The sequence below is a fragment of the Eublepharis macularius genome, chromosome 19 (assembly GCF_028583425.1).
Source record: "Eublepharis macularius isolate TG4126 chromosome 19, MPM_Emac_v1.0, whole genome shotgun sequence".
NCBI classification, from domain to species: Eukaryota; Metazoa; Chordata; class Lepidosauria; order Squamata; family Eublepharidae; genus Eublepharis; species Eublepharis macularius.
In genome coordinates, this window is record NC_072808.1 from 19,807,034 (window position 1) to 19,924,305 (window position 117,272).

At 47.6% G+C, this 117,272-nt stretch overlaps 4 protein-coding genes across 6 annotated transcripts; 3 read left to right on the forward strand and 1 right to left on the reverse strand.

Annotated features, from left to right (window-relative positions):
* Positions 1–1,297: 1,297 nt before the first annotated feature.
* LOC129346099 (calcium-binding mitochondrial carrier protein SCaMC-3-like) lies at positions 1,298–40,540 on the forward strand. The gene is made up of 10 exons (XM_055003376.1): positions 1,298–1,632; positions 13,767–13,893; positions 23,213–23,300; positions 24,793–24,904; positions 29,819–29,977; positions 30,377–30,529; positions 32,976–33,083; positions 36,983–37,150; positions 37,446–37,596; positions 39,489–40,540. The coding sequence occupies exons 1-10, from the start codon at positions 1,468–1,470 to the stop codon at positions 39,671–39,673; spliced, it is 1,416 nt and encodes a 471-aa protein (XP_054859351.1). The 5' UTR covers positions 1,298–1,467; the 3' UTR covers positions 39,674–40,540.
* A 12,543-nt stretch (positions 40,541–53,083) lies between these two features.
* Positions 53,084–83,523, forward strand: KHSRP (KH-type splicing regulatory protein). 2 transcript variants are annotated; one of them, XM_055003339.1, is made up of 20 exons: positions 53,084–53,399; positions 64,988–65,084; positions 65,665–65,703; positions 65,949–65,994; positions 66,566–66,615; positions 67,766–67,837; positions 68,324–68,381; positions 69,525–69,696; positions 69,959–70,057; positions 74,461–74,559; positions 74,773–74,875; positions 75,278–75,378; positions 76,635–76,776; positions 76,865–77,025; positions 77,131–77,246; positions 78,414–78,502; positions 78,595–78,789; positions 80,097–80,174; positions 80,302–80,465; positions 82,789–83,523. In XM_055003339.1, exons 1-20 carry the CDS (start codon positions 53,196–53,198, stop codon positions 82,795–82,797), a joined length of 2,094 nt encoding a protein of 697 aa, XP_054859314.1. In that variant the 5' UTR covers positions 53,084–53,195; the 3' UTR covers positions 82,798–83,523. The 2 variants fall into 2 exon arrangements, with proteins under 2 accessions (XP_054859314.1, XP_054859315.1); XM_055003340.1 differs by having other exon boundaries at positions 80,305–80,465.
* Positions 83,524–86,921: 3,398 nt separating this feature from the next.
* Positions 86,922–98,479, reverse strand: LOC129346572 (adenylate kinase isoenzyme 1-like). Its single transcript, XM_055003912.1, has 5 exons — positions 98,289–98,479; positions 95,642–95,841; positions 93,644–93,757; positions 91,308–91,502; positions 86,922–87,011 (listed from the first exon to the last, which is right to left on the reverse strand). The coding sequence occupies exons 1-5, from the start codon at positions 98,347–98,349 to the stop codon at positions 86,922–86,924; spliced, it is 660 nt and encodes a 219-aa protein (XP_054859887.1). The 5' UTR covers positions 98,350–98,479.
* A 2,055-nt stretch (positions 98,480–100,534) lies between these two features.
* On the forward strand, positions 100,535–115,934 carry GTF2F1 (general transcription factor IIF subunit 1). Of its 2 annotated transcripts, none has more exons than XM_055003765.1 (14): positions 100,535–100,642; positions 101,849–101,908; positions 102,135–102,181; positions 103,125–103,197; positions 105,337–105,530; positions 106,840–107,010; positions 107,350–107,531; positions 107,878–108,022; positions 109,103–109,164; positions 110,756–110,875; positions 111,016–111,089; positions 113,555–113,693; positions 114,286–114,418; positions 115,423–115,934. In XM_055003765.1, the coding sequence occupies exons 2-14, from the start codon at positions 101,897–101,899 to the stop codon at positions 115,625–115,627; spliced, it is 1,557 nt and encodes a 518-aa protein (XP_054859740.1). In that variant the 5' UTR covers positions 100,535–100,642; positions 101,849–101,896; the 3' UTR covers positions 115,628–115,934. The 2 variants fall into 2 exon arrangements, with proteins under 2 accessions (XP_054859740.1, XP_054859739.1); XM_055003764.1 differs by lacking the exon at positions 100,535–100,642 and adding an exon at positions 101,666–101,728.
* The last annotated feature ends 1,338 nt before the right edge of the window (positions 115,935–117,272 follow it).

A 117,272-nucleotide genomic window follows, 5' to 3' on the forward strand; every position in this document is an offset into this window, starting at 1 on the left:
AGAATTAACCAAGCTAGCTGGCAAAATGCCCACCAGTGGTGGAGAGGAATGGGTGGGCACCGGGAGCCGGGAGGAACTCTGCCAGATGGCAGCAGGGTACCACCCTCCCCCAATCTTAAAGCAGACGTTAATTTCTTTTGTCTATAAAAGAGCAAAGTCCAGTAGCACCTATAAGACTAAAATTAATTGTGGTGGGGTATGAGCTTTCAAGAGCCACAGCTCACTTCTTCAGATACCAGCATGTATCCAAAGAAGCGAGCTGTGGTTTACAAAAGCTCCTACCCTACCACCAATTTTGTCCATCTTATAGGTGCTCCTGAGCTCGACTCTTGCTCTTTTCTACTGCTACAGTCTGATTAACATGGCTACCCATCTTGACCTATGCTCTTTTTTAAGAATGTTGTCTTGGATTCTCGGGGGGGGGGGGGGCGGCAATAAAAAACCTTCGGGCTGGCCCTGGATGTAGGGGTGTGGGAGTCTGCCCCTTCCAGGCTCTGCTTTCCCTAAACCTAACTTTTAGTTAGGCACCAAAGCAGATTTGGGAAAACATGGGGAAACCCGGAAGGGAGGCGAGTGTGCCATGAAATGCCAAGCAGCCTCCTCCCCAACCTCCTGCGATTTGGAGGGGAGAACCGGGAGCCAGAGTTCAGTGTGGAAGTCCTTCTACCAAGAGGCAGTGCTAGTGTCTTTCCAAAACACCCAGTTCAAAGGGAGGGCTCCGAGGTCGGGTTGCCAACCTCCAAGTGGGGGCTGGAGTTCTCCTAGGATCACGACGGATCTGCAGACCTCCGAGATCAATTCCCCGGGAGGAAAGAGCGGCTTTGGAGGGTGGGCTCTACGGCATCACCTCTCCACTGAGTTTCTCCCCTTCTCAAATCTGCCTTCCCCAGGCATCTAAATCTCCAAGCTAGAGTTGGCAACCGGAGCGGCAGGGCAGGGCGACACGGGGGAGGGCTCAACTACCACGGGCCGCTTGGTGGGGCCCAGGAGCCCCAGCCGGAGGGGAAGCGTCCCGTGGCTGATCTCCTCCTTGGTGCGCCGCGGCGCCGCAGTCCTGGCGGCCCTGCGTCTTCTGGAGCGCTTTGGCGGCGCTTCTGCTCCGGCCAGGCCAGTCTGAAGCCGCCTGGCGAGGCGCTCCGCCTGGGCCTCCTCGCCTCGCCCCTCCGCAGGGCCCGGCCTCTTCCGCGGGCAGCGCTGCGCAAGGAGGCGGCGGCGATTGTGGCGTGGGAGGCGCCGCCGAGCAGCGCGTCGCTCAAGAGGCCGAGCGGGCTGGGCTGGGCTGAGCTGCGGGCGGCGCTGCGTGTGCACAGCCCCGCGGGCGAGCGAGCGATGGAGCCGGGGCCGGGCTGCGCGGAGCGCAGAGGTGGCAGCGGCACCAGAACCAGAACCCGCAGCCCGGCGGGCGCCACCCCCTGGGCGCCACCGCCCTCCGCTGGGGTCTAGCAGCGGGCAGCAGCAGCCGGTGCCATGCGGGGCTCCCGGGCGTCCCCCGCCCCGGACCCCGGGCGCCGCCAGCGCTGGGCCGCCCTCTTCGAGCAGCTGGACACCAACAAGGACGGCCGGGTGGACATCAACGAGCTCCGCGAGGGTTTGGCCCGCCTGGGCATGAACGCCGCCTCCGACGCCGAGCAGGTGAGCCACTAGGGTTGCCACCTCCGGCTGGAGCCAGGGGATCTCCCGGAGTTCCCACCGATCTCCAAGCCGCAGAAATCAGTTCCCCGAGAGGAAATGGCAGCTATGGAGGGGAGACTCCAGGGCATTATATCCCGCTGAGGTCCCTGCTTCATCCACAAATCTTATGGAATTTCCCAACCCGGAGTTGGCAACTCTGTCTAGGATTGCCAACGTCCAGGTGGTGGCTGGGGATCTCCCGGAATTCCAACCAATCTCCAGGCCGGAGTGATCAGTTCCCTGGAATGGCTGCTATTGATCATATAAAATTTAGCTTAAACTTTGCAGTGATCCTCATGATTGTATAAAACTGTGATGTATATTAGAGTTTTTACTGTTACTGTGATTATTATAGTTTCGATGGTGTTGGTGTCAAAGCTGTAAGCGATTGCAATAAAGCTTATGATAGAACGGGCCCGCTGAGGTTCCTGAACTCGCAGCCTGAAGTTGGCCTGCAAACCCTTTGTGGTCTCTCCCTCCCGTGGACATCAGGCACCAAGGGGAAGGCCGTGCTTCCAGAGGAAGGTCTCAGAAGGGCTGTTCTGGCCCCTCTCCCTTCCATGCCAGCATGCGAGCATCATGCACAGCGCATTACGGGGAACAGAATCCACCCCCCACCCCAGCCCAGCCACCCAGTACAGGCATTCAGAATTTGTGCATTAGAGAAAAGCCGGACTTGTGAGCCACCCTTGGGTTAGCTTCTGCTCTCTTACTAGAAAAATCTGGGCGGCAAATGCAGTCAGAAAGGTGTTAGCCTAATGGGGGTGGGGTGGGGTGGGGGTTAAAACTACAGTGGAGGCAGGCAGGAAGCAATAGGAGCGTTGGCCAAGGATGCGTGTGCCATGGGTGGAATTTCGGCAAGTGTCACCACTGATCCTTGTTTGACAAGCGGCATATACCAAATCTCCCCTCCCGCTCCCTGTCTAACATTAAAGGCACATGGGCTTTGCCTCACTTGGCAAATGTGCTCAGGGGGGAAACTACCTTGATGTGGATGTCTGAGCAGGCAGGCAGAATTTAACTGGATCCCTGGAATCAATTTTGTATGCCGGGGTCAGTCTCAGGAGTACATGCTTAGAAACATGTGCTGAACGCATGCACAGGGGAGCCACGATGAGCCTTGGACTTGTGGGGGTTAGAAGCTCTCCTTCCATGACTTCTGGGTTTAAAACACTGGGGAATGGGTTGACTAGCAGACAAAGATGATGCAACCCCTGAATAAGTTGCCAGAATCCTCCACAGTATGATCTATTGCCTCTTGGCGACATCAAACCATAAGCAAGGCCATGATGTTCCAGAAGCATTGATAACAATTCTCCTGCAGCTTTCTACTTCCCCCTCCTGCACGGTAAAATGTTCTCGATCTAAGCCCAGTTTTGACTTCCGTTGTCTTCCCTGTGTGGCTGTCATACCGCACCACCTCTCCGTTCTGGAGCATTTAAGCATCTAGTCTCATAGCTTTATTTGAATAGTGTTAGAACTGCACTAAGTCGATTGTGTGGTTATATCTTAAGTGTTTCACAGGTGATGGTATTTAGATTTGTTGTAAGGGATGCAGGAAAAATAAAGAAATAGTGGCAGACAATACATTAAGGTTCATTATGTAGGGAAGAGGAACTGGAGCCATTCTGTGGGGGAGGGTGGGAATTAGAGGTGGTCTCAGTCAATATCTTCATTTATGGCCAAAGGAGCCCGTCACAAGTCCACCTGCATCCTGTGTTCTTTCTTCATGCAGCTTTTCCTCTGCAGAACAGCTTCTGTGGCGAGAAATTTGTTTTTGAGTTTATTATTATGTGATTTTGGAGACTGATCGCTAATGGCTTGTTCACACATGGAACTAATGGCTTGATGTGGCCTTTGATGAGTTATGGATTCATCCGAGCAACCTCTAAGATGAAGGTGTGACCCGTCTCTTTTGCAGGGCATCTCATGGAAAAGTGGAACAGAGGCGCTGAAATATGCTTGTCAAAACCACAGATGATACAAAGCTGGGAGCAATCGCAAATGCACTCACAGAGAGGTGGGGGAAATTGGCTTTGGGGCGGATAACAGTGCAATTATATTCCACAATGCCTGAGCTGCAGTTCACGTTTGTTGTTTGAAATACTAAATTTAAAACCAGCTGAAATTGGTTGCCAAGGAAACTCCTGGGCCCAGCCAAAAAAAGAAATTCAAGACTCATTCAACCCCCTTTTTTCAGTTGATCTGACTGGCCTCCGTGTCTTAGGGGATTCTGCGGTAAAGGACTCAATTTGCAACATGTTGAGGTCGCAGCTCAAGGTTACAGTCCAAACTTGGACAAGTTTCCAAACATTTCCTTCAGCTCTAGAATGGGCAGCTAAAAGGCATCAGTAACAACAAGGGAAGAGACTGCCAGAGGCAGTTTAAGGCAGTTTCCAGTTTTCTTTACTTCTGTTTTCCTAGCTTAAATAAATAGGACAGAAAAAAATTATTAAAACTTTGTCTCTCGCCTTGGCAAAACAAGAACAAAATACTTGTAATACCTTTTATTAGGACCAGCCAAATTGACACAAGACGTCGTACTAGCTTTTGAGCTTACCAGGACTGGATCAAGCTGAATGATATAAAACTTTTAAAAAACAGACAGAAGGGAAGGAGGTAGACTTTTTTTTCACACCATGATGTTAAGACATGATCTTGCCCGCATCCTCTGTGGGATACCAGCAGGCATTGCTGGCAAGGTGTCTTGTTACAGCACAGTTTCTGGGAAGCTGTGTTCATCTAGCTGTTACTAACAAATAATCCATTTCTCTAATGGTGCCATGAGGGGGCTTTGAGCTGTTAGAAAGGTGGTGGAATATTTTATGTGCAGCTTCATTGCATAACCCTAGGTTTATATCCCAAGATCCTTCCCAGTGTGGCAAAGGATGTTGAGAGCTAGTGCCCGCTCCCTTGCTGCTTCAAGGGTTTCCCATAACGCATTGTTCTCCGTAACACATTGTTGCAACCGCTTCTGGGTTCCTGCTTCTGCAGTGAAGCTATTGAATTCTGCAAACCAGATTAATTCCTTAATTAGCAGATCTGCTTCATACCATTTCCAGCACCTGTTTTTACCTTTGCTGCCTCCGGGACATGGCAAAAAATAAAGGAAAACTTGGTGGCCGAGCGTTCCTGTCTGGTGCATTCCCCATTGCTGGCAAAGGGGGGGCTGTGCCTTCTGCTCTCTCTAAAGGCACAGGAATGCATGCCTAGGCCAGGCATGTTCATGTATATGTTAGCGTTTGCTATATTCAAGGCTGATCTATGCTACGACTTACAGGTCTCTCCTACAGCGTCTGGCAATATGTGGCATCTCAAAAATGGCTACTGTTACTGAGGTTAGGTTTGCTGGGCTTGTAGTTTTCCTTTTTACTACGTAACTCAGTGTGTGAACTGTAGCATGCGCTAACTCCCTGGCCATGGAATTATGCAGAAAAGCTTTCTGTAGGAATGTTGATCAAGAAAAATGTCCTTTTTGGCAAGAAAAATGAAAGGTAAGCAGTTGTCTCTAAGCTGCTGTGTTGACCGCCCCCCACTGTTATTTTAAAGTGCTTTCTGAATTCCAAAGCACTATCTGCATAATTGAACGGTGCCTTTTTTATCCCATGTCTGTGATGTGCTTGCCTTAACGTCTGAATCGGGAAGGCTTCCTGAATGAGGGTGAATATGAGTGGAGGCTTGCCAGAACTATGGCAGATGTGATCGTTTCACATCATCACATGTACAGTCTTAATGCACTCATACCTGGAAGCAAGCCTGACTCCTGAGTAAGTGTGCATAGGGTTGTGCTATATGTCTCTTTCCTTGGCAAATGAAGAACCCTTACTAGGCTGGTGAGAAGGGTTTCCCAAGGCAGAGAGCTTGACTTGGAGGCAGGCAAGCCTCGGAGCTCCACTTGGGTTGCTCTTCTGTTGTCTTATGCATGTGCAAAACCCTTCCCCCTCCCTCCTTCTCTCTCCCTCTCAAACACATACAGACACACCCACACAAAGATGGATGGACACACACACACACACACACACACACACACGAGAAAGCTTTGTGCCTCTGTTAGTGGAGGTTGGTTGTGCAAGGCATCCTTTCCCTTGTCCGTGTGTGCCATCAAGTCACAGCCAACATGGCAGTCCCAGCAAGGGGCTTTCAAGGCGAGGGATAAGCAGAGGTGGTTTGCTATTGGTCCCCCTCTGCCGAGCAACTCCATTCTTCCTTGGTGGTCTCCTATCCAAGTACTGACTGCTTAGCTTCCGAGATCCAACAAGATTGGGTTATACCGCGCCATCTTCCCACGCCTTCCCCTTGTGCCTGCTGGAAATTCACCCCACCAAGCTGGGGGGGGAGGCAGGGACAGACTCCTCTTCCATAACTAAACAGGCAGCTGAAAATGCCTGAGGCAGTCTGAGGAAGCTGATGTTCTCAGGGCATGACGTGCCCAAATAAAGCACAAGGAATTATAAATAGAGGGCTTGTTTGTGGCTCCTGCAGATATTTTTAACCTGCCCTCAGTGGATTCCTTGCTCTGTCTGGGGTCCCAGTCCCAGCTGACAGAAGCGGAAGTGACCTCTCTGAGCGTCTGGACAGCAGCTCCTTCCAAAGGGAGAGGGCTTGCCATGGAGTGCCTGGTGCCCTTTAATCTTGCATGCACACTCTGTCATCCATAGGGATGCCATTTCTTTCCCTCTTGTGTGCAAAAAGGAACGGACTTGACTTGACCAATCACTACTGCACATGGTCGCCTGGCGCTTAAATGCCCCTAGTTATACATGAAGGCAGGCTGAATGGCGCATGGTGGAGAGTCAGCCCCTGGTATGTTCTGTGGAATAGCACTGTACGTCTGTTCGTTGCTCCCTGTAGGTTGTCGTGTAGAGACTGGGGTGCATTGCCTCCGCTTGTCCTCTGGAAATGACCTTGGTGACATGTTTGATCAGTGGCCCTGAAAGGTGCCACCGTGTAGTTGTGTAGGGGTGCTGCCACCCCATCCAAATAACTTGCCGGAAACTCTTCCTGCCGTTTTAACACACCACACTTGCCGGTTCCCTTGTAGCCGAAAGGGCATTCTCAGCCATGGGTGCATATGAATGACAAATACCTTGGGATCTTTTTATTCTGCAGGACCAGGGCTTTTTTTCAGCTGGAACCCGGTGGAACGGAGTTCAGGCACCTCTTGAAAATGGTCACATGGCCAGTGGTGGCGCAGAGGGCAATCTAAACTCCCCTCTGTCTGGAGATCAGGGGGCGGGGCCACCAGCCATGTGACCATTTTCACTGAGGGCGATTTAAACTTTAAAAAACTCCCCCCTTGTTCCAGCTGACCCAAAGTGATGTCATTGTGCGGTCCTGGGAGTGTGCACGCACTTTGCACGTGCGCATGTGGTACCGGGGCACCACCTCCTGCCAGAAGTTGCCCCCTGTGCTGGCAACCCACTGTTCCACCACCTCTTTCCCCAGAAAAAAAGGCCCTGTGTAGGACCTAGGTAATTCATGGCAAATTCATCACAAAAACAGTACAATCGACACTTGGAAATCAAGTTACATTCCTGGGCTCTGTTCAACAGCAATGAGTGGGGCAAGAATGAATGAAGCAATGTTGGTTACAAAGGAATTACGGGTGCTGACTTCCTCTTCCTGACTGCAAAGTGCAACATTATGCTGAGCCACGGCGCACTTGCTGTGATATTCCCCCTTTCCTGCCTCGCCAAACAGGTTGATACAACGACATCACAACATCTGTCAGGGGCTAGCTGACAATCACAATTTCATGGGATTCTCTGCTAATGTTTAACACCTGCCCCCCAGCTATGTCTTGGCCGCCTCCTCTCCATGCATTGAACCCAGGACTTGGCACAAGAAGGCAGACTGAGTCTCTCCTCCTCCTCTCTGAGGTTGGCTTCCTTCCAGCGTGCCGTTTCTGCACAACCTCAGCACTGTGGCATGCAATGATTTCACCTGCACTTTGCTAACTGTATAGCAGGGGGTTCTGTTCAGCTTACAGGTATCACAGCTGCTGTGCTGGAGGCAGGTCTTGGCTCCAGTATAAGGGAACTTAGGACACTGTTATTTCAGTGTTGGCCTTATGCTGAATGCTACCTATTTGGTCCAGTAGACCTGGAGAGGGCATCTGTAGCTGCTGCTCACCTTCATTTTTATCCTGTCTCTCCCGCAAGGTATGCATACTCCTTCATTCCTATTCTTGGTGAGAGATTAGGCTGCGAGGGAGCAGCTGTCCCAAGATGCTTCATGGCACAGTGGGGACTCGAACTCAGGGCTCCCGAGTCATGATCCAGCCACAACACCACACTGCTTCTTGACCCGTTCAGCAGGCTTGGATGCACAAGGAGTTCTCTCATTCACAGCGGGTATTGCAGAGAAGACAGCGTGTCCCCAGGCTGAGCTGGAGCGAGGGTTGCCACTTGCAAATTCTTCCGTCTGGTGTTTCTCGGAGATCGTTCAAACCAAGGCGCGCAGGTCTATTTTCATCCTTCTGTGTTTACATTCCTCAGGCCAGTCTGTCTCCCATTCTTGCCGTTGCTGATCACGAGAGCTCTGGGCATGCTACGAGGGTGGAAAGAGCTGGGGTGTTGTAGAGACGACGAGTCTTTCCCCTGCCTGCCCGGGACGCTTGGCCCTTGCTGTCACCTGTGTACACCATGGCACCCTTTCACTACCTCTCTGCTGGACCTGCTTTGTGAAAGCTGTTGATGTTTAAAGACTTCCCTTATCACAGTTTGTATAGGTTACTAAAATTAATTAAAACAATACAGTATGCCAAACTATCCCAGGAGTCACGAAACAGCCTCATTCAGTACCACCGTAGATCTTATCTTTTTGGCTGTGAGTGCAAACTGAGAGACTCTATAGGTCACATGATTATCAGTGTCAGATAACAAAAACACAATCTTCTCAATTTCAGAGTATGTGTTTGTCACTGATAGGATTCTAGCCAAAAATTTGGCTCTGGGTACACTATATAATGGACAATAAAGAAGGTAGTGGGAAAGGTTCTCCACTGTAGGTAATCCACAAATGCAGGTGCGATGTTCCATAGGGGTGTGAGAATAACACCCTGCCAAAAGAGCTGTGTGCATCATCTGGAAGCGCAGAGCAGTGAAAGATGCTCTGAGGTTATAATGAGAAATACTGGCTAGGCAGGGAGATCTTGAATGGTCAGATTTGATTCGTTTATACCAAGGAGCTACCTTAGATTTTGATATTGATAGCTGATCCATCACTGCATCTGACTTGTAGATCCACACCTTAAGCAGGAGGTTGTTGGCTGAGACCCCTAACAGGTCATCCGGGATGGTATACCTTTGGCAAATGGTGGATAGAAAGCCAGGGCATGTGGGGTCTTTGGATAGTAAGTAATTTACTGATTGGCAACTTAAGGAGTCAGAACTGGAAAATTTGATCCTTTTCCAGTATTTTAAAACTGCAAGGTGTACTGGCTTTTGACAAGTCTCTCTCTCAGCTGCTGACATTTACAGCCCTGTTCTTACATTTACAGTGCAATCCTAAAAAGAGTTACTCCATTCTAAGCTGACTGAAATCAATGGGCTTAGATTAGAGTGACTCTTTTTAGAATTGCACTGTTAGTTTGTGAACTGGAGGGTGGAGAGGCATGTTGGTGGGGACTGGAAAAGCTGGAGGTAGCAGAGAAGAATAGCATGTCTGAGCATCTGCCCTGTTCTCACTGGTGGGAGCGCATTTGCAACATTCCCTGTTTCCTTTGCTCTGAAGGAGGGCTAAACTGCATGAAATTTCCTCCAGGTTTTGGACCCAAACTGACTCACACAGTACTGGCCCTTTTAGTGTGTTGCTACAGACTCTGCTTTCGGTTTCTCTTTCTTCAGAGACGATCTTTTAAAAGTTTCCTGTTCTGGGAGGCTACCCAGGGGCAGCAAAGGGAGAGAGTGATCCTGCTGATATGGGCACACATTTTTTGTTGCTTGGCGTTCTCCCAACTGGTGTTCTGTGCACAATGTCCCTCTCTCCTTTCACATTGCTGGCTGACCTGCTTCTACTTAGAGCCAAGCTATAAGTGACGAATGACACAGGTTGGACACTTGTCAGCTTCCCTCACGTTTTGATGGGAAATGTAGGCATCCTGGTCTTGCAGCTTGGCTCTCCAACTGCTGTCCAATGGACTTTTCAACTGTCACTTGTCCAACATTCCACCAAGCTGCCTACATTTCCCATCAGAACTTGAGGGAAACTGACTAGTGACCAACCTGTGTCATTCATCACTTAGTCAAGGCATCCCTTGCCCAATCTCTTTCAGCAACTGCCTATGAGCCTGGTGATAGGAGTGGCCACTGCCTTCCACGCTGTCAGGCTATGGATGACAGGATACAGCAGACAGATCCCTGGACCATTGCAGCAAGACGCAGGTTCTTGTTTAAATGGTTTTTATTCAGAAATCAGATCATTTCCATATATAGGTCCATAGAACTACTCAGAAGCAAGGTAGGCATCTAAGCAGCAAGAGTAAAAGTTGACAGGAATGACATCATGTGAGAAGTCTGCTCCTTTCCCCCCTCCCAATCATAAACAAGATTTTGGCGCTCTTCTTGTGTGAGAACGTTCCACATATTTGTAATGTCAAGTTGAGTCACTAGAAAAAAAGACATAGCAAAGCCTGGGAGTGAGTAGCATACAAGGTCAGAAACACTGGAAGCTGCTGCAGTTCGTTAGATAAACACCTGTGAAAGCCTGTGAAAGAAATAGTTATGGCATTGGTAAAATGACATCGAGTTACAGCAGAATACATTGGTTTAGAACAAAAGAATCATTAAAATTGGCATGGATGGGGCTCAGACATGACACACGCCCTAGTTGTTGCCTGATTTGCCCCCAAAGAAGCCTGCCACCTGACAATGAAACGAGCAAAAACTTGGCGTGGTTCTCTTGAAGGTGGGGAGAGGGCTGCCTTGCTTCTGGAAGGGGTGGGGCGTCCAAAGAGCCAACAGCCAACTCTGCTCCATTCTGACTCTTCACTTTGCAGACAGAGGAGAGAACACACATGGCAGGTTGAGCCCGTGGGGTTGCCAGACTCCAAGTGGAAAGAAGCAATAAGCCGTGGAAAGCGAACTATAAATACATTTCGTGTCCCAAATTATAAAACAGTTTTTATAGCAAAATTCTATCAAAATTCATTAATAAAAGGGCATAATGAACAGTTTTAAAAGTGCTCCATTGTCTAAAGAGCAAAATATTGGTCTCCAAAACATGAATAATCTGCGGTGAATTGTAGTAGAAAAAAACAGTGAATAATCCAGTGAATGCTTTCCAAGACTCAAGCCATGCACTTCTTGCACCTTGAGGAATCGGCCAGACTTAGTCATAGTAGTTTGCAAGTCCTGCACCTCCGGCGGAACACCTGAGACTCCCTCTTCTCAGCCCTGCCCCATGCGCTCAGATGTACTCGTCAGTTCCCACTTCCATAAAGTATGCATCTTTGCCAAGGGCTTCCCAGCCCTGAGAAGCATTCACCTCTGAGCATTGCAGCACACGACAAAGGGTATGAGCAGCAGGAGTGAGCATGAGACATCTTACTGCCCCAGCACCTCCACCTGTCCCAAGTGTGCCCAGAATCACTTGAGTGGCATGTGGCTTCTCCGGTGCGCATAAAGACTTGGCCACTCCAGCAAAGCCGCTTGGCCAGTGAGGTTGTGCCTGGCTGGAAGCATCCTAAGAAAAGACAAGTTTCCTCCGGCTGCGTGGGACACGTGGCCCTTGTGGTCATCTGTGTTTACTGTGGCACCCTTTTGCTACCCTCTCTTGTACCTGCTTTCTGAAAGCTGTTGTTGTGTAAAGACTTAAAGGGCTGAGGCCCCCAGTTTGAGTCTTGCCTCTGATAGGAAATTCTCCAGATGGCTTTAGGTAAGCTTGTCTCTCAGTCCATGGTCAGCAATACGGGACTGTTAAATCTAACCTACCGGCAGGGATGTTGTAAGGATTTCAGCAAAATAATATACACTGTAATGTGCTCTATAAATGTATGTGTGTTATACGGTGCTTTTTTCTGGGGGGATGCAGGGGGATGCATACCCCTAAACATTTTGTGAATCTAATGGGAGAAAGTAAAAATTTTAAAATGTTGGAATTCCTGCTAAACCAACTCCAAACGTATTATAGATATTTATGAGATTTGTTAAGTTTTATGTAGCGCATGTTGGCAACAAAGATGTTTAGTTATATTTAAACTCACTAGGAGCGCTGTTCGTCTTACAAAAAATGGAACGTCTTTGAGCATCGAACACGCCACCGAGATCGCTGGCATAATCGGTGATCGTTAGGGTGCAGACAAACACAAACAAGTCTCCCCTAAGCCACTTGGAGCTCTGGGAGTTGGAATCTAGCACGGTGATTGGTCAGTCTTGTCGCTACCCCTGATGGCTGCGACCAATTTGTGTATTTTTGTACGTTTTGCGCGAAGAGTGCAAAGATGGTTGTCGTGGATTTTCCGGGCTGTATTGCCGTGGTCTTGGCATTGTAGTTCCTGACGTTTCGCCAGCAGCTGTAACTGGCATCTTCAGAGGTGTAGTACCAAAAGACAGAGATCTCTCAGTGTCACTGTGTGGAGATGATGTTGGCAGGTCATTTGTATCTACTCAGGAGGGGTGGGGTTGAGCTGAGTCATCCTGTAAGAGTTTCCCAGGGTGTGGAATGCTAATGGCGGGAGGCTTCACTGTATCCTGAGGAGGTTCTTTTGCATATGGATTGGTGCTTGATGTGCTCTTTACATCTTTTCCACACTGTGACACTGAGAGATCTCTGTCTTTTGGTGCTACACCTCTGAAGATGCCAGCCACAGCTGCTGGCGAAACGTCAGGAACTACAATGCCAAGACCACGGCTATACAGCCTGGAAAATCCACAACAACCATTGTTCTCCAGCCTTGAAAGCCTTCGACAATATATAGAGTGCAAAGAGTTTGTCTATACCGAAACTCTTTGGTTGTACGCAAGTGTCACTATAGAGGGGCTAGGTTGGCATATTGATACCCATAATTCTCATCACCAACAGTCTTCTGATGTCATTTCCTTTCACGGTGTTTCCTGAGTCTCAGATGGAAGCGAGAGTTTAGTCTGTGAAGTAGTGTGGTGTTTAACTGATGAAAGTTATTGTCAGCTGTGTAATATGAGGTAATGCATGTTCTTGGTAATTTTGTCCATTGACTGCATTTATTTTTTCCGATTTGAACTATAAAATGGTGATTTTCTTGAGTCAAACTGAGAGTACCCCTAAACATTTTTTTAGAAAAGAAGCACTGGTGTTATGTGCCATCAAGTCGCCTCCAACCTATGGCGACCCTATGAATGAAAGACCTCCAAAATATCCTATCATTAACAGATGTGCTCAGATCCTGCAAACTGGAGGATGAGGCTTCTTTGATTGAGTCCAGCCATCTCGTTTTAGGTCTTCCTCTTTTCCTGCTGCCTTCCACTTTTCCTAGCATTATTGACTTTTCCAGAGAATCTTGTCTTCTCATGATGTGACCAAAGTATGATAGCCTCAGTTTTGTCATTTCAGCTTCTAGGGAGCATTTGATCTAGAAGCTTGATTTGATCTAGAAGCCACTTATTTGTCTTTTTGGCTGTCCATGGTATCCGCAAAACTCTCCTCCAGCACCACATTTCAAATGAATCAATTTTCTTCTTGTCAGCTTTCTCCACAGTTTTGTAAATATTATAATATTAATTTATTAATATTAACATTATTAATATTAATATTAATAAATTTAATAAATACTTAATATTGTCACTATCATTTTCAAGCCCAATAACATAGAATCATATTCATTTGCAAATTGGTGCGGGCACACTTTCCTTCAGGTTCTTGGACAGAGTCCTATGATGAACCACACATCCATCCCCGAACCACACATCCGAACCACATCCCCGAACCACACATCCATCCTTTCTGGTTCCTTTTGTGTCAGGGATCCTCAGTGCTGCAAGAGAGGTGGATTTTTGAGGGCCCCATTAAAGAGCAGCCCCCCCCCCCGAGATCTACCTTCCTTCTGCAACATCTGCGCCCCTTGCCATGTTTGGGAGCTTCACTGTTCCTCTGAAACCACTTTTGCTTCCTGCCCACAGGACATCCTTCGCGAGGGCGACACAGACAAGGATGGAGAGCTGAACTTTGAGGAGTTTGCCAGCTACCTCCAAGAGCGCGAACGGAAACTGCTGCTGATGTTTCACAGCCTGGACCGGAACCAAGATGGTATGAGATCTTCCCTCTGACCTTATCAGAGCCTGGGATGGCCCCAGAATTCCTTCTTTAGGTGCCTCTGAACTGCGCTGGCTCCGAACACTGGTTTCCTGGAAAACCAGTTGGTCCCAAATGATGCTCAAGCAAAGGGTTACCTTTTCCAAGCCTTTGATCTCCTCCACGTAGACCTCTAACCTGCCCGCGGTGTGCCTTGACGATTCCTGTTCCAGCTACCCGTGTGCTAGGGTTGCCAGCTCTGGGTTGGGAAATTCCTGGAGATTTGGGGGGTGAAACCTGGAGAGGGCAGGGTTTGGGAGAGGAGGGTCTTCAGTGGGGTATGATGCCATAGAATCCACTCTCCAAAGCAGCATTTTATCCAGGGAAACTGATCTCTGTCACCTGAAGATCTGTTCTAATTCCGGGAGATCTCCAGCCACCACCTGGAGACTGGCAACCCTGTCCCCCACCAGTCCTTGGCCAGGTGGACCTGAAAATCCACTTCTTCCTTCCTGGCCCATGCTGTAGTCACCTGCACTGTAGCCCAGTTGCACACCCTCATGCCCTGGGATGCACCCCTCTTCTTAGCAGGGAGGGAGCTACGGAGGGATGCAGCTCAGTTACAGCCAGAAGCTGCCCCCCCTTCCTGATATAACTGCAGCTTGCTGCTTGCCCGGGAAGGGGGAAGCCCAGGAGAGAGGAGCGTGGGAGTGCTTTTCTTCTGTTGGCCTCAAGGGAGCCAGGAAGTGCCTGTTCTGTTCTGCTGTTTCCTGAAATCAGGGCCATCTAGTTAAAGCCCAGGCAGCTCCAGGCACAGCTCGCCTCCCCGCTTGGCAGCCTCTGTCCCAGGGAGTGGGTGGCCTCGCCTCCTGCTGTCATACTCCCCAAGGGCTCTTTCCAACTCGTAACTGATGGCTGCAGGCCCTTTCCACCTGGCTGCCTTCCCGGGAAGCTTGGCTCTGCCTTTTGTGGAGAGGTTTCAGACTAACTTGGGTTGCAAAGTCTTACTTCTTGACCTGCTGTTCTTTTTGATAGTCCTGATATCTAAGCACTGAGATAAAGAGAGAGGGAAAGCACAGGTGGATGGGCACAGATACTATGGCTTTATTGTGGCTGACAGCTGCTGTAACAGAGTGGTTCAGTAGCTGGGCTGCAAATCAGCACTCTGCTGGTTCAACTCTCACTCCTGCCATGAGCTCTGCAGGTGGCCTTGAGTCGGCCACTCCTCTCAGCCCCAGCTCCCCAGCTGGACTGTGGGGATCACAATAACTCTGACTTTGTTCGCCATTCTGATCTCCCGTGCAAGTTTGTTGATGGATAGAATCATAGAATCACAGGGTTGGAAGGGATCTCTAGGGTCATCTAGTCCAACCCCCTGCACAATACAGGAAATTCACAGTTATCTTCCCCCCCCCACACACACACACACACACAGCCAGTGACCCTTACTGCATGCCCAGAAGATGGCAAAACATCATCAGGATTCCTAGACAAACTGGCCTGGGGAAAATTGCTACCTGACCCCAAGGTTGCGATCGGCCTTTCCCTGGGCATGTAAGAAGAGGCCACGAGAACTAGGCAGTGATGTAGCCCTTCCTGCCCTCCCCGTCATGATCCGCCTAGGGTCACAGAATTGGCACTGCTGTCAGGTGGCCCTCTAGCCTCTGCTTGAAAACCTCCAAAGAAGGGAGAGCCCACCACCTCCCGAGGAAGCCTGTTGTACATAACTGCTTTCTTTCTTTTATGCACACTACTCACGCCTTTTTGTCCCATCTGTTTTTTCTGTTGTTGAGTGTGGACTTCTAATAAACATTTTAAAACTCTGCCTAGAAGTCAAATGTAGGTCAGACTCACTCACTAATCCAAGCAAGGGTCCTCCTGCGATGAGGGAAATGCTGCCAGGGGAATTGGGGGGGGGAGTTTAAAAGGGCACCAGGCTCCTCTCAGGCACCGACAAGTTTCTCAATCCTTCTCTTGGATCCAGTTGCTGGGGTCCATTGCCCCCCCCACACACACACACACATTGAGAGCCAGTTTGGTGTAGTGGTTAAGAAGAGCAGCAGGACTCTAATCTGGAGAACCAGGTTTGATTCCCCACTCCTCCACTTGAAGACAGCAGGGTGACTTTGGGTCAGTCACAGCTCTTTCAGAGCTCTCTCAACCCCACCCACACCACAGGGTGATTGTCATGAGGACAATAACAACACTCTTTGTAAACTGCTCTGAGTATGGCATTAAGTTAACCTGAAGGGCAGTATAGAAATTGAATGTTGTTGTTGAGGCACAAATTCATACAGCCTTCTGCTGTTGGTCGAGCCCAGGAAATGTACACCTAAAGTCCATGGATGGAATGCTTTATAAATCTGTTAAGGAAGATCCTTCCATGAAGAAAAGGGCACAGAAGGTCAAGACAATCGTAATGAATCCATAGCATTTAAAAACTCAGCAGTTTAGCTCTAGAGAGTTCAGGTGGGGAGGGGAGGAGAAAGTCTTTGGGAACAACCAGAAAGTTCAGTTGGTGCCAGCTGCAGAGCTGGTACAGGCTAAAGAGTCCTGCAAGCTTGGGATGAACTCCAGCTGCTACTGCCGTGCCTCTTTTGCCAGCTTCTTATACAGTCAGTTCAAAAGTATTCAGTTCCCTCCTGCCAGGGCAAGGCCTGCCCTCTTGTCTTATGTACAATATTTCTACACATTCCATTGAACTTGTTAACTAAAATAGGCTTGGAGCCCTTTCACCAGCAGCCCAGTTAATTGACTTGTTTCCTCTGAAAGTAGAATTGCTTGGAGAAGGCCATAGAAGGGCATTTCCGTTGATTTACTGCTGCCCTCCAGTCTCTTTTTCTTTTAATTCATTAGCGGCGTGGATAAGTGGCTGAGAGCCAGTCAATAGAAATTAGATCCTAACAAATTGGAGGTGATGCTGTTCGGAAAGGTATCTGCTTTTGAGGGGAGTTGTGTTTCCTCACATTATATGGGGTCCAACTTTCTGAGACTGACAATGTTAAGAACTTAGCCAGTGTGTTAAGAAAAAGATAGAGCATGGTGTAACAGTTAGAGTGACAGACTAGAATCTGGGAGAGCCAGGTTCGAATACCCACGCTGCCATGGAAGCATACTGGGTGACCTTGGGCCAGTCACACATTCTCAGCTTAACCTACCTCATGGAGGCAAGAATAATGTAAGAATAATGTAAGTTCCTATTAGAGGGAAAGATGGGGTGAAAATGAAGTAAATCAATAAAACAGGGGTTCTTTAAGACAGGCAATTATGGCTCTCAGGACAGGATCTCTACAGAGACAAACAGAACAGCAATGAAAAGAACAGCGGTTCCTTAACCTTCGCTCCACTGGAGGGAGATCAAGATGGGTGGCCATGTTCGTCTGTCTGAAGCAGTAGAAAGGAGCAAGAGTCCACTTCTGAAGAAATGAGCTGTGACTCATGAAGGCTCATGCCCTACCACAAACTTTGTTAGTCTTATAGGTGCTACAGGACTCTTGCTCTTCACTCTCTCACTCTCAAAGCGCACAACATTATCATTGAATGTTTCCAAGCCAGCAGTTAAAACTTACGACACGAAACCAGCATGCTGTACAAGGCAACTTTATACATACAGGGCTGACCCACAAGAACGTGCGCATGTGTGTGTGTACCTTTACCTGCTCCCCCCAGCCTTCAGTGCTCCTTCCCTCTTTGCTTCCCTCCCGCTTTCCCAGCTCCCTTTCCCTGTGCTTTCCCTTCAGTTCCAGCTCCCTCTCTCCTCTTTCCCAGCTACTTCCATTCCCTCCCATCTTTTACACTTTTCAGTCTTCCTCCCTCCCCATCTACTTTTGATTGAAGAATGGAATAATAATGTTGACTGGCGAGATCTCAATGGGCATTTATTTCTTAAAGCTTCTGTTATTGGGGGAGAGGGCAGGGAAGCCACTGTTTTCTTAAGATTTCCAATTTTTCGGCAAGCCTAGAACTTCTCTCCAAGTTTGGCGGAGAGGGGGGCGGGGCGGGGCGGGGTGGGAGGACCCATGTCTGTTCCTGACTGTTTCATGGGGATTTTTTGATCTTGGACCCAGTTCAAATTGAAATACAGTGATATAATAATATACAATACAATACAAAGTAATGTATGCATATGCTACACAGATCTCAGGCATACATTCCATAAGACTCTTGTGGTCAATAGCCATCAGTCAACCCCTTCATATTCAGCTAGAGTCCTACTTGCTATGAGCTGCTTTTTGAAGGTTCTGAAGGAGACATTGAGGATCTTGCATTCTATCTGCAGTGACTCGTGAGCAGTGTGAAAGAGCGCTCCTTGGCTTACTGTCATGAGCCATTGCAAGTGGGGAGAAGGGACTTGGGAAAATCCTAAAGTTCTCCCCAAAGTTCTGAATCCCCCCCCCCATTGTAGATTGCCCCCTTGGGAGTAGATTGGTGGAACTGGTCACCGTCTGAATGCCAAATGTGAGAGGGCCTTTGCTCTAATTGGAACTTTGGGGGGCAGATCTGGTGAAGGGAGCTTTAACTCTCTAGCGTATACTCTGGAAATCTTGTTGATCTTTATGGTGCTGCTGAACGTGAATTTTGCTCTTTTTTGGCAGGCTGATCTTAACAGAGGTCAGGAAATAATGTAATCAAGCAACACACTTTTTCAGCGGCTTAACAATTCTCAATTTTAACTTGAGTGTTGAAGGAATCCTTCCCTAAACAAATTCTGGTTGGTACATCCTGTTGTGCTTGCTTTGGATAGCATCCACCTGTACTTAGCAAATAAGGTGCTTTCCACCCACTCCTAAGCAAGCTGTTTTAGTAGCTTCAGGAAATCTCATGCTTTTAATAGAAGTGCTGTGAATATGTGAGACTGTGTTAGGAAGCCGCTTTCCAGCTCCACGAGAGAGACGTCGTTTCTGAAGCAAGGACACGCTTTCCTTTGTTGTAGTGGGTTTTGCAGGTTTTCAGAACTATGCGGAGTCCTGTTTGCTGGGGTGGATCCATATTTATACAGCATGAGCCATTCAGACACGGAAGGGGGGTTCTGCTCTAGTTCTTTCCTCGGTTGCACAGCATGTGTAGTCTCAGAGTTTGAATCACGTGCCACACCTTTCCATTCTCTTCCTTGGCTCCGTGGTCATTTTTGTTGCTAGGAGGAAGGAGCAGAGATGGGCAGACTTTCCCATGCAGTTCTGGCTTTGCCATTTTGCAGAGCTTAAGTGGGTCCCTCTGGAATGGGATATATTCTGCATCTCTAAATTTTCTTAAACAACATTAAGAGGTTGGGAATAGGCCGTCAGATTGCATGCTTCTTTCCCGTTTCCTGTATAAATTCTCCTCACCCCTCCCCTGTCAGGCTTGTGAGGGTCTCTCTGCACATTGTGTTTTATCCATGTGTGCATGATCAGATATGTGCTTGGAGCAGGGTTGCCAACTTCCAGGTGAGGCCTGGAGTTCTCCCAGAATTTCACGTGATCCACAGACTACAGAGATCAGTTCCCCTGGAGGAAATGGCAGCTTTCGAGGGCAGACTGTATGACATCACATCCCACGAACAACAACAACAACAAGACTTTTAGCTTCCACAAAAATTTTAGCTAAATTATAAATATATTTTATTTCAGGACAGGGCATTTTTTCTGGAAAAAGAGGTGGTGGAACTCAGTGGGTTGCCCTCGGAGAAAATGGTCACATGGCTGGTGGCCCCGCCCCCTGATCTCCAGACAGAGGTGAGTTTTGATTGCCCTCCGCGCTGCTCAGCGGCACGGAGGGCAATCTCAACTCCCCTCTGTCTGGAGATCAGGGGGCGGGGCCACCAGCCATGTGACTATTTTCAAGAGGTTCCGGAACTCCGTTCCACCGCGTTCCTGCTGGAAAAAAGCCCTGTTCCAGGGTACTGTACCATTTATTTGTACAGATATTTTGAATTTTATTAACTTGTATTTTGTTATGATGGACTGTCTAACTTGTACTGAAATGAACTGTGCTATGGGGTTAGGATGTTATGGCCCACGGCTACAACAGTAAATATTTTGCACTTGCAATAATAACAACAGCAACAACCATACGCTTATATACCGCTCTTCTGGACAAATTAGTGCCACACTCAAAGCGGTTAACAAAATCAGTGTATTATTATCCCCACAATCCAGTTTGGGAGCTGAGGCTGAGAGGAGCGACTTACCCAAGGTCACCTGCAGAGTTCATGGCAGGAGTGGGAGTTGAGCCAGCAGAGTGCTGGCTCAGAGCCCAGCCAATCAACCACTATGCTACAGCAGCTCTCTGTCTGAACCCTGCCCCCTGGCTCCACCCCCCAATCTCCCAGAATTCCCCAATCTGGAGTTGGCAACCCTAGCCTGGAGCTCCATGCCAGAAACTCCCCTTAAGGGAGGGGCCATGGCTCAGTGACAGAGCCGCTGCTCGGCATGCAAGAGGTCCCAGGTTCAATCCCCGGCATCTCCAGTTAAATGAATATGGTAGTAGGCAATAGGAAAGGTCCTGAAAGAGCCACTGCTTGTCTGATTAGGCAAAACTGACCCTGGTGACCAAAGGTTGAATTCAGTGTAAGTCAGCATGGTTTTGTTCCTAACAGATCTTGCCAGACCAACCTTCTTTGATCAAGTGACCAGCTTACTGGATCGGGGGAACTCTGTTGACATGATTTATCTGGATTTCAGTAAAGCTTTTCAGAAGGTCCCCCATGACATTCTGATGGGCAAACTGGAAGACTGTGGAGTAGACTATAGGACAGTTCGGTGGATAGGGAACTGGTTAGAGGACCGCACCCAAAGAGTGGTGGTCAATGGCATTTCATCAGATTGGAGGGAGGTGTCCAGTGGGGTGCCACAGGGCTCAGTTTTGGGGCCGTTACTTTTCAATATTTTTATCAATGATCTGGATGAAGGAGTGGAAGGGCTGCTCATTAAATTTGCTGATGATACCAAATTGGGAGGAGTAGCAAACACCCAAGAAGATAGAATTAAAATTCAACAAGACCTGAATACTCTGGAGAAGTGGGCAGCTGTGAATAGGATGCAATTCAACAAAGACAAGTGCACAGTATTCCATCTGGGCTGCAAGAATGGGAAGCACAAATACTGGATGGGGGATACACTTCTGGGCAGTAGTATATGTGATAGAGATCTTGGGGTAAGAGTGGACTGTAAACTAAATATGAGCAGTCAGTGTGATGCGGTGGCAAAAAAGGCAAACTCAGCCTTGGGTTGTATCAAAGGGGCCATAGCGTCAAAATCGCAGGAGGTCATAGCCCCTCTCTATACTGCCTTGGTCAGGCCACACCTGGAGTATTGTGTGCAGTTCTGGAGGCCACACTTCAAAAAGGATGTGGACAAAATCGAGAGGGTGCAGAGGAGAGTGACGAGGATGATCAGGGGTCTGGAGACTGAGCCCTACGAGGAAAGGCTGAGGGCCTTGGGAATGTTTAGTTTGGAGAAGAGGAGATTGAGGTGGGAAATGATTGCTCTCTTTAAATATTTGAAAGGCTGTCACTTGGAGGAGGGCAAGGAGCTGTTCCAGTTGGCAGCAGAGGGTAGGACCCGAAACAATGGGCTTAAATTACATGCACAAAGGTACTGGCTGGATATTAGGAAGAACTTTTTCATGGTCAGAGTAGTTCAAAAGTGGAATCAGCTGCCTAGGGAGGTGATGAGCTCCCCCTCACTGGCAGTTTTCAAGAATAGGCTGGATGAATCTTTGTCAGAGATGCTTTAGGCTGATCCTGCACTGGGCAGGGGGTTGGACTAGATGGTCTGTATGGCCCCTTCCAACTCTATGATTCTGTGTGTTCAAGCTCAATTCCCAGGTTTGCACAACCCAATTTGGATTGGGACCTTGGTGTGCAAGGAGAATGGGCTTCTGCTTTCCTGACCTGAAATGGTAGAATCATAGAATCACAGGGTTGGAAGGGATCTCCAGGGTCATCTAGTCCAACCCCTTATACAATGCAGGAAATTCACAACTACACATAGTGACCCCTGCTCCATGCCCAGAAGATGGCAAAGCACCATCAGGATCCCTAGCCGAACCGGCCTGGGGAAAATTGCTTCCTGACCCCAAAGTGGCGATCGGCCTTACCCTGGGAATGTAAGAAGGGCCAAAAGAACTAAGCATTGATAACCCTTCCTGCCCTCCTTCTCATGATCTACCTAGGTTCACAGAATGGCATTGGTTGGGGAGGGGTGTTTCCCTCTTGTGGATACCTAGGGGTGTGCCCTGTTTGTACACACGCAGCTCCCAGCTGAGCAAATAGTGACAGGACCTCTGCTTGGGCTGTTTCAAGGTAGGAAAACAGCATTGGGGGCGCGTCACCCGTGTAGTCCCAATCTGAACCAGGCAGGTACCTGAGAATTGAGTTTCCAGCATGAACTGGCTACATGCTTCTGCTCTCAAGGACCAGGGGGTAGAATGGCACTTTCAAATCATCCACCGCCAGGTCCTTTTTATTGGAGATGCCGGGAACCGAACCTTTGACCTTCTGCATGCCAAGCAGATGCAGTACCACTGAGTCACAGCCCTCCCACTAAGGGAAAGGGATTGACTTTCTATCATTTTATGTATTATTGCCTTTCTATTTTTCACTTCTTCCCAAAGGTCAGGGTTCTCCCCCACCACACACACACAAACAAACACACATTCAATGTATTGTCGAAGGCTTTCACGGCCGGAGAACGATGGTTGTTGTGGGTTTTCCGGGCTGTATTGCTCTCAGACACTGAGAGATCTCTGTCTTTTGGTGCTACACCTCTGAAGATGCCAGCCACAGCTGCTGGCGAAACGTCAGGAACTACAATGCCAAGACCACGGCAATACAGCCCGGAAAACCCACAACAACCAAACACACATTCAGTTTTATTCTCAAAACAACTCTACTGTTGGCTGAAAGAGTGATTACCTAACGTAATGCCAGCTGGGTGACCTTGTGTCAGTCAGAGCTCTCTCAGAGCTCTCTCAGCCCCACCCAGCTCGCAGGGGGATTGTCATGAGGTTAATAATAACGCACTTTGTAAATCGAATGTTGTTATTATTATGTTATATGATGTCAGCCAAGAACTTGCATGGAAGAGTGTGGATTTGAACCTGGGCCTCCTGAGACAAGGCAAAAACTACAGCTACCACTGCATAGCAGGGATGCTGAGAAGACCGATATCAATGAGCACAGCCAGGGAGAAGGATGAGAACCAAACCATAAGATGGAAGCCAGCTCCGCTCCCCTCTTTAGGAGGCCCCCCAAAACCTTTTTTGCTCCTCGACTTCTCCGAGTCTATCAGTATCCTGGACCTGCACCTCATTCCCTGGACTGATTCTCTTTGTCTGCGTATTTATGTTGCAGGCCAGATTGATGTTTCCGAGATCCAGCAAACCTTCCACAGCCTGGGCGTTTACATCTCCCTGCAGCAAGCGGAGAAGATCCTGCACAGGTGAGACCAGAACTATTTTGCACCACCTCTCTCCCCAGTCTGTGTGGTCCGTCAGTTGCTTAGAGTGGGGTGGCAGACAGTCACCTTGCACGGCCATGGTGATCTTAGTGAGGTCTCGAGCAGGGGCAACAGGTCCTCAGACTAGCGGCCTAGTGGTTCGTAGGGTTCCCAGGTGCCTGCCAGGGACAGGCAAACTCCTGGGGATTTGCCCCCTTGTCTGCAGATCGCCCAGCAATCGGTGGGAGGGGGCAGGCTCCCGGAGGTTGCCGGCCAGCAGCAGGCAGCTCAAGAACGTGCGCCATGTGCGCGCTCCCAACAGCCATGGTGACGTCACTTCCAGAAGTGACATCATTGTGCCGGGCCCGGGGCGCGCACACAAACAAGGACCTCATGACCAGCACAAGGTAAATGCCAGGGACTCTACCCTCCCAGTGGGAGGGTAAAGGGACCCGGCAACCTAGTGGTTCAGCATGGGAGGTAACATTCCAGTTAGGGTTCCCATCCTCCAGGTGCAACCTGGAGATCTCCCAGAATTACAACTGATCTCCAGAGTAGAGAATAAGGCTGCCAACGCCCAGCTGGGGGTGAGCGATGCCTGCCCCCAGCCCCTACCCCCTGCCTCCACTTACCTGGCTGGTGGGGGCAGGGTTGCCAGGTCCGCTTACCCTCCCAGCAGGAGGGGGGACTTGGCACTCACCTTTTGTGATGTCTTTTATGATGTCTTCCAGGAAGTGATGTCATCGTGCAGGGCCCGGAACCACTCCCGTGCTTCGCAGCAGGCCAGTTTGTGCCCCAAATGAGCCCAATTTGGCCCATTTGGGACCCAAATAGGCCCTCTGCAAAATGCAGGAGCACTCCTGGGGCAGCATGACAACATCATTCCCAGAAGTGATGTCATCACACCACCCTGGGAGCACACCTGGGAGTCCTGTTCCCCTACCTTTCTCCCCCACCAGCCAGGTGAGTAGTAGCAGGGGGCAGAGGGTGGGGGCAGGGGATCCCCTGCCCCCACTGGGGGACATGAGATCCTTAGGCGGGGGTGGGATACTAATTTTGGGAGTGTTTTTTAGTGAATTGTTCCCCCCCCCCCATGGTACAACCCGTAGCTTCCATGCCTTCTGGTAAATGATGTCATTTTCTGGTGCAATAGGAGGGCATGGACGGTAAGTCCCTGCTCCCCCCCCCGCCCCCATTTGGCCCCCAGGGGACCCAGCAGCCCTAGTCGAGAGATCATTTCCCTCTGGAGGAAATGGCAGAGGATGGACTGTATGGCATTATAACTTGCTGAGGTCCCTCCACCCCTCAGATTACACCCCCAAATCTCCAGTTATTTCCCAACCATTGTTGTCCCACTCAGGCCATCCCACACTGTTTTATCCGTGCAACAATACCTCTGTCTTTGGGGGGGGGGCAGTGTGATGTGTCATACCTAGGGGATCCCCACTTATACTTACACATACAACTCACCCCACTGTGCTTGTGTACTTTGCAGCATAGACAAAGACGGCACCATGACCATTGACTGGCATGAATGGCGGGATCATTTCATCCTCAACCCCTTGGAGAACATGGAGGAGATTGTACACTACTGGAAACATTCAACGGTGAGCCAGAAACCTAATCTTGGCTGGACCTGGGGTTGCTTCCTGTTCCCTCCCCATCCCCACCCCCGATGCCCAAGATAGCAAGAATGGAGCCCTGTGGTTGTATCTCCTTGCAATGACCCGTGGGTCTGGCAATATCAATATTCACGTTTTTGACCCAGAGTATGGTTGGAGGGTATGTGATGCAGCAACCTGGCTGAAAGCTGTGGGGTCTGGTCAGTGCCTGGAAGACCTCCTGGAACATTTTGCCTTGAGCTTTATAACGGAAAAAAGACAGAATAGAAAAGTCATCAATAAATAAAAGCGTACGGCCACAATGACTCAGTAGACAAGATCTGTGTGTGTGTGTGTGTGTGTGTGTGTGTGTGTGTCTATGCATATGCTATACAGTTTTTACTAATGCTGCTGCTTACAAATGGATTTTCAAAGCTGGCAAGACCATCAGTGGAAGAGTTCTTTTGATCCCAGTTTTTTAAAAAGCTTGAATGGAGTCGTATCAGCCAGTGGGACTTGCCATCTTTGCTTATTCATACCTGGATATCTTTCAGGTCAACAGAGAAGTGGGTTATTAGGAAGGCCAGATTTCAGGGTTCTCTAGGGAGGAAGAAAATAAGGGGGCTGGAATCAAGAGACAGAAACACCAATTGCAGGGTAGATGTGAACTGGTGTTCTGCCTAAGAAATAGAACAGAAGCCATTTTTATTGTAGTTGGTAAAGGCGATGGAAGGATGGCGGCTTTTGCATTTGGTTAGGAGAGTCCCAAGAGGAGTACTGACGCTTCTGTTGTGCTCAGAGCCACCTTCAATTTGGAGACCGTTCAACAGGCGAATGTCTCGAAGACATCTCTGGTACGCCCTTGGCACACGGACATTGGCCTTGTACAAGGCTTCCCCCAGAATTCCTGTCATCCATCTTGGTTTAATGGTGATGCTCGTTGTTTGGAGAAGTGAGGGATGTGAGTCACGCCCCTTCCTTTTGCAAGCCAGGCAGCTCCAGAAAGCCCTTTTTGGTCTGCTGAATGGAATCCGTGAAATGCCCTGCCCCTACCTCCCCCCAACTTTGCAGAGACCAGAAAAGCTTCTGATCTTGGAACTGGGTGCCAGCCAAGGCCCTCTTTCTTCACCGTCCCATTCCAGCCTTGCTAATCGCATCAGCAGATCAGAACAGGGTAGATTAAAGTGTATATTTAAACACACACACCAGTAATGGACAGGGGCAAGGTAGAGGCTTGTGGCTGGAAGGCTTCCACAGCAAGCCACATGGAAACAAATCAGAAGTGATCCCATCTCCCATTCGTTTCAGTGAGTCTTGTGCAGGAGAACCTCCTAAGAATTCTTCCCTTTGGAATGTGGCCCGGCCGCCTCCTGGAGTCTCTCGGGCTGTCTCTGACTTGTGCTTGACATGGGGCAGCTCCTTTCCTTGGCCCGTATCTTTAATCTGCAGGTGCTTACAGGATTGGCCGCTCCACCCAAGTCCACCTCCCATTTAGCCCTTCAATCCCGTTAGAAGATTCCAAAGGAGAGGGTTCGTTGAGCACCTTCCTTGCCTTCCTGTGCACACGCATCATGGAAGAGCTCTCTCCTGTCGGGAAGAGCCCCAACGACTGCAGCCCCTTGGGGATCCAGGGAGATGCACACCTTCTGGCTCTGGCTGAACTGTGGGAAGCTGACTACAAGTGCCTCAAAGGCAGGGAGTCTGTCCTGGGGGAGCATGGCATGGTAGGGCCAATCTCAGCTGTGCCTGGAGCTTGCTTGCTTGCTTGCTTGCTTCCTTCCTTGCTTCCCATCAGCTGCTTCAAAATTCAAGGCACACCAGATTTCCTGGGTCCAGGATTCTATTTTAGCACCTTCTCCACTAGCCTCCTTAAGCCCTGCCTCCATGCTGTAGTTTATCACTGAACCTTGCATGCTCTTACTTACCCTTCCTGCCCATACAGGCAGGCAGGGACTATGGATGCAGGTTGGGTTTTTTTGTTTTGTTTGCGCAATCGGAGTTTGAGTGTAGAGCAGGAGTTGGTGTTGCATTGTGGAATGGGGCTGGACCAGCCAAGTTTTCCAAGGTGCTGGAAAAGAAGTGCATGGAAGTGGGGCTGTCAGCTCCTCTGCTTCTGTGTCTGAGGGCTTTTGCTCTTGGGGCTCTTGCAGTGAAACCTTGCTGCAGTTAATTTGGATAGATCTGTTCTCGAGTCCTTCACCCCACCCCCTCACCTTCCTCCTCTTTATTCATAATAGAGTCTTTTCCCCTTAAAAGGAAAAAGGTAATTTTTGCCATTCCCCACTGAGGATCCTTCTGCTTTGGGTAAAGACTAGCAATGTCATCCTAAGAACAGTTTCCCGGGAGTAAGCCTCACTGAATAGACTTGAGTAAAATTCAGGGTAGACATACTTAGGATTGTTCTCAACAGAGTTCTTTCTGGATTTGCTGCCCCGCCTCAAGATTCCCCTCTTTTCCCCTGCTCTCTTACTGGAGCAAGTAATAGTTAGAATTCATCAATCTTTTTTTTTAATTAAAAGTTGGAAGCCCCAATCTAGAGAGGAGGGAGAAAGCAGGCCGTGGGAGCACCCAGAGACCATTACCAGGGCACCCTGACATAGGGTTGCCAACTCCAGGTTGGATTCTTGAATATTTGGGGGTAGAGCCTGGAGAGGGGGGGGGTTGTAAGTGAAGGGGTCTCAGCAGAGAGGTAATGCAATGCAGTCCACCTGCCAAGGCAGCTATTTTCTTCAAGGGAAGTGATTTCCGAAGTCCAGAGATCAGCTGTGATTCCGGGAGATCTTCAGATACCACCAGGAGGTTGGCAACCATTCCTTGACAAGAAATGGCGCCTGACCTGGGACTCGCCAGAGTGTAGGACAGGTGTGAGTTTGTGGGCCCACCCTTCCCATTCTAGACAGGAATGAGTATTTCCTAGGGTTTCCAATCCACCATTGGGGGCGGGGAATCCCCCACCTCCACCCCCCGCCCCCACTTACCTGGCCAGCAGGGGGAAAATGCAGGGGAACATGCCTCGCAGGGCGCCCTTCCAGGTGGCGCAGCATATTCCCGCATGTCTCAGCAGCCCAATTCAACCCGAATCAGACTGCTATGGAGCTCAGCAGTGCTCCCTGTGCTACAGTGGCCTGATTCAGCCCGGATCAGGCCACTGCAGAGCGCAGGAGCACTCCAAGACCCCCATGCTGCCCAGGCAGTGCTCTTGTGCTCCTCAGCAGCCTGATTTGGACCGAATTGGGTCCAATTCGGCTCCCTGTGGAGCACAGGAGTGCTCCCAGGGGCAGCCTGCGGCCTGCGCGATGATGTCACTTCCCGGAAGCTCTCAAGGTAAGTGCCCGGCCTCCCTCCTCCCTCCTGGGCAACCCTAGTATTTACCACAGCAAGGGGAGGCAAAGACATTGTTACCCAGGCTGCCCTAACACTGATGTCTATCTGAAGAAGTGGCTGTGGCTCACAAAAGCTCACATTGAAATAAATTTTGGTAGTCTTTACCTCTGTTTTATTTGGCTATGACGTACTTTGCAATGCACTTTCCTGACAGCTGTGAGCGTACAATAAAATGACCTTCCGGTGTCTGATAATCTTCCTTCTCCTGTTAAGACAGAAGAGTCCTTGAGGGCAGAAATATCTGCTGTATTAAACAACCACTGCCCTTGGCAGGACATTGGATGGTGCAGGGAAGCCTTTGGGGAAGGGGCTGTGCAGCAGGGACCTCCTGAAAATATCGCCGCAGCAGAGAACGAGGGAGCGTTGACAGCCAGCCCCAGAGACTAAAAGCCTGAATGTAAGAAGTCAGAGATAGGAGATGGGTCTTTTCTGTGCATGTGAAGGCTAGCAAATCAGTCTTGCCCACACCTCACCTCTAGTGGCCTTGCCTCTTTCTTGTGCCTCCCTTGCAGCAATTTTGAACTTTAGAGGTGTTAAAGTTCTTCCCACTATTCAAGAACTGCACGGCCAGTGTTGATAGACAAGAAGTTTTCCTCCATGATAATTTCGCTCATCAGAACAGACTCCCCTGTAGGTGACACCCTGCACATAGGCGAAATCAACATCAGCCCGTACACGGGCTTTCTCTGTGGTGGCCCCTAGCCTGCGGAACAGCTTGCCTGAGCAGGTCAGGAGAGCCCCCACTCTCCTAGCTTTCCGCAAACGATGAAAAAACAAATTATTCAAAAAGGCTTTTGTATTGTAAGGAGGGGCTCTCAGGTGCTTCGCTAATGAGTTAAGGACCATAGGCTTCACCTCTATGTTGCCCTGTGTACTACCTGTTGTCTTAAATATGTGCTCCTATGAGCTACTTGTGCTTCATGTGGTCTAATGTCAGCCCTAGAATTGCTTATGTTCTGCTTCAGCATTTCTTCAATCTGTATTGGATTCTTACTAAAGCTATGTCTTTGTAGACTTGTTTACCCTATGGCCTTGTTGATGGAAATATCCTTGAAATTGACTGATATCACACTGTGTAATCCACCTTGAGATTCAGTGAGAAAGGCGGACTATAAATAAATAAACAAATAAATAAACAAATAAATAAGTTTGAGGTGATTTGTTGGGGGGATTTTTTAACTTATTTCTTTTCCTCATATTAGAGAGCTAGCATACCTGCTGTAGGCCATGTGTGTAGTTGTGTCAGTTCAGACACCTGTATTCCCAAACAACCTCCTCTCCAGACCCCTGAAATGGCTGCCTTGTCTTCAGGGCACAAATTCCCAGTAGTTGACAGTTCACATTGTGCGTAACTTCATATTTGATACCAAAATAAACCAACAGATTCCAAGCCGTCTGAAATAAGCACTTAAGTGTAGCTTGCACCCGCATGGATTCACCAGGCCTTTTCAGTCAGGGTTTCAGAAAGGTGGGGGTTGTTTAGCGAGTGGCGCACTTGTTCTTTGGAGTTGATGTTCTGATTGGGTCCTTTGGCAGGTGCTGGACATTGGAGAGTGCTTCACCGTCCCAGATGAATTTTCTGAGAAGGAGAAGAAGACGGGGATGTGGTGGAAGCAGCTCATCGCTGGAGCAGTGGCTGGGGCTGTATCCAGGACAGGGACCGCCCCGCTGGACCGGCTGAAAGTGTTCATGCAGGCAAAGAGAGGGGCTGGGGTGCTTGCAGTCTGTATATTGAACAGCAAGAACTTTTTAATTCTATTTCTGCCTTTTTCTGGTCAAACAGCTTTAAGACCTAGATGGGATAAGTACATTCTCTGATGGCACCTGGAAAGGTGGCCCACAATCACATTTGTTACGAATGATTTGCTCAGCCCCCATCAATTGCCAGTGGGGCAGTGGGGGGGGGGAGGGGGTAGAGGCCAGTGTTTGAGCTTAGTTCACTCCTGGAAAGATCGGGCTGCCTCACAGCAGAGACACAGAAAAGTTGGCCGTTTCCAGCTTCAGAAAGTATTTTATAGTCCGGATGATTCTGGGTGTGTTTGGAACGTTGACTACACTGCTCCCTCTTGATTCTGCGGCTTCTCCGCTCTGTAGGTTCATGCTTCCAAGAACAACAACATGAATGTGTTGGGGGGGCTGCGGGGGATGATACGTGAGGGGGGCATCCGCTCCTTGTGGCGAGGCAACGGCATCAATGTGTTGAAGATTGCCCCAGAGTCTGCAATCAAGTTCATGGCTTATGAACAGGTAGGGCCTGGGGATGCATGCCGACGGCATCACCAAACAGCGCTGCAATACTGGACTGAACAATGACCTCGTCCAGCACAGCATTTCCCACGCACAAGTACTAAGGACTTGTTTGTATGAATGCATGTGCTGTCGAGTCACAACCAACTTATAGTGACTCCAGCAAGGGGCTGTTATGGCAAGTGAGAAGCAGAGGGGGGCTGCCATTGCCTTCCTCTGCAGAGTCTTCCTTGGTGGTTGCCCATCCAAGTACTGACCCTGCTTAGCTTCCAGGATCTTACATGATTGGGCTATTCCATGCCGCCTTCCCACTTGGCATGTCTTTATTACACACACTTTCTTTAGGAATGCTTTGAATTCTAATTCTGGAAGCTAATAACTATTTATTATGGCCAGGGCTGGCCAAGGCTATATGATTTCCATGCTAAAAAAGAATTAAGATTTTTTTAAATTCATAAGGAAGTGTCAATATTAACATTAAGACAACCCCTCCCCCAAATTCAAAGATGCAACAGTCTTACATACAAACATCATTATTTAAATATATCACTAAAAGAGTAAACGGTACACTGTTGTGGATACCTCCCATCAAATTTAACTGTTCTGAAGTGACATTAAAACAGTGAAGGTTATTCAAACAGGAGGCCAGACTGTGATTAGCTGTTTGTACCTTAAATTGAAGCTTAATTAAACCCTGAAGTTTAGCATCTGATAATATCCCATATTTTTGGTTAGCTGCTCTTGCTTTGTGTGAGTTGCCTGGACTTTTCAGTGCCTTTCTCAGAGACAATCTAATATAAGGCCAGGTCTGGCACATTCTTGGAGGTCTTGTGCTTTGGAAATAGATGCTACACTCAGGCCGTCCAACTTCTGCATCAGAAACAGCCAAGTTTAGCAACCTGTATAAATTATACATATGGAGTGCAAATATTTTCTTCCTGGCAGTATTTATTCTGCAGTTTTTACTGTTTGCATAATTGGTTTTTGTTGTGCTGTTCATGGGAAGGAACGCAGGTCTAGACAAAGCCCTGCAGTCTCACAACTACAAATGGAAATCTTGTTTGCAGTCTTGTTTGTCTGTTTTAAAAAGTGTGTGTAAGCTGAGGTTCCCAAGATTGTGACTTCCACAGTCCCATGGAATCACAGTCTACAACAGATCTGGCTGAGGAAGGATCCCTGGGGGGGAACTCATGATATGGAAGGGAGAGCCGTGGAAGCCACCCAAAGTTCCTTTGAGGAAAGGCCAGCTAAAGACAGACAGACAGCTCAGTTTAGGTTTGAAGTGTAAATGTGCCACAGGGTTCAATCCGCCAGGAAGATCTTCTACACAAATCTCATCAACACTAACAGACACCATACTTTTTTCTGTTCAACAATTACCCAGTGTGTTTCATGGCATCTTAAAACTGGTCCTAGTCCAACACTCTCATTGCTATGGTGCACAAGACCACAGTGATTTTACGTGGTGCCCCATGATGAGTGACATCTGTTGGCCTGCCATTCTGGAGGGGCAGGACCAGCACTTCCACCCCCTCCCCCTGAAAAACCAAAAATGTCTCCAGGGATTTCAGTATCCATCTTCCTCGGAGGCCTTGCCAGGGAGCAAGAAATCACTGTATTGAATAGTCCAGTGGCCAGCCCCTGTTCCAGTCACGGAAGCAGCGCAAGCAGACCTTCTCCCAAGGGGTCGCTCCCTGGGGCTCTCCCAGCATGCAAAAATATGTGACCTTATATATGAACTGAAAGAAAAACCAAAAAGAGTCTGTTGAGGACTGGACGTGACTTAGTCATTCTCCTCTATTGTGCATTTCAGTATTTCCTCCATATTAGTTTTGTCACCCGGGCAACAGCAGTCAGCAGAACGAAGAGCTTCCTCATCCCATTGTTATCGCAAAGCGTAGTTGCGTTCCTTGATGGCAAGGTTCTCGCAGTGACTAATAACTTCCTCACAATAGAAGGTCCTTCTGTAAATGTAAAAATACAGTGCCGCTTTTCTCACTCACACCCATTGCCATCCCTCTGTCTGTAATAACAACAACAATTCGGTTTATATGCCGCCCTTCAGGACAACTTAATGCCCACTCAGAATGGTTTACAAAGTGTGTTTTTCTTACACTCGCGACAATCCCCCTGTGAGGTGGGTGGGGCTGAGAGAGCTCTGAGAGAGCTGTGACTGACCCAAGGTCACCTAATAATAATAATAACATTCGATATATATACTGCCCTTCAGGACAACTTAATGCCACATTCAGAGCGGTTTACAAAAAGTGTGTTATTCTTATACCCGCAACAATCCCCCTCTGAGGTGGGTGGGGCTGAGAGAGCTCTGAGAGAGTTGTGACTGACCCAAGGTCACCCAGCTGGCTTCAAGCGGAGGAGTGGGGAATCAAACTTGCCACTCTTAAGATCATCTAAGGGAGCGCAACCTTATTGCTTCCCCCTGCAGATCAAACGGGGAATTCGTGGACAGCAGGAGACCCTGAGGGTTCAGGAGAGATTTATTGCTGGCTCGTTGGCTGGGGCCACAGCACAAACCCTCATCTACCCCATGGAGGTAAGAGCCCTCCTTGAGGGCAGCACAGAACTTGCAGGCTAGATCCTGCATCTGAGGCTGGCAGCAGCCGGGGCATCCTGCCCAAGGAGAACTCTTGATGTGGTTGAGAGTCCCATGTGTGGCCAGTCTGGACTCAAGATCAAAAAGAATATTTGTGCACCAAGACTCAGCTATGTAACGAAACAGCCTCTTTGTTCTCACATCCTTCCTTTGGCCTGGCATTTCCTGCTCTGAGGGCATGACTAGGCTTAGAAGTCCTCACCTGGCACTTCTTAGAGCCAAAGAGAGACAATTTTTCCTCCTCTGGCTAATCACTGGATTGGCTGGTGCAGTCATCTGGGATACAATCTTTGCCACAGGAAATCCTTTCCCCTATTGCATATCCGATGGCTGCAGGAATAAGAGCGGAGTGGTGGGAGAACCATAGTCAGAGAAGATGCCCAGCTAAGCAGATTGTAATGGGAAAGCTGTCTTTAGACAGAGGGCAAAGAGGTAGATGTGTTACCCTGTCGTAGCAAAATTAAAATCCAGCAGCACCTTTAAACATTTATTTCAATTTGAGCTCTCGTGAGTTACAGCCTACTTCCTCAGGTAGGTACATGATGGAAGATCATACCAGGGAACTGATCAGGGAAAACGAAATTCCCAGGTACAGAAGTGGGCACAGCTGTGGCAGATGGGGAAACACAGCTCCCACTTACTCTGTTTATCGGTCACAGAGGTCAGCAAAGAATTCTGGGAACTCTTATTTGGTTCGGGTGTGGACTGTTCCCAGGATTGTCAGAGGAGCATAAGTGATTGTTAAATCTGTTTAAGGTTTTTATAGAGAGGCAAAGGTGTGGGAGAGGTAGATCCATACCCCAAAGGGTTGTCAATCTCAATCTCAGAAGTATAACTTTGAGTTCTAGTGACATTTTTGTGTTGGGCTTCTGTTCTGTTCTGCCCAGGTTCCTTAACTGTATTTGCATTCCAGATTAGCACATTACTTAACAGGCCTTTCACTCTAAGCTTAGCTGTGCTGACCTGAAATGAACTGGCTGGCACTGTGGACGGGGGCCAAGATCAACTCGACGATCGCTGCGAGAGGCTGATGATAAAGTTTGGTATTGCATTGGTGGACTCCCTTGGGCACTTCATGCGTTCACCACATCCTGAGGAACAAAACAAAGGCAGGGCAGACACCGCATCCCAAAAGGCCATTTGCTAATACTCTGGATGGTTCAGAAATGTGTATTGTGCTGAGTGGAACCAATGCGGTGAAGATTCAGTCTAGAAAAGAGATGGTTTAATTTGGCATAACAGGGGTTTTTTAAATGATGCACGGGGTGGAGAAAGTGGATAGAGAGAGCTTTGTCTCCCTTTCCTATAATACTAGAACTTAGGGGCACCCAATTAAGTTGTTGGGAAATAAGTTCAGGACAGATGAAAGGAAACACTACTTTACTCAATGAGTCATTAAAAATGATGGAATTCACTACCAGTGGAGGTAGTGATGGCCCCAAACGTAGATAGCTTTAAAAGGGGGTTAGATAGATTTGTGGAGGAGAGATCCATCAATGGCTACTAGCCAAAGTGAGATAAAGGGAACCTTCATCTTCAAAAGCAGCAAACTTCTGCTTCCCAGTGCTAGTGGACAACATGGCCTCTGTGCTCTGTTTGTTGCCTTCCATTGCAACTGGTTTCCATAGTTTCATAGAATCAAAAGAGTTGGAAGGGATAAATAAATCATTATGTAGGCCCCAGAAACCTAATTAAATGATTTCCGGGAGTGCGCACGCTCCTGGAAATGCATGATGACATCACTCCCAGAAGTGACGGCGCTTCCCGGAAGTGATACCACTTCCCAAAACCCAGCACAATGCATTACGACGAAATAAATGTTAGTAAGATTGGGGAATATTATGAGAAAGGGGTTTTTTTCCTTTCTGTATCCTTTATAAAAAGTGAAATCTTCCATTCCCTTTCCCAAACATTTCATTTCTTTGGAATCATATTTGAAAATATGCAAGAAGGAGGGGGCCTCTAAAAATCCAAAACCCATCTCACAAATCTAAATTCTAACAGATTCCCTCTGCCAGCGTAGAAAAAAAAATCCAAAATTCTTTCTCAAAATTCCACAGAGTCTGAAATTCCTAATCTAATGATTATTGAATTTTCAAATTTTCAGGATTTTGCTTTACTGGAACAATTCAAAATTAGATACTCAACTTTTGTTGCATTAGATTTATACTTAGTTTAAAATGGCTTTTTTTGTTGTTGCCCGCCAACTCTACCTTACCAATGGCTAAGCCATTGTGAAATACTCATAAATATTCCAATGTCCCAGATAAACAATATTCATAAAAACTTCCTTAACACCCATATGTCCACTGCAATTTCAGTGATGTTAATCAGCTGAGGGTGGGGAGAACCATTTGAGTTACAGCTATTAAGACATAAGAACACCTATATGCTGATGAATATATTAAGGAAAGCCTTCTGTGACTTGGACACAGCTATCCATTCCTAGCATAAAATTGGAATAACCATAACTGATATATTTAACTAACACAGAACCAATCTGCATTCAAAAGCTGTGGGAACGATAACAATGTCAACTTCAGTCAAAAAAGAATGAAAGCAATACACACACACACATATATACATGCACAGCCCCACCCACCCCATGAAAAGAAAGCAGAACGAACTCAAAGCTGCACACACACACACACACACACACACAGCCCCCACACCCCCATTAAAAGAAAGCAGAATGAACTCAAAGCAGCACACACAGCTCCCACCCCCCATGAAAAGAAAGCAGAATGAACTCAAAGCAGCACGCATACAAACACAGCCGCACCCACCCACCCCTGAATAAAAATAAAACAGAATGAGCTCAAAGCAGCACACACATACACACAAACCCCTGAATGAAATGAAAGCAGAATGAACTCAAAGCAGCTTAGCCTCCTCTGGAAAGCCGGCTTTGTGAGGTAGGTTAGGCTGACAGTGTGACTGGCTCAGAGTCAGCCAGCGAGCCTGCCCGATCCTAGTCCAATACTCTAGCCACTACACTACACATGTTTACATGTTTATTTTATTTTTATTTATGACATTTACAGTCCACCTTTCTCACTGAGACTCAAGGCGGATTACACAGTGTGAGGCCAGTACAGTCAATTTCAAGGATATTTCCATCAACAAGGCCATAGGGTAAATAAACACACGTTTACAAAGACATAGCATTAGCAAGAATCCAATACAGAGCAGAAGAAATGCTGAAGCAGAACATAAGCTGACATTAGACCACATGAAGCACAAGCAGCTCATGGGAGGACATATTTAAGACAACAGGTAGTACATAGGGCAACATAGAGGTGAAGTCTATGGTCCTTAACTCATTAGCGAAGCACCTGAGAGCCCCTCCCTACAATACAAAAGCCTTTTTGAATAATTCGGTTTTGCATCTCAGGTAGCACTGGAGCCATGTGGAATTCTGGGACCCCGATGGAATGTCACATGGAGCCACTGTCTATTATCCTATCTGAAGAAGTGAGCTGTCTGAAGAAGCAAGCTGTGGCTCACAAAAGCTCATACCCTACCACTAATTTTGTTAGTCTTATAGGTGCTACTGGACTCTTGCTCTTTTCCAGTATTATCCTCTTGCCACTCTGCTGGGAAGATCTTATCACCATAGTGTGTATGCTTTGCATACCTGAGGTCCAGCGTTCAATCCATTGGCATTTCCAGTGAGTCTCTTGGGCTTGGGAAAGAACCTTGCCCAAGAACCAGCTATATCATTTCCCCATGAAATGCCTTATGTACCATTCTGCCATTGAGGCTGTGCCAACTTTGGCCGCCCATGGAGAAAGGTGCTTTTTGTGTCTTAGTTCATCGACTTTCTTCCCTCCCTCCAGGTGCTGAAGACAAGACTAACCTTGCGCAAGACTGGCCAGTACGTGGGGGTGGCTGACTGTGCCAAGAAGATCCTTCGGAAGGAAGGGATTCGTGCCTTTTACAAGGGGTACCTGCCAAATATGCTGGGCATTATCCCCTATGCTGGCATTGATCTGGCAGTTTATGAGGTCAGTGTAGAGCGGAGTGAACAGGGAGGGAGTCTGGCCTTTCCAGGGTTGAACTGCCACTCCTTTGGGGGTAAAGCCGTGATTGTTAGCCTCATTGCTGAGCGGCATTTCCAAAGACTAGCACTCCCTCCTTTCACCATGGAATGATGCTTCCTTCCCCTTGCTCCATGAGGAGGAAAGATACTGCCGGATTCCAAAGATGAATCAGAAGGCTGCTGCCCTCCCCGCTTCGGAAACGGGCCTATCCTGGATATCCAGGTTGCCCTGTCCACATCTCCCATTTCCTTTCCTGCAGACCCTGAAGAACACCTGGCTGCAGAAGTACAGCAAGAACACAGCTGACCCTGGCGTTCTGGTGCTCTTGGCCTGTGGCACCGCATCGAGCACATGCGGACAGATTGCCAGCTATCCCCTGGCTCTGGTACGGACCCGGATGCAGGCGCAAGGTGAGCAGCCATGCCCAATATTCCTTTCGAGGAGTGTTGCATATAGCTGCAGATTGGGGCCAGGGAACAAGAAGGTAAGAATAACGGTGGAGGGGACAGGCAAGAGGATAGTAGGGGAAAAGCAGTGTTGAGGAGAGGAAAGAGAGAGGGAAGTCACTACATCTGAGCCTGCTCCTACATTTATCCAGAGGAGTTAGCCGTGTTGCAAAATAGTAAAGAGTCCAGTAGTACCTTTAAGACAAACCAACTTTATTGTAGCATAAGCTTCTGAGAGCCACAGCTCTTTTTGTCAGATGCATCCGATGGTGCTACTGGACTCTTTACTATTTTGCTCTTTCATTTAGTTATTCATAGGACTGCCAAGTCTCAAGGACTGACTTCAAGATTTTAGACATCTTCTCATGATGAGGACCCAGAACCAAAGGAGACCAAGCTACTGTCTGCCTGGTGTGATGAAGGCTTGTGCCCGTTTTGCCATTCCACTATATCAATCACGGTTTACCTGGAGGTATCAGGTGCAACCAGGCCAGGACACACAAGCACACCCACTGTGTAGATCTCAGGCTATACCGTATGAACTTTAGAGTTTGCCCCTCAGGGGACCTCGCAAGCCTTGTTAAATAACCATCTCTGCTTTCATAACTATCCTGCCCCAGAGGGTATTCCAGTCAGCCGATAAAAAACTGCTAATGATCCCTTGCGCCAGGGAGGCTCACCTGGCCTTGACCAGAGCCAGGGCCTTTTCGGTCCTGGCACCAGCCTGGTGGAACTCTATCTACTGAAACCTGAGCCCAACAATATCTATTATCTTTTCGCCAAGCTTCTAAGACAGAGATGTTCCCCCAGGCATATGGTTGAAGCTGGGCTATGAGTGAGCTTTCCTACCGGTCTCCTGTTGTGGGGAGAGTGCAATCCCCACCCTGGTTTTTTCCACCGGCTGGACCATTGTCGTTACTCTCTCTCCCACCCCATAGAATGTCTGGTTGGGATTGGAAACATGGGCTGCCATCTAGAGCTGTTCTATTTCTGAATTGTATGTTTTATGGTTTTTAAAGCAAATATAACTGTAAATTTTAATACAGATATTTACCACTCTGAGCCTGTTCGCAGGGAAAGCAGATTATAAATTTAATAAATCAAATTTAATAAATCAAATCAAATAAATCCTTGGCAAGATGGCATATGACACCCCTCCAATTACACCACATTAGCTCTGACATATACCCATTTTGCTGAAGACATTGTGGCTCAGTTGCAGACTCTTTTAATTCATGATGGGGGTGTCCCAAAGTTCAATCTTTTTGGGACTCAATTATAACAGCAATCCAAAAAATAACAGGTTACACAGTTTCTAAACACGCAGAAGTGATCCTCCTATGCTTCAGGGAGGATTCCTTGATCCTAGCCATCAGGAAAAATCTGGTCTTTGCTATGATTTCTGCTGCAAAAATGCTGTTAGCGTCGTTTTGGAAACAAGAGAAGCTTCCATCCTTATTAACTTGGAATAGGAAATTATTTGACATCTTCATCATGGATAAAATTTCTGACTGTCTCCACTCAACTGAAAATCCTCAGTATCCATCGACCTTTTTTGAGCAATGGATGCCTTCCATAAGCTATGTGTGTCGTACCAAACAATCACACCGTCCTAACCCTTTCTTTACAGCTTTGTTGTTCTAACTTGAAAAGTCACACTGTGTATACTAACGTTGATGTTTGCTTTGTAATAGTTACTTCCTTCATGACAACTTCATCTTTCGTGTATTGTAAATAGTTTAAAGTTCGTTATTCTATAATATTTGAAAAACTTACAGAAATAAAAAATTGAAAGAAAAAATAAATCCTGTCCCTAATCTCTGGTTTCTGCCCTGTCTTTCTCTCTGTGTCTGTAGCAACCATCGAGGGTGCGCCACAACTCACTATGCTGGGGCTCTTCAGGCACATCCTGTCCCGGGAGGGGGTCCTGGGCCTCTACCGTGGCATTGCCCCCAACTTCATGAAAGTTATTCCAGCTGTCAGCATCAGCTACGTGGTGTACGAGAACATGAAGCAGACTCTGGGGGTGACATCTAGATGAAGCTGGTGCTTGCCTGACCCACGGGTGTGGGATATACCTCTCAAGAAGGACCATTCCTCTCGACGGCGTGCTCCAAAGGTGGAAGCAGATGGGGATGTGTCTTCTCTGCTCTGGGGGCTGTCAGGTGGAAAGCTGGAGTGGATGGGCCCCTGTCTTCTTCACCTGCACAAATTTGGAGCCCTCTCTGAGCAAGGAGCGCCGAAGAAGACTGTCTCGCTCATTCTCCGCATAGAGTCCTGGGGCTGGCAATCACTGGGGCCCCTTATGGTATCGATTTCCTTAGGTCTCCCATGTCCTGGAGGCTGACTTCTGAGCTGAGGCCCTTCCTGGGTAGCCTGCTGCTGTCTGCATGTGTGTCATCCACTGCCCAGTGTGATTACCATGGCCTGTTTTCCAGTTTTGCATATTCCTACTGGCCTTGTCAGGGTCCTGTGGAATACCAATCCAACTGACATTCATTTCAATGGAAAGCTTATCCGATTAGTCGAATGGGGAACTCTGGGTTGCTCCCAGTCAAGCAGCAGTCTCCACCTCTGGAGACTACCCACTCAGGTATGATCCATTCCCCTGGAAACAATTTGTCACCGGAGTTGCAGTGGCTTCCTCTAGGAGCCTGCCAAGCCTTCTCACCTCTGCTTCAGTGGCACTAAGTAACTGAGCACTGGGCGGCACAGGCAGATACCTACTTTCTCCCTGGATTTGCACTTGCAAATGTGAATCACGTCTGATCCTGCTCTCCCATTATGTAAGGGGCGCTGAAGCCTTTCAGTCCGGCCCTGCTTCACCTTCTGTTTGATATGGAGAATATCTGTATATATTTTGTACATTGACTGTTTTAACTTAAAAGACTCATCTGCAGTCCATCTAGATTACTGTGGCTACACTAAATGAAGCCTTTTCCCCCGCTCCCCCATTCCATTTCTTTCTCTTCTGAGGTGGGCGGCAGAGAATGCAGAAAGAAGTTGTAAGGGCTACTCATTCTCCTAACCACCTCGGGGCACTCTGCCTACCAGAGGATGCTGTTGCCCTGACCAGACTCAGTGTTCCTGTGTCCCCCACTTCTTGCATGCATGCATTTCTCCTGCTTGTTGCGAGCACCACCTTACATTTAAGAAACGCCATCTTCTAGGCTCATAAATCCACATTAGCTGGTTCTCTTTGGCTCCTTTTCTATCTGCCCATCCTCTTAATTTATTGGCTGTAAGCTAGTAATTCAATGAAGGTGGCTCCTTTTTCTTTACTGCCCCGTCTTGAGTTGCATTGATTTGAAACCTGTAAAAGGGGCAAGATAACAGGCCTGCTCAGCCCGGCTGCAAAATGTTCTTGGACTCCCTCTGTACGGTTGTAGAAAGCCACCAGCTTCTGCTAAAGGAAGTACGATGGGTTACAGCTGCACAGAAAAGCAGCCACTGTTGTATCACTGGGCCTGCAAACGGTAACCTTGGCCATGGTATTGTATGCTTTAAAAAATTCCAAAATTCTGTGCCAAGAAAAGCAAAAAGTCTACAACCTGTATGAATGATGCAAATGAAGCAAAGTTGCTTAACCTTGTCTGTTTTGCATGACTTTGCTGTCTACATAATTCATTTCACACTTGAGAGTTGTGGGGAAGGAGCTACACAAAGCACTGATTTTTTGATGCATATTTGCATCAAATATGCAAAGAAAGCTAATGGTTGGTCCCAATACACATCCTGGGTGTTTTTTCTGCACTTGCACAGCACTGCAGTGTTCAGGTCCAACCCCTAGAAGTCCATAATCCACAGGGTATCCGCAGAGGTGGAGGCTACTTTGCTTCTTTTGCCAGTATTTTCCCAAATGGCTGATACCGGGGGCACTGTTGGGTCTCCCCCCCCACCCACATCCCACCCCAGAGTCACTGGAAGGCATTTTCCAAATCAACTTCCAGAATAAGAGTCAGGTCTCTTTCTTGAAACTATGTGGTAGCTCAGTGATTCTAGCAAACCTCTGACCACTTCCCTTGGCCTCACCAGGCAGAGCTCAGGGGTGGAACAGCAGCCTGCTGAGAAGTAGTTGTGCTGCAGGGGTCCCCTCCTACCTGCCAGCTGCAGCACAGGCTGCAGCAGAGAGTTCGTGCACAGGTTGTCCCTCTTGGGATGGCACCCCTGCAGGGTTGCCAATATTCCCAGACATTTGGGGGTGGAGACGGGGGAGCGTGGAGTTTGCGGGGTGGGAGGGGGACGTGGTGCCCTTGGAAGCGGCCATTTCCTCCAGAGGAACCGATTAGCTCCCCTGTGGGAAACGGCAGTTATAATTTGGGAGAATTTCAGGCCTTCCTTGGAGATTGGCCATCCTAATCCCTGGTCACATGAAAAGTGTGTGCATTGGGGGGAGCCCCACTTGAGAAGGCACAGCAGTGTGGATGCAGCGAATACAACAGCTTCTTTTTCCAAGGGTCGCTTTAGTCTCTCTTTTTCTGACACACAGTGTGGACATTGTTGTTCTCTGGGAATTGTTCTGGTGGGAGTTTCCCCTATGAATAAATGGTAAAGTGTGTGGATGGAGGAAGGTTCCATCAGGAAGAGACGGCACACAGGGTGAGGTTTTTGTTGAATTCTTCCCAAAGGTGCTGCTACTGCTTCCTGTGTGAGCCCCTGATAATTGCTTGTAACCAGGGCTTTTTTTCTGGGAAAAGAGGTGGTGGATCTCTCTGTTATCATATGTGCGTGCGTGAAGCGCAAGCGCATCGCCGGAAACGCATGATGATGTTACTTCTGGGGAGTGACATCACTTCCAGAAATGATCTCGCTTCCCAGAAGTGACCTTGCTTCCTGGAAGGGAAGAAAGGGAGGGAGGGAAAGGCAGAGGAAGAGGCCAGGGAAGCAGGTGGCCCGGGGGTAGCCCTGCCACTGCTGCCGCTGCTGAGCCCGCCAAACATCTGAGAGGCGTGCTGACATGGCAGGAAGAAAGGGAAGAAGAAAAGACATGGAAAGAGGGAGGGAGAGATAGAAAGAAAGAAGGAAGCAAGGAAAGAAAGAGAAAGGGACGGAGGAAGGGAAAAGCCGAGGAAGAGACCGTGGAAGCAGGTGGCCCGGGAGAAGCTCCACCTGGGGAGACAGCCCACGGGTCTTCGGGTGCCAGGGGCGGGGCCACCAGGCACATGATCTTTTTTCAGAGGTGCAGGATCTCTGATCCTGGGACATCCCACTGAAAAAAAGTCCTGTTTGTAATAGCAGCAGTTGGCATAGGACATCAGAACTGCTCTCAAGAGGCTTGGAGCCAAGTCAGTACACGTGACACTTGAGAAAAATGCCCATCTGAGCATTCAGGGGACAGACTGAACCTTTTCAAGGTGCCAAGAGCATAGAAGGAGGTAGTAGTTCCACAGGTGTTGCTTCTCCCAGTGCAGTGGTAGTGCAAAGTAGTGCCTGCTGAATATCATCCGTCAGATGAAGAGGACCCCTGTTTGGACCCCCCCACCGTGAAGCTACATCAGGAAAGAACAGACCTGCCTATATTCCCGTTGGATTTATCTGGGAGGGGAGCCAGAGGTGGGATAGTGTGGCAACCCAGGGGTGAGGGGCGGAACCCATTAGATTGGTCTGATGAACTGGGAAAGACGCCATGGTATTTGGAAGATGTCCACAGACTCTTAGAAAGCAAGAGTTTTTATGTCTGGAAAATGTTACAATTGTTTTCATGGGAAACTGATTTATGATTTAAGCCAATGACACTTTGGTTTTAATAGCAAAGGAGAGAGCTAGGGTAAACACACACACACACACAAGGAATAACAGCCAAGAGTTGAAACGTCCAGAGGAAAATAAAATAAGGCAAGTAGTCTACTCCAAGAAGATAGCTTCAGATAGGTAGCTGTGTGAGCTGATAGTAAATGCTTGCTTACACCCTGAAAACCTTGTAGGTCTCTGAAGTGCCACGGGTTGAAGCGCCGAGCTTATTCCAAGCTCTCTTCCTGCCGCGTGCTACGACGGGGGCCAGAGGCAGGGCTGCCAAGTTTCGATAAAGAACTTTGTATTTTGAAATTTGTCACTAGGCTGGGAGAAAAGGCACTGAGAGTAACTCCTGTCATTTCCCCACCTACTACCAGAATTCTGTCCCACCTTCTCTGCCCACTGTAGGGGTGTACAAATGGAAGGAGGGCAGAGTTGGCGAGAAGCCCTCCCTTGCCTCTTGTCCCTGTTCCTTGGGGCATATTAAGGTAAGTATTAATTTTAGCACACACCCCTCCCCAAAGTTTGTGACTGGAACACAAAGGTAGAAGACAAAGCAGAATCAAACATTGGAAAAATTGGTCTAGGCCCACGAAATGAAGGAGAGCAATTCATAGAATTTTGTGGCACCAACAGCTTGTTCATTGTTAACACATACTTTAGGCTTCAAAAAAAACCGATTCTATATGTGGAAATTAATGGGTAGCCAATACAGGAACCGAATAGATTACATAATTGGAAGCAGAAGATGGAAAGGCTCTATTCTCTCTGCTTAAAACAAGACCTTGATCTGATTGTGATACAGCTCATGAGTTGCTAATACCAAAAATTAGAATAAAGCTGAAGAGAAACACTAAAAGAATCATAGTACCAGACTATAAATAATATTCCTGAAGAGTTTAAAGATCATGTAAAGAACAAATTTGCAAAGCTAAGTTTAATTGATCATGAACTAGAAGAACTATGAGCTGAAATCAGAGATTATCAAGGAAGTTCATGCAAAGAGTATTCCTGTAGCCAAAAGAAAGAGAAGCCTAAATGGGTGACTAAGGACACTCTTAAAATTGCTAAAGACAGACAAGCAGCAAAAGTAAATACTGACTGAAATAGAGCCACAATTCTATCTGCAGCTTTTCAGTGACTTGCATGCAGAGACAAATCTATTATAATAACCAGTGCAAAGAAACAGAAGAGAACAACAAAAAAGGAAGAACAGGAGATCTGTTCCACAAGAGCCAGGATATCAGAGGGAAATTCATACCACAGCTTGGGATACTGAAGGATCAACATGGAAATACAGTATCTGGTCAGGACAAAATAAAGGAAAGATGGAAACAATACACTGAAGAACTACACAAGAAATGGAAAGATAACACGTACCTTGAAAGAAGAATCTTTTGATGAAGAATCAGAAAAAAGTGAAGTGAAAGCTGTACTAAAAGCAATTGGGAGGAACAAAGCACCTGGAGTAGATGCAGCATGACTAGAGCTATTGCAAGCTACAGAAACTGAGTCCATCAACATTTTGAGAAGACAGACTGGAAACAGTCTACATTCCAATTCCAAAAACAAGATGCCAAAGAATGCAGCAACTATCAGAGTATTGTGCTAATTTCCCATGCAAGCAAAATGATGCTCAAAATTCTACAGCAACAATTCTTACCATATATGGAATGAATGATGCCAGATGTTCAAGCTGGATTCAGAAAAGGAAGAGGCACTTCACATTGCACATTTACAATGGCTAATGGAACATACAAGGGAATTTCAGAAGAAAATTACCCTATGTTTCATAGATTACAGCAAAGCTTTTGACTGTGTTGATCACGAAAAACTATAGACAGTGTTAAAAGAAATGGGTGTGCCACAAATAAATAAATAAATTCTCTAGCCAACAACGACACATTTAATATTCTATTCTCAAATCTGAGGCTGCCCAACTAGGCCATATCAGGCTATAATTTCTTACCATTAGGAAGCAATCTACTTAGCACCCATAACATTGTTCTAGCCCAAATTCCTTATCATATAATCCATGAAGTGCAATTTGAGCAGATCTTGAGCAGTTTGGTAGAATGGACCTATTCTATTGTACTTGCTAAACTACAAGTAGATTAGTCTACTTTGGGTTGCTGGTAGGGTTGCCAGTCTCCTTCTGGGGGTGGGGGATCTCCCGCTCCCACCCTCCACCCCCCACTCCCACTTACCTGGCCGGATGCGCCTCCTGGGGCACACTCCCCGGTGGTGCGGCACACTCCTGCACACTGCAGTGGCCGGATTCAGGCTGAATCAGGCCCAATTCAGCATGAATTGGGCACAATTCGGCAGCAGTACTCCTGCATTCTGCAGCAGCCCGATTCGGCTCCCCTGTGGAGCGCAGGAGCGCTCCCAGGGTGGCACGTGACCTGCGTGATGATGTCACAAGGTAGGTGCCAGTCCTCCCACCCAGGGGGGTAGAGGGACCTGACAACCTTAATTGCCAGCCTCAAGGTGGGACCTGGAGATCATTACAGAGATCAGTTCCCCTAGAGAAAATGGCAGCTTTGGCAGGTGGACCCTATGGCGTTATACCATGCTGAGGTCCCCTCTCCCTTCCCAAACCCCTCCAGACTCCAGGAATTTCTCAGCCTGCTGATGGTGACAATCCTAAATTGACTGGTGTTTCTCAAGCAAAACTCAGTTACTTCTATTTGATTTGCTATTTCAGACTAATATGACTACTCACCTGGAATTATCAATGATGTGTAGAACATATAGAGGTCATACTTCCACTCCCTGCTCTGGGAACAGCGTGTGGTTGATGGTCATTTCCGCTCACCCACACAGAACTACAATTCCCAGCATTTTCTAGCAAGAAGGAATCACAAACCAATAGATCTATAGTACAGATATCATAGAATCATAGAGTTCGAAGGGGCCATACAAACCATCTAGTCCAAACCCACCCACCCCTGCCCAGTGCAGGATCGGCCTAAAGCATCTCTGACAAAGAGTGATTCCGCACACATTGGATAATGCACTTCCAATCCTCTTTATAGGTCATTTGGAACGGATTTTTTCATGCGCGGAACAAATAATCCACCTCAAACGATTGATAAAGTGCATTGAAAGTGCATTATCCAATGTGTGCGGAATCAGCCAAATATTCATCCAGCCTCTTCTTGAAAACTGCCAGTGAGCGGGAGCTCACCACCTCCCTAGGCAGCTGATTTCACCTTTGAACTACTCTGACCATGAAAAAGTTCTTCCTAATATCCAGCCGGTACCTTTGTGCATGTAATTTAAGCCCGTTGCTTCGGGTCCTACCCTCTGCTGCCAACTGGAACAGCTCCCTGCCCTCCTCCAAATGACAGCCTTTCAAATACTTAAAGAGAGCAATCATGTCCCCCCCTCAATCTCTTCTTCTCCAAACTAAACATTCCCAAGGCCCTCAGCCTTTCCTCGTAGGGCTCAGTCTCCAGACCCCTGATCATCCTCGTCGCTCTCCTCTGCAGCCTCTCGATTTTGTCCACATCCTTTTTGAAATGAGGCCCTAGAGTAAAAGAGAGTAGAGGGGAATCTGGGCCCCATACTGCAGATTAAGGTTAAAAGTTAGAGTTGGGTTGGGTGGGTTGTCAGCCTCCAGGTTGAGGCTGGAGATCTCCTGGCCAACAACTAATCTCCAGCCAACAGATATCAGTTTCCCTGGGGAAAATGGCTGCTTTGGAATTGGAAGGTGGGGTCCATGGTATTATACTCTGCTGAGGTCCCCCCCCAAACCACACCCTCAAATCTCCAGGTGTTTCACAAGTGTGAGTTGGCAATCCTAAGGGTTGCTTCAGGGAAGATGCAAAGATTGTTGGATCAATCTGAATTGTTTAGTTTACAAGCCTAGGAACTTTTATCGTAGAGAGGAATTTTATTATTTAGAAGTTCTTATAGCACTAGGAAAGAGCAAGAGTCCAGTAGCTCCTATAAGACGAACAAAAATTTTGGTAGGGTATGAGCTTTCATGAGTCACAGTTTGCTTCTTCTTTTGAAGTCTTATAGGTGCTGCTAGACTATTGTTCTTTTCCACTGCTACAGATAGCCTAACTTATCTTGACCTAGAAGTTCTTATAAATAGCAAGTATTAAGTTGACGTATTAAAGCGCAGCCATACAGCACTCACAACTGCGAAGAACAAATAAAACTAGCAAACAGTGTGATCATTAACCCAGTTAAGAATATACATAAGGTGAATAGGTTGTCACTTATATGACATCCAAGCCCCCTTGTCTTTTCCTCTGTACACCAAGGTCAAATCCACATTCACCCATTACCCGCATGTTTATCGGATATCTTCCATTTGCCTCCAATCTGTGATTTTTTCCTCTTCGTTCACATTCCTGCTTCCAATCCGTCTTTCTCGCGCGTCCCTCCGGTCACACGTCCGCTTGAAAACCGCTTTTTGGGGCAGGACCTTTTTTTCCTGCCCATTTTTTTTTATTTTTTTGAGCGCACTTTTCCGTTATTTCGATCTTGCCTTATAAAGAAACATCATTGAAGATAATGATGCCTCTCTTTCCCCCACTGACAGCACTGATGGCTCTCTCCCGTTTCTTTTTTGGAAATTTGGAAGCATGTGGGAAGCTTTCGTGGGCATTTCCTATGCAGGACAGTTCAGTGCCTGAATTTTACTGGTTTCACTTCCTTGGAGTGTCATTATTTCAATATTTCGTAATTTCGATATTACAGTAATATAAAATAAAAAAATAAAAAACAGTTAAAAAGGAAGTTTCGCGAGTCCGTTCTGAGGATGGATTCACCCCAAAATGATTTTTCAAACTACCAGATTTGATTCAGAAACAGCATAATCAATAAATCCAATGCTATGAAGTCAAAAACAGTCTTTTGCAGACTACGGAGCACTTGCAAGTTGAATCAGCCAATAGGAACTCTCGGAACGGCCGGAGAGACAGGAAGGGGGGTGGTTTTTTAAAAAAACGTGTAAATTGCGCATTGGCCCGTTCACGGCCACCGTGAAACTCCCGTTGAAAACCTGTGACCACATATTCGGGAGAAATGCGAATGAAATGCGTCTGTTTAATGAGGTAATGTGACCGGCACTCGGGATTGCGTGGGGAATGCGGGGAACATGCGACTTAGAATGAGTAATGTGGATTTGACCCAAGACTCCTTTCATGTGACCAACACATGCACTTGTCCGCCTTCAGGTCAAAGAGTTGCCAAATCCAGAACCCTTGCACAGGGGTTAAGTGGTTCAGCTGTGAATCAGCACTTTACTGGTTCAAATCCTATGACTGCCATGAGTTCAGTAGGTGGCCTTGGATAAGCCACTCCTCTCAGCCTCAGCTGTATTGTGGGGATAATAATAACACTAACTTGTTCACCACTCTGGGTGAGTCACTAATCTATCTAGAAGAGCAGTATATACGCAGTTATTATTATTATTTATTACTAGCAACAAAGCCTGTTGTGGGGAAAAATACAACGGGCTCTAGAAAAAGGAGGGCAGGCAGGTGGGCATTCCCTCCTCCTCCGTCACTGATCCTGGACGGATGATGGCAGGGGGGCAGGCATGGCCACCTGCTTTGCACCTGATCCCAGCTGCATGAATGGAGGTGGGCATTGCCTCCTGCTTTGCGCCTAATCCCAGCTGTGTGAATGGGGGGTGGGCACTGCCTCCTGCTCCGCACCAGATCCCAGCTAGGTGAAGGGGGGTGGGCATTGCTACCTGCTCCACTCTTGATCCTGGCCAGGTGAAGGGGCGGGCCTTGCTGACTGCTCCATGCCTGATCCCAGCCGGGTGAAGGGGGTGGGCATTGTCACCTCCTCACCTGATCCTGGCCAGGTGAATAAGGCGGGCATTGCCACCTGCTCCACTTCTGCTCCCTGCTGGGTGAAGTTGGGTGCGGGCATTACCTCCTGCTCTGTGCCTGATCCAGGTTGAGTGAAGGGGAATGGGCATTGCCTTGTGCTCCGCACCTGATCATGGCCAGATGAAGGGGGTGGGCATTGCCACCTGCTCCACTTCTGATCCCGGCTGGGTGAAGGGCGGGCGGGCATTGCCACCAGCTCCACTCCTGATCTCAGCCGGGTGAAGGGGGAGCAGGCATTGCCACGTGCTTTTCTCTTCATCTGAGCTGGGTGAAGAGGGGATGGGTATTGCCCCCTCTCTGCTCTTGATCCAAGCTGGGTGAAGGCAGCGGGCGGGCATTGCCACCTCCTCCACTCCTGATCCCAGCTGGGTGAAGGCGGGGAGGGCATTGCCACCTGCTACACTCCTGATCTCAGCTGGTTGAAGGTGGAGGGGAGGGATTGCCACCTGCTCTGCTCCTGATCCAAGCTGGTTGAAGGTGGGGGATGGGCATTGCCACCTGCTCTGTGCCTGATTCCGGCTTGCTGAGGACAGTGGGAAGGCATTGCCACCTGCTCCACTCCTGATCCCCGCTGGGTGAAGGGGGGCCGGGCATTGCCATTTGCTCCATTCCTCATCCCAGCTAGGTGAATGTGGGGGGCAGGCATTGCCACCTGCTCCTGATCCCAGCTGGATGAAGAGCAGGTGGGCATTGCCACCTGCTCTGCTCCTGATCCCAGGAGGTTGAAGGTGGACGGGCATTGCCACCTGCTCTGCTCCTGATCTCAGCTGGTTGAAGGTGGAGTATGGGCATTGCCACATCTTCTGCTCCTGATCCCAGCCGGGTGAGGCAGGGGGTGGGCATTGCCACCTGCTCAGGGCCTAACCCTGCCTGATCCCACAAACACCAACAAGGGGCTGCTTCCAGATCACAACTGCTGAGGACTTGCAAAAGAACAACCGGATGTATACATTATAAAGTGCACAGTGCTCAAGTGCATAATGTTAATTAATAAATACAATATACCATAAATACTACATCACATCACAATATACAAAAAGTATACAGATGGGATATTTTTGTATATTGTGATGTGATGTAGTATTTATGGTATATTGTATTTATTGATTAATGTTATGCACTTGAACGCTGTGCGCTTTATAATCAATAATTTATAATCAATATTCAGAGAAGGAGAATTATTGGGATTACTCTAGTGTATACCTCCGGTTGTTCCTTCGCAAGTCCTCAGCGCCTGATCCCGGCTGGGTGAGGGCAGCGGGTGGGCATTACCACCTGCTCCACTCCTGATCCCAGCTGGGTGAAGGCAGAGGGTAGGTATTGCCCCCTGCTCTGTGCCTGATCCCAACTGGGAAAAGGGTGGGTGGGCATTGCCCCCTGCTCTGCTCCTGACCCCAGCTGGGTGAAGGCAGTGGGCGGGCATTACCACCTGGTCAGCGCCTGATCCCAGCTGGGTGAGGATGGCAGGCGGGCATTGCCACATGCTCTGTTCCTGATCCCAGCTGGGTGAGGGCGGCGGGCAGGCATTGCTACCTGCTCCACTCCTGATCCCAGCTGGGTGATGGTGAAGGGCCGGTATTGCCCCCTGCTCCATGCCTGATCCCTACTGGGGAAAGAGTGGGTAGGCATTGCTACCTGCTCTGCGCCTGATCCCTGCTTGGTGAAGGGGGGCTGGGCATTGCCACCTGCTTTACTCTTGATCCCAATGCAAATAGTAAAGAGGCAATTACGGGTATGAATAGCAGAAAAAGACAAAGTCCCCATATGGGAACTTTGTCTTTTTCTGTCTCTCTTGATCCCAGCTGGTGAATGCGGGGGGGCAGGCATTGTCATCTGCTCCCCTCCTGATTCCAGGACACAAAAACAGAGACACCTCCAAAGTTAGGCTAGAACAAAGAGTGGAAATTCACAACTGAAGGGGAAATAACCCAATAGATTTTATTTTTTTTTTAGAATTTAATTAATAGTAAAGTGGCAAATGCTCTAATAAGTTTAATTCTAGCAGGGTGAAGGGCAGGCGGGCATTGCCACCTGCTCCACTCCTGATCTGGACTTGGGCTTCCCTCCATGGCACGCTCTCTGGAGGTCTGGCCACCACATCTGGGCTTCCCTCCACAGCAGCGCCCTCTGGCGGCACACCAGAATAGGAAATGAGTCGTCTTGAATAAGCTTAGCCTTTCATATAGTAGGATTATTCAAGTTCAAGCTACAGCTTGACTGCCATTTTTGTGTAGTAGCGTATTTTAGTTACATTGAATCTATTTCCTAAAAATTTTCTCCTAGATTTTGAATGCAACTAGAGGCCCGCAGCTAATATTTTGTTGGTAAATTCCAAGTAATCATATGAATGTTTATTTAGAACTTTCATAGAGTTCAGTGGGGCTTATTTGTATAATTATGCATAGCAGGGTTGCCAGCCTCCAGGTGATAACTGGAGATCTCCCGGAATTACAACTGATCTCCAGGCAATAGAGATCAGTTCCCCTAGAGAAAATGGCTGCTTTGAAGGGTGAACTCTATGGCATTATACCCCACTGAGGCCCCTCTCCTCCCCAAACCCCACCCTCTCCAGGCTCCATCCCAAAAATCTCCAGTAATTTCCCAACCTGGACCTGGCAGCCCTAACAGGATCACAACATTCTTTGTCCTGAGGAGAAAGGAAGAGAATCTGTCCATCAGTTTTTGTCCCCTAGCCAGAAACATCAGTGTACAAGGGAAATATATTTATTTAGATATTTATACTCCTGCTTTTCTCCTCAAAAAGACCCAACATGTCTTACAATAGTTTGGTGTGGTGGTTAACAGCAGTGGGACTCTAATCTGGAGAGCTGGGTTTGATTCCCCACTCTTCCACTTGAAGCCAGCTGGGTGACCTTGGGTCAATCACAGCTCTCTCAGAGCTCTCTCAGGCCCACCCACCTCACAGGGGTGCTGTGAGCATTAAGTTGTCCTGAAGGGTGGTACGTAAATCAACATAAATCAAATGTTGTTGTTGTTGTTGTTGTTATTGTTTTTATTATTATTCTGTGCCGCAACCCTCCCTCCCATTAATTTTTTTGGTGGTGAGGTAGGGCTTTAAGGCGTAAAGTTGAAAGGCCAGAGGTCAAAGGACGAGCAATAGTTCAAAGGCGAACCAATCAGCTCTAAGCGGTGGAACCGCAAGGCATTGTGGGGGCAGCTGGCACCTTGGCGGAGTTTGGTGTCCCGTTTCACGCCAATCTAGGCCTTTACAGTAGCTCCGAGGACATTACAGGCCCCTTCCCAACCAATGGTCTGTCAATCATACTTTATCCCGCCCCGCTCGGAACACTTCAGAAGGTAAACGGGCCTGAAACTACTAAGTTATTAACAACAACAACAACAACAAAAAGAGGTCGCATCTGCGTGCGTACCCCTCCCGCCCTACCTATACATTCGATTGGTTTAGATTTATGTCAATCACACCCTACTTGGAGAGTCGAGCGGGATTCGACTGAGCACTTGGCGTACAGTTCGATTGGCCGAGACCATCCAGATCTGCGGTCTCCGGAGCTGGATGACGTCTTCTGTTTTCCTCCAATGGAAGAGCCGGCGTTGAGCCTTATTCGCCCCGTGATTGGTTCAACTCTTGTTTTTCTTTAATCCCGCCTTCCCAGTCTCCAATGAGGTAAAAGATGCGAGGTAACGCTTCCTTTTCTGCCATTGGGGGAGCCCCCTGTCACTCCAGCCACGAATCCCGCCTGCATTTGCTTCCCATAGGAGAGACCAGCAGGCCGCCTCTTTCTCTTCCCGTCTATTGGCAGCTTTCTTCTGCCACTCGCCTCAATCCCTCGCGGGATTGGTGGCTGGCGAGGGCGGGTCAACTGGGCGGCCCGCCCCTCGCTCTCCCAGCGTGCAGTGCGGGCGTGTGTGTGTGGAGAGACCGAGAGCTCGGCCTTGTTCCCGCGTTGCGCCCTCGTTGCCGCCGCTGCCTCCGCCTCTCCCGCCGCCATGTCGGACTATAGTGCGGGCGGGCCGCCGCCGCCCTCTGCTGGGCCGCCGGGCGCGGGCGGAGGAGCCGGAGCTGCCGGGCCGCCGAGTCAGGCAGGTGGAGGAGGCGCTGGTGGGGCCGGGCAGGCTGGGGGAGCGGCGGGTCCCGGGCCCGGCGGGATCCGGAAAGACGCCTTCGCCGACGCCGTACAGCGCGCCCGGCAGGTGAGGGGCAAGGCGGGGGCCGAGTAGGCGGCGGGGCGCAGGCGCGGTTTCCTCCCTCGGGCCTCGTGGCGGGGCGGGCGACGGCGGGGCGCCTCTGGGCTTCTCTTGAGGGAGGCAAAGCGGAGCGGGATTCCCTGCAAGCAGAAAGCCAGCGGCTCAGGATGGCCCCTCTGCAGGGGCGCCCTTGCCTATTTGCGCCAAAGATCTTGCTTTAGAAAGAAACCCGAGGTACGTGGAGGCCATGCCCGCCTTAAAATACCTCCGGGGAACCTTTCCAAGCAGGTCTTTCACCCTAGATTTCAAGTGATGCCAGCAAGGCCTCCTTTTTAGCCAGACAGCTTGAGAAAAAGTGTAATGGAGATGTGGTCTCCCTTATCTCTTGATTTGCACCTTTTCTCCTTGCAGGCAACTTACAGTGAAATCTTCAGCAGAGTTACTGCTGTTTGAGCCCATTGATTTCAATTCAATGAAATCCTAAACGGAGTGACTCCAGTCTAAGCCCATTGATTTCAATTTAGTGAAGTTCTAAGTAGACTTACTGCATTCTGAGCCCGTTGATTTCAAATCAGTGAAATCCCTAGCAGAGGGACTCTGGTCTAAGCCCATTGATTTCAATGAGCTTAGACTGGAGACACTCTGTTTAGGATTTCACTGTTAGTTGTTCACTGTTAAAAAACAAACAAACCCAACCTACAATTTGTCATAATGGAGTTGTTTTGCAGCGTGGGCTGCTCTCAAGAGATACTTTCAGGAAGGTAGCTTCATCTTTGCCCTACAGTAGGAGAGCAAGAATCGGGTCCAGTCCTACCGTAAAGATCGACTATGAGCTTTCCAGGGTCAAAGGTCCCAAGGAGCTCATATGCTGGAAACCTAGGTGAGTTTTGACTTGGGAATTTTGACTCTCAAAAGCTCATGCCCTGGAAATCTAGTTGGTTTTGAAGGTGCTACTACCCCGGAATCTTGTGTAGAGCAGTTCTTGGATCTTGTCCGCAGATACAGCATGAAGAGATGCTAGGCTCCAGAAGCAGTAGAACAAATTTCACTCAGTCAGATATGTAGGAGCCTGATTTTTTAAAAAGTACTTCCTCATGCGAAATACCTAATGTGCTATCAGTCTAGGAAACAGGTGTCGTTCATTCTCTGTTGGACTCATTAAGAGGTCTTTTATACAAAGAGCATCTAAAATGTTATTCCTCCCGCCATCCCATCTCAAGTGTACAGTCTGTGCTGTTGCTTCAAGAGGGCTTTTTACTGAGATAGCAGGTTGTACTGTAAGGAAGCGGTTGAAAGAGATGTATAAAATAGGGGCTGTAGATTTCTGAGTACTGTCTGTTATAAGTATAGACCAACTGGATAGTTTGTATTTTGTTTAATATGCTAGTTTTTGAATTGCTTATGTTCTTTTTAGCATTTTTTCAACTCTATTAGATTCCTTCTAGTTTTAAAGCTTTGCAAATTTGCATTTATATGCCTAATTACATTGTTTGTTGAAATGTCTATGACATTTACTGTACTGACTTACAATGTGTAATCTGCCTTGAGTCTCAGAGGAAAAGGCAGACTATAAATAATGTGCATATATACATAAAATTACGCTGCTTTAGGACTAGTCTTTACATTCATAGACTGAGGGGGTGGAAGTCTTCACAATGTCAGACTGCAGATGATGGCGGGGTCATACTTTTGAATACAGACCCCCATTTATGTATTAAAAATCCATAAATGTAAGAAATGTAGGCTGTGAGTATAAAATAGCACAGCAGAATCACTGCTGTGGCACCATCTTCTGTCTAAAATGGTGCACACCTGAGTGCTGTGTTCCTGAAGATCTAGTTTTCTACATGTATGGAGTCTTTGAAAGATTACATTCAAAAACCCGATCCCACTACCTGAAGTCTATCAGGTGGAATAAAATTATCACCTTGGTCTGTTCAGAACGACTCATCTGAGATCATGACTCGAACATCGTCTTTCGTGCGCAGCAGAATGAGATGGTAGAGTCCTGTCAATGGGTGATCAGGGTTTGTATCGTACCACTCCATTTAGCTAAGATTGAAGCCTTCTATCAGAAGGAGAACCTTTTACAGGAGGAAGAACCTCTTCCATTGGAGTGAAACTCCTTTCAGACTTTCCTGAGGTGAGTGGTAAGGATGAAAGCCCTTATTCCTCTATGCAAAAGAAAATGTGCAACAAAAAAAAATAGATCTAGCACAGCTTAAGTATGCTTAACAGGATGCTCTTTAAAATGCACATAGTTCTTTAAAATGTTTTCTTTCTTATCATACTTTCAGCCACAACATAAAGATCCTTGTGCTGTGGTGGTAGCTGCTATCAAATCAACGTTGTAAAACATTTTTAACATCTAATCAAATCTCCAGAGACCAGTCAGAAGCCTTACTGTGCAAAAGACCCGGCCCCACCCACTTTCTAAAAACACCTAGAGGGCACCATGGTAACGACGCTACATTGGGGACCTATATTTTAGGGTGTCATGCAGACTTAGTATTGGGATACAGGGTGCAGTTGGTATCTAGCAGTCATAGCCTTGTGATACAAGGTGGTAAGAACAATTACAGCCTTCATTGTGAATATGCAGACCAGTAGTCCATATGTGTCCCTTAAAAGACTGATGACAAATGAAAAGCCACAACTGTTCTTACTTTAATATTATTTGAAATTAATTTGATAGATTAAGAGTTGCTCTGTTGGCTCAATTCGGGTATTTTCATAGTAAATAGAAGTTCCGAAGAGGTGTTTTGGACCAAAGGAAAAAAAAATAGAAATACCTGTTATTAGAGTTAACTAAAATGACACAAAATAGTGTGCAGACTTTTGAGTCCTCAGCTGCTTGGCAGACTGGATATCTTGGGGGCGGGGGGAGTGGTATTAATTTGCTTCTTCCTGGGATGCGTGATAGAGACTGCCTTGCACCCAGCACTTCCTAAATTTGCATTACTCTTCAAGAGGAACAGACTTATGGGCACACAGTCAGGGCCTGGAACACCTCCCCTCCCCTTCATGTTTTGTGGGTTAACATCCAGCCTGATTAAAAGTTCTTAAGACTGTGAAAACTTACAATGTTTTGAGACTTTTTGTTGGTATTAGAGTGTGTTATCTGAATTGTTTGGGGGCTTGTAGAGACTTTTTTCCTTACATAGGAGGACATTAAAAATACTATTTCCACCTGCAGTCTGAAATGGTACAGTCCATTCTCCCGCATACTCCATTGTGCTGCATGTGTTGATCCAGTGTCATATCTTACAAAGTGAATCTAATGCTGTGTAAAGTAAAAGAAGAGGTGCAAGGGTGGTTGGGGTTTGCTTTGAGGCAGGCAGATGGAGACGGGGGCTAGAAAGTTTATTACTTGAGCCCTGAACAGCTTGATTTAACCTGGGCTCACCCTTGAAACTCCTGATGAAGTGTTAAAAATGAGCAACCCTTGAGTTTTTTGCCAGGAACCCAAGTTCATTTCTGCTTAGAAGCCAAGGTTGGCAACTCAGAAGGCAGACAAAGGTCTGGCGCTTCTTTTATTCAGATATTAAGTCCTGGAAATAGATGATAGGGGGGAGGGTGGGATAATCCTCTGTGGAATAGTGGGGATGCAGAAGGGATTTTCTTGTAGTTAGATCTCTTTTTTTTCAATATTTTATTTTAAATTTCCAAATTCAATAAACAAAGTTAACAAACAACTGCAAATGAACAATCATATTCGTATATATAGATACACACTTGTCATTTCTATTGATTCTATACATAGTTTTATACTAAAAGAAAGAAGAGACATGGTGAATGATAAACCACCTTGCTAATTCAAAGAAAACTAAAGCTTTATAAACTTAGTAGCCATTTCTTCAGTCTTGTGCAACAAAGAATAAATGTTTAGGGGGTTGTTGATTAGTAATAGTTATAAATTGTAGTTAGATCTCTTGATAGCCTTCAAGGTGCTGAGGGAAGCATGCATAGGCGGTCTCCTTGGGATAGGTTAACTTCAGTGATTGGCCTGAAGCTGTGAAGAGAGTCATATAACTGAACGGAAGGTGGAACCTGGTTCGCTGCTCTCTTCCACTGGGACATTGAGCTGTAAACAGAACCATGAGAGAGAGAGATCAAAGTTCACTTGTTTGGGAGTAGTCGTGCTCTTTGGGGTTTTCAACCATCTAGCAAAGCTAAGGTTCTTGTACATGTACAGTACTTGATGGGCTTATTCTTGCTAATTGATTTCCTGGGGCAAGGGGAGGGAGGTCCTTCCAGAAGTATTTTCAAGGGTCCAAAAAGTTCTTCATTCTTGGGAGGAGGATAAGCACCTGAGGAAGGACCATGTAAATAGAAAGGGTTGGATTCGGTGGAGGATTTTGGTGGGTGCAAGGACCCCCCCCCCCACACACACACACACACCAGCAGTCTAAAATACCTTCTACAAATATTACTTCTTGAGAAGAGGGGGTCCCCGAGAGCAAAATGGGGGTGCATTTCAGACAGCTTCAAGAAGTCTGGAACCTCCACTGTTAAGCTCTTGCACCTGTGGAAGTAACTGCTTTGGATAATCAATCATTTAGGGCCCAGGTGAGGATAGCAATGGTTTTGTATTCCTTTTTGAGACTTGATTATTCGTCACCGAATAAGTTGTGATAGTTATAAAACTTTGTGTTCCTGGAAAGGTGTCACAATATTGACACTCTTTGAGTATTTTGATCACAGTATCTGCTTGATTTGCCCACTGTTTGGAACTCGATGCAATTTTTACACTATTGACCATTGTTTGGAAATGTGATCTTTATGTAGTACTAGTTTTAGCCACCAAATCAGTTGACATTAGGTGCAGTACACCTGAGTTTGTATGGGTATCTTTATTCCATGCTTTTGCTTTGTTTTAAGAGCAGTGAGTCAGTCTTGAGCAAAGAGAATTCTCAGTCTTTCTAAATACAACATAACTTATGTACTTCACAAAGCAATCCTATGCAGAGTTGCCCTAGTCGAAGCCCATTGAAATCAATGGATTGGACTGATAATTTCTCTGTAGCTAAAACTTGTTATAGTAAGGAGAGAGGGCTTGCGAATGTGTCCTTGGCAGGCTGAGAAAATAAATATCTCAATCTTAAACATTGTTATATCAAATTGAGTTCTGTTGAATTCAGTGCAACTTTTCTATATGAGGGTGCTTCAGTTTTGTGACAAACATGGCATTGCTAAGAAGCCCGTCCTTCATAGGCATGGCAAAATGGTTTGGGTTCCTGGGTGTTTTCACATAGCTTAAATAGGTAGTAAAAATATGTGTAACGGTTCAGGTGGAAGTCTGCTGTCCGAGGGGCATTGAGGTTTTCTGAGGAATTTTAGTGGCTTCTCAGAGACATGAGCCCAGATTTCATACGCTGACAGAGCGACTGAGCCGTTTTCACCCAAAGAACCAGTCTCCTGGGTGACTTTAGAGTAAACTCTTCATGAAAAAAAATGTTCTTGATACCTGATTAAATCTGTCCCCAAACTGTGCAGACATGTAAAAAGAAGCAGAAAGTTAGAGACTTGCTGCCCTAAGCAGTGCTTGCCTCTGTTTATCTACTAATAGGAATACTTCTTTTCCTCTAATACTGCCCCACTGTCTCCTTATTCCCTCAGTTTTTACCACTATCTTTGTCTACACGCTGTTACCAGGTTTGGTATTTCTTGTTTGATCTAGTTTGGTGTAGCGGTTAAAAGCAGCTGGACTAATCTGGAGAGCCTGGTTTGATTCCCCACTCCTCTGCTTGAAGCCTGCTGGGTGACTTTGGGTCAGTCACAGCTCTCTCAGAGCTCTCTCAGCCCCGCCCACCTCACAGGGTGATTGTTGTGAGGATAATAATAACACACTTTGTAAACCACTCTGAGTGGGTGTTAAGTTGTCCTGAAGGGTGGTACATAAATCAAATGTTGTTATTGTTCTGTTCTTAATAAGTAGCGAAATCAAAGCAATGATATTTCCTTAGTTTATAGAAATCTAAATGGTTTGCTGATGTTTTATGTTGTTCTAAAATGGAATTTTATAAGTCTTCTTTCTTGGAGGGAGAGGAGGCCTCAAAGTTACTCTTTATGCTCTGAATGCTCTTGGTTTCTTCAACCAGTTTTCTCTACTGCAGAGTTTCCTAATTAGGTATTTGATACCAGTTTTTTGTATTCTAGCCCCAAAGTTAGCTTTAGAGTCCTCCACCTCGGGTAGTCTCCCAAATGGGGTCAGGGCCTGCCTTCATGTTCTGTCACACATCTGGTTCAGTTCTACAGTAACTGGTGCCTGTAAAATAAACATCAAGCATCACTTGCAAGACTGTTAGAATTAATTTTGTTTGCTGTAACTAAAACAAAAATTAATGCAATTTTAAAAAATTAAGGCAGCATTTACTTACAAGCATCCCAATAAATGGTGCTTATTGTGTTGCTGCTAAAATACCGTCCTCTCTTTGGTGGAAATGGCTTGCTGCTGAATACCTTTCTAGTTCCCCCTGGTTGTTTGCTGTCCAGTGCCATTCCTTTCTCTACTGCTGGATAATTCTTTTCCGTCCACTGCTCAGATTTGTAAACTTGGTATTAACTTTTATTCTTCTTTTTCTCTTAAGCACATTCGCTCAGTTGCTAATTTAGTTTTTTGCGTTGTCATTTTATGTCTACCCCTTTTCCTCATGTTGTTGAAGTCCTTATTTGACTGTTAGAACACGGTCTTCCTGCGTCATCTCAGGCATTTTTTAAAAAAGAAAATACATTTTATTCTAATTAATTTTTACAAATTGATATGTGTAATATTTCTAGAATTGAAGTTTGTAGATTATCATTACATCTCTTAAAAATAGTGGGGGAAATAATAAGGTCTTTTATATGTATTTCAAACAACACATTCCCTTGGGCCCCATACAGAGTCCAAAACTCTTCAGACACACGCTTCAGCTTCCTTGTAACAATATTATACTGTTAAGATCTGTTGCATGATCTACCGGTGAAGTTAGTTCATGCTTCCGCTTTGAGATCACCTGTATCTTGCCTGTCCTAAACCAATTATATATCAATTCTCTTTGTATTGAATGCCCAGACTTTCTGAGAAGGCTGGTAATATTACTGCCAGTTCCATTGGTGCTTCTGCAGCTGTAATATTTAATAACTTTCCTCATTCTTGGGCCAGTAAGTCTTCATTTTTGTGCAAGTTGTGGTGAGATATTGTATCTGTATCTTAACACCCCCGTCAGTTTGCTTACTCTAAATTATACCTGAGCCTCCAAAATGTCAAACACCAATGGGATTTTAATGTTTAGAATAAATACAGTCTGTTAACATTAGGTCAGGAGATATTTCATAATGAAAAAACCACCTGAATAAAGAAATAGAGCAAAATAAATATTTAGTCATTGAATAAAGCTTGGAATAAAGCTTGGAAAGTCATTGAATAGCTTGGAACAAAGTTTTATATTCTCATCTGCTCTAACACAGTTTCAATATTTTCGTGGTTTTTTGTACTTGGCACATCCATTCAGGAGTGCAGTTCCAAAATTACTAACGTGACCACGATGTTTTGTACCACATGAAGTTTCTGAATCCTTTTAAAAGTAGTACAAGTTTTCCAATTGTAATAGCCAGGAATATATTTTGGTTGAAAGTTCTTATGCTGTCATGATATGCAGTAAATATTTTTCAAAGCCACTCAGGCTGATTCCTCATTAGGTCCGTTCATTCATTTGTAGACTATTTTTCCTGCTGGCAGTCAAGGTGGACTACACAATTAAAAGCAATGCAGTAAGAACAATATAGTACATACAACAAAGAAGGCTGGGTTACAAATTTATTCTTTTATTCTCCTGAATTGTATTGGTACCATTCTGTTCTGTTGTGTTTTCCCAAACTTCATACCCTGATCTCCAGCTCAATTCCATTAATAGGGAGATTCGTGGACAACATGCCACAAGGCAGGGGAAGCCCTAAGAGGGGAATTGGGTGAAATCACCCATCTCCTTATGGGTGAGGAAAGGATCCAACCCATTAAAATCATGATGTTCTCAATAGCACAAGGTAATCCTTTAATGTTAGTGTTACTTAATTTGATTATCACAAACTCACTGTATAAGGAGAAAAGAATTGGTAGTGGAAAATACTACTACTTCAGCATCAGTCTTCTAGATGACATTCTTATTCACTCCAATCCTAGGTGAATAGCATTGTACTGGCCTGCAGGTTCCCAGTACCAGGGCCTGGGAGGTGGGCCAAGGCAGTGTCGGTCAATCCAAGGGCAGGGTTCCAGTAATCAGGCTAGGAAGGGTCAGTCAGTCTGTGGTCAGGCTTTCAGGAATCAGACAAGGCAGAGTGAGTGGCTTTACGCTTTGTGAGTGGATCGTACACTTTGCATCCACTCCTAGCAGCCTCTCTTGTCTGGTTTAATAGCCCCAGGCCTATAGGCCTTGCATGCAGCCAGCTGCTTGGGAAGGATCCTGCAGCTGCTCCTTGTCATCATCAGTGAGCAGCTGGCCCCGGTCCAAGAGGCATGCACTTTGCCGTCTCATCTGTAGTTGAGTCTTCAGCCTCCGTCTCTGGTGCTCTTAAGGGTGGAGGTGATGCTGGAGGACTGGGGCCGGCTGAGTTTCACCTGCCGGATCAGGGCTGGACGATGTTGGCAGCTCTGCCCTGCCTGTTGGTTGTGACTGCTGAATGGCTGGCATCTTCTGCTGATGAGCTGCTACCTTGAGGCCGGCTGCACAGGATTCCTCTTCTCTTGAGGAGTCCTTACTATCGCTGAGCCCTGGCTTACTCATGACAATTGTCTATAAATCAAATGAATTCTTTTATTAACATTTCTACAAATTTAAATTCCTTCAGAATTCCAAAAACAAAAGCCCCCACTCCACCTTATCAGATGCTTTCTCTACATTAAACAAAACAGTTGATTGTATATATTTCCTTGTCTTAGCTGAATTACCTTTCTTCCTTGTCTTTGACATAATATAAAACCAGTCTTAATAAACACCGTTTATTCTTGCCCTAAAGCTGTTAACTCTGCCAAAATGGATCAATAGTTTGAAGCCTTGTCTAAGGATAAGTGATAGTTCTAGGTCTTAGCAATCTTGCTGCCTTGGCAATCAGATGACCCCCCCCCCTTCAAGTATTTGATTCTTCAAGTGAACCTTCATTACTAAAGATTGAGGTTCTACCAAAAAGTAATAAAGGTTTGTAAAGCTCTAGTTTGATTTCTCTTAAATGCAAGAATCAGTATAGTACCACCCTAGGTTGTATCTGGAGAATAAACCTCAGAGGCTGGGAACGGGGGATCCCCCACCTCCACTGGGGGACCTGGCAGCTCTACTACAGAGACATTTCAGTTTTGAGAACTACAAAGCCAAGCAAATTTGTGATAGTCTAGACGGAAAAATTACCCAAAATAATCTTACAGAAACCTCTGGGACAGCAAGATACTAGGGCCCTAATGACTGAATTAATTACTATATAATTAAAAATTAATCCTTTTTTCACAATGAAAAACCTTTGAGCTATAATGTTTCTTAAATAGAAAACTATCTTTAGATAGATTTTTTTTCTCAAAAAACATTTTATCCATAAAAATCTGATTTAATTTTTTTTAAAAACGATGTTTTTAATCCACCCTGCATAGAGTGCATTGTAATAATCTAATATAGATGTTACCATGCACCATAGTGGCAAGATCTTTCCCACCCAAGAAGGGCCGCAGCTGGCTCACCAGCTCAGCAGAACTCTGAAGATGGAAGTTTTAGGATGCAACAAGACCTTTCTGTTTAAGAACAACTATCTTAAATATGGTCTAAAACAAGACCTAGAAACAAGCTTGGAAAAGGTTGTCTTTCCAAATGCTGCCTTCTGACATTGGTATTTAGAGGTTTATTGCTGCTGTTGTGGAGCTTTGTTCCCTTTCCTCATCCAGGCAAGTAGCTGTGTCTTCCATGAATCTGCTCAATGCCTTTTAAAGCCGTCTATGCCTGTCGCCATCACTCCATCCTCTGGCAGCAAATTCCACATTTCAATCTACTTCATTGGATGCCCTCAAGTTCTAGTATTTTGGGAGAGGTAGAATAAAATCATCCTGGTCTGTAAGAAAGATTGCAAACATACCCAGTACGTGAAAGTACTGAGAGTACCTTAGCACAGGTATCTTATGTTTTCCCACCTGAGATGCAGGGGGAAGATGTAATGTGGTGCATAATTTGGACAGAAACACTCTCCTGTTGTCACAATAGCACGACTACCAGCATATTTAGATTTCAGGTCATTTATAATGTTGAGAAAACAATTCATAGAATCATAGAGTTGGAAGGGGCCATACAGACCATCTAGTCCAACCCCCTGCCCAGTGCAGGATCAGCCTAAAGCATCCCTGACAAATATTCATCTAGCCTCTTCTTGAAAACTGCCAGTGAGAGGGAGCTCACCACCTCCCTAGGCAGCTGATTCCATTTTTGAACTACTCTGACTATGAAAAGTTCTTCCTAATATCCAGCTGGTACCTTTGTGCAAGTAATTTAAGCCCATTGTTTCGGGTCCTACCCTCTGCTGCCAACTGGAACAGCTCCCTGCCCTCCTCCAAATGACAGCCTTTCAAATACTTAAAGAGAGCAATCATGTCCCCCCTCAATCTCCTATTCTCCAAACTAAACATTCCCAAGGCCCCTCAGCCTTTCCTCGTAGGGCTCAGTCTCCAGACCCCTGATCATCCTCATCGCTCTCCTCTGCACCCTCTCGATTTTGTCCACATCCTTTTTGAAGTGAGGCCTCCAGAACTACACACAATACTCCAGGTGCGGCCTGACCAAGGCAGTATCGAGAGGGGCTATGACCTCCTGCGATTTTGACACTATGGCCCCTTTGATACAACCCAGGATTGAATTGGCCTTTTTTGCCACCGCATCACTGGTCATACTTAGTTTACAGTCCACTCTTACCCCAAGATCTCTTTCACATATACTACTGCCCAGAAGTATATCCTTAAATTCTTAAATAATGTTATTGTTAAACACTAAACTCATTACAGCATATTAATTGATACCACAATTATTTATGTTTAAACAATAAACATTCTTGCAAATACGTTGTGTGTCTAGAATATACACAGGAATTGTTATTATCTTATACTATTGTGATTATCTTATATAAAAATTTTCATAATACACATTTTGAGTAAAACCTTGCCTTAAAAAATTTAACTCATTGCAAAAGTGGGTAGGGAATCACAGCCCCCTCTCCCATATTCCCCCAAATTTCCCAACTTTTCCATTGGGAAAATTGAACAGAGTGCTCAGTCTTCTTCATGCTGTTTATTTGGAATTAGTAAAACCTTTTCTTAAAATGCATTTCACTCACAAAGAGAAGATATAAGAATATTTTCAGTGCTTTCCCAAATTTCCCTGTTTTTAAATTGAGGAAAAATGGGGGGAGGGGATATATTTTTTTAAACCACCTTTTCCCCCTGAGTATTTTGGGGGGGGGGTGTCCCCCAGGCCATCATAGCTCTAGATTTAAATTTCTGAGGCTTCTGTGCTTAAAAGTTATTTTCGTTGTCACTGATTTCAAAGGCTTTCCCTCTATATTAAATGTGGCATTCATTGTCATTGCAGATAGCGGCTAAAATTGGCGGGGACTCGGCCACAACAGTGAACAACTCTACCCCTGACTTTGGATTTGGTGGTCAGAAGAGACAGTTGGAGGATGGAGGTACTGTGGGGGGGGGGGGTGGCAGCTCGTAAGAGCCATTGTCTTTGATAGGGTGGGATAAATGGTGTTGTTAAATACTTTTCCTGCTGCTAAAGTGGATTAAGAGTGCAAAGAGCAATCTTGTATGTGACATGTGAGGGACTTGGTGAAGATAATGCAGCAGTCGAATGAGCCCCCCGTCTCTCAAGTACGCCTCCGTTGTTTTTGTTGGGGTTTACTTGGCAATCACACTTAACTCAATTGGAGACTTCCAGGAATGGGGCTGACGGTGGTTGCCTGGAAGTATTTCCCAGCTCGATCCTGTGCAGAGTTAGTCCAGTGGACTTATACTGGAGTAACTCTGCAGAGGATTGCACGATTTATGTGAATGTACCATAACTATTTATTATATTTTTAACCCGCCCTCCCCACGAGCGGGCTGTAGGAACTGCTGTTCCTACAGGTTGTTGAGCTTCCAGAATGGACCTTATCTGCCCCTTCATCCTTGGAGGTTGATGCTGAGCCCTGGAGGGGATGAGAGGGGCTGCCTTTGTATTGTTGAGAAGCCTCTGGATGCATTTCTTTGTTCTTGCTTTGACAGACCAGCCGGAAAGCAAGAAACTGGCTGCTCAGCCAGAACGTAAGTTCAATTTTCCTTTCAAAGGTCCGGAGAAAGTTTTGTGTAACCTGCATGCCAGTTCTAGTAATACTCAGTTCATATTACTGTTGAGAAGAGAGAGAATATGTATACCAGATTGGGAGAGGGGAGACTATAGGAAATTGTGCATCAAGCTTTAAACAGGCTTGTGGGAGGACTAGGGGCAGACTTGATAACCTGTCTTTTGGAATGTGAATTCATAACCAAACCATTGCTTTGCTTTCCAGCTTTGCCACCACCCCCTCAGCTTGGACCGATCCATCCTCCCCCCAGGTAAACTAGCTTTGTGCTGTTTTTCTCTCTCCCCACATGCGCTCAAGCTGAAAGGGTCAAATCCGTGCTGAAAGGTTTCAGTTGTGAGGTCAGCTTGCAGTGCCACCCGGCCCCAAAAAAGGTTTAGGTGAGGGTCTGCATCCAGATTGGTGAGACGTGCCGTTGGAAGGCCGGTCACTCCTGGCACTCGTGTGCCTTGTTCGGTTGCGAAAGGTTGTGCTGCTTTTTGCCATTCCTGAGGTCCTTCCAGTTCTTTGTTGCTTCTGGTTTCATAGCTTGAGTTTCTGAAACCTTGTGTCTGAAGAGCCTTGTGTGCGAATGCTGCTATGGCGGCCTCTGGGCCGCTCAGTTGGCCATGTTTCTGGCCAGGGTGCGCTAGTGCATTTTGCACTGGTGTGTGTGGTGATTTCCTCGGCGCTGCGCTTGATTGCCGTCTTCCTGTCTGCCCATCCCGGAGGAGAAAACACTCTTGGATTTTTTTTTTGTTTCTTGATGGATGCTGGTGAACACCAGATCCATTTCTGTAACCTTCCCACTCCTTACTTTAAGCTGCTGACCGTTTCCCTTGCAGGTCTACAGTGACGGAAGAGTACAGAGTACCTGATGGCATGGTGGGACTCAGTGAGTATTAGACAGGGAGGGGAGCAACCTAATGTGGCCCTAGCTGGAAGGTTCTTCCTTTCCCTTTACTAACCCCAGTGCCTTGTTGGCTTTGCAGAGTCTGTGGGCTGAGCTTCCTGCAGGGAAGGCTCAGGCAGGCTGACTTGTTTGTGCCCCTTTTTGTGCCTTTTTCCTGAGAGGTGGCAAGCATTTGAGTTTTCTCCGAGCGCTCAGAGCTCTGCAGCGGTACGTGGTGCCAGAGATGTGGGGTTCGGGGTGTTCTGCTCCATGAAGTGCTTGGGCAAGGTTGCCATTTGTTTATGTGGTAGGGGGCTGCTGGCTATGGACAGCTTGAAGCTGGTGCCATAGGAGCCCTTCCCATACTTAGCAGGAGGTTTGGGATTTGGATGGTTGATATACTCTGGATGATTCCCAGGCTCAGGCTAGGAGTGCTGCAGGAACTCGAGTGCCTTTTCAGGTTTGCTTGTGGATTTGGCTGTGGAGTCTTCAACTTTCTGTGAGTCATCCTGGCTAAGGTAGGCAATCCTGGGTAGGCCTTTGCCAGTAGGCATAGTTGCTGCAAAACAGGAGAGAATTGGTTCCCGGAAGGCATCTTGTTTACATGCCCTGGTTTTAAATTGGCTTGGCATTCAAGCTCTGGAGGCTAATGGAAGAAGTTGGCTGAAACTTGGGTGCCAAGTGTCTGGTGACCTCTTGGTTCTTGTAGGCTACCTTGCCTCTATGGCCCTGGAGTATTCTGTTACCTGTCACTGAATATTTGAACTGTGCATGTAAGAGGAGCATTTCTGTTTCTCTCTCTTCCTGCCATGTTATAAACCATGGAATTTGACGGGACCTTTGGTGAATTTTCCCACTCAGCTATTGCTCCCTCTATTCTCAGCCTACTCATAAACCCACCTGGTAGATGGGTTTGTTCATGGAGGGGGAGGGAGGGGGGGAGATCCTTCAGAACCCGGTTCTGAGTTCTCTGTTTTCTGGGTCTGCCTGAAACATGCTCAGTTAGTATCTTCCCATCATTGCAGCAAAGGCTTCTTCCCATCTGTTTGAGGAGGAGAGAGGACAGACTTTGCTGCCTTTCAGCCTGCTTGTCACGGCGTAATGGCTCATCTCAAGTTTGAGTTTTCTTAGTGTCCCTCTGCTTACTTTGCAGTCATAGGCAGAGGTGGGGAACAGATCAACAAAATACAGCAGGACTCTGGATGCAAAGTACAGATCTCACCAGGTAGGTGTGAGGCAGGAGAAACAGAGCCTAGAGAGGAGGGTGCAGAGCTCCCCCAAGGGGGGTTCTCTTGTGTCTTCCCAGCCCTCTGTTCGAGGTGATCACATGTAACGGTGTAGGGGGATATGCAATTCATGTGTTCAAAAAGCAAGTTCCTGGTACCAGATGTCTCGTGTAGACTGCCTGGTTTGAATGGTTATGTGACCAGGTTGCAGTTTGAAGACATCTGGAAAATGGCCATCATTTGTGCTGCTGTTGCCTGTGTGATGAACTTCCTCAACAACAGACCCTCAAATGCAAGCCATCCGCATGTGTGTTTGTGTGTGCGCGTGCGTGTGTTTGAAGTTCTCCCCTTCAACCATATTTGCGCCTTCAGATTTTGCAGATGATATAGTATGGGATTGCGTGATAAGGCTGTGGGCCAGTTTATTAATACAGAGAGATGTTTAGCAGCATATGTCTCCCAGTGGCCTCCTTTTTCTTCTGCAGACAGTGGAGGATTGCCGGAGCGGAGTGTCTCTCTGACAGGATCTCCAGAATCTGTCCAGTGAGTAGCCTCTCATTCTCTGTCAGAGTCTTAAAGAGGTGGGCTGGATCAGAGTAATTCTGCATCCAGTTTTCAGCAGTGGCCGAGCAGATGCCTCTAGAAGTGCAGGGGCAGGTCATGAAAGGAGCGGCTTGTTCCCTCTCGTTTATCCCCAGAACCCTGGTGTTTAGAGGAGGATGGCCTGTGAAGCTGGAGGGCGTGTGGTGAACCTGGCTGATAGCCATTAGCACCTGTCTTCTCTGAATTTATCTAATCCCCCTGTAGTTTTGTCTGTGTTATAATAATAATAACTGCGCTTATATACTGCTCTTCTGGACAGATTAGTGCCCCACCCAGAGCGGTGAACAAGTTACTGTTGTTATTATCCCTGCAATACAGCTGGGGAGCAGGGGCTGAGAGGAGCGGCTTACCCAAGGCCACCTACTGAGTTCATGGCAGGAGTGGGATTCGAAGCAGCAGAGTGCTGGCCCTGACCTCTAGGATTATGGAAGAAAGAAAAAGAAATAATACATTATTTAGAAGCCTCTATCAGGAGAGACTGATCTTGTCAGATCTCACAAGCTAAGCAGGGTCATCCTTGGTTAGTAATTGGATGGGAGACCTCTGATGAATACCAGGGTTGCAGAGGCAGACAATGCTAAACCACCTCCGCTCGGCTTCTGCCTTGAAAACACCGCTAGGGGTCACTATAAGTCAGCTATGGCTTGAGGGCTCTCTACCATCATCATCACCGCCCAGAGCCCCTGGGGATGGGCGGTATAAATTGAAATATAAATAAAATAAAAATAACCCATAAGTCTCTTTAAACTTAAAAAGTCCCAGGTGCATCAGCATCTTATAGAGAAGGTGCTGCAGCCCCAGGATGGGTTTTCTTTTTCTGTGTCATCTTGCTCAAGAGGATGAAAAGAGAACACAAGAGGGTTTGGGGCAAGGAATCCAAATAGAATCCACTGCCAGAGAGAGCAGTGTGCAGAGATCCCCACAAGTCTATGGCTGGAAGTGGAAGAAAGTAAGGTGGGCTGAAACAGCTTTTGGGGTCTGTGTGGTGCAGTTTCTGCTACAACACCAGGACACTCGAGAACTATTAAGAGAGTAAAGTACATCACTCGCCACCACACCATTTGTGTTTCCAACTGTTTGCAGGAAGGCGAAAATGATGCTTGATGATATTGTGTCTCGTGGACGTGGTGGGCCGCCCAGTCAGTTCCATGACAACGCCAATGGGCAGAATGGTACAGTACAAGAAATCATGATCCCTGCAGGGAAAGCAGGCCTGGTGATTGGCAAGGGAGGAGAGACCATTAAGCAGTTGCAGGTAAGTACTGGAGTGGGAGGTGGAGGAGGGCAAGATTCCTTGCATCAGACCCGATGCTTGTTGATCGCTCACCTTCTTTCATGTTTGCTTAGTACTTCTGTGGGGGCAGGGGGAGAACGGTCTCGCCTTAGTTGGGAGTGACTACTTAGATTGGGGGACTTCAGAGGCTTCTGAAATTTGAATTGATTTTGGTTGTCTTCCTGGCTTGCAGAAATTATGAGAAACAGTGTGTTGCTTAACTTCTTACTCTTTGTTCATGTAGGAGCGAGCTGGAGTGAAAATGATTTTAATTCAGGACGGTTCACAAAATACAAATGTAGATAAGCCTCTTCGGATAATCGGTGACCCCTACAAAGTACAGGTAAAGCATGCTGCTTTGTTGCTTGTTTGGTTTTTCCAGACTGTGCCCTTGGGTTGGTGGGAACAAGAGACTCTTGTCCTTGTGACTCACAGTTCTCTTCTCAGTTGCTGGATCTCTGTGCCACTTGATCAGATGGTAAACTTCCTCTTTGTGTCTTGGAAGAAGGGCTGTGTGATTCTGTGCACACACCTGGATATGTTTTGCAAGACAGTTAAAAAATGCGAGAGAGCTATTAAATGGGTCCTCTTCTCTGGCTTGTTGGTTCAGAAATATCAGAGTGGGCATGGCTTTAATTTTGCAATGGAGGTTAGTTGAATCATCCAGCTCCTTGTATTGTTTATAAAATTGTCACCATCCAAAAACAACCTGCCTATTCTCTTGCCATTCTGTCTCACTAGCCCTCCCAAGTAATCGGGGTATTTTTGACCACGGAAATCATGGGAAAACTTTCTACAAACACTACTCTTGTTCTGCTTTCTCCCTAATAAGCTGAAATTCTCTGAAGTGAGAATGCCCAAAGACTGGGGGGGGGGGGGGAGTTGAGATTCATTTTTGTTAGGTGTGAGGTTTATTCTGACTCTCAATAGACTTGGCTTGAAACTGAAAGCACTACACCTAATTGTGTTCAGGATTTCTAGAGCCAGTTTGGTGTAGTGGTTAAGAGCAGCAGGACTCTAATCTGGAGAGCTGGGTTTGCTTCCCCACTCTGCCACTTGAAGCCAGCTGGGTGACCTTGGGTCAGTCACAGCTCTCTCAGAACTCTCTCAACCCCACCCACCTCACAGGGTGATTTGCTGTGAGGATAATAACGTACTTTGTAAACCGCCCTGAGCGTGGCATTAAGTTGTCCTGAAGGGTAGTATATAAATCAGTGATGATGATTAGTGACACCAAACAAATGCTGAAAAATGATTTTAGCACAGTTTCCATGTATAAATAGATGGACTATCACCTATTAGCTCAATTTTATAGGAAGGTGGAGCAAATAGTTGAAATTAAAATGTCTCTCCATAATTTTTATATTGAGATACTTGTGGAAAAAACATCACACTTTCGGCTTGGGGGGTTGAAAGCACCCCAAGGGGAAAGTGTTTGCAACCTGAATTGGTGTGTACAGCAGGTGAAACCCCCTGTGTTTATGCCACCTAGTTCAGACAGTCCTTTCCGGTAGTGATCAAGCAGATTCACACCTTCAAAAAAACAAGAACAAACATTAGAATCAATTATTCCACAGTAGTTATTCAAGGATGTGACAGAGGCATGTATGTCTGTATGGCCCCTTCCAACTCTATGATTCTATGACATTACTTCAGGACTTTGCTCACTGGCGGCCGCTAGGTCGCCCGCTGACAGCTACTGGGTTGCCTGTCACCAGTGATAGGTGGGCACAATGGGGCAAACCACCAGGAGTTTGCCGGCAACTGGGATCCCTAATCATATGCTTTAAAATGGTAGGGTCACTTTTGACCCCAGTTATGTTTCTGGTATTTCTGAGGGGTTCTCATGTTTTCAATGAGGGGTATTTTTGACCCCAATTATGGGTTTTTCCTGCATTACCAAAGAAAGTTATTCTTGAAGTCCTTTATTTATTTTTATACTAGCAACAAAGCCCGTTGTGGAAAAAAATACAACGGGCTATAGAAAGGGGAGGGAGGGCAGGTAGGCACTCGCTCCTCCTCAGTCACTGATTCCGGCTGGTGAAGGAAGGGGGTGGGCATTGTCATCTGCTCCATGCTTGATCTACTTGATCTCGGCCATCTGAAACAGTGGTGGGCTTTGCTACCTGCTCCATGACTGCTCCATGCCAGGTAAAGGGGAGACATTGCCTCCTGTACTGCACCTGACTACAGCTGGGTGAAGAGGGTGGTTATTGCCACCTGCTCCCCGCTGGGTGACAGGAGGAACAGGCATTGCCTCCTACTCAGCGCCTGATCCTGACAGGTGAAGGTGAGCAGCAAGCTTTACAACCTGCTCTGTTCCTGATCCCAGCTGGGTGAAGGGGGTGCGGGTATTGCCACCTGCTCTGCTCCTGTTTCTGGCAGGTTGAAGGCGGGGGGGGGCAGGCACTGCTGCATGCTTGGCTCCTGACTCCAGCAGAGTGAAGACAGCATGGGTTGAAGAGGGCGGGCATTGCCACCTGCTCTGATCCTTATCCCGACTGGGTGAGTGGAAGAAAGGCATTGCCTTCTGCTCCGCCACTAATAGCAGCTGGGTTAAGGCAGAGGAGGGCATTGCCACCTGCTCCACTCCTAATACCAACTGGGTTAAGGGGTGGGTGGGCATTGCCACCTGCTCTGTTCCTAATACCTGCTGGGTTAAGGCAGTGGGTGGGCAAAGCCACCTGCTCTGCTTCTTATCCCAACTGGGTGAAGGGGGGTGGGCATTGCCAAGTGCTTCGCTCCTTTTACCAGCTGGGTTTAGGTCAGGGTGGCATTGCTACCTGCTCTGCTCCTAATAACAGCTGTGTTCAGGTGGGAGGGGAAGTTCCACCTGCTCCGCTCCTAATACCAGCTCAGTTAAGGCAGGCGGAGGGTGTTGCCACCCGTTCCGCTCCAAATACCAGCTGGGTTAAGGCAAGGGGGAGGGCATTGTCACCTTCTCCTAATACCAACTGAGTTAAGGTGTGGGTGGGCATTGCCACCTTCTCCACCACTAATACCAACTGGGTTAAGGCAGAGGAGGGCATTGACGCCTGCTCCAGTCCTAATACCAGCTGGATTAAAGCAGAGGGAGGGCATTGCCACCAAGTCTGCTCCTAATAACAGCTGGGTTAAGGCAAGGGGTGAGCATTGCCACCTGCTCCGCTCCTTATACCAGCTGGGTTAAGGTGGAAGTGGGCATTGCCACCTGCTCTGCCACTAGTACCAGCTGAGTTAAGGCAGGGGAGGGCATCACCTGCTCCACTGCTAATATCAGATGGATTAAGGTGGGGGGATGGGCATTGCAATCTGCTCTGCTCCTAATACCAGCTGGGTTAAGGCAGGGGGCAGGCATTGCCAACTGCTCCACTCCTGATCCAAACTGGTTCAAAGCGGGGGTGGGCTGGGTTATGGTGGGGAGAGAGTATTTCCACCTGCTCTGCTAATTCCTACTGGGTTAAGGCGGAGGGGGGATAAGCATTGCCACCTGCTCCATTCCTAATACCATCTGGGTGAAGGTGGGAGGCGGGCATTGCCACCTGCTCCCATCTTGCTCCCCTCCTGGGCTTCCCACCATGGCACGTTTTCTGGAGGAGCATGGTGCCTTGCCTAGGCGTCCCTCCATGGCAGCGCCCTCTGGTGGTGCACCAGGGTATAAAGTGAGTTGTCTGAAATACGCTTACTCAATTATATAATAAGATATATATATATATATAGTGATTAATGCCATGATTGAGAGAACTACCTGGTTCCTTTATTTTTTGCTGTAACATTGGATCCATTTGACTTCATTGCTAAAGTATCCCCTTGGGAGGGCTAGATTAGTGCCTCTCTCCCAATGCCCTGCTGTAGAATCCAAAGCACTGGACTTACAAAAGTGCTGCTGCTGGAGAGGTTCTGGGACTAGTCTCCTTCCAGATGTGGAAGGGGCTACAGATACGGAGGTCTGGGAACATTTGGACAGAAGAACTCCCTCCTCCCCAGGAGCTTTTTCCCCTCTTGGGATTTTTTTTTTAATTCCAGTGAGAAATTTGGATATTTTGAGAAGCACTGGGGAAAACCTCCAGTGAAATACTGTGTTCTGCCATGAGTGAAATGCTTTTTGAGACAAAACTGCACTTGCTGTGCAGAATATATAAAAACTTTTGATCTGCAGCACGAGATAATGTCGTATAGATACGCAACATATCTTTCAATAATATGTTTTGTTGTTTAAATGTGATTAATTTTGTGTATAGTTTATATGCTATAAAATGTATGATGTAATACACTATCGAACTTAATATCCAAATATGCTCTAGTTCTGTTGTAACCGTATGTGGTGGTTACTATCCAAATCATAATTTGTTCACTACAAATTAGTGTGTTCTGTTTTCAGGTTTTATTTTTTGCCTACCTCTCAAGTGGTGAAAAAATTAAGATTCAGATACTAAGGGTAGGATAGGGTAGAGCAATTCACAGCATTCTTTCTAGTATTGGCTATTTTCGCAATTTTACTTGTTGAAAACTCAAGCATTTATACTTTTAAATTTTCTCTCTTGCCAAGTGTATATTTTAACTAAGTTATAAGTGATGCATTTTAGGTTGCTAATGCAGTAAAATAAGCCTGGGATTGATAAGAAAGTAAGTACGGCATATATTTAAATTCTTCCTCAAATGTTTAATTTTTTTCTGCTTACCTTCCCCAACAAAATTTCCAGACATTTTACATCCCTGGGAAAGTGCTGAAGTCTTTCTGAAACTAACATTCATATTTCTTTGCAGCAAGCCTGTGAAATGGTAATGGACATCTTACGAGAACGGGACCAGGGAGGCTTTGGTGACCGAAACGAGTACGGTTCAAGGATTGGCGGAGGAATAGACGTAAGAGCATTTGCTTGGGATTGCTAAGCAAGGGGCAGATGATGGGGTGGTTTCTGGGAGGGAGGGAGGGAGGGAGGGCCCTTTCTGCTCCCCCCCCCCACTGGAGTGCAGGGGCAGCTGAAGCCAGTTTCCCAGGCCTTGCTCCTCTTGCAGACTGGGTTTGCCCTCACCCCCCCTGTCCTCTAGCTTACTCGTTTTTTAAAACTCGCCTAGGTTCCTGTGCCCAGGCATTCTGTCGGTGTGGTTATTGGACGTAGTGGAGAAATGATTAAGAAAATACAAAACGATGCTGGAGTTCGGATACAGTTTAAGCAAGGTCAGAAGTCCAAATCTCCCCCTCCTGATCTGTTTTCAGATTGCATGGCAGAGTATTTCATGTGGCTTCTCTCCTCTCCCTGTGTCTGCTGCGTCCGGTTTTCTTGGCCTGGCTCTTGCCACTGTTTCCTGGGCTTGGTCTTACTTTTGTCCTTGGTGGTGGCAGAGAGTGCAACCCTGGTCCTCGCTGGAGGTCTCCCATCCAATTACTAACCGAGGCTGACCTGCTTAGCTTCTGAGACCTGACGAGATCAGGCTCACCTGGCCTATCCAGGTCAGGGCACTTTTGTCTCATTACCATGGAATTAAGCTGTGGAACCGGCTAGTACAGGTGGTGCACAGCCTCTGAAAGGCGAAATGAAGGAGAGTCCTGATGAATTTCCCCATTTGGTTCCCATTGCAGATGATGGGACAGGCCCAGAGAAGATTGCCCATATTATGGGTCCCCCGGACAGATGTGAGCATGCTGCCAGGATTATCAATGATCTTCTCCAGAGTCTGCGGGTATGGAGCACTCTGTGTGGAGGGGTCATCTCGAGGCAATGGAACTGCTGTCCGAAACGTCTCCTATACATGCATTGAATAAATTTAAACTAGTCATTTTAAATGCTCTCAATCAGGTCTGCCTGCGCTTTGAGATATATTAAAGCATCATTGATACAGTAAGGCAGTGGTACTCACCCCACAGCTCACAGAGAGCCTCACTTGCAGTTACCGTCAGCCAAAAGCACCATGTTTGCTCTCATTCTTGGCACAAGGCCTGCATCTCAGGAAGGCTTGCACCTGGCTCATTCCCCCTGTGGTGGGTGTCTCAAGTGGGAACCACCTACCAAGGACAAGCCCTGCTGGGCATGGCCCTTGCACACTCTCCTGGAATATGGGGCAAGTAGCCACATTGGGGAGTACTGTTCAGAAGAGCCACAGGTGGCATGTTAAAACAGCCACAGGAGACTTCTAAGCCACGGAGTGAGTATCACTGTAATAAAGCCTTTAATGTGGAGGTTTTAATAGTCCCAGGCTAAGAGTTGAATAGAATAGGCCAAGTCTTTGAATAGGATTTGCAGTGTCTTGTTTCTCTCAAATAGAAGCTTCTCCTTTTTCTATGACGGCATGCAGGGAATCCCTTTTCTCATCATTTAAGGGACTGCTGTCCCATGCATACGTTAAAAGATTCTGGGGCAGACTGTAGAGTACACCGCATAGGAGCTAGCCAGGCCTGCTGAGCCTTGTCGTTTGCTTTTGATTATTTATATACCAAGTTTCCACTTCAAAACTTCTCAAAGCGGATCACATCTCATTAAAGCCCAAAATGATTATTAATACAATAAAAGTTCAGAAAAGGTTAAAATCACTGCAGAGTTTCACAACTTTTTAAAAATTGGGGTACGAACCTAACTTAGGAAGATCAGCAGAAATTTTTTAAAAGTTTGTTTTAACTGGCTACTGGAGTTCTGTAACAAAAGTTTGTTACCACGCGCTAAGGGTATACCATGTAACATGTCCAAAACTTCCTTGTGGATACACGTTGGAGGAGGGCGGTAGTGCTGGCCAAGCTGTCTTTCTGGGGAACCTGTCTCCCGTTACTCAGCTTCTTGTTGAGGATGCTTCAGAACATTCAAAGCATCATGTGCACGGTGTTTGAGGAACTGTAACATTTTTGTTCTTGTTGTTTGTAAGGACTATAATCACCATTGGATGCCTTATAGTTTGATTCTAGTTTCCTTTCCCCGTTAAATGGGAGCTATGTTACTGTTTTGCAGAGCGGGCCGCCAGGTCCTCCAGGCTCAGGAATGCCTCCTGGAGGCCGTGGCCGTGGCCGAGGCCAGGGTAATTGGGGGCCTCCTGGAGGAGAGATGACCTTCTCGATCCCCACTCACAAGTGTGGGCTGGTTATTGGCAGAGGTGAGCATCTTCTGCTGTTTGGCTTTGATTCAGCTGTCCCGAAGCAGCCCCAGCCAACCCCCCCTGATTGATATACTGCCTCTTCCAGGAGGTGAGAATGTGAAGGCCATAAACCAGCAGACAGGCGCCTTTGTAGAAATATCGCGGCAGTTGCCACCCAATGGAGACCCCAACTTCAAACTGTTCATCATCCGAGGATCACCTCAGCAAATTGACCATGCCAAGCAACTCATTGAGGAGAAAATTGAGGTAGGTGCAAGCCCTGGAGTGCCCCTGGGGGGCGAGGTGGGGGCGGGGCGAGGTCCTTGGGGCGGGGCAAGTCTCACTTGGAAATTGTATTTTTTACTTCCTTAGGGTCCTCTCTGCCCAGTAGGACCAGGACCTGGGCCTGGCGGGCCTCCTGGGCCAGCACCAATGGGCCCCTTCAACCCCGGGCCTTTCAATCAAGGGCCACCCGCTGCACCCCCCCAGTAAGTGCTACGGCTGCTCAGCTGTGCCGCTCTGGACGGCTGCTTTGTGTTTTGCTTGGAGCGTTTTCATCTCAAACTCTAAAAGTGGGAGTGGATCCTGCATGCTGCTAAGTGAGAGGGATCCGGCTCGTGACCTCATTTCGTGAACCTTTCAACTGTGCACAAAGCCACCCCCCCACCCCTGCCTTGTAGAGGTTTTTTTGAAGTATATCAGCTGTCTGGGGCAGGGGCATACTTGCCTCCTTTAAAAAGCCAAGTGATATTTTGAAAGAGGCAATCCGAAGAGGCAAGAAAAAAAGAATGCAAATCATCATTGTTTGTGAACTGTTTTGCTTGGCTTCAAAGAGGAGTTTTGCACTTTCTTGCCATGAACTGGCAACTTTGACATGGCAGACTGAATCACATGGAAATTCTGCACAGTGTTAGTCAGGGAGCACCTGGTTTTGACAACAGGGTGCCAGGACAACCTAGTCCAGAAGCATGAAAGCAATATTGGATTGTTTGCTCTCCTGTTTTATGGAAGTGTTAGTATTGCTATAGTAAGAAGCGCTGTGATTTAAGAAGTTAATCTGTCAAGTACACTTTTGCTTCTGTTCTGAGAAGCCACCATAAACCCGCTCACAGCCAGGATAGGGTTCTCGTTTCAGGAAAATACACAAGCTGAGCAATGGCTTCCACTCAGTCTCCGTAATCACTAATGTCAGAGTTGGTTTAAAGTCACCACAGCTTGTCTTGTTAGCATTAACAAAGGGCCTTGGCCCAGGCCTAAGTTGAGAGCCAGCATGGGGTCGTGGTAAGAGTGTTGGGCTAGCATCTGGGAGCAGCAGGTTCGAATCCCCACCCTTCCGTGGCAGCTCTCTGGGTGTCCTTGGGCCAGTCACAGACTCAGACTAACCTGTCTCTCAGGGTTGTTCTAAGGATACAGGGGAGGAGAGGAGAATGATGTCAGCCACCACAGGGAGGAGAAAGGTGGGGTATAAATAAAGTAAATAAAGTATTGATTCTGGTCAAACAGTATATCCCTATTTTGCTGGGCAGCTTTTCAATTCCTTTGGAGCAATTTCCCAGGTTGCTTCAGATCTCTTGCCCTGAGGACTAGAGCGTGAGGTTGTCCACTAGTGCCTGCTGCAGTACTGCCGGTGACCCTTACTCTCTCCTTCTTTTCAGCCCAGGGGGGCCGCCACCTCCACAGTACCCACCACAAGGCTGGGGGAATGCCTACCCCCAGTGGCAACCTCCTGCCCCTCATGACCCAAGTAAGTATACATTCCTGGTTTTGCAGACCAGGGTTGGCAGGCTGCCGTGGGAGGCCAGAAGTGTTCAGCTTCCTGCACTGTCTCCTTTCCAGGCAAAGCAGCAGCGGCAGACCCCAACGCAGCTTGGGCAGCTTATTACTCGCACTACTACCAGCAGCCTCCCGGCCCCGTCCCGGGAGCACCACCTGCCCCCACTGCACCTCCAGTGCAAGGAGAGCCGCCGCAGCCGCCACCCACCGGGCAGTCAGACTACACTAAAGCCTGGGAGGAGTATTATAAAAAGCTAGGTAATTGACTCCACAGGTATCTCTCTGGGCAGGCAGTAGGAATAACGGTGAGGCTTAGAGGAACCAAGCTGAATAGCGTCTTTTATCTTCCGAGAGAGATTCTCAGAATGCTTTGAGGAGTTGTCTTCCACTCCTGTTAAACTTGCACCCCTTTTATGAACTTAAGTCCGTTGGGCTCCTTCTGGGCCTCCTTCCTTTTCAGAAGGCTCATTGAGATACAGGCACAGGTAACGGAGTTGAACTTGAACACCAGTGTGAGGAGAGTGCGTGAGCCAGTGCGTGTTACCAGCCGGCTTTTTGTGGGAAGATTTTGATCACGAGCAAGCAGAATTTTCATGAACAGTTTGGGCTGGGTCAACAAAGCAGTGAAATTTGGAGATGGGTTTCAGAGCAGAATAAAACAGGGTTGCAGCGGCACCTGAAAGAGTTTATTTTGGTGTGTGCTTTCATGTGCGTAATGTGGGTTTTTTGAGAAAATTGGGATGGGGAAATTTTTCAGAAAAACTTTTCAATTCAAATTTAAATTATTTTGGTATTTAAATAACGTTAGCAAAAGAAGGCAAATACACCATGTACGCGCCCGGACCATGTGCAAGCACTGGGGTTTGTTTGTCCAAGCTTCATATCCTACATTAGCCCATCTAGCATGGTTAACTTGCAGCACGAAAGCTCTAACAACTATAGTTAAGCAGACTGTAGTAACATATGGGGGTGAAAAATAGGGCCTTGGGAAACGTGCCACCCTACATCTCTGGTGACGCTGTGAGGCTCTCATGGAAGCTTCTGCTGGAGCCTGTGCTGTATACCAGGTGCCACTGGACCCCTGTCTTACTTTGCTGCTGCAGGCTATCATGGCTGCCGGTCTGGAATTTTCAGAGCCAGTTTGCCTCTCTGCAGCTGTGTCCCCTAAAGAGAGTCCCCTGCAGATACATACGTTGAATCCAGCTCCTCTGCAGGAAGGCAAGAGCTGAATTCTGTCAGGCACTGACAGCCGCAAGGCAACCTGGCGGGTCAGTTTCCTTCCTAGCACCAAATTCTAGAGGAGTGCTGACGTTGGCCCCTTTAATGCCATTCTTTGGAATGCCATCTGAACATTTAAGCTGAGTATCCTTCTGAGACCAGACCCTTTCCCTCCCACTTTAGGCATGTCCCCAGCGAACCCCAATTTTATCTGTCTGTTAAAGCCCTGATGATACAGTGGGTGCGGAAGGCCTTTCTTTCAGAATCGAAGTTCTGTAGGTGAGACTGCTTTTGGGTCATAAAGAGCTCTGCATAACCAAAGTCCTTCTATCTGACACTGCTTGTAGGCCAGCAGCCCCAGCAGCCTGGAGCCCCACCACAGCAGGACTATACGAAAGCTTGGGAAGAGTATTATAAGAAGCAAGGTGAGTTAAGTGCCGGAGCTGCTTTGGAAGCTCTCTGTTGCAGCACTGCCATCAGCCTGGGCTCAGGGTGGTTTTGGCTTTGCCTGATGTAGTCTCTCCATTCTCTTCTCTCTCTGCCATTTGGAAGCAGCTCAGGTAGCTACAGGGGCAGCAGGTCCAGCGGCACCCCCAGGCCCTCAGCCAGACTACAGTGCAGCATGGGCAGAATACTACAGACAACAAGCTGCCTACTATGGACAGACGCCTGGGGCCGGGGGCCCAGTGCCGCCGCCCACACAGCAGGGACAGCAGGTGAGTTGTACGACTGTGCCTGACGCAGCCCTTCTCTTGGCAGACACTTGTCTGCAGGAAATGTATGGTGCCAGGCTTAAAGCCAAATGCAGAGGTGGGAGGATTGCAGAGTGAGTGAGTGAGGATGGGTAAAAACTGAGAGGACTGGAGTTTTAATCCTCCCACCCACCAGAGAGCTGCTGTAGCATAGAGAGGAAGTGGTCAGGCTGTAAATTAGCACTCTGCTAGTTCAAATCCCACTACTGCCATGAGCTCAGCAGGTAGCCATGGGTAAGCCACTTCTCTCAGCCCCAGTTCCCCAGCTATATTGTAGGGATAGTAACACTGACTTTGTTCACCACTCTGAGCGGACACTAATCTGTCTAGAAGGGATACATATAAGCACACTTGTTGTTGTTTTTGTTTCCTTAGGTGTAACCTAATAGCTCAGGCAAGCTTAAATGCCAAAAATGGGTTTCTTACATTTGGAGGAGCCCCTTGTTCTTTAATAGCACACATTATGTGTCTGTTTCAGCAGCAGATCTAGAGTTTGTGTTGAGGAGTTCGGGTTTTGGCAGCTCTTTCACTTCGCATACTTGAAGCTAGAGTGGGCTGTTCGGCCACTTCCTTGGCAGAAGATGAAAAATTAATGCAAGCAGCTGTCAAGGAGGGAAACCTTGTTGTGGATCTCAAGAATCCCCCCCCCCCCCCTTCATAGCTAGATGTAACAGTAGGCTGCCCACTTTCAGGAATAGAAATTTCCATGTGTACTTTTTAAAAAAAAATTCCAGACATAATGTTCCATTTAACAAGGTCTACATCTGGCACTTTCAAATTGTTCACTCTAAGCCAAACACTCAAATCAGGGTGAATCTACCTGTTTCTCCCAGTGCAAGACAGTTCTCCTGCAGCCACCTCTGTCGGAGGCCACTTAGGAACTGTGACCATGTGAGCAGCTTCAGCATGAATGTGGGGGGGCGCTTTTAGTTGAGAGCCCAGGCTTCCTCGGTAGTTCATAGAATCCATGCCAGACTGCTTCTCTTATGTAGCCGAGGGATATCTTTAATGCCAGAACACTTGCCCAGGGATGGGGGAGTCCAGTCAGGTGGCGAACAGAGGTAGCCAGCAGGTAGCCAGCTCTATCCTATACAGAAGGGGATATCAGTTTGGAAATGAAGATCCTGAAACTCCCTAGCTGGTCCGTCTGCATACATACGGCATACATCCTGCTCTAAAAGTACTACTGGGTAAATGTGTTTGAGCTTTAAGAAAGGAGGAGAGGAATTGGGAAATGGAATGGGCGGGGGGAAGTTGAGAGCAAGCCTTAGCCAGAGACACAAATTGCTGAGCTCCACAGCATCTTCAGTCACATCAGCTGGGCTTCTGAGTGTGGCGCACAGGCCTGGATATCAGTGAGAAAACTATACCAACTATTTAAGCTAGAGGCCCCACTCTGCTTCTGCATAGCCTGATCTCTGGACTCTTCAGGAGCCAGGTCTCTGAATTCAAGATTTGTTTCTCTGCCTTTGACTTCCCACCAAGGCTGGGCAGCATAAGTTGCTCGAGTGTGTTCAGAGATAAGACGAGAACAAAGAGACCCAATCTGGTCTACACCCTTAAAGCAAATTTGCCTGCATTGGTTTAATATGCCTGGGTTGGTTTAAAATTCTGTTTCTGCTAGACATCAGAAGAACATAATGTTTCTGCTAGACATTATCACACCCTGCTGCTGGAAGCAAAAAAAAAAAAATCTGAGATTGTTCAGGCTTATTTTAGCTGATGTAAAAACTAAGAACTTGTGTGTATGTGTTTTCCTTTTAACAAAAGCAGGCTAGCAGGATGCTGAACTTCGTGTCCCAACCTGGCTGTAGTGGTTCTACAGGGACATTGCGAGATTGCACCAAGCCATGGGCTGGTTGTACTGGTCCATTGCCGCAATTAGTAGGGCACATTCTCTGGTGGGGTTTCTGTTGATAGTTTCCTAACACCAGTAACGGGCAGGGCTGGGAAGGTACTTAGTGAAGTTGAGTAAGTTGTACAAAGGTCCAGGACAAACCTAATTTTTGAATTTGCCCAGCCCTTCATTCATCAGGGCTTGGAGCATTAAGGCACTTTAGTAACAGAGTGGGACAAGATGGATGGGGGAAATTGGCCCAGAGCACCAGAGTCTTATTTAGGCCCCAGTGCTTCTGCATACATGAGTAACAGGCTTTTCAAAATGGCAACTGTGTGCGTGCATTTGACGTTTCAAGCCAAATTTCCCATTGTGGTCCTAGGATGTCTGTCGCCTTTGCTTCCTGCCTTTAGCTTTAGTTACAGTTTTGTTTTACTTTTCTTCCAACAGGCTCAGTGAGTTGAATGTGAACCTCCCCATCTCTGAGAATCTTTGTTTTGGGAAAAGAGGTGGCTGCTGCGGGAAGCGGCGGGGTGGGAAGGGAGCTGGCCTGTAGCTCCGATTGCTGGGCTTCTTCTGGGAATCTTGGCCACACCGCCTTTGAGTCTCTTAAAGTAAATCCAAATCTCCAAACCCCTAATGTTGAGCCAGCAGCTGTAGAAGATAGCCGACTAAAAACCGCTGCCGCCAGACCCCACCCTGCCTGACACACACCTCAGTTTTCAGGGTAACACTTCCTCTTTTCTTTCTGTTTTGTTTAAAAAAAAACTTTACAAGGAAAAGTCACTCTGCTTTTTAGTTAGAGTTGGAACATTCCTCGGACGAAGGTGTTGGTGTTTCAGACAAACCCTCCCCCGCCCCTCCATTTCTCCACTGCTGGGACTGATCTGTCGTGTTTTTTGTCTGTTCAAGAGGAGATTGAAACAAACAATTGTATGCTCAGTTTTTACTTTTTACCGCTCGTTTTTAACTTCACAAATAAATGATAACAAAACATCCCCCCGTGTCTGCTGGGTGGTGTCTGTCCTTCTCTCTGTCCATAGGGTTTTTTGAAGCTGATGTTTGTTCACAATATAGCTGTTGTAAAAGCCTGAATAATGGTCATGAATTAAGAGCTTCCTGTGTTTTTATAGTTTGAGCAGGCATTGTGCATTTTTGTTGAATAAAATGCTTTTTTGTTTTAAAGACTCTGATGCAGCCGTGTGTGTTTCCAAAGGGAAGGCCTTAGGGGGGCTGCTTTACCTTCACCAAGGACACCAGGAATAAGTTCTGGTCCATTTTTCCTGTCTGATGCCCCCTGGTAGCAGCGGAAAGTCTCTGTGGGGCTCTTCAGTGGGCTCAGCTTTAGTTTGGCACTGGGAGAATCTGTCAGTTGAGTGCAGCAGCACACTCTGGTCAGATCTGACAGCGTTCAGTGCTGCTTCCTTCCAGTTTGATTTATTGGGGGCACAGCAGGGGCAGCATTGTTCGCACAGGAGTCCATGAACAAGGCATGGGGAGCAACGTCCAGGGGACGGCTGATGCCTTTTCATGGGGTGGTTCCATCAGATGCCCTGGGCTAACTTCCCTCCGAGCTGTTCTTCCTCCAAGCTCCTTGGCTGATGTTTCTGATACCTAGAGGGACATTTAAAGAACGTAAGAAGAGCTGTGCTGGATCAGACTAAAAGCCCAAGTTCAGCATCCTCTTTACACCGTGGCCAGCTGGCTGCCTCTAGGGAGCCCCCAAGCAGGCTGACGGCAACAGCCTCCTCCACCTGTGCCCGCCAGCAGCCTCTGGTACTGGAGGGAGTAGGCGTCCATCATGACGCGATGCCATTGATAGCCCCATTCTCCACGAATTTCTCCACTTCCCTTTTAAAGCCAAAGTTGGTGACCCTCACCACATCCTGTTTTCCACGACCTTGTGGCCATTTCAAGTGATGGCGCAAAGGGGGCTGGTACAGTAGTAACGTGGCAGTAGGCATGGCCAAAGCTCTCCAGGTGATGCAGTGTGGAATAATGCATGTTCATTTGGGGATGTAAAGCCCTTCTCTTGCCTACAGGTGTGATAAACTGCAAGAGGGAGTCTTGAGTGGAGCTGATGGGTCCTATTCTAACACCTCACCCCCTGCAACACACAGCTTCAGTTACTGGCTGGTTGGGCAACCATTAGGTTGCTGCTGGTCCAGAGATTAAGAGCAGGTACCCAGTAAAGGCATTGTAACCTAATACCTTCATGTGTTCCCCCAGCTGTGAAGTAGGCGTGTTCTATTTCACATAAATCTTCTCCCTCCCACCCACCCCCAAGTTGACAGGAAGGTGGCCAACTAACGCTAACAAAGGCTGTCTTATGTTCCTGGTGTCTTGCAAGGCCAGGCGTCCTCCTGCCTGTTTAATACCTTCTGCTAAAAGTCTAGTGCTAAAAGCTTAGCTCTTTCTTCTGAGAACTACATGATACGACTTACACAAGTTGGTGCAAGTGTGAAAACACAATCATGTTTTCCCATTAGCTGTCTGTGCACTCGCTCATGCAGTCACAAACCTTGATTTTGTGGACAGACCGGCACGAGTTTTATCCCAGATCCTCCGAGATTGTGGGGTTGCATCTCATGTGATACCTTATCCTTGTGCATGCACATGGGAAGAGGAGGGCGAGTTGCTTGCTTTTTGCCAGCTGCCATTGCCCAGTCTCACTCCTCCAGGCACAGCCCCACTGGGGCTGCTTTGTGGGCAAGCAGTGCGGTCGGCAGACTGGCTGTGCACTGGGGCTCATAGCTCGTCACCTGCTCACTCACTAGTTTCCCCACTTTCACAACCTGCTGCTGATGACGTGACAAAGGAATACACACACAGGTTTATGAGGGAGAGAAGTGTCTTTTCACACAGCTAGAAATTTGTGAGGATTTGCAACAATTATGGGTGAGAGGTTGTAAAAAAACGGAAAGGATGGCCATAATACATAATTCAAACGTGCTCATGTCTTCTAGAAAAGCGGTATGTGAAATGCTTTCTGAGAGTGTTTATTACTCTGAAGGTGGAAACAGGAGAAATGCCTCTGTTGCTGTGATTTCAACTGAGTAATTCTATTTTTACAAAAGACATCCAGCCAAACACAGTAAAACCAGCATCAAGCTATATTGTGGAAAGCTTTCACGGCCGGAGAACGATGGTTGTTGTGGATTTTCCGGGCTGTATAGCCGTGAAGATCTTCTCCACACTGTGACACTGAGAGATCTCTGTCTTTTGGTGCTACACCTCTGAAGATGCCAGCCACAGCTGCTGGTGAAACGTCAGGAACTACAATGCCAAGACCATAGCTATACAGCCCGGAAAATCCACAACAACCATCAGCATCAAGCTGTCTTGGATCACGCTATTTTATCCCAACAACAACCAAGCAAGGCTTAACCAATGGAAAAGGGGAGGTAATCAAGCAAGCTATCCTATGGTACAGCAGAGTTTTTAAAAATTGTGAAAAAGCTCACAGTAAATGAAATGAAAGTGGTCCATGGCCACACTGGCTTTTAACAGAACGGGGGGGGGGGGGGGGGACAAACTAGAGAAGTGATGCTAAGAGCAATGGCATCCCCACTTCCCAACAAGAATGAATCAAACACCACGGGAGAAAGAAGTGGAAACAGAACAAAACTAATGCTCTGTATTAGTGACTCTGTAGTGACTCTGCAAACCTGAACATTTTCCCCTGTGATCCTGTGAAGTTAGCAAACATGCTCCGCTTGGGGGAAAGACAGCACATGAATGTAAGACAACACAAATTTGTTCACTTGCACGAACTTGCATAAAGAGTTTTATGGAGTTCCGCCTGTTTCCGATTTTTGAAGGGAGCAATCGATGAGAGCATGTTCCACCATACTGGAGGCTTGGGGGGGGTGGGGAGAAATCCATCCTGCAGGCAGATAGCAAACAAACTGGATCTGTTGGCAAAGTAGAGAGCCAGTTTGGTGTAGTGGTTAAGAGTGTCAGGATTCTAATCTGGAGAACTGGGTTTGATTCCTCACTTCACTGGAAGCCAACTGGGTGACCTTGGGTCAGTCACAGCTCTTCCAGAGCTCTCTCAGCCCCACCCACCTCACAGTGATTGTTGTGTGGATAGCATACATCATAAACCACTCTGAGTGGGTGTTAAGGTATCCTGAAGGGCAGTATGTAAATCAAATGTTATTCATGTTATGAAATCTGCCTCTCCTTAGCATCCTTGGAGAGCCTCCTTATAGTAAGGTGCTGTTAGGCTCTTTAACTCAAGGTGATCTGAGAAGGGTAAGAGATGGCTGGTTTGTGCTCAAAGCCCTGTGCCAGCAAAGTCCTTTGACCTTGCTCAAAGTGATGCACATAAGTATGTTAGTCACTTTGACGCCACAGTATGATGTAGTCACTTCTGTGTGTCAGCACACAATTACACAACAAGGATCACCGGTTTTCTGCAGGAACTGGTTTGAACATTCATTTGCATGCTGCGTAATGTTCATGGATGTATGGACTAGCTCTGAGGGCCTGTTTTTTTTAAGGCACCTGTAGACGGCATAGTAAGAGGTCAGAGCCTTAAACCTTTTATTTTTGCTTCAAACTCAGTAGACTATGTAGTTTTAGGCCTGTACAGATTGCCCTTTCAAGACATCATCGACAACACTGCAGCACTTGGCAAAGATAATATCCGAAGGCTCCTCTCCGAGGACCTGTGAATGCAAAAACAGAAGACCGTCCCTATGTGCAGTTGTTCACTGCCTTCTCTGCTGGGAACATCTTTCCCCACTCACACTTGGGATCTCGTACTGTTCTTCATAACTGTACAGCATTGCCTTACGGGAGACAGGGATATATAACCTAGAGATTCCCAGACATCTATTTTTTTTCCTGTGTGGAAAAACTATCCTATATAAAAGGCTAAGCGTATTCAAGACAACTCACTTCCTACCCGAGTGCACCACCAGAGGGTGCTGCTGTGGAGGGAAGCCCAGATGAGGCAGCCGGACCTCCAGAGTGTGTGCCGGGACAGGGGGCAATACCCGCCCCTGCCCCCCCTTCAGCCAGCTGGGATCGGGAGCAGAGCAGGTGGCAATGCCTGCCCCCCTTCACCCAGTCGGGATCAGCTGCGGAGCAGGAGGAAATGCCTGCCCCCCCTTCACTCAGCCTGGATCAGGCGAGGAGCAGTTGACAATGCCTGCCTCCTTCACCCTGCTGGGATAAGGAGCAGAGCATGAGGCAATGCCCATCCCCCTTCACCCAGCCTGGGTCAGGTGCAGAGCAGGAGGTAATGCCCGCTCCCAACTTCACCCGGCTGGGGTCAGGAGTGGAACAGGAGGCAATCCCCCTCCCTTGGCCTACATCCCGCCATGATCAGTGACGGAGGAGGAGGGAATGCCCACCTGCCTGCCCTCCCCTTTCTTGAGTCTCTTGTATTTTTTCTCACAACGGGCTTTGTTGCTAGTGGAACATAAGGAGCCTGGCTGGAGTAGACCGAAACTCCAGTTAGGTCCACTGTTTGTTTTTTACAGCAGCAAGCAGCCGAATGTTGCTGGGAAGTTTCCATGCAGGCTGGGCCAGCAAGAGCCTTCCCCTCTTACTTTTTTCTAGCATCTGGTCTTTGGAGCTCCACGTAAGACGGTTCCATTGAGCCATCACTGTTAACAGCTAGTGATAGACACCTTCGTGAATATCTGTGGCGTCTAGTCTGCCATTTTGTTCAGCCACCTTTGAAGCCTTCCTCTGATTGAAGAGCCTCAAAGCTACAAGCTTGTACCTTTTAAAAAAATAATCTAAGCCAGTGATCATGGCCACCACTGTGGACTCATAGAATCATGTTGGAAGGGACCTCTAGGGTCATCCAGTCCAACCCCCTGCACAATGCAGGAAATTCCCAACTACCTCCCCTCCTCACACCCCCAGTGACCCCTGCTCCATGCCCAGAAGATGGCAAAACACTGTCAGGCTCCCTAGCCAAACTGGCCTGGAGAAAACTGCTACCTGACCCCAAGGTGGCAATCAGCTTTACCCTGAGCATGTAAGAAGAGCCATGAGAACTGATGTAGCCCTTCCTGCCCTCCTTCTCATGATCTGCCCAGGTCCACAAAATCAGCCTTGCTGTCAGATGGCCATCTAGCCTCTGCTGAAAAACCTCCAAAGAAGGGAGCCCACCACCTCCCGAGGAAGCCTGTTCTACAGAGGGGCCGCTCTAACAGTCAGGAAGTTCTTCCTAATGTTTAGCCAAAAACGCTTTTAACTTTAACCCGTTGGTTCTGGTCCGACCAGAACCAGCAGCAGCAGATCCCACCTGTTAATTGTACCTCCTGGGCAGATGCTCTGCCATGTTGTCTGCCCTGAAACTCTGGCCAGTCCCTTTTAGCGAGTGATCCTGAGTCCGCACATTAGATGACAACTGCCTGGGGATCCCAGAGGGACATGGCAGCAGGCACTTGTATGTGAAGTAACTTGGATTACTCGCTCTAAAGGGAGCGACGGGCGAGCCATATCCTGCAAGGATTTGCCATATATTTGCCCCTTGTGCTTGTCGAAGTTCTGTCTCTTGGTCAGCTTGTGTGGAGGGAAGGGGGAAGCTACGAAAATAACAGAAGCCCCCACGTGTGTCACAGCTATACTCTTGCCTCTGTGCAAAGGCTACCCAGTGTTGGGGGTGGGTTGCCCCCCACAGGGGAGAGGAAGTAGACCTGGTGCACCGGGGACACATTTGGGATGGGGACAAATGGTTTCATCGGTCTCTGGTGGACAATGTTGCGTGCGCGCTCATTCCTGGAGCGTTTCAGGCTGCTGCTCCAATTAAGAAGTTCCTGTAAAGGTCTTCAGGAGAAAGAGGTTGTGTTTGGGGGCACAACAGTTGGGGGGTGCAATTCTGTCCCTTGAGCTTCACGCCAGGAGCTCCAGACAGCAACAGTTTTTCTTTGACAGGCAGGAATTTTCTCCCCCTCTATGGCAGGAAGTTCCAAGCACGGATGGCTTTGATGCTCTACTTTGCTGGGAGAGAGCAGGAGAAATTCCTCTTTTACTACCAGCTGCAGACCCCTCTGAGACAGTCTGGGTATATCTGAGAAGAGGACTCAAACCCAGCACAAGGCAAATCCCTTCCACACAGCCCACATCCACCACAGCTGTGGCAGAAGACAGGCGCATGAATGTGCTTTAGAAATCTTGCCGCAGGTATGCCAGGAGTGCTGCCCCTTCCTGCACAGGTCCTTCCCTTCCTTGATCTCTCTCGAGGGTGACAAGAGTAAACTGGGCTATTGCTGGTAAGATTCAGCAGCTGGAAAACCTCACTGGGCAGTTCTTTGCAGAATAGCAAGATGTGGGTCCAGTAGCCACTTAAAAACGAACACCATTTCCAGGGTATGAGTTTTCAAGACTCAAAGCTCCCTTCACCAGACCTGACGAAGGGGTCGTCACCCTGGAAATCTGGTTGGTCTGTAAGGTGCTACCGGTCTTCAGTCTTGCTCTTCTATTGCAGCCCAGCATAGCTACCCACCTGCCACCGTCTGGGAACTGTCTTCCCTGTAAAGTAGCCAAGAGGAAGCTGCAAAGGGCATCCCCCTTCAAGGGCTCTCGGGCATCAGCTGTCCAACCTCTATGAAGGGGATTTCACCAGACAATCTAACGGATGTCCTTTCCACCTCTGAATCTGCCAGTTGACCGTTTCCTCCATGGAGGAATGAACACATACTGGGAAATTATACATAAGAATCGTAACTCGCAGATTTCATTAGGAAACAGCCAGGAGCAGGAATGGCTCTCAGACCACTGAGCATAGAGTTGCCAGCTCCAGGTTGGAAAATTCCTGGATATTTTGGAGGTGATGCCCGGGGAGGGGAAGGACCTTAGCAGGGTATGGTGGTGGTGGTGGAGAGTGCCCTCAAGTCATAGCTGGTGGGGTTTTCCTGGCAAGAGACTCTCAGAGGTGGTTTGCCATTGCCTGCCTCTGCAACCCTGGTCTTCGTTGGAGGTCTCCCATCCAAGTACTAACCAAAGCCAACCCTGCTTAGCGTCTTAAGATCTGTCACCCTCCAAAGCCGCCATTTTCTCCAGGAGAACTGGAACAATTGTAATTCTGGGAGATTTCCTGCCACCATCTGGTGGTTGGCAACCTTACAATGTGAAGTAGGACTCTGAAGCTTGTCTTGTTTGCAGACTTTCCTTGAAATGCCCCTGTAGATTGCGCATAACAGTGTGGCTTTTTTTTCCTTGGGCGTTTCTCTCTGGAGAAGGAAATCATTACTCTGGAAATAACCAAATTATCTCCTGGTCTGCCTGACTTCCTCCAGTGCTGCTCTTGGGGCTGGTAGTCTCTACACGTTACTAAGTACCTAGGGATGCTCAAGAGCAGGATTATATGTGTGGTCCTCAATTCATGTGTAGGCTGTTCTTTCTCAGTGCATGTGAATGCTGCTTTCATGGGAGCTCCCTTTGTGCAATTGCATCTGTTTTTGCTGCAAGAACAAGTACTGTAGGCTCCTTTGACTTGCCAATTTGCATTTCTCTAAGGTATGAGACAGTGTCAAGATCTGTATTTCAATGAATGGATATGGGGGAAACCTGGATCTGGGATACTTCTAGCAGTTGAGGAGGAATTGATATCAAACACACAAATGTACTCACAGGAGCAAACTGAAGTGTGACTGTGTGAGCGAGTGCATGGAAAGTTGGAGGGGGGACATGTGAAATGAGGTGCACTAGAGCGTCCCTAAGGACTTTGTAATGTGTAGAGACACTCTGAAGGTCCCCTGCAGGCTAAATGCTGTTCTCTGGCCAGCCCTCGGTGACTCTTTGAGTGCAGTGGAGTGACTGCATCTCAAATGGTCCCACCTAAGGGCAGGCAAGAGCCTGATCCACACAGGAAGTTGTCCTGGCTGCCACACAGGAAGTTGTCCCGGCTGTCCAGGTATCATAAAACCGGATTTCAGCTTTCGCTACCCTGATGTGCCATCATCACTCTCTGCCTTTTTGCCTGGGCGCTCTCAGAAACTTACATTCCGAAGCATGCTCTTCTGAAGGTAGTATGTGAGGACGGACTCAGAGAGGGTGTAGTGGGTCTCAAGCCGTTGCCGGATGATTCTCTCGTGGTCATCAGCCCTGGTGCCCGTGTGGCTTCGCAGCATCAGCCGCTGGATCATCGTCTCTGTGGAGCAATCGAACACGATCACGATGTTAGGCGAGCGTCCCACCTACAATGCGAAAAGTAAAACGTGGCTTTGGTGCCTTATTCGGGGTCTTGGAGGCAAGGGAGACCGGCTGCAGCCACAAAGCCCTTCCGGAGGAGGATGGAGGAAGCTGTAGCCAGAGGACCGAGCAAGTGCTTCTAAAGCACCCCAGAAACGGCACATGAGGGCTGCAGCTGCCTGCTCCGTTCCAGTATCTACTCTTCTCTGTAGCGAAATGGCCTGCATGAGGAGGCCAGGAATATATTCCGTCAGACTGCTGGTCCATCTGCTCTTGCCTGCTCAGACTGGCAGTAGGTCTCCCCAAGGTCTCAGGCAGAGATCCTCCCCGTCACCTGGTCCTTTTAACTGGGGGTGCCTGGGGCAGGTTCTTTATGCTCTGCCACTGAGCCCCATGCTTTTGGTTTTCAGAAAACTCTGTAAAACAGCTGTTCTGGAGGGCGCCTTTATAAGTGAATAGGGCTGCATAGTAACAGAATGATACTGGGCCATGTTTCAATAGAGGGTACTGGACTGTGGACTATATCGATGACGGTGGAGAGCGTCCGCTGGTGGGATTTTCAAGGCAAGAGACTACTAACAGGGCTGGTTTGCCATTGCCCGCCTCTGCACTCCGGGTCTTCTTTTCCCATCCAATTACTGACCAAGGCCGACCCTGCTTAGCTTCCGAGATCTGATGAGATCAAGCTTGCCTGGGTTACCCAAGTTAGTGCGTGGGCTATACTACTACTATTTATTATATGATGCTGTATGTTTTCATCTTGCTCTCACTGCATTCTGCTTAGGTAATACCACTGGTTGCATTGTTTAACATGTCACGTTTAATACGCCTTGTTTCACATTTCTGCAGTCCTAGTCCAATTATGCTATTTATTAGATGTCTCCTCATCTGGTTGATTGTACTTATCTACATTATGTAATCCATGGCTGTTTCCACACTACTTACCTTCACTGCGGAACGTTGCGAACAAAACCCAGAAGACAGCATTTTCTCTTGCAAGTTTTGCGCGAGAAAACGCTATCTTCCGCGAGTTGTTTTCAGTGTTCCACGGCGTTCTGATTGAAGGTGAGTAGTGTGAAAGGAGGACTATAAATAATATAAATGAATATTTTAAGATAATTTGTAAACCTGGAATTTCCACATAGCTCTTCCAGACTTCTATGATTTTTTCTCATTCCCCGCCATGAGTGGGAAGGATTTGGCATTTTTATTTATTTATGTCATTTATAGTTCTCATGGACACTCAAGGTGGATTACATAGTATGAGATTAGTACAGTCAATATCAAAAGGACATTTCCATAAACAAGGCCATAGGGTAAATAGATACATGTTCACAAAGACGTAGGATTAGTAGGAATCCAATACAACGTAGTGGTGAGGTCTCTCGTCTCTAACTTTCTTCAGAGCAAAATGATCGGAGCTGCAGTTCCTTTTCTGACCACCCAGTGCCAGCAAAAGGATGCCTCTCACCAACTCCATCACAATAGCCACATTTTCTAAATCACAAAGCTCTGAAATCCAGAGGAGTTAGCCGTGTTAGTCTGTAGTAGCAAAATGGTTAAGAGTCCAGTAGCACCTTTAAGACTGACCCACTTTATGGTAGCATAAGCTTTCGAGAGCCACAGCTCTCTTCGTCACATGCATCTGACAAAGAGAACTCTGGTTCTCGAAAGCTTATGCTACCGTAAAGTGGGTCAGTCTTAAAGGTGCTACTGGACTCTTTACCACAAAGCTATGAAAGAGCTAAAGCCCCCAGCTAATGAGCAAGGTTCTTGGGCTACATGTGATTCCTATAACACCTTCTGATTTGGGATCTCTGTCTACCCTGCTCCTGTTTTCTGATTAGTTTCTTATTTTAAATTTGACTAATAAAAGCAACTTTTAAACCAGGACTTCTTCGGTCCTGCTTGCCTCTTTGACCCATGTTCTTTGCAAGGCCTGGGATGGGACCCAATGATTAGGTATACAACATCCAACCAAGCTTGCCTTACCAATTCTCTAGCTCACATTGTACTCATAAAAGGTAACTCTTCGGACTTCTCTTGTTCCCAGCTCATGTGAGCCCATCCAGAATTCACTTAGCCAGCTTCTCACAGGACAATGCTTCCTTCCCTTTCCCCCCTCTCACCCAGAGGTGGCACTTACCACTTGCTCAAACAGCCTGGCCTGGTTGATTTCCCGGGGAAAGCCATCAATAAAGAATCCCTTGAAGTTTTCCATTTTAAGCATGTTATCAGTTAGCAAGTCCAAGATGTAGCCCTAGAGAGACAGGTACCTTAGTCTTCAAAGAGGTTTTTTACACCAGAGACAGCCTTTGAAAGGACTGGGGGTGGGGGGGAGAGGCGGCCAAACTGGTCCATCTGTTTTTGTGGAACGTCCTGATTTCTCGCCATATAACTGCCAGAGATTCAAACCCTGCAAGGAAAACTCTGGACAACTCGCAGAAGGACAGTTCCAGTGGAAAGATGGTTGCTGGTCACCATTAGCGGTTAGACTACGGGTCCCCAAGATGGTGCCTGGTACCTGCCATGTGCATTAAGAAGCGGGTGAGGCTAGGTGGGCTTCTGCCCAGCAGGGCTTCTGATTGGCCGCACAGATTAAAAGGCATCCTGTTAAAAAAGAGCTTCTGCCTGAAATGGTTAAGAGTTACTATTAGAATCCGCCCCGCCCCGCCCCCTTAGTACTGCTCATATGGCTGTTGCCTTAGGCAGAAATTGAAATGGGAAGAACCTCACTTGATATCATGCCTCTGATGTTTAATTATTGCCCCTATATATTTTGCCACAGAAAGAGTAACGGAATCATTTGTATCCGATAATAACCACGTCACCTGGGCTCTCATATTAAGTAATTCCGTATTTTTAAGTAGAGGGATGATTAAGCTAGCCCTCAACTCACTAAATATGGGGCACTCTATAATCAGAGACTTCTGCAAGGTGGATGTAAACTCCCACCCCGTCCTTAATGGAGCGGGGTAAATTGTAATTAACAAAAAAAATGAATCAACAAATTATAATTATCCAAATGTGCTATGTACTGCTTTAGGAAAATCGTTGCTGGCTAAAGCAGCACACCTACAGGGGCTTTGTCTTTGCTGTTGAATATAACGGACTTAAGATGTGGACTGTGGTACCACTTTTCAAAATACTATTAGAAATGTACGAGCAAGATCTGGGTCCAATAGCATTGTAAAGTCCAACTAGATTTCCAAGGTATGAGCTTTCAAGAATCAAGGCTCCCTACGTCCATCTTAAAGACCAACTAGTTATATATAACCTTGCTTTTTGACATTTTGTGGTTGTCTCCACCTCCCAGCGAAGCCATATTTTTAGTGAGTCAGAATTCCATAGGTGACTGCAGACTCCAAAAGGTCGGGGACGGGGACCCTTCAGTTATACTACACCCCAGCAGGCTCCCTACGCATGATGCACTGCACAACCAACATTCGGTCACGGCACAGTTAAGTGACTGGTTAGGGTAGACAAAGGTAGCCACAGGAAGAGGCAAAGCCAGCCACAAAATGGCTGCTGCAACTTACCATCAGTCATTCAGCAAAGATCCTTATCCTGTGGTGGCAGCTGCAGCCAAAGCAATGTTTTTAAAAATCTGCACAACAAATCAAATCTCCAATGATCCATCCAAAGACCTGCTGGCCGAAAGCCCCACCTGGGCACACACCCACTTTCTAAAAGCCACTTGGCGAGCCCCAGGAAAGGAGACAGAGCGTGCCATGGTACCAACCCTTGATTTAAAGTATAATCAGGATTTTGAAAGGCATTGAATTAGGTTTGCCAGATCCCTATACCCTCCCAGAGGGAGAGGAGAATCCAGCAATTACCTGCCTGTCGTTCTTTCTGGGAAAGGACATCATGACGCTGGCAGCAGGTATGCTCCCATGCATTGCATGGGGCCAATTCAGCTCATTTGGGGACAAAATTGGCTCCTGCAAAGTGCGAGAACATGTCCGCTGCAGTAAAATGATGTCACTTGAGGAAGTGACATCATTGCACCCAGATGAGAGCGTTCCCACTGCACACTTGCCCAGATTGCCTGCTGGTGGCGGGCAATCACCAGGGAGAGCTTCCCCGCCACCAGCTGACAACTGGAAACATTAATTGCCAGTTGGGGGGGGGGGCTTCTTACCGCCGGGACCAGGGCCCCTCGCATCATGATGTCTCTAATGGCCTTGCTCTTGCTGGTCGCTTTCCTCGCTTCCTCCCGAAGAAGGTCTCCAACTGCCACGTGGTAGAAGTTGTACTTGTGAGCCAGGCGGGCGCAGTGTGGCCCCTTGCCACACCCCGGGCCTCCTATCACGCAGATGATGATGTGGGACCGCAGCTTGTCTGCAGCAAAAGAGAGGCATCTTGTTGAGTAAAAAGGCACAGGAATTGCCTCGCCACAATGTGGGGTGCTGAAGCAACCCCTATAAGCGATAGGCTTTGGGGGAACACACGAAGCTGCCTTATCCCAAATCAGTAGAAAGGAGCAAGAATCCAGTGGCATCTATAAGACTAACAACACTTGTGGTAGGATAGTAGGGTATCTGAAGATACCTAAAGAAGTGAGCTGTGGCTCACGAAAGCTTCCACCATTTTTGTTAGTCTTATAGGTGCCACTGGATTCTTGCTCTTTTCCACTACCACAGACAGACTAACCTGGCTACCCATCTTGATCTTATACCAAATCAGACCCTTGATGCATCATGGTCAGTATGGTTTACAGAGAATGGCAGCAGCTGCCCAGGAACACTATTAGGGTTGCCAACTCCAGGTTGGGGGATTCCTGGAGATTTGGGGGGCAAAGTCTTGGGAGAACAGGGTTTTGGGAGAGAAGGGAGCTCATCGGGGTAAATGCTGTTGTATCTTGAACATGACAACATGCCAGCTTTATACACAATAAACAGGTTTTTATTCCACTCTCACGCGGGCTCAGCCTGCCTTTTTAGTCAGCCTCTCAGTCAAGCCTCAGCAGCCCCGAGTTTGCTTCAAGAGTCTCAAGGGCCAAAACTGAAGAACACGCAAAAGAGAAAGCCGTCCCCTACAAGATGCTTGTACACATTACAACAACTGCCATAGACTTCACCCTCCCAAGCAGCCTACACTGTCTCTGGCTCTTACAGCTACTCATCGTCCAATGTGATATATGCCCTCATGTGCCAACAATGTCCATCTGCTCTGTACATTGGACAAACCAGCCAACCTCTATGCAAAAGAATAAATGGACACAAATCTGACATTAGAAATGGCAACATCCAGAAACCAGTGGGAGCAGGCACCCTGGGAACACCCTGAAGGGATGTAGTCACACCAGCCACAGGCGTACTCCCACACTTTGCTGGGGCCAATTTTGACCCCAAACGGACCAGAATTAGCCCAGCACAAAGTGTAGGATCACACCCATGGTTGGTGCAATGATGTAACTTCCTGGAAGTGACATCATCACACACATATCAGGAGCATATGCATAAAGCTACCCTTGTGCCACTGGTGTACTCTTTTGTACATGCACGCTCTGGTGTCTGCGTGATGATGTCACTCCTGGAAATGTTATTGTCATGCTGGCCACAGGAGCACTCCTGCACTCCATGGGGGGCCAATTTGGCTTCAAACGAAATGCTGGAGCGCTCCTGCAGCTGGTGTGACGATGCCACTTCCAGGAGCAACATCGCGCCCCCTGGGAGTGCACATGCCGTGCGTGTTCCTGGGGTGCCTGCCGGTACTGGGCCATCTCCAGGGGCTTGCCACCTTCTGCTGATTGCTGGCAGATCAGTGGGCAAGGGGGCAAACCCTCAGGAGTTTGTCCATCACTGGCGGGCACCTGGGAACCCTAGTGCCAGGTCCCCCACCTCCCGCCAGGAGGGTATAGGGGCCTGGCAACCCTAACTCCAGGCCTCACCTGGAGACTGGCAACCCTAAGCACCATGGTGATTGGCCTGTGAGCAAGAGGCCTGCTTCAGAGCCAGCCAGCCCTAATGTGAGGCCAGGAGACCACTGATTTTGGATACTATTCAAGGTAATGGAACGGCAGACAATGTCATGTCTGTCTACCTACATGCCACGATTGTGTTGCTGACATTTATTATTTACTGCTGAGACCATTATGCTAAAGTCATACCACTGTATTAATGTGTATTAATTAATATGCATTCTCTCTCTCTTCATGCATTGCAGGGGCCTCATTGCTTATCTTAGAGAAATATGGGAGTCTCAGCTAGCCGTGACCTTGGAGTGTCTAAATACAGGTTCAGCTACTCTCCCCAGATGCTGGGAATAAGTGGTTGTATACCTGATACATAGTCATAACTAGATTCTCACAGAACTCATGTAAGCTTGCACACCCAAACCCTAACTGTCATTTGGAGTGTGGGAAAATTAAGTATAACAGAGATTGCCTGATTCACATTGCCACTTCTGTCAAACTCCGTGATGGAGTGCAGACCTGAACTGAATGGATTCTAATAAAGCTTTATCTGCTGGAACCAACATGTGTTCACTGTGGAGGGGCTGAGGGATCTACCTGCCAGGGACTGACAGCCTGAGCCAAAGGCCCATTTGTCTCTGAATAGTGCAGAACTGGCTGGATCGTGCCCCATTAATTATGGGGAGGGGGCAATTTGAAGCTGATGTGTCCATTATGTCCCTTTGTCCTGCCAGAGGTAGGAATTAAATGCAAAGGAAGCCTGCTTGTCTAATACACACACACACACACACACACACACACACACACACACACACACATCCTTTAACCTGCAAAAAGCAGACAAACAAAGCAGAGGAGCGTCCTCCTTTACCTTTCAGTTCCTGGTTCAGTGGCTTGGTGGTTTGTGGTAGGCTGCCCTGGCAAATTCCCATCCTGAGGGCAAAATCAGAGGGTGGCCAAACCTGGCCTGGAACCTTCCAGCTCCTCTTTACAACCTCCCTGGCCCCTTCAGCCGGGCCAACACTGGCCACCCTTTGTCTTTCTGATGTCACAGATGTTTGATGCAAGAGACTTTGGGGCCCAGGTCAGGCCAAGCTGGAGAGGCAGGGTGCCTCGGTGGGATGGGGCGGGGACAGTGGCTGTGAGCTGAGCCCCAAACAAAATGGCAGGAAGGGGCAGAGAAAAAGAACTGAGAAATGGCTAAGTTGCCAGCTCCAGGTTGGGAAATTCCTGGAGATCTTCCTGAAGACTGGAGAGGGCAAAGTTTGGGGAAGGGAGAGACCCCAGCAGGGTATAATGCCATAGAGTCCACCCTCCAAAGCAGCCATTTTCTCCAGCGGAACTCGCCTGGAGATCAGTTATAATTCCTGGAGATCTCAAGCCACCACCTGGAGACTGGCAACCCTAAGTTCCAGGCTTAGGATTCTGTTTGGTACTGAAGATAGCACGCACACGGACATCATCCATGCTTGCAGAACTGAGGGACAAGGGTCCACCTCCTTCACTTTCTGACTTCCCGGAAGAAATGGAGACCGGATCGCTTCTACTCCTGAGCAACACAAGACATGGAAGGGTGGGTATGCAACTGACTTCGCCTCTGAAGCGGTCTCCTCAGTTGCTGCTTCTCGGTAGGTCTCGATCCCTCTCTCTGCTGCCCATTTGCAGAACTTCTGGCTGGACGATGCCCCATGAATTACAGGGGGGAGCAACCCTATTTGACACAGGGATTGCACATATGGGTTGGGAAACTCCTGTCGATTTTTTGGGTGGGGAGGAGAGCCTGGGGAGAGCGGAGTTTGGGGATGGAAGGAAATAGGGTTGCCAGCCTCCAGGTGGTAGCTGGAGAACTCCTGGAATTATAACTGATCTCCAGACCATAAAAATCACTTCCCCTGGAGAAAACGGCTGCGTTGGAGGGTGGACTCTATCGCATTGTACCCTTCCTGCTCCCAATTCCACCCTCTCCAGGCTCCATCCCCTAAATCTCCAGGATTTGCTCAACCTGGATCTGGCATCCCTTGGCGAACACCAGCAACGTACAGCAGCCCACTCTCTGAAGCGGCCATTTTCTCCAGGGGAGCTGGTCTCTTTGGGGCCAGTGCTTACTGGGATGTTAAACCAGCTCAGGAGCAGGCTGACCTGAGTGGGCCGGTGGTGCTGGTTCTGCTATGGGGTCTGCTTGGCAATGCCATGACGACTTAGGGTTGCCAGGTCCCTTGACTCTCCCCTGGCCCTCACCTCGCTGTGCCCCTGGGCTCTAAATAGCAGGCTACATACAGTTGTTAAAGATAGGTAAACTGTTCTCCATACACAGGGCTATTTAGGCCCTATGTTTTTAACTTGTTTTTAGCTTGAACTTTTTGTACACTGATAATAAATACCTATTTGGAATATATTTTAATATTTCTCTTTGTAACTTGACCCCCTGTATTTCCCCGTCTGTTTGGAATGAGTCTGTGGGACCTTCCCCCGCCCCCCCCTTCTCTTCTTCATCGTTCGACATGGCTGCAAACCCAACCTGCAAGAGGTCCCTCGGGTTGCCAGCTCCAGGTTGGGAAATTCCTGGAAATTTGGGGGTGGACCCTCGGGAGGGACCTTAAGCAGGTATAATACCATTTATGTGGCTTGGAGATTAAGTTGTAATTCCGGGAGATCTCCAGCCACCGCCTGGAGGCTGGCAATCCAGAGTCCCTGCTTTGCATCGAAGCGGCAATTACATTCGATCCGGAAAAGCAAAGCAGCCCCCAACTCCACCCTCCCCTGCCATTGCATTGCCCCCGACTCTCTTTTGCAAGGTAGGCCTGGCTGGCTTAAAAGCAAACCCCGTGGACTCCCGGGGTCTTGCCGTGCAGAAAGCAGGGGGCGCTCCCTGGCTCGCACCGCGGTCCTTGCCGCAAGAGCGCCGCTTCCCCGCTGGCTCCGCTCCACCCTCCAGCCACGCACATGGGGGATGCTGCGCCCTGCGAACCACGACCGGAAGCGTCACAGCGCAGTCAGAAAGGCTGCAGCCTCTTAGTCGCAGCCGGGATTCAGCGCAAGCGTAGTTCCCTCGCCCATCAGGTGCATGCGTAGTTGGAGGAACGTCCTAGAATGCCGCTGGCGGAAGCGGAAGAGAGGCAGGAGGGACCCAGGCGTCCGGGCTCCCAGTTGTTCGTACTTCTGGCTCTGCGGCGGAACCCAGGCGTCCGAGAACCCTGCTGCTACTCGCTCCTTGCCCTAGTCCAGGTAAAGGACTCAAGTGTCCGGGCGGCTAGCTTTCTCTGCTCCCCCCGCCGTCAGGGCTAGCCCAAGGAATGGCACTCTGCGCATGTTCAGAAGCCCTGTTCCCTTGACTATTTTATTCACAACATTGGAAGAATCCTATAGAGGAAAGCTTGATAAAGGAGCTGGAATTGGCAATAATGGCAAAACTCCGTTCATTGATTAGGGAGAAGACAATAAGCTTATTGATGGTTGAATGCAAAACCCCTTATAGTTTTTTTTACATGAGATAGACAGTAATGGGTTTTTTGGGTTTTTAAAATTTACATACAATGTTGATGATACAATTAACCTAACTATTTACTCTTACGTTTTACATAATAACAAGGAAGTCTAGTTTTAGTAAAACCTGGTTTGAGATTTAGATTGCGAGAAATTGGTGTAAAGTTCTGCATTTTTTGTTTACTTTTTGCTAATTTTAGTTTCTTTGTCTTGTGATTTATACTGAAGACAATAATAATTTGATAGCTAGCCAAGTTAGTCTGTCTGTAGTGGTAGAAAAGAGCAAGAGTCCAGTAGCACCGATAAAGACTAACAAAATAGTCTCAGATACCACTTCTTGGTATCTGAAGAAGTGAGCTGTGACTCATGAAAGCTCATACACAAATTTTGTGAGTCTTATAGGTGCTACTGGACTCTTGTTTTTTTCCAATGATTTGATGATTTGTGGATTTATGGACTAAGGCATTTGGACATTAGAAAAAAGAGAGCTTTTATTTTTTACCATAAGATAAAATTTGAAAATGGAACCATATTTGTTGTGGAGAAGATCAGAAGCCTCCTTTTAGTTTATGTAGGTCTTTCTTTTCCTTTGTTTTTTTTCTGTTTTGTTTTTATGCCTAGTTATTTTTGTATGTTTGCTAGCTGATTTTTTGTTGGCTAATTTTTGAGTAACTAACTGTTTATGCTTTGTTTTTTCTAATATATAAAATTCTTAATAAAAACAAAGAAGCACTATTCCCTTATAGATCAGAAAAAAGTTCTGTGCACATTTAGAGGTACTTATCGATGCTTGGAGATCTGGACCGTGAAAACGTGGCGGTGCTCACGGTGTGTGTAGTCCCTCGCCCTGCCCCAGCATTGTTACCCTGCCTCACCTCTGTCTGCTCCAGTGCTCCTTTCTGTGTGTGGAACTGAACATTCCCCCCTCTTCCTCTTCCTCCTCCTCAGGTTTCTGCTTTGCAGAGACTCGGCTACACCTGCACAGTTGATCCAGAAATGACGTCTCTGGTGAGTTCTCATCCTGCTGCCGTTCAAGCTCAGAGTTCTTTGCTGCTTGGCCTGGCAGTTAAGGTGCAGCAAACCCATGGTTAGGTTCATGTGAGGATTTGTTTTATGGGCTGTGTTGCCTTCCAGTGCTTGCTAATCACTCTTGCTGCCCTGTGGGCTGAGTGGGGCAGTTTGGCTTGTATCCTTTGTGCTCTGGCATTTACACGGTGTGCATTCTTCTTTGTAGGGTACCAGCAGCCAGACAGTGACTGAATATGTCGTCCGTGTTCCCAAGTACGTATAGTTCTTCCTTGTTATGGTTTTTTGCCTGAATCCCAATTTCTTGTTGATTTTCCATTGCTAACCCAGGCAGGCCAAGTTTAATATTAACCAGACTGCCAGCAATCACGCATGTGGAGAAATATTGCCTGCTATTTCAGGGGTTTCTGGACAGGGAGTATATCAGTCGTAGCAGTGCATTCCCAGACCCGTTTAATAGTTGGTGCAAACTGACGCTTTGCAAGCCATGCCCTTGAACCACAGTCACTGCAGGCACCAGTAGCTCTCAAACTGGAGGGCCCCTAATGATGTGGGGACACTTGGGGGGGGGGGGGTTGCGCAGGGCTCCAAGAGGGATAGGATGCTGCACAGCCAGAGATGAAACGGTGTCAGACTAGAACTAGAAAGACTCGGATTCAAATCCCCACATGGCCATGGTTTTCACAGGGTGACCTTGAGCCAGTCACACACACACACACACACAGCTTAACCTACCTTAACCTCACAGGGTGATTGTAGTTGTGGGGATAATAATAACATACTTTATAAACCATTCTGAGTGGGTGTTAAGTCGTCCTGAAGGGTGGTATATAAATCAAATGTTGTTGTTGTTGTTGTTGCAGGGTTGTTTTGGGGATAAAATGCAGGACTGCAGAGCCATGCATGTAGCTTCTTAGCTCCTTGGAAGAAGAGAAGACTAAACATGCAATAATCTAATACAGATAGATAGGAATTGCTTTGCTAACTGTAGGTGAAAAGTACAGAGAGGCAGATCTGGGGCCAGCAGCATACCAGACTCATGCCTGGGAAGGCAGTAAATGTGGTTCTTTCCATTGATGGTAACTGTGGCTGTTCCGTGCCGAGGAGTGAGTGCAACTGATCTAGACCGTTCGAGTTTTGCTCCAGCCTGGCGCAACCGGGCTGTGATTTAATTCCTTCCTGCCTCTTCTCTCCACAGGAACACCTCCAAAAAGTATAATATTATGGCCTTCAATGCTGCCGACAAAGTCAATTTTTCCACCTGGCACCAGGTAGGGCATCAATCCAAATAGCCATGACAAATGAACTAAAACAAGCACCTTCTTAAAGTCAGGGAAGGAGGCAGGAGGGAGAGAAGCTGCCGGGCCCCATGAAAGCTTTTGTCAATAGCAGGTTGTATTCTGCATGCTGAAGGGCAAAGGAGCTGTCTCTGGGCAGGGTGACATGCCATGTTCACTGCTGGCTCGTGCGCGCCCTGTCCGAGGGTTACAGTCTCTCCCACCCCGGAAGATTGCCACAACCAACCTGTGCAGCTCACGCCATGAGCCACAGGAGAATCGGTAGCCGCTTACCAAGGCCCTTACGAAGCAGCCAGCGTCTGCTGCTGTGCCAGCCTCTTTCCTTATGTGCCTGACTGTGGGATCAGCTAGTCTTGCAGATTCTGTTTATTGGCCAGACGCATCACACTCAAGGAAAGCCAGGAGAGGCCTGCAATGGTGCAGCCGCAGAACTAGCAGAGAGGGAAGTCAGAAAGAAGTTACGAGGAGCCACAAGGGAGTGTGACCAGCCATTTCCCAAAGCAGGGTTTGCCCCAGTACCAGACTGCAGCCAAGCCCCGGGCACTGCCACCCCTTTGACATCCCCCAACGCTTTCCTGGGGGAAGACTCCTGCGCATCCCCAGTGAATGATGGAATATTTGCATTGTGGCCGAAACGGTGAGCTTTAGCACTCATCTGTTTTTTGCGCTCAGTCTGGCCTTTTACACTGTCCAGATACAGTCGCCAAACAAAGCAGTGGGGCACCCTAGAGCCTGTCCAGGAACGAACCTTCCTAGGTGATAGCCTCCTTCATCAGATGCAGAAAGGAGAGACTCAAATACAGAGCTCATTCTCACTAGTCTGGGATGTGCAATTTCAGACTTGGGGGGGGGGGTAAGAAGGGAATAACCCTCCCCTGGAGTCTGCTCACAGCACCCTCCTCGGTCATTTGGGGCCCAGCCCGTAAAGCAGTTAACATGGCGCATCTGTGTTTTTTCATCAAGCAGCTTGCTGGTGATCTGATTGCTTTCTGCTTTAAGGCCTGATTAGTATTAACCTGCCAGCTCCACAAGGGTGTGATGGGTTGATTAAAAGCAGACTGGGACCGACATATCTGCGGGACTGCCTCTCACCATATGTTCCCCAAAAGACGCTCTGCTCAGCAGACAAACATCTACTGATGGTCCCCGGCCCCAAAGAGGTCCATCTTGCCTCGACCAACACCAGGATCTTCTTGATCCTGCCTCCAACCTGGTGGAACTCTGTTTATGGAGACCTGGGCCTGGCAGGATTTGCTATCTTTCTGCCAGATCTGCAAGACAGGCGTATGATGGTTGAGGTGGACAGGCCACCCAACCAGCCTTCTGCCATTGCTGTCCATCATAGTTGGCCACCCAGCCCCATGGGTTCTGTTTCAACAGGTTGTGCAATTATGTGTGCTGCTGTTTTTAAGTAATCTGTATTATAGGTATTTTTATCTTGTTTGCTAGCATGTTTTATTCTATTATTTTGGCATACTCTGTGCTCTGCTCTGATGCCACTGCGGGGAGAGCGGACTATAAATACAGTAAAATAAAAATTAAAGAGTGTGTCCCTGAAGGTTCAGAAACCCATACGGCTTCCAGGATGCTTTGGGGGATATTTGGAGTCACGGTGGTGGCTCTGCAGTGACCTGGGGTCAGCCTTGCATTTCAGGCTGTTGGGGGCAGTTGACAGCTCCATGGCCCAATAGTCCCTCCCCTCGAATGGGGAGCAACTTGGCTTCCCGAGGAGCTGCTCAGGTTGAAGGTGAGAGTGCAGGAAGACAGTGCAGCCAGGGAGCTTGTTTGCAGGCCACTGAAGTTGTGCTCAGCACATGTGGTGCTCTTATGCTTCAGAGACCAGAAGATCTTTTGCCTTGGGCATCATGAGAAGCCAGACATGGGCTTGGCTGTTCCCTGCTGATGGTTCATCATGCCTGACTTTGGGGGCCTAACAGTCACCCAGCTGGAGAATCAAGCTGCCACTTGATGGATGAGAATGTGGATTTCACTGGTCCGTTGGAATCCCTGCTTCGTGCCGGAAGGATGCAGCAGAGCTCTTTGCTACTAGAAGCTAGGTGGAAGTGGGTGACAGAGGCAGTGGCGACGTTCTCCTTTCCTGCCCCTCCCTAGGCCAAGATGGAACGAGATCTGAGCAATAAGAAAATCTATCAAGAGGAAGAGCTGCCGGAGTCGGGAGCTGGCAGCGAGTTCAACCGCAAGCTGCGCGAGGAGGCACGGCGCAAGAAGTACGGCATCGTCCTGAAAGAGTTCAAGCCTGAAGACCAGCCCTGGATTCTGAAAGTCAATGGCAAAGCCGGCCGCAAGTGAGCCATTGTTTGTTATTGATTGGTTGGTTTTTATTTGGTTTGTGTTCCCACTTTGTTCTCGCTCCTTTTGCAAGTGTTCTGCTCTTTTCTCTTTCCCCCGGGGGTGGGGGATGTGCTCTCCAGCTTGGTAAGGAGTGAAGCAAATAAGGCTGCAATCTTAAGGAACAGAAAAAGTGAGAGAGTCACGGAACGGCGTACATACAAATAACAAACCGTGAACATGAACCCCATGACAACCCCGGTAAACTTGTATTGGCTGTATTCATTATTCCCTTGGATGTTTATCAATTGTATATAAACTATATTTGCTATCATTGTTTGCCTTAGTCAGTAAGTCACGGTTTGTTACTTGTATGTGCAATCTTAAGGATGCTCTCCTGGGTGGTGGCGGAGAGGGCCCTCAAGTCACAGCTGACTTATGGCGACCCCTGGTGGGGTTTTCATGGCAAGAGACTAACAGAGGTGGTTTGCCATTACCTGCCTCTGCAGCCCTGGGCTTCCTTGGAGATCTCCTATCCTGGGCTATCCTGGTCAGGGCCTCCTGGGAGTAATCCCTTTGAATTACATAGGGCTTGCTTCTAAGTAGACCCTGCTAGGATTGTTCCCCAAGTCTTATAAGGGAGGTCTAGAAAGCTGCAGTCCAAAATTCCACAGTTTGTGACCTGGATTCCATACCTGATGTATTTTCTTTTGTAAGGTGTAACTTAAAACAGGTCATGAATGCTTATTGTTAGATTGACGGTTCATCTTGAGAACTTTATATGTTGTTTACTATCCTGTTAAAATACAGTATCAAAATAGCTTCAGGAAATAAATGCACAGCTGCAAAAGTGAAAAGTTTCATTGCTGGTTAAAAGGAGCCTCCACTAATGCTTTAGTTAGTGTACCAATTAAAGCTTGTGGCCCTCTTTAATTTGTGTGTCTTGTTCTGAGTCCAGAATTGGAGTAGTGGTTGCAGAACTTGGTTCTGTCTGTCTGTCTGGGGTGCTTACACCAATTCCAAATCCAGAGCTTGTGAGGCTTTCAATTTTCCAATAGCCATGAGGACTAAAATTAAGGGACAGTTTGCTTGTTAAAAAGGAGATTAAAAAGATGAGGGGAAATTAGCAGATTTTGTGTTACAGGCCATATTGTGGTCACAGCTATAGATGCCTAGATTCCTACCACCACCACCCCGCCCCCCCAGTCTTGCTCCTTTCTGGATTTGGAGGCCAGATGCTGGGCCCCTGGACTCCCTGCAGTGGTGTTCTGTGAATTCTTCTGCACTCTGAACAGAGCTCCTCTGAAGCTGTTTCCTTTGGCTCAGGTTCAAGGGGGTGAAGAAAGGTGGCGTGACCGAAAACACCTCCTACTACATCTTCACCCAGTGTGCAGATGGAGCCTTCGAAGCCTTCCCAGTCAACAACTGGTACAACTTCACACCCATTGCCAAGCACCGCACACTGACTGCGGAGGAGGCAGAGGAAGAATGGGAACGGTGAGCTCTAAAAGGTTTTTATTCCTGCCAAAGTTCTAGTAATTCATCACCTGAAGGCCTCAGCACCTACGAGTGCGTCAGGAGCAGCCTTTATGTCTTCATTCCATGTTCCTGCCCCCCTTCTTCCCACCTTCCAGTTGCTTTCCCCAAACCAGCAATCTGTGAGATGCTCTTCTCCAAACCCAGGTTGCGAGCCACAGGTTGAAGCTCTCTCAAATTATCAAAGCATTTCTTGTCCCTCCTTACTGACCTACCTTGCAGACTGGTTGAATCATCCTCCTGTTGCATTTATTTATTATATCGGAGGCTGCCAACTTCCCTCTCTGGCCTTCTTTGCAGGCGGAACAAGGTTCTAAACCACTTCAGCATCATGCAGCAGCGGCGGCTGAAGGACCTCGGTGATGAGGAAGAGGAGGAGAAGGAGAAGAAGAGCAAGAAAAAAGGCAGTGACCTCCGGATCCATGACCTAGAAGATGAGCTGGAGATGAGCTCGGATGAAAGCGAGCTGAGCGATGTGGATGGTGAGGGCACTGGGGCTGGGCAGGCAGAGCTCCCTGGTGGAAGAAGCCATATGAGAGGCAGCCAGACTGTGATGGGCTCCTCTGCTGTGGCTCCCTTCTTCTCTGTCTGGAGCATTCTGGGAGAAGCAATCTGCTTGGCTTGGGCAAGCTCTCCAAGGATTCCCAAAAGGAGGGCGTAGGGGATACGCAGCTACAGTGGCAGGCTGGAGTCTAGTTGCTGCTTTTGGCCTGCTGCTGTCATTGGGAGACACAGTTTGGCATGGCTGGGCTGGATACCATGAATCCAACCTGGGTGGCAGGAAGCCTTTAGACAAGAGAGCAGTCATGGCTGCCTGTCATCCTTCAGGTGAGAAGCCAGCCAAACCCAAGAAGACAACCCCGCAGACAAAGAAGAAGAAGAAGAAGAAGGGGTCGGATGACGAGGCCTTCGAGGACAGTGACGACGGGGACTTTGAGGGCCAGGAGGTGGACTACATGTCTGATGGGTCTAGGTAAGCTGCTCGGCAGAAGCGGGGGCAGGACCGTTTTCTTCCCATTTGGGACAGGTATCACCTTTGCACTCCCCAGTGCGCTGCTCTCCCTCCACCTGTGTTTTCCATTTTCACCTTTGGGACTCGTTTCAAAATGTAAAGGCCTGGAAAAATTCAGAAGAAAAAAACATTTTTTTCTCCTCCTGGGGACTTTTCTGCAGTGAAAAACTGGAGATTGGGGTAGCCCTGGAAAAGAATCCCCGTGACGAGGGCAACATTTCTAAGGACAGGGTATGGCTGGTGGAATTTGCAGCACTTAGGAATGGCAGAGAGTGTGGACAGAGAGTGTGCTGCCATCTTCATGAGAGCCGACAGTGCCTTTTTTTGCTTGCGGGTTGCTCTTTGCATCCCTTTGGTGACATTTAAAAAGGAAGAGATTCGTGCTTAGGAAATGGGGGAGGTTGCAGTGCTCTTTCTCTCTCTAATATTGGTGCATGCATAAATTTGCTTATAGAAAGGGAACGCATTTGTACTTTAATTTGATAAATGTACCAAGTGCTACAGTTGTATATGATAAGTTATACATGATGCCAAGGAAACTACTAAGTAGTTTTCTTGACTACTAAATACTAAGTACTGAGTATATTTAAAATTTTTCCCCATTTACATTTGCAACCCCACCCCACTTCCCAGGGCTTCAGGACTCCCAGAGACTTCCTGTCCCTAGACCAGCTCACTCCTTGCCTCCCTCTTGCGTCACAGATCCAGAGGAGTTAGTCGTGTTAGTCTGTAGTTGCAAAATAGTAAAGAGTCCAGTAGCACCTTTAAGACTAACCAACTTTATTGTGGCATAAGCTTTCAAGAACCACAGCTCTCTTCATCAGATGCATGGTTGCATTTGACAAAGAGAGCTGTGGTTCTCAAAAGCTTAAAGGTAAAGGTAGCACCGAGTCATTACTGACCCATGGGGGGACATCACATCACGTTTTCTTGGCAGACTTTTCGTTTGCTACAATCGCTGGTTAGTCTTAAAGGTGCTATTGGACTCTTTTCTCTTGTGTCATGTGACTTACCCACCTTCCACTCTCTGTCTCATTGCAGCAGTTCCTTGGAGGACGTGGGAGGCAAGCCCAAAGTGGCCAAAGAGGAAGACATCCCCAAAGGTTAGCCGTCTAAGTGGGAGGTGCTTCTTTCCTACGAGTGAACAGATTGGAGAATCCAGATAGCAACAAGGCCAAAGGCGCACACTGGATGGGTCTCCGGGGCTGGTTTGCTTTTTCCCCCTTTGGGGGTTGCCTGAATCTGTTTACGTTCTCATTTTTTTAGTAGTTCACATGCAATCTTGTCTGGTTCTGCTTTTATCTTCCTTGATCGTTTAGGGAAGATCTGCATGTTACAAATGAACATCCATTTTTATGTCAGTTTAACCATTCTGGCTTTTCTCAACAACTCCTGTGAGTTGTCATTTGGGGAGGGTGCCCCCTCCCCTGAACCGCTGAGCCAGGAACAAGGGGTAAACCAGTTTAAGGCTGCAGGCGAGGTAACTCCCTGGATGTAGCTGTGTGCCCATTCTTAGTGGTCAGAGTATTGGACTAGGAGCTGGGACAGCCCAACCTGAATCTCTGCTCTGCCTAATGACTTTGGGCTCATCATTCTCTCAGCCTAACCTGCCCTCGTAAGGTTGTGAGGGTAAACCACAGGAGGCAAGATCAGAGAGGAAAAGCTGCTTTGGGGCCCCAATCAGGGAGGCAAGTGAGATATATAAAAATAGGCTGGCCAGGCGTTGCCTGTTTTGGTTTGGGTCATACTAATAACCAAGTGTAATACTCGCAAAGTAAACAACCCACTATGAAACCAGGCTAATTTAGAACCAAAGTTTAAACCAAGTCTTTTACACAATATCTCCTACACAAGTAGACAAGTATGACAATTTAAAGACACATTAACAAAATAGTATAAAGAGTTCTATATCCAATATTTAAAATAGCAGCACACAAAGAACAATGTCCATAATAATCTAAAGAAGGTAACTGGTAAATTCCAGCTTTCAGACTTGAACATCTGTTTTTTATAATTTCTGTTCAGTTCAAGGGTATCCCCGGGTTATTCCTCCATTTCAGCTGTAAGTTTTTATCAAAACCACGATTCCATTTAGGACAATATATCTTATTCAAAGGTACAACAGTATCTGAAAAACATAAATGGTTTACCTTTACAATCATGAACTGCATGCAGCACGTAATTCCAATATGCAATTATAATGGAAAAAGTCACCCACTGAAATTCAAAAACACTTTTAAACCGTATCAGCCATTAACACCATTTCCCATAAGATGAAGTCCTTCAATCTTTCCTTCTGACAACAATACATTAAAGCTTATTTTCACCAGAGAGCTTAATAAAGGCTAAGCCAAACAAAACAATAACAGCCGCATGGAGTTCATTCAGCAACGTATGCTTGTGTAGGAAATAATGTATAAAAGACTTGGTTTAGCTGGTTTTCACAGTGGCTTGTTTATTTTGCTGCTTTGGTTTGGGAGCAAGAAGGTGGCAGCAGCATAGACAGCAGGCGTCTCGTCGGGAAAGACAAAGGGATTTTGATTGGAGGGTTCACATTTCTCATGCCCAGAGTGACGTGGATTGGCTGATCATAAGGTTGAGTCCCCCCCCCCCCGAGTAGAACAGGGGGAGGCCTGTGCCCCTCAGGTGGCAAGTTACTGGCCTGATCGTTCTGAATCCCTTGTTGCTTTGCAGGTATAGACGAAGCAAGCGAAAGTAGCGAAGAAAGCGAGGAGGAGAAGCCTGTGGAGGAGAAGGAAGAAGAGGAGGAGGAGAAGAAGGTGCCCACTCCACAAGACAAAAAGAAAAAGAAAGGTTAGTAGGACAGGATGCAGGTTGAATCCGAGTGGGAGGTTGAATCTGGGTGTTTGTTGCCTCCCTGCATGTTGCCTGTGAGTGGCTGGTCTCCACAAAGACAGCCATGCCTAGACTGAGTTGTTGGGTCTGCTTTACAGACACCAGTGATGAGTCGGAGACCTCAGAGGATAGTGACATCGAGAGCGAGGCATCTTCAGCGCTCTTCATGATGGTAATCCTGCATGCGGGTTGCAGGGGGGCGTCTTTACGTGGGGTTTGGCTCCTCCAGGACCTGGGCTCTATGTCTGGTGGGTTGAAGTGACGAGATGAGCTTGTGCCTCTTGTGCTTCTAGATGCAGGAAGCTCACTTGTCACATACTCGCTTGCACAAAGGAGCCTTCCTGCAAATAGAAAGGTTCCAGCTCAGATTGCTACTTCTCTCCCTGAGGTGCCTGGTTTCTGCTTGCTGGGAAATTCTTTTACAGCCTGGAGTGGTACAGTCCACCTTACCCCTCCAGCATTCTGTCACTTGATCCTGCTCTGTGGTAGACCATGACGCTCCTCAGTTGGAAGTGCTGTGTGATTCATCCCGCCTCCTTCATCAATGGACGGGAGGTCCCAGGGTGCGGACCACCTGGCTCCCATTCACCCCCAGGAGTGTTTGCATTGCAGGAAATGTTTATTTTTTCATCAGGGATGCGGTGGGCATGGTCATAACCAGGGGTCATTTCCTATAAAAATAACTGCAGGAACTCATTAGCATAACTCATTAGCATATGCCACACCCCCTGACATCGCCGGAAGTGTGTCAGAAGGCAACATCCACCCTTCAGGCCCCTTTCTGCAAAAGTCTCCAGGTATTTCCTTAAAGCAAAATGAACTCAGACCCGCTTACCCTCTTCTGGAGAGCCAGCCCTGCTTGCACCCACTCACTCACTCACTCAAGTCACAAATGAAAATAAAGCAGCATGAATTCCAAGCAGCCTGTGTTCCTTTGAAGCTCAGCACCACTTGGCTTGCACTCATTTTCTCTCCTCCCCCCCCCCCCCCCGCCCCAGTCACAAATGAACGTAAAAGAGCAGAGCAGAATGAATCCCAGCAGCTTGCGTTCCTTTGGAGCCCAGCACCACTCGGCATTCACTCATTTTCTCTCCCCCCGCCCCCGGTCACAAATGAAAGTGAAAGAGCAGAGCAGAATTAATCCAAGCAGCTTGCGTTCCTTTGGAGCTCAGCACCACTCGGCCTGCACTCGGAGGAAAAGAAATCACGTGGGCAGGTCCAAGACCCATGTGACCTCTTTTTAGACCTACCGGAATGCCGTTCCTGTGCGTTCCGGCTCCAAATGAGCCCTGGTCATAACCGAGTTGTCAGTTGTGAAATCTGTATTTGACTGTATATTGCATGTGGTCGTGTCTGCCACTGCAGCAAACTCTAATGAAAGGATTTTAATTAGAGTTCTTTGTGGCTGCTTATGCACATTGGACTCTTTTCTTGTTGCTGCTGATCAGCATCTCTTAGGCTTCTCCTCTTCTGTCCTTAGATGCCACCTTGGAGGGCTCCATTTGGGTTGAAAGGAGACTGGGGAGTAAACCAGTAATTCAGTAGTAAATACGTGAAGCTGTGTTGTACCGAATTAGACCATCGATCCATCAGGGTCTGTATCATCTGCTCAGATTGGCAGTGGCTCTCCAAGGCCTCCGTTTTTTTGGCATCTCCTACAAACTGATCCCCTAAGTGGAGATGCTGGGGTTTGAACCTGGGACTTCTGCATGCCAAGCACTGAGCCACAGCCCTTCCCCAAGTGTTTTGCCGTTAGGACAGACCCAGCCAAGCTCTGGGTGGTGTCTAAAGCATCCCTTCTGAATAAAGCGCCTGCATTGCTTTGCTCTTGTGATTTGCTGCGAGCGTTCCTGCTCTTCTTCTAGTTACTCTGTCTTGTTCTTTCTTAGCCTAGTTAAGGCAGCCTTGGAAATCAGTCTCCAGGTGTTGCTAGCCCACCACCGTTTTCACTAGTTCCTTTGCCCACGTGTTCATGTTTAGCCAGTCTGGGCCTAAAAAGGAGAAGAAAATCCCTTTGTTTCCTGACGCCCAGAGATGCCCAGGCAAGTGACTGCTTAGAGCCAAGCCCGACACGTGGCAGGTTCGTGCAAGTTTACCTGGGAAGTATAGTTAGGCCAGCAGCAGGGCCAGAAGGACGGGAGGGAAAGAGTCAGCAAGAGGGGCCGGGAGGGAGGCTTCTGCTGCTGCTGCTGGCCGCCTGCCAGCTTTGGCCGCTCCCCTCGTTGAGCCAGGGGAGCCCGAAGCTGGCAGGTGGCTAGCAGCAGCAGAAGGAGCTGCTGAGGCTGCGCCACCACAGCTGCTACTTGACCATCTTTTCTCTCGGAGAGGGGAAGGAGCCTCCGACTACACTTCCCAGGTAAACTTGCATGAACCCACCAAGTGTCTGGTGTACTTCAGCTCTCAGAAGGCCAAGTTGGGGCCGCTGGCTCTGTGCCAGGCTGGGTGATCCTGCCTCGCTGATTTCTTCTGTGGTCCTCTCCCCAGCACTGGCTAGATCTCACAGCAGTCACGTGCGGCAGCCTGCTAACATCCATGCTCCACAGACACTTTAGCAAGGAACTCCTATCATGGGAATCTGTAATTGGAACCCTGTTGCCTGCGAGGCAGAGGGCCTCTTAACAGATCCTTCCTCCTTAGAAAAAGAAGACTCCTCCGAAGAAGGAACGGAAGGGCTCAGCCAGCAGCTCCCAAGGCAACAGCCGTCCAGGGACACCCACCGTGGATGCCGGCAGCACCTCCTCGACGCTGCGGGCGGCAGCCAGCAAACTGGAGCAAGGTACTGCAGAGGGTGGCAGAGGTGGCAGAGCCAGGCACCCCTTTATCCTGTCCAAGTTGCTTCTGCCCTCCGCATCCCTTTCTGTCACTGGTGGTAGAAATAAAACCCAAGTCTTGCAAAAAAACTCAAATATTGGTCTATGAAAATACTTTGTGTTTGAAACAAATGCCTTTTGTGTTGCATCCTTTGAATGCAGAACTTGTTTAGATGGGACAGTATTTTAACACAGTCATCTGTTTAGGAGAAGTCAGTGCAGCAAAAGAATTGGGGGGGGAGAATCAGTTCGAGAGAATCGTCGAGGAGGTGCTGCAGGTTGCCAACATCCTGATGAGTCCTGGAGTTCTCCCAGACTGTAGAGTTTCAGTATCCGTGGAGGGTGGACTCGATGGCATTATACCCCACACTCCACCCCCAAAATCTCCAGGAATTTCCCATCCTGCATTTGGCAACCCTGCTTTTCAGCCACCTTCATTCATGGGTGGGTACCTTCTTGGTTCCCCCCACAGGGAAGAATGGAACTGGTTTGAGCCCTGGTGAGGGGCCTCTGAGGGACTGTAGACCTCTGACCGGTTTTACTGTTTCCCTGGAACAGGCAAGCGGCAAGCAGGATCCAGTGAGCTCCCTGCAGCCAAGAGGCTAAAGCTGGATGCTGGATCCCAGGCTGCTACCACCTCGGGGAAATCCACCCCCCAGCCACAGTCGGGGAAGTCAACGCCCAGCAGCGGGTAAGGATCTGACTGCCAGCTCTTAGACTTTGGGCTGGTCTGGGGGCAGGCCTGGCTTGGGTGGGTGGAAGAGGACCTTGATGTAGGTTAGCTTTTGTTTCTGAGTACAGCTTCGAACTCTAAATGCCTGGTTTATTATTATTTATTGTCGTTGATTATGTTAATAACCATGGATATGTTAATAAAACCATGGTTATGTTAATAATATCAACTAGTACTTTCAAATTCAAAAGCACTGCTTATAATAATAATAAACAAAAACAACAAACATTCGATTTATATACCGTCCTTCAGGGCAACTTAGCATCCACTCAGAGCAGTTTACAAAGTATGTTATTATTATCCCCATAACAATCACCCTGTGAGGTGGGTGGGGCTGAGAGAGCTATGGGAAGCTGTGACAGACCCACAGTCATCCAGTTGGCTTCAAGTGAAGGAGCGGGGAATCAAACCCGGTTCTCCAGATTAGAGTCCTGGCACTCTTAACAAGTACACCAAACTGATAGCTATTAACTGATGTTAATAAAGCCATGGTTGTGTTTATCATTTAGTACTTTTAAATTCAAAAGCATTGCTTGTTGTTATTGTGGTGGCTCCAGGTAATGGAGCTTCTGGCAATGGCGCTTCGGGCAGTGTTCAGAAGTTTTCCAAGAACAGCTTTAAACTATTACATGCCTGTTTTATTATTATTTGTTGTCATTGGTTATGTTAATAAAACCATGGTTAAGTTAATAATACCATCTAGTACTTCCAAATTCCATTGCTTGTTGTTGTTGTGATGGCTCAAGGTAAGTTTGCACAGAGCTTTGGGCAACATTCAGAAGCGCTGTACCACTTCTAGCAGTCCATGCCAGAGAAGGGTATGGGTCCCACCCTGGTCCTTATTTTCCAGGGAAAGCCCCCTCCCTGCTTCCCTGCTTCCCTGAGGCTCTTTCAGCCCTTGTGGCATTGCGCTCCAAGCTGCTGCAAGAGCCCACCCTTCAGCCTGTGCTCCTCCTTTGCAGGGATGTGCAGTTGACGGAGGATGCCGTGCGCCGCTACTTGACTCGCAAACCCATGACCACCAAGGACCTGCTGAAGAAGTTCCAGACGAAGAAGACTGGGCTGAGCAGCGAGCAGACCGTCAACGTGCTAGCCCAGATCCTCAAGCGCCTCAACCCTGACCGCAAGAACATCAACGACAAGATGCACTTCTTCCTGAAGGAGTGAGGCTGAGAGCTGGGCAGAGACCAGCTTGCCCTGAGCCACGGTGAGCTCCTCACCTCTAAGCAGAAGCGGTGGTGACTCAGGGCTTGGACTGTAGGGGCTTTATTTTAACCCCTTTGGGGAAAGGGGTCTCCTCTGGGGCAAGAGCCTTCATTCTTTGAGAGCAGAGTCGTAAGATTGGCATTGCCTTTCAGGAGCATTGAAGACAGTCACTTTGAGTGGTGGATAGTTTCTCTGCCCTGTGGAGGGATTCATGAACGAAATGCTGCTTGCTTTGTTTGTTTGAATAAATCGGAACTTTTCACACTTTTCTCTGAGATTACTGTACTCATAATGCTAGAAGTCCTTGATGGGCAGGCAGGTTGGTATCCTCATGATGAGTTATTCCCACCCTGTTTTATTCCTTCCCATCACCCAAAGAGAGAAAAGCACAGAGCTTTGGAGAAATCCATGACTGCTCCACCGTTTCCTGTGCAACTTTCTAACCTGAACCTTCCCTCTGCTTCCCGGAGCTCCCTTCATGAGCCGTGGACCGTCCTGATGTGACCACCTTAATTCGACTCAAGCTGAAAAGGGGTTATTTTTAACTTGGAATTCCCAGTTCAGTAACAGACCAAGCAGAGGACCTGAGAAGACTGGGCGGGGGGGGGGGTCTCATTTTTTGCGTTCCCTCTTGCCCTTCTCGTGGTCTTTCTCCCTTACTTCATTCCCTCCCTCTATGTTTTTGTTCCTTCTGTAACGAGACAGTTGCCCGTGTCTAAAACCAAGTTTCAACTTGCCAGGAGAAAGATGGATCTCTCTCCGGGGAAGCCGAAAGCAGTTAGTCTTTAGACCTGTCAAACAGATAAGTTCTTTGAACCAGCTGTTTATCAGTACATTTATTTATATAGGGTTCAATATTGCTTTGCAACTCCCCATCAAACACACAGACACCAATCTAGAGTTTATTTCACTTTATTGAAAATACACCCTAGTTTTTTAATGAAGCAAGTAATCAAAATATAAATGGCTATTAATATGAATCCTATAACAACAGAACATAGAAAGGCAATAAGAAATAAGTTCACTAACATTTCTTATTAAGTCCTAAGTTTAACATTGCTCAAAGTTTCTATGAAATACATAGGTACAAATAGTTTCTCACCTAGATTCTCCCAAGAGATCTCTTCCATCATTACCCTGCTTATTCTTTCTGTGTTTGCAATTATATACCTAATCATATGCAAATATTTAGGGTCTATTCACATGATAGCACAAACAAATATTGATTGGTTTGACACTTCACTGAATATTCATAATTTCATAGTACAGCCTTCCAATTAGTTAAAAAATTATGTCATAGTACTGCAAAAGAAAACTATAAATCTCTGACAAGTGTCAAGAAAAGTTAAGTTGGGCGATCACCATTGGTTGAATCTCTGATAGAGGAACATCAATCTCGGTAGAGTCCACTATTTTAATTAATTGTCAAAGGATGAAAGCACACCTGCTGAATTACCTTACACACAGAAAAAATACACTGAAAGTTCATGTAAAGTTTAAAAGTTCATCTAGAGAGTATAGAAGCTAGGCCTAGTATTGTTCAGTATTGATTATTGGCATATGATTTTAATCTATATTGGCATAACACTTCCCCTGGCAGTCTTTG

Coding starts and splice junctions, on each gene's coding strand:
- KHSRP (XM_055003339.1), top strand. CDS start 53,196: ATGTCGGACTATAGTGCGGGCGGGCCGCCGCCGCCCTCTGCTGGGCCG. Junction 67,838..68,323: donor CAAAGTACAGATCTCACCAG/GTAGGTGTGAGG, acceptor TTTCTTCTGCAG/ACAGTGGAGGATTGCCGGAG. Junction 74,876..75,277: donor TCGGATACAGTTTAAGCAAG/GTCAGAAGTCCA, acceptor TTCCCATTGCAG/ATGATGGGACAGGCCCAGAG.
- LOC129346572 (XM_055003912.1), bottom strand. CDS start 98,349: ATGGGAATTTGCCAGGGCAGCCTACCACAAACCACCAAGCCACTGAAC. Junction 95,842..98,288: donor ACTGAACCAGGAACTGAAAG/GTAAAGGAGGAC, acceptor CTTTTGCTGCAG/ACAAGCTGCGGTCCCACATC. Junction 87,012..91,307: donor AGAAGAGCATGCTTCGGAAT/GTAAGTTTCTGA, acceptor TTGCATTCACAG/GTCCTCGGAGAGGAGCCTTC.
- GTF2F1 (XM_055003764.1), top strand. CDS start 101,687: ATGCTTGGAGATCTGGACCGTGAAAACGTGGCGGTGCTCACG. Junction 103,198..105,336: donor ATTTTTCCACCTGGCACCAG/GTAGGGCATCAA, acceptor GCCCCTCCCTAG/GCCAAGATGGAACGAGATCT. Junction 105,531..106,839: donor AATGGCAAAGCCGGCCGCAA/GTGAGCCATTGT, acceptor CCTTTGGCTCAG/GTTCAAGGGGGTGAAGAAAG.
- LOC129346099 (XM_055003376.1), top strand. CDS start 1,468: ATGCGGGGCTCCCGGGCGTCCCCCGCCCCGGACCCCGGGCGCCGCCAG. Junction 29,978..30,376: donor GGCTGAAAGTGTTCATGCAG/GCAAAGAGAGGG, acceptor TCCGCTCTGTAG/GTTCATGCTTCCAAGAACAA. Junction 37,151..37,445: donor TTGATCTGGCAGTTTATGAG/GTCAGTGTAGAG, acceptor CCTTTCCTGCAG/ACCCTGAAGAACACCTGGCT.